Raw genomic sequence first — 144,179 nt, 5'->3', positions numbered from 1 at the left:
AGAATTCCTGGGACAGTGGAACTGGGCCAAGGACCAAAGCACACACTTCAGCCCTGAGGAACATAGCAAGAAATGCCACAAGAATAGAGTTCAAGATTGGAGCTCGGCCCCAAGACACAAAGAAGGAGCCCAGGTGTTGATGAGGGGTGCCTCACATGAGCTGGACCAGCAAAAGAAAACACTCAAAGAGGAGGAGCAGTGGTTTTAGGTATTAGGACAAATTTGAATCTGATGTCTGGACAGGGAACTGGTGAGATCATTGCATTTATCGTGATTACTTTGATTCCAATCCAGCCCTGACGCTTCGCAGCTGGGCAACCTTGAGCAAGTTGTTGGGAAACAGTTTTCCATAGGTCCCTCACTAGTGTGCATGTCTTACGAGAGAAGCAGTGACTACTCTTTGTTCTAGATTTATCTTTTCGAGGACATTTGTATAATGAACTGCCTGGGAAGACAGAGTCTCCCTTTGGAACAAAAATCTAAAAGCCTCTTCTGTAATGAAACCTACTTCATATGTAGTGTTATCTGGTTCACTTTGCATATTTACTGAACAATTTCTATTTTTTCCTTTCACCACCTGTCTCAGAGAGATGGCAGAGAGATCATAAAGAGTTTTCTGTTAATGTTAATATGCTCCATCATAAATAATTATTATTAATAGAAATACTACACCTTCTTCAAGACTCAGTTCATCTCTTAGTCTCCTTGGTGACCTTTTCAAATACTCCAGGACAGAGGTTAGTCATGTAATTCACAGACATTGTTGAAGACATTTGTATTTACTTCCTGAGTATAATTTTTACCTCCTTGACTTGGTTATTAGTGTTTAAAGGCAGAGATACCATCTCCCACCTCTTCTGGATCAGACATCTACACTTAGCTTTACGGCAAAGATGCCCAGTAAACTCTTGTAAATTGATTGAGTCTCATGTGTCACCATTCTACATACCTATTACCAGGAGAACTTCAGAAAAGTCAATAAGAAAGAATGTTAATTGTTGTAATCAGTTTTACTGTCTCTGTGATACAGGCTTTATAGCCTGGAGAGGACAGACTGGTAAAAGCGGTTTGTGGGATGCCAATCCCATTGCACTTATCTGCAAGGCTAATTTAGCAGTTAATATATTCATGGGGTATTTGCATCAAGGGCATTATTAAGCACAGACATAAGTATTTAGAAATGCAAAGGAAACTTTAATAATTCATGTAAGTTCTTTCCAGCAACTCATCATGTGGGACAGGCCATCTGCCCACCCACAGAAAAGTCAGGATCAGACCTCAGAAGCCACATCTTCACCCTGTTCCTGAGATCTCTGAGCCACAAAGCATGTCATCAATTCCAAAAAGATGTTAACGGAATTAAGTTCTGTGCTATTATGGTCAGCAAGCAATTACTCTTGTGACCAAAAGCAAAACTAAAGTAGTAACAACCAAAATGAAGTTACAAATAATACTCTAATAACACAAATAATGCTACGAATAGTTATTATGCTATTGCCATCATTATACATGGTTGGGGTATCCAGGCAGTTTATTTCCTCCAAGATACTGTCCTACAAAGTGAGTAGCAAGCAGTGCCTTGGTCACAGCCTCATAGTCTAACAGCTATGCATCTCAGACATGTGGGTAACTAAGAGCTGAGATGCTCTCTCAGTGAGTATGTTAAAGATACTAAATTGTTTCTACAGTCACCAGCACAAATCCAAAATGCTACTGTCATTGGGCATGATAGTCTCCAAAGTAATATAAATCTATCCTTTCAAAAACCTGCAAATGGGGATCTATACTCTCAAGAAGTCCCCAAATGTGGAACTATCAGTGTTAGAATCTGACAACATTTCAGCATCTTCACCTCCTGTGAGGAGGAAGAATGGAGAGGAAGTCCTGCAAAGAGAATCTTCCCATCCCCTTATCTCCTATATTTTGGTCTAAAGTACATATCACCCACTACATTTCTTAACCTGGATTTTCCAAAACTCAGGGTTTTGGGGTAATGTTACAACTCGTGAATTAATTGAAATCATGTACGTAATTTGTCTGATTGATTATAAGCATCTACTGAATGTTAATTCACTTCTTTCTTTCTTTCTAAAGAAATCAGAAATTAGGGATAAAAATGTGCCACCAAAACCAAAAGGGCAGTGACAGTGAGGGACTGTAATTCGCTTCATTAAATGCTACCTCCATCCCAGCCAACCACGTGTGGGGCAGAGGCCAGGAGGAAACCCAGGCATCTGCTGTCACCAAAGATGGGAGCACATCTTTAAAAGCCTGAGTTGTGAAGAGATCCGCCCAGATTAATAGATCCTGATCTTTCTTATAGGTTCAGGTTATGTCCAGGCAGATGACACACCCTACTGAGAGTGTTCACCTGGGCCATCAGAAAATGGGATCTTGCCATCTCTTTCTTTCACCAGAGTTTGAGGGATTTACAATATGAATGCTAGTGAGCTAGACTAAGAGCCAGCCTTCACCATTCACAACTGTGCACAAGACACTCTCCAAATCGCCCACCATGCGGTCACTCTGGCGCAGACAGCCAGGCCAACCATGCTGCCCAGAACCAGGACAAGAACAGCCCTCAGGCACATCCTTAATTGATGAACATTGCAGGAACAATGGGACTGATCTCCAAACCAATATATTATTGTTGGTGGTGTTTACACCTACGGTGAAATTCTAACCCTGGGCAAGTCAAAATACTCTCTCTATAAATTAAGTACAATTACGTCTGACAGCAGATATCAATATGTCAAGTACTGATCGCTTCGCGATCTTAAGATGAAAGGCCCAGTTCTCTCTGCTGTTTGTGACCGTCTTTCACAGGTATCTTCCTCTTGCCCTCTGTCTTCGTCTTTCCCCAGCTGAGACAGGGCTGGAAGGAGCACCATCATCTCGGGTTTGCCACAGGGGAAGGAAAGCAAGAACGGAAAGGAGACTCTGGGTTAAGCTCTGAATTCAAGTCACTGAAATTTAGAGATTACTTGGAGTAAGCTAAACTCTTAAAAGTAGCACTTTGGATAACCAGCAATTTTATGAGGCACTTTATCAGAACAACTTGTTGTACCAGCCATACAAATGTTAATATTTTAATGAATGTGTTTGTTTCTTTTATTCAAGGGCCTTGGAGGCCTTTAGGATGAAAGGCCCCAGGATCCTGAAAGGGATTAATGACAGGCCTTGGGTGTTATTATCCTCCCACAGAGACATCTGCAATGTAGAGGGCAGAAGGTGAATTTTCAGCCTGAAGCGCTCAGGTGACAAGCAGTTTTTGCTGGTTCAGAAACCTCCCCAGGAGTAACCAACAGCACCAAGAAAAAAAGAGGGCAGGGAGAGTAATAACACTCGCAACAATAATAGCATGGGTGAGACTTACTATGTAGCCAGACGCTGTTTTCAGCACCTTTAATTTAATCCTGACAACAGCATGATTTTACATTTTCCAGATGAGGAATCTAAGGTGTAGAGAGATTATTGTTCACATTTAAACATCTCATCAGTGGTACAAGACAAGATTTGAATCCAAGTAGTCTGATTCTGGAAACTAAATTCTTCACAGAAAGAGAGACAATGCTATTTAATCTTGTCTGTTTTATAAAAGACTCGACCAACTCAGATGAGAGTAGAGCTCCATATTCCTGACCTCATTCCTCCCTCTGTATCTCTAGTCTCATCACTGATGAAGACCAGTCCTATCCATTGTGCCCAAGAAATTATGTGGAAGGAGGCTCGAGAAAATAAGGCGGTATCTGCCGAGCATCTGCTCCTCTTAGTCTGTCTAAGAAGCTGTGTGTCAGGCCAGGTTGAGACATCTAATAACTAGAAGCTGAGGAAGGATGGCATTTAGCTCTGGACATGCTCTTTCATATTCAACGTGGAGCTTATTCAGGAAAGCAACCAGGATGGTAAATCCAGGGGATTATACGAAATAAGGAAATGCTGAAGAAACTAGAGATATTTAGACTGAAGAAGAAAGGACTCAGAAAACAGGAGAACTGTCCTCAAGTATCTGATCTGTTCTCATGGGAAGAAGGATGAGGCCCTGCCTGATGACCCAAGGGAGTCATCACCTTCTTCACATAAAGATAAAGAAGCTAATTTTGGTTAATGCTCAGAGCTGTGAATGGACTTCTTAATCTTAGTAAAGGCACTGAATGAAGTTCAAGCTCTAAGCCCACTGGCATTCCTGTTAGTGACACATCCTTTACTCTCAAGAGTCCTAGTTTCAGTCTAAATTACTGGTCACCAGAAAGAAGGAACACTGTCCCTGAACTCTGATAACTTGTGTAGGTTTCAAACTATTTCCGAGCATGTCATTTTTAAATTTACGTAGACAAGATATTTTTGAAATAATAGCCCTATTGATTAGTTTGTAACTACAAGAATTATACTTTTTATCTACTTTCCATCATTTCCATTGTGTTCATCGAGCCTGTTCCTTCCCAGGCTCGCTCCATTTTCCTCTATCTGTGAGCACCACACGGAGCAGAGGAAACGAGCCTAGGAACGTTGTACTGAATGGAAAAGGCAGGAAAAGACTGTTTGACTTGGAAATCCATGGTCTGTGGCAGGCGGGGTGGAGAAGTGACCGAGCTCTCCGAACGGGGTGTTCTGTGGAGCCTCGGGAACTTGGTGAAAGAATCTGAGTTCAAAACAAATAGGAGGGAAGGGCAGAAGGGACACGGGAGACCAGGCCGGGTGTCACTATGTGCCAGGGGAAAACAGCACTCAGGGATGCAGTTGTCTTTTCATATTGCAATACTGCTATGTTTTGCTTTTTTTTTTTTTTTTAAGAAAATACATCACACACCTAATTTTTAATTACAGTTTTTAGGGGGACTTATAAGAGACCTCAGGGGAAGAAAGTCAGGTAGGAAGATGAAATAAATAGATCCTCATCCAGCCTGGATGCCAGGTCGATGTTGCCTCAAGTCAGAGGGCTAGCGCAGAAGCTCTCAAATTTTCCGCCAGTTAGGATGCTTCAATTATTGCAGAGAGACATTTCTTCAGCCCTGTGCGCTGTGAGAGAACAGGGAGCACTCGGCTGGGAGTCACCTCATCTCCTTCTTGGCTCTGGGACTTGGACTAATGCTGTTTTAATCACCTCAGCTCTTTGAGCCTCAGGGTTCACATGTTGTTTACATGAAACTTTTAGAACAGATGTTTACAAGGCCCCTTCCAACTCTGAAGTTAGGTGATTTTGTGATTAAAGTCAAAAGGGGCTGTAATTGCCCTGGAAATGTCTTCTTCCGGGTCAGGTGATGAAGTAGAGAGAGCGGCAGGAAGGGAGTTTGCTTGTAAGCATCTTGAAGTGTTTGTAAAAAGGGACCCGGCCAATGACACATGGAAGCAGTAAAACCCTAGACTTTTCCAGGGCATCGATTATCTCTGTCCTACTCCATGTCTTACGAACACCAATGCAAGGGGCAAAAGCAACCTCAGACAGCCCCCTTTTTAGGAAATCTCCTCCAAAAATGAGAGTGATGGGTGGTAATGGTAAGAACTGATAGTGTCCTTTCTCCTGAGGGACCTGAGGAGGCACAGATAGGAAACCTATGTGATATCAGCAATTGATCTGTCATTAGCCAAGTCAGGCTTCAAGCTCCATGGACCATGTGTACCAATGGGTCACCCGGCACCATGAGTTAAAGCAAAGAATCTGGAAGTAGAAATCTGGCAAAATGTGGAATGGGGCGGTATCAGGGTAAAAAAAAAAAAACCCAAACCAAAAAACAAACAAACAAAAACAACCCTGAAAGCACCCAGAAGTCATACCAGTTGGCGACTGTTACTTTTCCACAGAGAAATTCTGTTCTGGGGTCCCCAACAGCACCCCAAACATAGCCAATTGCTGCCTAAATGCCTGCCAGTGGCCACAGGGGGCTCCGGACAAAGCAGTGCCCAGTCGGTGCAAACACGTGGGTGTTAGACTGCAGAGAAGGTATGAAGCACATCCCCCTTTTACTTCCCAGAGCCAGGTTTGATCTGCGCTATTTTACAGCAGTAGACAACATCCTCTAAAGTGCTCTGTACAGCGATGCCTCCTGGAAACTAATGAAGTGCATGATGTTTTGAATGTAGCTGATTGTCATCTCTGGGCAAGAAGCCACCAATAAAGACCCTTAGGTGAGTGACATCATAATAGTACATGTGTGGACTAATGCCTGTGTATCAGGCTTTATAGTGTACATGGCTTTTATGTACGCTATCTCATCAGATGCTTATGACAATCCCATGAAGTAAATAGAACTGATATTATCACCCCCATTTTAAAAATAAGAAAACTGAGGCTCAAAGCGACCTAATGATACAGCCAAGCCTCCACGGCTAGGGAGTATCAGACCATAGGCTTTGGTGTCTAAATTAATGCAAGGCGATACCTCAAAAAATAAAGAAAAGAGGCATAATGCATCGTGAATCATATTTGCTTTGCTTCAGAATCTACTTCCATTCGTGCCACTGCAGGTGTAAACTTCAGGGAGGGAAATTCCTTTCCTGTGTACAAGGCTCAAGTCCCTGGCAAATTATCAGCCTTTCCCCTGCTCACTCCCCACTCTACACAACTCCACGGAATCACACTAGGTGGAAAAGTTAGTGACAATTCCTGCTGCACTCTGGCGCCAATCAGTACTTAATGTATTAAACACCCACACAGTCCTCACCAAGCCCTGTAGAGATGTATGGCCACTGAGAAAATGCTGTCTTTATTCTCAAGGAATTTACAGTCTTATGAAGAAGAAAAGATGCATATCAACTTACACATAGGATAAAATGCTTCACAAAGTTCAAGGATGAATAGGAGTCCATGAAATCTAATTATAGGTAGACAATGTCTGCCAGGGAAAAATCATTAGGATTTGGTCATACTTCTGTTATCTAAAGCTAATTGCCTGAACAAGAATATTTGCCTTGCTCATGCTCATTAGTAAATAAAAATGTATTTGCATATTTTTAAACTCATGCTAGATTTTGCAAGCCTTGCATTTACTAAGACTATAAAAACTAATACAATGCACATTTCCCTTTAACCTCTTTAATTCCTTTTATGTCAATTATGACTATTATAGCTTCCATTAATGACCTGTTTACTCTGTGCCTGCACTCTTAAATGCTTTATATTTATCTCATTTAATTCCTCTAAGACTCCCATGAAGCAGATGTTATTATCTCCACTCCTCAGATATGGAAACTGAGGACTAGAGAGATTTTGAATAAATTTGTTCAAAGTCATATAGCTAGTAAGTGGAAAGAGTAATTTAAACCAAGATCTGCCTAAATCCAAAGCTCTTTAAGAAATTTATAGTTCTTCATTAGCTTTATGACATCCTTATTATAAAGTAGGAAATGTTTTATTAGTCCCATTTTAAAGATGAGGAAACAAATTTATCCAAAGTTTCAGTGACTTAACTAACAGTTTAAGCATGAACCCTGCACTCCATTCTACCTACAATCCATCCCACCATCTTTCTATGGTACCAGCAACTACTCACCTCGAAAGAGAAAGCCAGAATATTATAATTAGCCTTGAGACTGAAGTACAAGCAGGACTGCAATCCATACATTTTTAAATTGTTCTTTGCTACAATGGGAAGCATCGCATCCAAATATTAAAAATTCTACCTTTTACCCAATGGAGGATGCACATGGTTTGGAATCTTCAAAGCCAAGCTGGAAATGACTGACATTTTAGAAAATTCCTGTCCTAGACTCTGTCAAAGCCACATGATTCCAGAGGTGGTTGGAACCTTGAACAGACTCCTTGAGCACTTATCCACTTAAAACCAGCAGTTATGTTGGAATCGCTGATGACTCAGCAGACACCGAACTCCACTAGAATCCCTGTCCGCAAGCCCCGTCTGCTCTCAGGTTGCCTCCACGGAGAGTCACCTTCTTTGAACTTCTGCCTTATTCGTTAATCACCCTAGTTAACTTGGACAAAACATGGACTCCTGCTTGCACAGAGTCCTAAGAACTGTGGTCTCAATGTAACTTAACAGAAAGTCACATTTCAAAATCTGTATTGTCACATCCTCAGGTTCTTCATGGGTAAAATCTAAGCTTACTTTACTGTATTATAGGGATTAAATGAGACGATGAGCAAAATAGCCCATAGCATAATACATTGTAAGTAGTCAATAAATATCAGCTAGCCAATATTATATATTATATTATTACTAATAATATAATTACATTATATTATTATTACTACTACTGATGAGTTTAAGCATATTGAATTTAATTAAGGATATAACTATTCAGTACATGCAATTGGATTTCAAAAAAAAACCTCAGAATTGGATCTTTTCTCAGCCAAACAATGATTTAAAAAAGAAAAAGACAAGAGGTAGAATTATTCATATAGACAGTTGGGATTATATTGTGCCTGGGACATCTGAATGGATCATGGAAAGAAGGCACAGCTGGGAACCCCCTGCCTTTATGGATTAGAAGGGAGAAAGGCTTGCATGAAGAGGTTGTATTTTTTAGACCTTTGTTCCTTTACTCATAGAATCCCTACATATTTGATTTTTCTATTATAAATTAAAAGCAGTAAGGCTCAGAGAGGACACGTCTTTCAGTAGACAAAGCTAGAAAGAATATACATGTACTTACATATGTAAACAAATATAATACACACATATATATTACTTAAATATAGACACATACAAATATATATGCATGTATATATTTATGTGAACATATGTATGTATAGATATGTATACATATGTGTGTATATATATGTGAATATGTATATGAGTTTATGTATATATGAAGTCATGAGTTCACACTGATGCCTCTAATTCCGACTCACCCGTAGGGTTCCATCTTGCCCTTCCTCCTTCTGTATTTTGACATCCCTCTCCCATAAAGGCATTAATACATTTCCTCATTTGCCCAATGCCACAATACATCTAAAATAGTTTCAAAATTGCTGAACATATCCACCACAAGATAAATAAGGTATATATACTAAAAAGAGTTCACCCAAGACAGAAGATAAATGCTCAAACACTGTTCATATGTTACTTGGATTTGTTCTTTCTTTTGCTTTTTCCTCTTCGATGTAGTTGTAATATTTATTTGAAATACAATTGGGTTCTTTTTTTCTGTTTGTTTTCAGTTCTAGTTTTTTCTTTCCCTTAACATCTTGCTTTAATTTTATTTTTGAATACGTAGAACATTAACACGCTTCCAAAAGTCAAAACTATACATAAAAATTTCCTTCTCAGAGAAGTGTCACTCCCTCCTGAATCACTTCCGTCCCCTCCCTCCAGTAAGTAATCAACTCCATTGTTTCCTGGTTTATCTTTCCTGTGTTTCTTTTGGTAACAATAGGCAAAGGTATGTATGTTTTAGTTCCCTTTTTTCTTACACGAAAGATGACATACTATATATCCTCTTTTGCGCTTTCCATTTTTTTTTAGTTAATATTTCCTGGAAATCATATCATATCAGTTCAGAGAAATCTCCCTCGTTCTGTTTTTTCAGTTTGTTTTATAACCTGCACAGTACTCTATTGTGTGTACATATCATATTTTATTCAACCAATATCCTATGCTTGGTGATTTAGGTAGTTTCAATATTTTACAATGACAAATAATGCTAAAATGAATAACTCTGTGCACATATATTTTCATATTGTTGGAGGTGCAGCTTCAGGGTAGATTCCTAGAAGGAGGATTTCTGTGGTCAAGAGATAAGTGCACATATAGTTTTGTTAAGTATTGCCAAATTCTCCTTCATAGGAGTGGTACGATTCTGGATTCCCACTGACAGTGAATAAACATGCCTGTTTCCCCACAGCCTTAATAACATAGAACGTTGTTAAGCTTTTTAATTTTGCCAGTCTGACGGATTAAAAAATGGTCTCCTTGTAGTTTTAATCTGCATTATTCTTACTATAAATGAAGTTGAACATCTTTTCATAAATTTAGGGCCATTTACATGTTTCTTTTTTCATGAATTGCCTGTTCCTGAATTTTGCTTGATTTTCTATAGGAATTTTGGTCTTTTTCTACCTTTAATTTTTAAATGTTCTTTGTATATTAGAGATATTAGTCTTTTATCTGTCAGATGTATTACAAATACTTTCTCCCAGGTTAAGATTTGTTTTTTATTTTGTTTATGGTGATTTTTGCCATGAAGAAATTTTTTTTAATGTAGTCAATTTATCAATCTTTTCTTATCTAGCATCTGGATTTTTAGTCATAGCTCGAAAGCCTTTATTTACACCCAGTTTATAGAGGATATTACACATGCTTTCTTCTAGTACTTACATAATTTCATTTTTTTTTTTACAGTCAGTCTATAGTCCATTTGGAGTTTATTCTTGTATAGGGTATAAAAATGGTTACAATTTATATTTTTCTAAATGGTTATCCAGTTTGTTCTAATACCATTTGTTAGAAAAATCATCTTTGTCCTAGAGATTATAGATATCGCCTTTGTCATTTACTGGATGTATATATGTTTATCGCTGGACAAAGATGATTTTTCCATACAAACTTTAATATTCACTTGTTTTGCACTTTTAAAATGTACATTGGTATTTGTATTAAGGTTACATTAAATTTAGAAATTAACTTAGGGAGAACTGACATCTTGATCCAGTTGAGACATGCCAAGAACAGGACATGTTATTCCTTTTGTTCAAATTATTAATATTTTTACACTGATGTTTCCTCTTAGACACTTAGGTATCTTAGCTCATTAAATGAAATAATATTTATTGAGCAAATATTACACCCTCACAATATAGTAAGCACTATAAAGTAAAAAAGGAGGTTCTGTCCTCAAGTGACGTAGAATTTCATCAGAGAAACAGACTAACACACCTGAACCAATGAAAGCAGTCAAGACCCCATGTATAGAAGCTGCCCGTTGTACATATAGACCATATATATTATGCAAGCTTAGAAGAAAGAAGAGAAATGAGGGCTAGAATAACAAGGGAAGACTTTTGGCTGAATTGAGACTAGAATCATGTGCCCTGACCATTGTGTAGGACTTAGGTTGGGTGGCAACAAAGAGAAAGAAATCCTAGTGACAGACACCCAGGTAAAAGCTCAGAGGTAGACTGAGTGCAACACATCTCACAGGGCAAAAGGCCCCTAGTTAGACTCTAAACTGCAATAGTAGGGAAGCCACCACTGCATTCTTCAGGCCTTAGTTACGTCTCAGTGTTAATAGTTCCCAAATCCTCATTATGCACTTATTAAAAGTACGTTAGTGAACATCTACCGGGTTTCCAGATACTAGTCCTTCAGAATGGTAATTTCTGTACATCATCACCTTTTCAGGGAACAGTCTAGATCTGTGCTATCCAATACCGTAGGTATTAACTACATGTGGCTCTTGAGCCCTTATAATCTGGCTAAGGCTACTGAGGAACTGAATTTCTCATTTTGTTTCATTTCATTTAAATGTTTTAAATGGAAGCAGTGTAAAATATTTTTCCACTGAAACTAACTTTGTTTTGGGGAGCACTACATTTTATCTATGACATTGCATAAGATATCACTGTTATACGTGTGTGTGTGTGTCCATTTTACTTTTTTTAATGTGGCTTTACTTTTTTTAAATTACATATTGTATTGTAATGTGGCTCATATTGTATTTCTCTTTGACAGCACTGGTATAGAGGCTTACAACTCAGTGTGATCGGGTCAGCATCATATGGGAGCCGCCCCAGACCTATAGAATCTGCTAGTTTACAAAGATCCCCAGGTGATTCTTATACACAGTCACTGAGCTGGATGACACCCAGAAGACATCCAGACCTCTGTTAAGTCCCTAGAGTGGCTACCATCTTTCTGGGGTGGGGATGTAGGGGAAATAGCAGGAGATCCCTGACTGCCACTATGATGTCACAGAGGAAACCTTATATGTCAGCTAGCCCCACCCTGACTGGTATCTTAGCTGTGGGACATCCTCTCCATCCTCTCCAGCCCACCTCATACCACCTCACCCCTCTGCAGGCAAGAGGGGACCTGATTCATCTTCACACTAGATACTCATTCCACACAAGCAAATAAGGCAGAGCAGAAGAGAAACTGAAACATCCTTGCCTCAGAACTTCAAAAGTGAATGAGCAATCCTACTCGACTGACTCAAAATGTTTGTCTCACCCAGAAGGTAGGTACCTTGATTTTTGAAATCTCATGACTCTTTCATGTGTAGTACCCTTACTGTTGAATTTGTAATATAGGTTATACAAATTCATCAGTTTATTTCAGTTTATTTCACATGCACAAGGTAAGGAGCTGGTGAATACACTATAGAATTACACGAAATGGAATAAAAATGTATTACTGAAGGCCAGTTTTTATTGACAAACCTGGAAATGTCCATACCTTGGCCTCTTCCTTTTTCATCTTCTTAAAACTTCTGTTTCTTCTTCCTCTGCTTCTTCATTTAACTTTTCCTCTCTGCTCCCAGGGCTTCTTAGAGCCCTCTAGCTTTTCTTTTTTCCCCCTCCATCTGTATGATTCCTGCTGCCAAAATCTGGCCCTTGGTACAGGCCCAATGGTGAAGGAAATGAAAGATGTGTATCATTCTACTGAACTGAAAGAGTAAATATTAAGTTCTCTGGCAGAGAGTGGTGAGGCATCCCCACGGTCCTGCTGTAAGCCAGCTTTGGACTGAAATCTTCTGGAACTAAGGAGAGCATAACCTTAGGCTCTTTCTGGTCTCAGAGAATCAGAGAGAATCTGCAGAGTCCTTCCTGACCCAGGAAGACTCTCACAGCCAGCAAAGCTATCTTGGCTTGTTTAGGGTAGAACCCGCATCTGGAAGTGACTTGCCTCCCATTCAAAAAGATTGGGAACTGCCAACTTTCAACTCAAAGGGTTCCTAAAAAAACAAAAGTTGTTCATCATCATATATCTTGCCTTTCTCAAGAGAGATAAATGAAATGTAGTTAGCCGAAGAAATAAAACACACACGCACGCACACAGGACACTGTGGTGTGCCACTCATTGGCTGAAAATAAGGGATCTCAGAAGAAAAGATAAAACAGGACAGAGCAGACAGAGCTAGTGGTTCTCAAGAGCCATGAGAGTTTGAGCACAAGCTCTATAGCTCAGAAGCAGCCCAAAGTGAATAGATTATCAACAGAACAACCCTCAAAAATGGATAAGATGATAGAAAAAGCCAGCCAGAGTAAATTTCTTTTTTTATTGGTTTATGAGGAGATTCAGGGAGGGAATATGGGAGAGTGCGTTTGTCAGTCTTTATGTGAAGTATAAAGTACACTTATTTAATCCATTGCCCCATTATGTGTGTTTCCACAATCTGGCCTGCAAAGTGAACGGTTTGATAAGGTCGACTGTGCCTCCCCTTCACCAAGAGGGCCGCCTGGCGATGAGTCATGAAGTTTTAAATACTGACTCCACCATTTACTAGTGTTGTGGCCTTGAGCAAGTCAAATGCTAGGAATCCGATTCCTGGCGTCTAGAACGGGCGTGGCCGCCTCTCCTTACGGCTGGTTGTAAGGATTAAAGGAGATGTTTGTGAAGCTTCTAGCGCAGTGTCTAATGCCCAGTATGGTTGGTTCTCTTCCCCTTCCTTTCCGCTTTCACGAGACAGCTCGTTCTAATTTACCTCTGAGAAAAAAGCCGCTTAGACGGGTAAAGTAGTGATTAAACTAGGACCCGCTAAGGAGCTCGTGGTTCCAAAGTGTCACCTGTTAGACCCACGAAATGAGGGCGACACAGCCCTACTTTAGAGCAGGAGCCAGGGGCCTGTACCCTCAGGGGAAGGGCACGGGGAGGGAAGTGCCCGACTTTGGGTTCCACGGCACCCCGGCACCTCCTGACCCTCGGCCCACAGGCCCGGGTGTGAGGGATTTATCCGATGGCCCAGTCTCGCCAGGGCAGCAGAGCATCTGCGCGGCCCCGGCCCCGCTTGGCGCCTAGGTGGCGGCGCCCTCCGCCGCGCCCAGTCGCGTCCCCCAGCCCGCGGGTCGCCCTGCTTCCAGCCGGCTCTCGCAGGCTCTTTCTTTCTGGGAGGGGCCCCGGGACGCTGTTCTCAACAGACGCTGGAGGACCGAGAGGACGAAAGGGCTCCAGCTCCGCGCCCCACCCGCTGGGGAAGTCCAGGCCGCTCCGCCGCTAGGGCGGGGCCTCGCCAAACAATTCAAAACACGTTCACGGCGCGTCGCCGTGGCAACGCAGGACCGTTGCTAGGCGACCGGAGCGCCGTAGTAAACCGCGAGCGAGGTGTTACTCATCAAGGCGAGAGGGGGCGGGGGGACGAGAGGAGCCCGCGGGGACACGGCTGGGCTCGGGCACCGCCACTGCAGTGGGGAGGAGGGGCGAGCAAGAAGAGAAGGGACGGAGACGGCACACGCGGAATGGAAATAGTGCGGCCCAGCCTTACCAGCCGGCGGCCGCGCCTTGTGCCCCCTCGAGAGGCCACTCGCATTAGGACTGCGTCCTGACCCGCCCCGCGGTCCCCAAGTGCCCCGAGCCCCAGCAAGGTTCGGTCACCCGCGCGTGAGCGATTGCCCCACAGGATGTGCAGATGTGGCTGCCCCTCTGATTCACCCCAGCTGCTCGGAGCATGGAAGAAAATTGGCTTCCTCTCCTGGAAATGGCCGCTAAAGCAAAAGCCCTCAAACAATTATATTAAAAAGCGGAAAGGGAAAGGCGACAGAGAGGAGAGGCCCCGAAATGCTTTTCTTTGGTCCTTCCCACCGAACATGAGTAGATGTGTTCCCAGAACTCGGAACCCATATTAGGGAGACAGGAGTCGTTTTTATTGAGCATTTGAAGCCATGTGGACATTAAAACACAGCTGAGATTAACCTGAAGCTGGGAAATTAACCAGAGCTAAGTGTCCAGCAGTGATGTTAATATTTTGGACACTCAGCATGGGCATTTGGTGGCATTACTCTTCCCTTCCAGCTGGGAAGCCAAAGACAAAATGTCCCGTGTGAAGACCTTCTGTTATCTTCATCAATGACTGAGTCAAATATGAGGCACTGAAGCAAAAAACTAATTAGAGCTGCAAAATCTAGGATGGTTCAAGATACATCATCTATAAGAGGTCTTCTCCGTAGGGAATCACTGAGCTTGGGAAAGGACAAAACATTTCCAATCTGTCACTGGATTGTGAGCAATGTGTTTGTACCCTGGTCTCTGTGAACTAAAGATAATACTAGTTAATGAGATCATTGTTTTCTGGGCTTTGCTCATCAAAAAGCAGGAATGTTTCCACAGGTGGGAGGAAATGTATTGGCAGAGGATGTTTGATGACACTATGAGTGCATCTATGTAGAAAGGCAGAGGGTGTATCTGTAGACCTGTGGACCTATGGACACTTTTCAGCGTCTCGCTGCTTTTATGTATGTGAATTGGGAGGATTCATTTCTCCTTTAGAAATAAGAGGTTGTTTAGACACTTTTCTTTATTTACATCTTATCTTCACCCATAGGCTTCCTAACTGTATTCATGAGATTCGTTTCCATTACAAACTTCATTTGTTCATTCATGGATGTTAAATCAGGGTTAGGTTCTGAGGATCAACAATGAATAAAACATAGCTACTTCCATATCTGGCTACTTAAAGTCAAGTGAGCATAACAGACAAGTAAACCATGTGATGAGGGGCACACAGTAGAACATGCAGGAACAGAGAACAGGGGCATGCAGATCAGAGCCAGTGAGAGCCCAAACATTTACACTCCACTCCAACTTTTATCTACTGAGTAACAAGAAGTAGTTAGTTAATGGGGCATAGGTCCAAAATCTGACTCCTGGGAGAAGGACAGAGATACTACTGCCAGGTAGGGCAAATGAACCTTTCTAGGGAAAAGATGACAGTATGGATACGTGAAAAAAAAAAACCCACTGGATCCCTTGGCCCCAACCTTTGACACTAGAGAAGTGGTATGCTATATACTTCTCTGGCTCAGCATTCTTACCCACTGTTTTAATCACCTCTTATCTACAGTGTAGTCACAAAACAATAAATTGAATTCCTGTTTACAAAGTATGTGTGGGTGTCCCAAGACCATTATTTCTCTTTAAGAACACCTATAAAGTATGGTTTTGTACAGTGCAGGGAAGAGTGACTGAGAACCTTAGCAATATAGGTTGGTCCCAACCCTTGGCCTTGTGATGTCATAGATGTTGAGGTGCATATCTATCTCTGTGGAGGCCATCCTGAGATGGTAACAGTCCAACATACAGAAGTTGAATACTGTTTTGAGATGTGGAATCTTTATGTCTGTGCTAAGTCATAAGCTTCTCAGCCAAACCTAATTATATTTATGTTGCATTGACTAGCAATTACTACTTCTGTTCTAAGAGGGGAAAGAGAAGAAAAAAATATTTACATGCCTAAATTACAATGAAAGGAAGTTGAATGGGATGGCAGGCTCTGATTTTTGTGGCTAGGCAGAAAAACTCATGTTTTGTCAAAAAGAGGAAAGAATTAGATGTTGTGGCACAGGGTCCTTGGGGAGGGGAAGCTCTCAAAATTGGTCATAGTCAGTAGCCAGCCTGCCAGCTCAGCACGCACTTAAAACGCACACCCTCCTTAGGGGTGGATTCAGGCTTTGGGGAGGCCTAAAACAATATAATTTTGGAGGCCCTCTTTAAGAAAAATAATACAAAACGACAAGTACAAATTAGATAACAGTCTTGCAAGAGACCCGAGTAGGCGGAGGACCACAGAGCTGAAGTTTCATTAGTTTTACTCTAAATCCACCTCTAGGTCTCCTCACGTTACCACTTAGGACCTGGCCACTCCCATTGCCTTTTCCCTAGAGAAGGCAAATTTGGGGCTGTAAAGGCATAGGGGGTGCGGTTTATGAGCAAAGTTAATAAAAACCAAAGACATAAGACTATGCCAAATGGTGACTCAAGCGGGATATGAGAAGTGTCTGCAAGTATTTGAAGGGTGTCAGCATAGAGAAGGAAAAAGAATTGTTCACTGTTCTGAGGTGGACAGGGAAGGAGGATACGATTAAGTAAAGAAAAATGTGCACAGAATTCATCGGAAACATTGGCTAACTGTATTTTCTGATACTGTGGTGTTGCATTTCCCATGGGAAGTACTGAAGGGTCTATTGAGTCACTGAAAACTGTAACTGGCCACAAAAAAATGCGTTATAGAAAACAATTCTATGAGATGTCCTCCGGGGAGCAGCTGGCTGCCCCTTGAATTCATTCTGAGCCCTGAATTCCATAAGGCTGACACACATGTTCTATAGATTAGTGTGTGGGGCGGAGGTCAATCGAAGAAAAAGAAACAGTCCAGCAGGGAGGAGCCACCGCCTCCACCCACATTTGGGGACTGGTGGAGGAACATGTGACTGAAGAGAAAAAAATCTGAGGAGGTGGTGCCACCCAGCGTTGCAAGGAAAAACACAATAGCCAGAAAACCAGCCCCCAATTCCACCATGAAAAGTGATCACAAAACTCCTGCTTCTTTCTCCCAAAGATGCGGGAATCCTGCCTGGGCACAAGAACATGTGTGTCAAATACGCTGTTAGCAGTCTGAGAAGAGTAGAGAATATATTGGGTGACAGAAGCAAAATCCAGAGAGACATGTTTGGCTAAAATGTAGACTAATTCAAACGCTCTGAGGGGAGCCTGCCTTTGATTCCCTAAACGAAAGGCACAAACACAGAATGGGGAAAACCATGACTTGATTGCTGGCAAATCTAGAAGACGTAGGGGAAAGGCAAGGGAGGACGGTATAAAGGGTTTCATCAAATGTAAGCCTCCAATGAGTCAAACGAGTGTTATTTTATGGTCCATTAATTACCCAGCTAAGTATTTTTCAGTCCATTCAGCTTTTTCCTGCTTGTTAAGTCAGAGCTGTGACTTTTCAAGCTCCTTAGGTGCAGAAACAGAAACCAGAAAGTCTATCCCTGGGTATATACTAAGAGCTTCCTAAAATTATAGATTCCTGGGCCTCACCCCAAAACTAATATGGAATCTCATGATGGGGCCGAGAAATCTGCAACTTTTCCAACCTTTCAAAAATGGTTCTGATGCTTAGTCAGAATTGAGAACTACTGCTCTTGAATAAAGGAGAGGACTTTACAATCAAGACAAATAATTACAACGGAGTATACAAAGTGTTATAAAAGAAGTACAGTGTGACAAGGGCAGAGAGGAGGAAACTGTTCTTGGGGAGAAAAGAAACATTTTCGAAGAATGAGGGACTCTAACACTAATCTTGATGAGAGGCGGGTCGCCAGGTAAAAAGAGTCCGAAGACATTCCAGGTAGAAGAACATCTGCAAAGGCCTGGAAGATGAAAATCCATAGGGTGTCTAGGGTATCACAAGCAGTTACAGAATTGTCTCCCACCCTTGTCATCCCAATTAATTAGTACAATTTTTGAGGACAGAAAGAACAACTTGTACTTCTAGGTGATGGGTGGCAAGAAGATAGGCAATCAACCCCTCGTTAATTTGTCAGATTATTTTTTTTAAGTTTTAGGAACGCTTTTTTAAAAAGTAAAAATTGTCATTTGCCTGAAGATTGGGGGAGAAATGGTAGATAGCCATAGTATTGCTGACCCTGGAATTTATTCCTCTCCTATCCTAGCCTACTTTATCCGCATCCTCACCTCCATCCCCACCCAACACTGTCTCGGCATTCCAAATGGAGGGATGACATTAATAGTCTTTACAAATGATGCTAACTGGAGGGTGGAGACCATGTGACACAAGGAAACTATTTTGTATCCATGACTCTATGAGACCCTGACATTGCAGAGAATAGAGCTTATTAAATGGATGGAAAATCCTTAACAAGGGAATGGGAACTTCTGTATTAATGATGACCCTGTAATATTTTCTGTGTCTGCCATAAAATCAAGCCCAATCCATTCACGCCAGTTACCTAGGAAATGGCAGTTAGATGGAAACTAAATCATCATTTAATTTTTAAAGAAGCTTCACTTTGTGAATGCAGGTCCTTGCTTCTTTGTGATTAATTCCAGATCCCTATTGGCAAGCTCTCCTGTGTAATCTCCCAGAACAGCTGGGACATGATTGCATTGTCAATTATTAAATGCCCAAGTTCCCTGCAAGGCAGCATTTAATCATGAGGTACTCTAAAAAAAAAAAAAGAGAGAGAGATAGAAGAGGAGAGATGGGAGGGGGAGTTGGGTGGGTGCGGAGGCTAGTTTCCATTCTTTCAACATTAAACCAAAGAGATTTGAAGTGCAGACAGCATACTGCAGTCCTTCCAAACAAGCTGCAAGACTGACCATGGCCAAGGTAAACTAGCTTCTCTCTCTTGTTGCTCAGAACTTACATTACATAATTATTTTGTATCTGATTCTTTTAAGAGGTGTGCCTGTCTCATCAATTTGTTACCTATGTTAACCTTATGATAATTCTGAGTTTTTCCGTCAACCAATGTTGATGAAAGAGTGAGTGACACTTTGGCACTTATGTACTTCCTAATGATCTGAACCCGGGGAAGCCACTATTTGTCCCTTTCCTAGAGAGTAGAGTCACCTTGGCATGGGGTTTACCAGCATATGCAAAGATATAACTTTTCTGATAACTGCTGCTTCCTCTTGATAATCTTAAGAAAACCATTACAAAATTAGATTTGTTCTTCCAATTCAAGAGGTATGTGGATACTGGAGAGAAAAGGCATTTTGCGGGGAGAAAAAATATGTGATGGGGGCACTAAAGGTGTTGAAGATAATTCTTGAAAAGGCTCTTAAATGGATTCCCATTTGATTATCAAAATAATTCTTGAAGGAGTTTTTTTCTGTGTCTATCCTTGGTGAATACTCCTTCTGGGAGCGGCCTCTCTGAGCTTCATTCCAAGTTCTTTTTTATCCTTTGTTTCTCAAATCACTTATTTCTTAAATTAGTTGTCACCTTGGTGCTGTAAAGTGGTTGTACATAGTGTGGGGTGCATTATTCCTATTTCTGAATAACCTGCAGAACAATTTACAAATATGTGTAACTTGAAATGAAATGGATTGAGGATAGAGTTTAAAATCTGAAGTGATATGATAGTAAACAAATTTCCAAGTCATATAAGATTGAAAATAAAGTTGTTGAAAATGCAGAACTGCCTGTATCCTTAATTCAATCTTTATGTAAAGTAATGAAGATGGTTTACCTGGAAGTTTATTTCCTATTCGGGCAATGAATATAAAAATAATTAGAAAGGATAACTCCATGTTGAAAACATTCTTTTCTGGGGATGAGGGCAACATACGACTCCCATACCTATCAATACAAGATCTTTCTTCCTTCCAGATGCTGTAGGTTTTTGGTTGTTACCAAGGTCACCCAGAGTCTTGCACAGTCTGACAATTCTTAGTGGATTTAATTTGTTTTTTGCTATTTTTTTTTTAAATCATATTAGTAGATTGCTTTCTAGAAACTGTGTTATCATACATTTTGCCTATTGGTTTTCTTATACATATGAACCTTGTATATTTCTTATTGCCATAAAATAATCTGCACTTTGTCTGTAGTATGCACTGTTTTAGTCTCTGTAAATTCTGAAGAACAAACTGTTATATTTCTAAGATAAAGTTCTCTGTTGAATGTAGAAAAATGTTAAGCTGGAGATGATGAAAGAGGCAGATTTATGAGCCTATCCTATTTAGCTATGGTTTCATTTACATCTCTTAAGCTAAGCAGATTTGGGTCTGATTAATTCTGATATGAGAGATCCCCTGGAAAGCTCAAGATGGTTTAAGAAGCATCTGTCAGCAACTAAATGTGGGCTTCTTTTCCATTCAGTATGTATTAATGCAATAGCATAAACTACTCCATAACACAAAGTGCAAGACCTGTCATATTTCTTTATTTTTCTAAATCAAATTAAATCTGGCTCCAAGCCACCACTCCCCAAAGTCCAAATATCTACTATTGGTCATTTTTTTCAACTAGCCCTCCTCTTCTCTGAGACTAAAAACAAGGTCAGTGGCTCCAGGCAGAGCCACACGGGCCACAGATCTTTCTGCTGCCACACACTGTGTCCCCACTGTGAATCAGGCTCCACTACGGCATCGAGCTGCGATGATAACCCTCCAGGTTCCTTTCTACCCACCAAGGTCACCCTTTCTGTGGCTACCTGGCCACAACACTTGGTGTCTAGCCTTCGTGAGCACCACACAGCCACCTCCCATTTGAGATTTATCATCTCAGTGGCAGTGGATGGAAGCTGGACCCAGACAACCACCTCTCAGAACCCATAGCTTCCTCTCCTCCCCAGACATTTCAATAGCCTCACATCTCAGTTGGTCCCCTGCTCTCTTTTATCCTCAAGGCCCCAAAGCCTCCATCTGCATCCACTCCTTCTGCGGTAATCCAGTTTAACATTCATTGATACAACATGTCCACCTTTACTCCTCGCAGAGGACTCTATAATGCAGGGAAGAGGACACCAAAAACTCACATGGTTGCAATCACAAATACCTCAGCAAGTCAGTGCTACTACCTTTCAATGTAGGCAAACCAAAAATAATTACCAGCAAGAACATTTAGACGGCTCCCAATTCTTTCTCTCGACCTGATATATACTAGTCTCAGTTTAATCACTCTCCGATTGAGATTCTGATGCTTACTCAGATCATCTTCAATAAGCACTTTAGTATAAGAAGGTCCAGCTTAAATAAACACCATTGCTATGGTACCTACTCCAGGCCACTCCTGAAGCCGAGCTTCCACAGGGCTCCTTGGAGAAAACGCCCAGCAATTGGTTGTGCCCATCATGCTGGAGGAAACTGGCTTGAGCTTAGGGGACTGCAGGGAGGGATGTCCGGATCTCTAAGGAGGCTCTGAAATCAGTTCTCCACATGTTTGTCTGTTACAGATGGAGCTCCCGAAGGGCTTCTCTGGCCAACGGACATTCCTATCTGCCGTCCTCAACCTGCTATCACTCAGCCTCTCCACAGCATCCCTGCTCAGCAACTACTGGTTTGTGGGCACACAGAAGGTGCCCAAGCCCCTGTGCGGAAAAGGTCTGGCAACCAAGTGCTTTGACATGTCAATGCCCTTGGATGGGGGCAGCACCAACGCATCATCCCAGGAGGTGGTACAATACAGCTGGGAGACTGGGGATGACCGCTTCTCCTACCATACCTTCCGGAGTGGCATGTGGCTATCCTGTGAGGAAACTGTGGAAGAACCAGGTAGCCTCCTCCTGTCTGATTCCCACCCCCTCCCCCAAAGGGATCTTATGCAGGCAAAGAACCAGTGGGAAGTATACAGCACTCTCCCACACCACACTAGCCGCATCCTCAACCTCCGCATCTCCTACCTCTGTGTCGTGTCCCTTCTCCTTAGGACTCCCTTTCAATCAGGCCAAAAGCCCATCTGGCTTTTCACCTCCCGTCTGTCTAGTGGACTTGCTGGTTTAAAATATCATTGCCCTTAAAGGGTTTCGTTTAGACTTTCTTTCAACATTATGAGAATTTCCATCCTAGCAAACTAGAATTGCTGCTTAGAGACAAAACAAGGAGAGATGACTGTTACAGAAAAAGCCCTACTCTGCCCAGCTCTGACCTTATATGTATAACTTCATTTCTACAGGCCTTGATTTTCTCACTAATGAGATGGAAGAATCAGAGTAGGTCATCTTTAAAGTCTCTTCCTCCTCCTCCCCCTCAAAAAAGGTTTTCTCATTCAAAGTATTACTGTTATAATTTAAAAGGTAGGAGAACTGAAGCTCAGAAAGAGTAACTAGATCTTGTAAGGACACCTTCAGGGAGCTGAAAACAGACGCCCTCCCCTCCCCCCACTGCTCCCCACCCCCCAGGCTCCTGCCGCTTGGTGCACACTCGCAAACTGGGCATTGTGCCAGCATGCATCAGTTAGCATGTAGTTCAGGATAGGAGCAATTAGACTAAGGTCACCCCCACCCCTTCTCTGCTTGAAGCATTCAGAGGTCACCTGGTAGTGATGTTTTTCTAAAGCCCAGAATCTTGGACAATTTGCAATCTGCTACTTCTCCGGATTTGGGCTAAGGAAAAAGAGGAGACAGAAGAGGAATATAAACGTGTGTGAATTTACATTTATATTTGTTATTATTGTGCCACTCAATGCAGCTACAACCCCAGTCTCAGCAACAATTTAGAGCCATTCCTACCCGTGGAACAGCGGCAGCAAACAGTGTTGGTTAACACTAGGTCATTCATCAACTAACTCTTCCTGACACAGGAACAGAAACTGTCCCTGTGTAGGCGCTCTCAGGGAAACGTGGAATTCTTCACTGTCAGGAATTTAGGAGACAGAAATTAATCCTGGTGACTTGTCTCTGCCATTCATTCATCCATGCACTCCTAACTGCTTTCAAGAAGAGACATTTAGAGCCTGCCCTACTACATGCAGGGCAAGCACCATGTCGGAACAAACAGTGACGCCAGGTATGGGAAAGGGGGAAGCGTTCCTCCCAGCTGTCCACGGAAGCACCTCCATGAAACTGGACCTTGTCTGTTTCAGGGGAGAGGTGCCGAAGCTTCACTGAACTCACACCACCAACCGAGAGAGGTGAGAAAGGACTACTGGAATTTGCCACGTTGCAAGGCCCACGTCACCCCACTCTCCGATTTGGAGGGAAGCGGTTAATGGAGAAGGCTTTCCTCCCCCACCTTCCCTTGGGGCTTGTGGCAAGTATGTGGGTTTGATAACAAATTTAGTTGTCATTGAGTCTGGGGCTTCTCTGGATCTAAATTGTTCTGTGATCTCCTGCTTTCTCTTCTTCTGAGCCCCACAGAGTGACACAAACTCCCTCCAGAGCTGACTTTCATTCATATGCAGGAATGCAAAAAAGGAACAGCGGGGACAAAGTTCGTAAATAGAAAACCACCAACAGCTCTAACCTACTCTTGTTGCCAAGTAACCATGTGGAAAAGCTTAGATTTCTCCTTTTTTGCGCCAACAATTTTTTTTTTTTTTTTTTTTTTTGTAAAGTGAGAGAGAAGGAGGGAGGGAAGAAACAAAACTGATTGTCCAAAATGAAATAAGGAATAAGAGAAACAAAGATGATAAATAGCAATGTTATATCCTTGCAAGACTCTGTGAAAATTAGATTTCTTCTCAAATCGCCCTAACGGTATTTACAGTCAATCAAGTTTACTTGATTATGTATTGCGTACTGAGCAGAGTGAGAGCTGTGGGGTGATAGCAAAGAACCCTAAATTAAGGAATGCTCCCGCCTGGTTTCAGCTCTGTCTCATTCTCCCTTCTCTGATGCTGTGAGGCTTAGAGCTCTTCTAATAGGCATCATTTGTTCGCCATTTGTTCAGTTATTTAACTGGCAGAGTAAGAGTTCATCTTCCTCTGCTTTCCAACAGAGATCCTATGGTTATCATTGGGAGCCCAATTCGCCTACATTGGACTTGAACTCATTAGCTTCCTCCTGCTACTAATGGACTTGCTGTTGTTTACTGGGAACCCTGGCTGCGGGCTCAAGCTGAGTGCCTTCGCTGCTATCTCTTCCGTCCTGTCAGGTGAGCACCCCCAAAGCCGGACAGGGTGGGTGTCCTCTGCTGCCCCTGATGCACTAGCTGGCAGTCTCTGTTCAGAGGGGAGGAACGAGGAGCCCAAACACAACATAAAGAATGGAGGTATGAGATACGTTACAGGTGTTTTTCATTTTAAATTGAAATAACGTGAAGCTTTATACTAGATCATTATGTACTTTGAAAAATGATGCATCTCTAGAGTTTTTTTTATTTGCAAGTTTTCTCGATATGTTTGCTTTTCAGTTGTGACATACACATAGCTTCTTAAAACTGTTGGCTAAAGTAAGAGATGTATATATAAGATTAAGATTAAAGCTCACACTAGGGGTATGGGAGGAAAGAAAAGTGAGCAGCAGCCCTGGATGCAGAAACTTCCTCCAAAGCGCTAAACCTAAAGTCTGGGATAGCCTATTGCAAAGATAAGCATTCGAGAAGCCCCCATCACATATTAGTGTTCTGGAAATGTGGTGGCATATAGGTGGCGGAATGCCTCACTTGATGCAAAATGAGGAGGTTGCTCCAAGATCACGTTCCCTGTAGACGACAATGCTAGCCTTTCTCTAAGGGTGCCACCTTCCTGTTCCCTCTGTAGGCCTTCTGGGGATGGTGGCCCATATGATGTATTCACAAGTCTTCCAGGCGACTGCCAACTTGGGTCCAGAAGACTGGAGGCCACATGCTTGGAATTATGGCTGGGCATTCTAGTAAGTGCTTACCATCTCCTGAACTCTTTAGCCAGTCTTCATTAGATTTGCTCCCCTCAACTAGATGCTGGCTCCATGTCCTTCTGCCTTCCTTCATCCCTCATCCCAGTGGCCTGTCAGTCAAAGAGAGGCCTGGACCATCAGGCCACACCCTTTCTTCCCCCACCTTCTGAGCTGGTACAGAGAGAATTCCTCTAAGCTTGTTTTGTGAGGCTGTTGTCCAGTTTTTCTGCTAGTACAGATACAGCAATTACTTCTTCCCCTGATGAGTATGTTGCCTTTGGTAAATGAGACTGGTTTAGTATGGTTTATGGAAATGATGCTCTATATTTTATATATATGATTCGAAGCATTGGAGGACAGAGAAATAGAGAATTAGCCTTGAAATGTGGATTGAATTCCATTCCCTGTGAACTGCTTATTACTCTTCTCCTATAACGGAAAGTAACTTCTTCCTACCTCTATTCCACCCAACTGTGTTAGAAATAAAACTTCCCTTACCAGTCATTCCCTAACCCTTAAAAAACTAAGGGGTCAGTTATTTTAGATTTCTCTTTAAAAAAAAAAAAAGCAGCAACCATGGCAAAACTACAGGAAGGTAAACATCCTCTTTGTTTGAGAGCTCCTCACTTTCTCGCTTGAAGAACACTCTATTCTCCGACTTGGACTTATATAACTGTCTGGATAAGTACCAAGTACTTTAAAAGTGTGAAAAGACAGCACTGGGCTCAAGTTTCCACACTAAAAGAGGCTATATGGAAACCCATACGTGTCTATTATGAGATCCTATCCCTTTTCTAATGGTAGAATATGTGTTATTTGATTCAGGGGTCTTTGGTCTACTCTACCAGCTGCCACGTGAGTTGAGCTCATTTTCCAGACCCAAAATTTCTCACCTTTTGTCTGCCTTCAAGCCATCCTTGGCATTACCACGGCGAAGCTCAGACTATAAAAGTCCTTTAACCAGCTACCACCAGTACCACAGTACCCAGCCGGAGTCTACTTAGTCTGTCAGAGGCAGCAGACAGGAACATGCAGTCCCAGCATGTGGCCTAGCTTTCACCATCACTTGGCCTCATGAATTCCTTCACTAACCGCACACAACTTCCTGTTTCCTGGGCTTCCCAGAATCGTCGGGAAATTTAGGGGTTTGACTATCCAAGTTTTAGAACTGTGTTTGAGAAAGTCCTCTGGTATCCTTCCTTCTTTGTTGCGTCCATCCAGCTTCTCTTGCATCCACTATAAACTCCCTCAAGCTGAGAACATCGTTTTCATAATGGGCAGATTCCACTAGTGTAACTTACGATACCTCCAGATTTATAGTAAAAGTTTCTTGAACTGCTCTCACAGACTCAACTCTGTGGGCCCTTAAGACTGCTAAGCTCAAAACAAAGGAAGATGGAGGATGACTCCAGCGTCTGAGTGAAGGGATGGCTCTGCTGGGGTGGCAGGGGGCTCCCTTTGTATACATTGTGTCCATCGTATACACTGGAGCTGCAGGCCTAAGGAGATTATACAAGGGTAACTGCAGCTTGAAAAAGAGTAGTCAAAAAATTGCGTGCATGTGTTTATACATACATACATATATATAATGTATGCATATATAAAATAGGTACACCAAGTATTAAAAAGCACGGCACTAAAAATCGATTCAACTCCTAGTCTGACTTTAACACTACACAAGTCTCTCTTTTACCACAAAATGTCCAGAATGTGCCCTAAGCCAGACCAAATTCGGTTCTCTTGCCCACATACCTGCGATATGGTGGAAAGCCCCTAAATCCCTATGAGGCAGCAGTCTAGTTTATTAGTAGGAAGGAATCACAGCATTTTTCTTGCAAACCTGTGAGAAAGATTCTTACTATCCAATTTTTTGGTATGTTTGTTTGTCCTTAGCACAGCCTGGGTTTCCTTCACCTGCTGCATGGCATCGGCTGTCACCACCTTCAACACATATACCAGGCTGGTGCTGGAGTTCAAGTGCAAGCACAGTAAGAGCTTCAAAGGAAACCTGAGCTGCCTACCACATCACCACCAGTGTTTCCTCCAGCAGCTGTCATGTGCAGCCCACCCGGGGGTTCCTTTAACCAGCTACCACCAGTACCACAGTCAGCCCATCCGCTCTGTCTCCGAAGGTGTCGACTTCTACGCAGAGCTACACAACAAGGGATTCCAACAAGGCACCAGCCAGGGGCTAAAAGAAGAGCTGGCTGGCTCATCTGTAGAGGAAGAACAGTGTTAGGAGTACGTGGGTTTGGAGAGCAGTCTGAGCCCTACTTTACATGTTTGTTATCAACATGTGCTTAAGCCAATGTCTGTTTCTTGAGCAAGGTTTTTAGAGGTTAAGAATAAGGGTACATTAAAGAACAAGTCCGAAGGGGAGGTGCCAGGGTGCCACTGCTCCCTTTCCCTCCCCAGCTGTCTCCTTTCACCATCCCCCATGTCTCACGGGTTCAGAATGCCCTTCTCTTCTTGTTATGTGCCAAGTTCTGGGCTAAGCAATGGAGCTAAAAAGAGGAGTAACATGCAGTTCCTGCCCTTTAAGGGTTTATCAACCTGGTCATCTGTCTGGGATTTGGAGAAATAGAGAAGGGCAGCAAATCAACGGGAGGTGACTGTGGCTCAACTTCCCATGGAGCACTCGAATTTCCTGGAAGTCACAGAAGACGAAGGCACTGCCTATTACATGTCCTGCATCCACACAGAGGGTACCCAATGGAAATTTACTGGAAAATTATCTTAGAAGCCATTAGGAGACTAGTTTAGGTGAGAAGGCTCCTATCACATGCAGGGACAGGCCCACTCCCAGAAACGGCCCGCCAAGGCTGTTCAGATAGGACTATGGTTCCCCAGTAGAGAACCATAAGGGAGACTTCCCTAGTGAACAAAGCTGCGTATACACTTCTCTCTGGATCCCCACCTTCTTAACCATCCACTCGCCCTTTCTCTTTTCCACAAGGGAAAACAAACCATCCTGGATGGCTAAGAAGAATGAGAATGGCACACAAATGCGTTCCTATACATAGTATTTATTTGTTCTGTAACAATTCACATTTTAAATAGTACTTCCTGACAATATACCAGCTGGCTCTTCTTAAATATGGGCAATAAGGACAGCAATTCACATTGAAGGGCTTGGTATCACCATACCACACGAGAAGAGTGAATAGAAGCCATCTGGGGGACGGGGAGGATGTGGTCTAGGATGCGGGTGGGGGGCAATGATTTGTAAGGGAAGAAGAGAGAGACTGGGAAGAGGAAGACCTCTGCATTCGCTAGTCTGCTATCATTACTATTTCTAGGTAGTTGTCATATTGCCTTTGCTGGCAACCTCATGCCAAGAATGGGGAAAGAAAGCAGCATACTTCCTGTCTCAGCTATCTGCGTGGGTGGATGCCTGCAAGGAAAAGAAAGTACAGGGAAACACTGGACAAGAAACCAGCATCCACACTAGTCAGACGAAGCTTCCTCAGTCTTCAGCCACCTTTTACACCCTCTGCACTGGCTGCAAGAGGGAGAAGAAGCCTAACGCCTTTACTGTGATTAGCAAAGGGATTCAAACTTATCACAGTCAAAACAATCTATGTTAAGTTACTCTGCAAACACACCATGAAGAATTTAGGGACATTATGTTTTTCTAGCTTCCGCTTATGTATTTCTGGGACTCACCCAGCACAAACAGTCTTCTGTCCAAAACAATCCCTTCAAATCAGGTCCTCAGAAAACAAATTTGCACTTTATTCCTGCCTAATGTGGCTACCTTCCCAGAAAGCCCCAACACGGTCGAGAACCAGGTTTAGGTCTAGATGGCTCGGCGCAGGCTACAAGACCACGACCCCGGTTTTAGGTATTCAGTCAATTATAAATTAGTCCTCAGAACTCTCCACTAGTCCAAACTAGATTCTAGGCTCTTCAAACCCTAGAAGTGAATCTGGAATTATCCCCATGCTCTCAGATATCCTATAACTGTTTCCCCCAAGTTTACAATAAGCTTGGCCCACGCACGCCTTCCAAAGTGTTGGAACCAAATGTGCTCTGAGGGGCTTAAGGCAGGGGGTGCCCAGACAGCTGGGAAGGCCAGTCTGCAGGCCAGGCAGCGTGCCCGCGTGGAGCTGCCGCTACCACACTTCCATGAGGGCATAATCTTGCCGGTGAGGCAGTTCACACACATCCCTGTAATTTGGGATCTGTAATTTTCTGTAATCTCTAAATTTTCTGGAATCCCTTTATTAACACAAGCTAAAAAGATACAGGCTCAAGTAAAAAGAGAACCTGAGTTGCATTTGGGGATGAACTATCAGAATTATTCAAGAAGGAAAGCAGTTCTCTACCAGCTAACGAGGGATTTTCAGCTAAACGACCTAGAAGTTTAGTAGAAGAGAACACAATAGAAGTAATATATTTATATAGAAGGGAGAATCGTAGGAGAAAATTCTAAAGAACTTAACCAATTATAAAAGTTATAGTATTTACATGAGAATTTTTCTTCAATGCGATGCTTCAAAGGCTCTACGAGGAAGGAGACGTGCAGGGCAAAATGGTTGCACACTGGACCTGTGGAGCAGAAGTCCAGAAACAGCTTTGCTCTCGTCAAGCAAAGTAAAATATCCCTGAATAGAAGAGAGCAAAAGAGAACAATGGGAGGATGCCCAGTAGAAGATGCTAAGAGAGCAGAGCAGAGATGAAGCAGAGATAAGCATATCTGCCTCGGTCGTTCCTGACTTCTGGTTTTTCTCTAAGCTGAGGACAGTGTACACATAAGCACTTCTGGAGTTACTGCAGTAAAAAAGATGGCTGGCAGGACGACTGAAGACATATGTAACATATGGACCTCGTCAGAGGTAGGTCACTGAAGCTATATTTTTCTTGCTCCCCTTCTGAGAGGAATATCATTATTCTTATGGTCACTAAATATATAGAAATAGAAAGTGTGAGAGAACAGGATACATCAGGCAGGGAAGAGATGAAAATGCTTGGATGGCTGTCTCGGTCTCCCACCTCCGGTCTTTCTCACTGCTGCGAAGGTTGAGAAGAAGCTAAGGAACAGGTGGGGAGAGAATAAGTAGAAAAATGATGAGTGACCCTCAAAATTAGAGGCAGGCCATCCGGAAGCCTCGAGATGATCAAACGAACCAAATGTATTTCAGAAGAACAAGAAACTGGGTCCCTGGAGCTTAAGAAATATCTAGAAAATATTCCATCGCAATGCTAAAAAATATACACACGGCTTAACACAAAATTAAATGTTCCAGTAGAGAACTTCACTGAAATTTCCCAGCAAGAGTTTATAAATTAGACATACAAAAAATAAAACACAAGATTCACATTTCCAAATTATCCACACAGAGTGCCTAGAGGGGGTTAATGCAGGGATTGAAAAGGTAGGTAAAATACCCCAGCCACATGGTGCGTGCCGTGCTCAAAGAACTGCAGCACGCCTTCCACAGGGCTGTGCGACCACCACGCAGCGGTGGTGAGATGAGGATGACGACGTCTCCCTTCTCTCCGAAGAACTGAATTTACACTGACAGGAGAGACACGCAGCCATTCTGTTCACTTCTGAGACCAAAGATTCCATCAGACGACCTGGGGGGAAAAGGTGCAACTATCAGCGGCTTTCATTTTTTCATGGTAGAGAAATGGAAGAAACCTAAAGGTCAAGATAGTCCTCTATTTTCCTGTCCTTTTGTATAATCCCAATGGCTTATAAGTATCCCTCCAGAAAGGCTTAGACTTTTATCTTTTTCCATGTTAAGCTCTTAAATTTTGACCTAGACCACTGTATTGGGGAGGGGGCCGGAGCTTTAGCATTTTGAGCAAGATAATTCTTTGTTCTGTGTAACTGCCACAAGCCCTGCATGTTAGCATCACTAGCCCCTACTCAGAAAATACCATTAGTATCCATCCCTGACAGTCACTGGGACAATAAAAACCATGACCCCACATTTCCAAATGCCTGAAAACAACTGAGTAACATTTCTCAACAATCATGAAGCACCCTTAGAAAATAGCGCTCGTCCAAAACAACTGGTTCTTGGTACCCAGCTACTCGAGAAGACTCCCACTTTTCCTATTTTCTAAAGAGCAAAGCTGGGGTTGGTATTTGTCCTAAACCCTCAAAAGTAATCAAATACGTCTGTCAGAAGCTATTCACCTGCAAGGGAGAATCAACAAACTTTATCCTAGAGAGGAATCTTCGCAGTTCCCCCCGGCCGATTTTGGGGGTGGTCTCCTTTAGCTGGACCATTTGGCCCTCCATCAGTGCCCACCGCAGACTAAGCTTGCTGACCACCAGAGGTGCTGGATGGCCTTCGGAGCTTGGCTCCATTGTTCTGGTAACATAAAAGGCGTCTTTCCAGAGGTCGTTAATTCCAACTGAGGAAGGACAAAAACAAGAGCAGTTAACAAAGGCAGAAAAATTCCACCAACAGGAGAGTGATTTGATTCAGCAACTAGATTCATTCATTCATTTATTCCTTCATTAATTGATACAAAGAAGTTTACTGAGCACCTAATACATGCCAGACACTGAGCTAGACAGTGCATCCATAGTGGTGAAGGACTGGATGCCGGCAAAGCAGCACATTCTTTTCAGTCTTCGTACCTTTTTATCTCTGAAGCTGTTTCTAAGAAAGCCCCATATCGGGAAAGAAGAGGATATATCAACTATGGTGACCATTCAGTAGAAAAATGAGCACAACAAATGAAGTTCTAAGAATTCCTAGAGTGTCAGTGCATGGTCACGTAAGCTATTCATTACCTCTTAGTGTTTATTTTGCCTCATCTTTAAACCAGGTGTTGTAATAAAGATGGTCTTGATTCTTAATTACCATTATTTAATGTTCACTGAATGACAATATTTTATGCTAATAATGAAAAATAGCTCATTTAGATCCAACCAACAAGCTGACATCTCCCGTATCCTGGCCCCTCACCACACACAAAGCCAGTGGACAGGTGTGCTTACAAGTTCGAGATCAGCTATTCTTCCCAATGTATCCCAATGAATTGAGTCACAAGCATTAGCTTCAACTTCAAGGCAAGTAAGTTTGTAAGGTGAAAGCAACTCTTTGAATGACAAGAGAATATGGAAAGAAGTAAAGGAAATGCAGCGGTCTGTTCTTCCTGTCCCTGCCGGGGGAGGACCCCCATCCTCCCCCGGCAGGGCCAGGAGATTCCCTTAGACCAGCCCAAGGCAGCAGTGGCTAAGTTTCCAGGGCTTCAGTTTCCTGAATTACACGTCTCTAATCTAGGATCCCAATTTTCCTACATGATATGTATATGAAGTAGAAAAATACTTTTAAAATGTTAACAGTGGTGATAAATGGTAAGAGTACGGGCAATTTTTCTTTTTCCCTTTGATTTTTCTCCTGGCTGCCTTTTCTATGCAATAGGCATGTTTACTTTTACTCGTCAAAGGAAAATCTCTACTGATCAAAAACCGATGCCCTGAGAAAACATTCCACCTCCATCATCTCCGTCACTGTCAGTTCTAAGTCCTGAGCAACTAAAGAGTCAAGAAACTACTCTTATTTGCATTCCCGGCCCCTGGCGCAGTGCCTGACATACAGCTGACACTCAGTAAACGCCTGCTGAGTGAGTGGCTGCATGAATCACTACCAGTCCTTTGGGAACGAGACTGAGCTTTCCCCTCAGCCTGCAGCATAGTCAGAAGATATGGGTCCTCACCCTGTGAGCCTGGAGCCCCTCCCAGAGGGAATACTCCAGCAATGGTCTTGGGCACCAGGGACACCAGAGAAAATCTGAGTGGCTCAGTGCACACACCCTGCTGTCATCTGAAAGCACACGTCCTTCCCTTGGTAGGACAATGTATCCTCACACACAGCCAGCACATCTCCCGCCGCATGTGTATATACAGACCCCCACCGGCACTGGGACTGACCCTCTGAAGCCGTCACTGTGCCCGTGGCATTGGCCAGATCCAGAAGAATCGAAGGGAATGTTGGATGCAGGAGGTAAAGGTGGTGAAGGCTGAATGGCTCAGTTCCTAGGATGGCATCCTGACAATGAGAAGCAAAAGGAAGAGCAAAAGTAACTCTGTATTCCCACATGATGGTCTTCAGATGAAAAGAGCAGAGGACACAGTGACTGCTAATTCCTCTCCGATACTAAGACCTGATATCAACTACAAGGATGTGTTAGAGAGAAACTCCCTACGTAAGAGACATATTTCGAAAAGCTCAGAACTCTGACTAATCTTCAAACTCTAACTTCAAACCATTATAGCTAGAAAATGCTTTCTCTCTTATAAGGAAAAAAAGAAAGAAAGGAAAGTTATACGCCCCAGGAGAGAAATGTAATACAGAGACCTCACAGTCTCCTGCTCATGGAGCGTTGGAGTGCTGGTTCATCCCCTGTAGCAGGTGGGGATGAATGGAGACAAAGTCTACGTATGTGAACATAGCACACCAAACACATCTCCTCTCCTTGGATATTAAAGCCAGTTGTAAGTGTCAGGCTAAAAAAAATCACAAAAATCTTATCAGTTCTGGAAATAAACAGAACGTTGACCAGAAAGAAGCAAGTCTTTAACTATAAAACAAAAACTGCAAGTTCTGAGTGTCAGTCTCCAGACTCTCTACAGAAGAACCGCACACGGACCTTCCTTTAACTGTAACTTCCGTGCACGGTGACGTTCAGCAGCGCACACACATGCAGCCACAGAGTTGTTAACGCACAGAGATACCATGCATGGGTTAGTAAACAGCTGCTCTAGTGAGCTCCCTGAGAACCTCCCCTCCCCAAGACCATCCTGGGCCTCTCCTTGTGGAGGAAATGGAACCCTGAGGGACGAGCGGCATCCTGCTCCTATATTGTCAGCGTGGGAAGAAGTCCACTAAGTGAGGAGAAACGTGAGCAGGAAGCTTACAGCTGCCACACTCCGCCACACTCCCACAAAGCAGAGAGAGGGCTTTCTCTGCACCATTAGGAGCCCAAGCACAATGGGGCAGATCTCTGGCTTAGCTAACGTGACAAGAAAATAGTCAAACTCCTTGCTTACTGCCCACAGAATAGCCCAAATTCCTTAGCATGAAAAGCACTAGAGCAGCTGTTTACTAACCCATGCACGGTATCTCTGTGTGTTAACAACTCTGTAGCTTACACCACTTACCCCAAATCTGCCTTTTCCAGCCTTCTATTATTTACCTGCTCACCCCATGCTTCAAGAGTGTCTGATGATTATCTAAACACATACTTCACTTTGCTCTAACCTTTGCCAACCTCATTTCACCCTTAGACTCTCTAACCATCTTCTCTAGCCCATTTCCACACATTAAAATACTTCTTGTCCTTGAGTCCCCAATGAGAATGTCACCTCTTTCATGAAAAGCTCCCTAATCTCCCCAAAATGAATATCTCCCTCCTTTTGTGCTTCCATCTAAACCTCTTATCTGTACTTTGTTTTTTTTAGATGCTTACATTTGAGAGTCATCTGGTCCAATCTCTTTATTTTATTACATGAGGAAACCGGGAAGTTAAAATGTTAGACAAACTGCCCAAAGTCACATGTTAGGGCATGGCAAATTTAAGACTATATTCTAGATTTTAAGTAAATCCTCAAAATGAAGGACTATATTAGCATCTTCGTTCATGGATAAAGAGCACAAAGCTCAGAAAAGTTAAGTGACTTGTCTGAGAGCACACAGTTGATGAATTCAGGATTCTCCTCCTTCAGGCTCCCCCATCATAGGGGACTGACCACTTGCCTTCTCTAGAGGGCCAGCACTGTTTTCAGCTTATCCTTATGTCTCTACAGGTGCCTGGGACATAGTAAGTGCTGGTCAAAATGTGTTAAATGAAATCAGAGTGGATCTCTCTAAAAACTCCCAGGCACCCTGACTTGTCAACCCATCAAGATACTGCAGTAAAGCATTTAAGACTTTTTAAACTCTGCCTTCTACATATCAGACTTTCTCTCCCATAATCCCCCCAGGTGAACCCTCAACTTCAATCCAATCGATACCCCTCCTCACTGCTTTGCCAGCCCTGCCCAACCCCATTTCTGCTGTCTCAGTTTATTCACCTCCAAGCCCAGCTTCGCGCTCCATAAACTTCCCTCGCCCATTCCAAACTAGTCATAAAGCTCTCTCCAACAACTGCAGCACATATGGATCATCTACAAATTTGGATCTGGAGTCTTAAGAGGACTTTCTATCCTTTAGCCTCCCACGGTCCCAAGCCAGTAACCAGGGGCTGTTGTCAGTTTTCACGCAGCTTGACTAAAAGGCAAAAGCGGGAAGCACAGCTTAAGAGGAAGTAGGTTGCTGTTCTGCCCATTCAAATGCTGTTTTGTCCTACCCATAATCACTTGGAATTATAGCTAGTCTAATAACACCTCCAGACCCAGTCAACCCCACAGAGCAGTTGCCATCTGACAAAATGACAAAGGGATGGCAAAATGACAAAGGGATCCTCCAAAGGGATCCTCCAAAGCTCACTCACAGAATTGGGAGATGCAGCTGGCAGCTCTTCAGCCCAGAAGAGGAAGACAGACTTCTGGTCTGAAGTAACTGCTGAGGTGGTTGGTGTTTCTTTCATGTGACATGGAGCACTGTAACTCCAAATAACAGAGCCAGAGTCCCCATCCACCACCATGATCTGCAAAAGAGAAGATAATGAGTACGGCCTGTCCTCAGAAAGGCAGCACGCCAAGAAAACACACACACGCACGCGCATGCCAAACCACATAGATATTATATTAACAAGTTCAGCTTATTAGATGTGAATAAATTGGGTGTGCAGAGAGCACTAAACAGCAACTAGGGGCCAGGACCCAATTTTCTGCAGCCCTGTTCCCATTTCATAGAGTTTAAAGAACTGTAGAATTCTCAGGTGAGAAGGGGAAATTATAAATTATCTAATCCACCTCTTATTTTATAGAGGAGAAGATGGAGGGTCAGAGACAGGAAACGACTTAGGTTGTTCCAGGTTTCTGACAGCCCCTGGACAGAGCAGCCATTCTGCAGTGGTGGTGCTGAGACCGGATGCCAACAGCGGTGCCTCATTCCTGCTCCTTCCCCCTCCCTGACTGCAGCAACGCCTAGAGAACAGTGATCAAGGGAACACTGCGTCCTATGTGCTATGCTGAGAGCTTTCTTGTTTGACTCTATTGATGTCATAGCACATGCAGCTTAGCCCTCTGGTAGTCTCAAATTTAAAAAGGCACAGTCTAAACAGACAAGAAATAAGAGAAAATTTGCTCCTTAGTTGCATCTCTCAAAGGATTAGTAAAGGAATTGAATTCATGATGCTTGGCAGCATTTATACCTCCTTTCACCACAAACATTTCACACCTCACAGTTCTGGAGCCTGTCATTTGCCAAAATCCCCAAGAAATTCTCCCATCTACCTCCAGCCCCAGTGCCTCTGTCCTTCAGCAAATGCGACAATCTCTTCCCTGTTCTTCCAGTCCCTCGGGCCTTGTTTTTCTCTGCCCAGGCTCAGGCTCTGACTCACAAAAGGTCCCGGAATCGCCTGGAGAGAGAACCTCCTCTGAGGGAGCGGAGAGGAAACCAGGTGAGGAGTTTCAGATTCCCTTTGTTAGTCTTGGGCAGAAAAGAAGTCTAGAGACACTGCGCTAAACGATTTTATCCAGTTGCACATACTATTTCATTTAACTGTCACGATAATCCTATGAAGATACGCGGTGTTGTTACTCATTTTACAAACGTAGAAACCTCAGCTAGGCAAAACGGTGTAATGTGCCCAAGGTCACCAATAAGTAGTGGAGCCAGGATTAAAACCCAGGTTTAAACCCTGAGCATCTCAGTTCCTAACCAACCTATTATGTATACCCTTCTCCTTTAATTTTCCTTGGAATGTCAATGAAAATTCCAATCTCTATCTGAATGCCTTTGAAACACAATCAGACATTGCTTCTTTCCTATAAGTACTGCTGGAAGACTCTCCCTAAAGGGATGTTGCATCATCGGATCTGTCCTCTGCTCGTGAGCAAATAACCCTACTGCCTCCAACACCTCATCCAAATTTTGCATCTTTGCTTTCAGGGCCCTCCATCAGCTGAACTCATTCTGACCTCTCTGGTGGGACTGCCCCTCAGCCCATCCTCATCCTTCCAGCCCGCAAACCTCTTCTCTGCTCCCATGTTTCTGCACATCTAACCCCTGACCAACATGAAGCATCTTGACTCCCTTCATTCTGTCTGCTCCCCATAGCCCCTGGCACTGTGTGAAGCTTCATGGCAGCACTTAATCGATGTGGTAGAGCAGTGTGCGAACAGGCACTCCAACGACTACAAGCCACAGAGACAGGGGTCTTGTCTTCATCAGTGTTATGTCTCCACACACATCTCTGTGCATCCAGCACAGAACTTGGCATGATGAAGTGACAATTAGTGTTTGCTGAGTTCACTCTCAGGGAACAGTGTGCAATATATAGATATGTATTTTACAATGAAGATAAACCAAAGAGCTAGGTCAATTATTAAAAATATAAAAATTCTAACTCCAATTGTAATGTTAAAGAAATAAAAAAATGGTCTATCCAATCATTATATCCTCACAATACACAATACCATGTAAAATCAGAAAGATCTATTCAGTGTCCTTCGGACATGCCATACCATTCCGCCTCTGGGACTCTGGTCTTGTTGTCCCCAACCCGGCGTGCTTCCCCATCTACTCCCTTCTCACAGAAACACAGTTCAGCTTTCGAGGCCCTGCTCCTCTTCTCTCTTTTATAAAGTCCTCCATAACAACCCAGCCACCACAGATAGCTGACCTCCTCTGAAATCTTATGAGTATATGAATGTATTGAAGTATTAAATTTATTTATGCCTGCCTTTCTCCACCAAGAGACTTCAGAAGATTCCTATAGCCCAACTGTAACATAGGATCCAGATAAAGGTATCCTGTGCAGGAAGGACGTTAGCTAGAAAAGCTCCCAATGCTACAGATTTTAGTACTGAATTATGAGTTTTCGTTTTATCCATTCAGCTAGACTTTGAGTTCTCTGAAGGAAGGGACCATATTTTAGGTTCTTTTTATTTCTCACAGTGCCTAGCACAGGGCTGGACACAAGGTTTATATGTTTTGATTGATTTGCGTCCCCAGGTTTTACCTTTTTCATCCCAACTCCATCCTGTATCTGTAGAAGGAAGTCTAACGTCTGATCATCAGTGAAATACCCAGGAGTAGGCTGACTGCAAATGAGAACAAAGTAAGTAACTGATAGCAAGTGAAAACGGAAAACAAGGACCTCGCTCCCTCCCTTCTCTTGTATCAGACCTAAATATCAAGCAATTGTTCTGGGCAATATTTAAACATGAGAAAGTGGATCGAAACAGGAGACGTGAGGCGGAGCGCATGGCAAACCTGTGTAAGCCTTGAAGGCTCAGTGTCCAGCAAGGTGTGAGATTTTGCCCCCGAAGCAGGACTAGGCCTTGTCTAGTTGTAATCAGGAGGTTGCTGCAGTTGGAATCCGCTGCCTTCACCATCTGGAGTAGTTCAACACCATCACTGAATTAACGAGACCCCAACAGTTAGTCTCCCGCTTGGATGAGATTCCTGACCCACTTATTTTGGCTTTTTCTCTCGGTGCGCATGTTTGTATTTACTCTTGCATTCATCTCCCACCACTATCTTATCAAGTGGGGCACTCTGTTGTTCCACCTGAATTTCATTTTCTTGACCTTTTAGAAACCAAGGATCCTTAGAAAAAGCATTTAGGTTCAAAAGGAACTCATGGGAGAAGTGCCGCAGAGCCATACCTGTCATGTTGGATACTGTGGGAAAGAAAACAGAGCTAAGGAGAACGGCATGGAAGGCAGATGGAGATCTGGACGGGAGGCTTGAAACTGTCATTAAGCTTAGACAGCAACTCACGGTATCCACTTCATCAAGTTATTTCTTTCTCTGTACAACTGGGACCATTTTATTTAACATCTATCAAATTCACTGAAACAACATGATACTGCCTAAAAAATGCTAGAAAATCATTTGAAACTTCTGGTAGAAAAGAATAAAGACAATTATTACCCAGGCCTGGTGCTAAATGGGTAAAAATCCACTGCAGATGACAAACTTTGTTCTTTTAGTCAAGAAATAAACAAAAATAAAAAATAAGATTTCATGAATGTTATCTTTGCTTCTGACAAAATGATTCCTCCACTAAGAAAAATACAGAGAGAGTAGAGCAGATACTTCAGCACAGTTTTACAAAAGCTATGTTAAATAAAATCTATCTCCCTACCTGAAGGTTCCCCGGCCTCACTCTGCCCCACTCTGACTTAAACCCTAAACAAATATCCATCCTTACAACCTACGTGCAAAGGGATCACACACCCATCATGGTCACTAACAAATAGATATCAACACATTATGTTATCAGGGAAACCTCTCAATCACGTTAACCAGATCAGAAGATAGTATATTAAGGCTAGCACTGATTCCCCCACAAGCCTCTGCCCACATATTCAAGAGTCCAACCAAACTTAGAGACTCCATAGCACGTGAGAGCTCAGGAGGTCTCAAGGACAAGATCATATATCTATCCTACCTGTAAATGTCAATGAGTTCAGACAGGTTGATGGACCTTCGCTTTTCCCATTCTGGCTCTTCTATCTGCAGAGAAGGTGGTGAGCTGTCTCGATTTTGGGCCTGAACAAAAATGTCCCGCAGGGCGACAGCCTGGATATTTCCTAGCACCATAGGAAGAACCATCACTGAGAAGTTGAATTTAATAGAACTCTCCCAGGGTTAGGATCTGAGCAAGAGACTCAGAGCCTCATCAGATGAGTCTAATATAGCCCACCCAGACTGGTCCAACATGGGGTGAACTGGAAAGTGATTATGTGGCTGCTGGACAGAGTCTTCTCTTTGGAGAAGGCGGCAAGGGAAAGCAGAGTTAATAACCTGCAATAGGTGGCAGCAGTGAGCAGTCCGTGTAATAGGAGGTGATGAAAGGGCTGGTCAGCAACTCCTGAGCTTTCACCCTGTCTCACAAAAGAGGCCTGATCACACACACCAATGGGAAACAGTAGCACAAACTAGCCTTGCTTCTTACCAAAGCCAAACAGGATGTAGACAGCCCCACTTGCAGTGATGTAAACCTGAGGACCAATCAGATTCCCCACTCCCATGATGTTGTACTTCACAGGTCGGCCCACTGGATTCCCTGTCCGGCCAGACACCAGCAGGAAGCACAGATCTGGCTGAAGAAGAGAAAGAAGGGAGTTGAGTCACTAGAAGCCCTATCGTTTCCTAATCAAATAGTCTGTACACATAGTCATTGCTTCCTCATTAGTTAAGGGTTCAGAAACACTTCCCAAAGTTGGAAAGCACAAAGCCAAACCTGCTTCACTTTATTTCCCTGGAAGTAAGAAAGAGAGGCAAATGTCCCATTCCCTGTTATATACCTGCAATGAGCATCTTTATGGTAGCTCAGACAAGTTCTCTGAAGCACAGCTATTAGTGATGAACAGTCTCCTGAGACCAGAATTCTATCCCAGAGCTAAATATAGAACAGCTGACCACAGGATCTCTACTCTGATACCCAGAAATCCCAGTAATATTTAGTCGCAACAAGAATCAATGCAGGCAGTGATCTCCCATTGTGATATTAATGTTTGGCCTGGCCACTATCAACCTACTCTCAAGCAAAGATAGGCAAACTTTTTCTGTGAAAGGCCGCATGGTAAATACTTTAGGTTTTGAGAGCCAGATGGTTTCTATAGCAACTACTCTACCGCCATAGCGTGAAAGCAGCCATAGGTTATACATAAATAGGCATGACTGTGTTCCAATAAAACTTTACTTAAAAAAACCAGCAGTGAGCCAAATCTGACCTGTAGGCCATAGTTTGCTGACCCCTGCTGCAGAGGATTTTATTTGGGGAATAGAACTGTTGGTTAGGAAATATGAGGACTGTATCAATAATCTGACTTTAGTGAAGCTTTTGACAAAGTTGATCATCATTAATTCTTCAGCCAAGATAAAGAGAAATGGTTTTCAGTGTACCCAGAGAAAAAGTCAATGCCAATCCAGAGGGAGGTTTTAGTGAAATGTCACAGTACTGTGCCACTGTCCCATTCCTATTAATCATTCTCATCAAAGACCCAAATGAATAGAGTTCAAGCTTATCACAAAGCTGAGAGAGATAGCTAATTCACTGTATGAGGAACTCAAAATTCAAAAAAAGTCTTAGGCTGGAAGATGGGTCAAAGTCTGGAAAAAGAAAGTGGGCTATTAATTAATTGATTAATTAAAAGATGTGAGTGATTATAAACAAAAACTGAATCTTAGAAAGGCTATTACAATTTTGGCTAACAGAAATACAGAGTCTATATCAAAAGAAGTAACAATTTCCATGTGTTGCTATAACTGGTTACATTATAAATAGAAAACTGTTTTCAAATATAGGCACATTTTAAAAGAGATACAGACAAAATGGAGTGTAAAAGTAAAGAAATCAAAAAAGAGAGGGGTCTGGACTTCGCATGGCATGAGGAACAGTACGAGAAATTGGGGATATTTAACCTCGGGAGTAGCAAGCTTAGAGGAACGAGGTTAACAGCTAAAGGGCTTTCATGGAGAAAGAGGATTAGATTCATTCAGAGTAGCTCTGTGGGGCGGAAGCTGGACAATGAATGGAAGCTATGAGAGAGCAGATTTCTCATCAATATGACAGAATTTTCTAGACCTGACCAAAAGTGAAACAGACTGTCTCACAATTTAGTGATATGCCCATCGGCCTGAGTACTCAAGGAGAGTCTGGGGGCCAAAGAGTCCAGAATACTCCATCAGAGACTGCAGCATGGTGTAAGAGGGTTAACCACATGGCTTTTAAGGTCCCTTCCCACTGGTGTTGTAGGCCAGATCACTTCCTCTAACTTCAAAACTGGTCAGCTGTCCCAAGCCCACCTCACGCTAAGCCCAGATCTCAGAATGTAATTGCTCTAAGTCGCAGGCCTAACATGTTTCTTTCCTTGTGAAGAGAGAGCCTTCCATATCTGTAGCTTAGAGGAAACAGGTTCCTCAGAGTCTTTGTTGCTGATATAAAAGTCAGAAGAGGTCAGTATAAAGATAAAGCCACTGCTCTAAACCCACTGCTTCTCCAGCATTTTTCTAGTATAGTCTACCACATCTGTACACTACTGTGCAAGTAAGTAAATTCTATGAGGCAAGTTAGGCACTTTTTTTGTTTTCTGATAGAGACAAACAAAAGGCACAGATCAGCAAGAAGCCAACCCTTCTAGCAGAGGCTCCCTCACTATAGAAGGTCCGTGAAGGCCTAAACCATTATCCCATCAACCACTGCTGGCTAATAAGATGCCAGATGGGGTATTAAGGTCTAGATTATAAACTTGTTCAATGTCTTGCTATGCCTCTGCTAAACATAATTCTATTAAAAGAAACTCCCCATACTTTCCACTTTGAGACTTCAGAGAATCACTCCCTGATGAATATAATCATTGAAATTTTCCTCAGCCCCCAATCTCATTATTCACAGTAACTGCGATAAAAAGAAAGATTATGTAAATATTTCCTGAATTCTTGGTTCAGTCTACTTTGAGACCAATTGGCTAGTTGAAGAAAAATTAGCAGAAAGTACCCTTAAAACAGACTAGCCTTCAGAAATTTTCCTCATCTTCCTTCCTCTCATCTCACAAACATAAGGTATCCTAGTGAACTAGAACGATGCTCCTCAAAATGCATGATCGGTGGAGCACTTTGAGTTAGTTTATGGTACTCTTGGCAGAAAACCAAAAAACAGTGATAGGTTTAATTCTATTCTAAATATTACTTGCAGATTGTATAACTCATTTTATATACATTACGAAAATCGCAACAGCAAACACAGGGTCTATTAAAATTAAAAAAGCTATCCAAGGAGGCAAAATGATCTGTATCCACATTTTTCCACAACTATTCTTTGCCAATTGTTCAATTTTTTTGTCCACAAGCATCTCCTGGCAGGCTCACACTAGGATGTCTAAGAAAAACTCTTAGAGGAACTTTGACATAAGCTCAGAGAAAAGCTTTAGAAATAAAAAATTTTTAATTGAGATAATTCTGTTCATTAATGTATTCTTCCCTGTGATTTTGAGGAGAAAAAAAAAACTACTGCGATTTTCCCTGGGCAGAGAATAATCGGCTCCAGGGCCCTGGAGTTCCAGTGAAGCATAATTTAAGGACCACTGTACTGGAAACGAAGTCTGTATTGTCACAGCCTAAACTACAACTATCCTTCTTTGGTCACTGTTGTTATTTCTTGTGTGACTTAAAATTTTTTCTTTATTAGTTTGATGAACTTTCTGTCTGTCTTTTGGTTTTATAATCGAAATAAAAGTTAAATACATAAAATATAATAAAACTAATAATACATACACATGCAAAAAAAATACCAGGCACTACTCTAGGCACTTTAACATGTTAGCTCTAACTTTCATAACAATCCTGCCAAAAGAAATAACATTCCCATCTTACATACAAAGAAACCAGGGCTTGGACAGGTTCTGTGGCTTATCCAAGGCCACAAAGTTACAAAGTGGTAGGACAGGAATTCAAACACAGAACTATCTGGCTGCAAAGCTCCACCATGTTACAGTCAATGAAACCAAAATGAGACAGCTGGGAAAATGGTTTCATAATGGTAATATACTCATTTAATCTCACAAAGCAAATTTATTTAAACCTATGCCCTTGTAATAAGATTTCAAGTAGCATTTCCCATAACAATACTAGGAACTGACTAAAGTTGAAGCATTCCCTATAAGAAAAAAGACCATTTAACATAGAGCATACCTGCAATTCTCCAATGGCCAGAACCACAAGATCTCTAACGCCATCTTCATCTACGTCAGGCAGCACCACCGCTGGGGCAGCCAGGGTACCATTGGATAAGTAGTTTGGATTTAAAGTCCAAATGGCTTTCCCTAGAGAAGAACAAATAGGCTGATCACAATTAGGGCTTTCAGCCTCTGGAAAAAAGACAGACGCAATGCCCCCAGGCCAGAAAAGAGAAACTCAGAGGCTGAACAACAGACAGCAACTACCACGCACTATTTCCTTTGAGTTTTTATCTTATTGGGGAGGAAGGAAGCAGGGAGTGTAAGCTGAAATCCTCAAGTATCTGGCTCATAAACCCATGCAATAACTTCACACCTAGATTTTTTAGATAAAATGGAGATGCTAAAGTCTCTCCAGGAGAGAGGAGCCCACTTGTCTAGGACAGAGGAATTGATCTGCGAGAGATTATTACAACTATTAAGGAACCATCCAACTTCTGGTGGGTGGCCCACCAGAAGATCAATTCTCTCTCCTACCATATGTTCACATGAGTAGAGAAATTATAGGTTTTCATAGAGAAATTGTAGGTTTTCAAGATGACTTCAGCTCTAGAATTAACTCATGTTCAATTTTTTTTTTTTTAACTCAAAAGTATCCCATGACCAAACTCCAACCTCTGAAACTGGGAAGGATGTTATCTATTCAGCTTCACTAGAGTCCAAGGTGTTAACAAGCATATTGGCAGTATTCTTATGACAGCAAGGAGCCTTCATCTCTTTTTCATTTCTTTTGTCATAGATGTCTGATTGTAATAAGAAGATAAAAGGCCAAATCAACATGCCTCAGCAAACCTTATGTTCTTCACTGATATACTTTTTAGTAGTTAATGCCCAAGTTTACACATGGACCCCATATATAGCAAATATGAAGAGACAACGTTCAGCTGTATTGTACAAAGAACAGAGTAGGGAGACTATTTACAAACCAAAGGCGTCCAGGTAGTTCCTGTCTGGATAAGTCAGGTTAGCTCTATCCTATCATCAAACAGGTTAAATCGTAGGTCTAGTACTCAATCTACCCTTTCTGTTATCTCTCTTAATAACCACCTTCCAGAGAAGTAAATCAGATTTTCCACCATGTGAGAGTGGAAAAGTCCCTTCCCCACCAGATTGTTCTCATCTGAGATTATAGCTCACTGGAGCAGAGATCCTTTATGACAAATGATCGTTACCTGATGTCGCATTGAATGCACTGAGCATCTTGTGTGTCCCTGTCACAAGGCAGATGGTTTCAGCCACGCTTCCTGGCAGCAGATCCAAACATGTAATATCTCGAGCCTCCTCGGGAAGGGGACTAGACCAGAGTGTGCTGCCATTCATCCCGGAAAGGCACACGAGAATAGAAGCTGGCCTCGAGACACCTAAAAGCACACAAGAGAGACAAGAAAGGAAAAGAGGCAGAGAAGATAAGAAGTAGAGATAACCAGAGGACAAGAAATCAAAAGTAAATGGTGGAAAGGCAGCAACTCTCACCTGTGTCTTTAGCTCCCTTCCATATTCCTGGCAACAAGGTCTGAAAACAGAGTACCTTTCATATCTGCTCAATGCATCCCTCGTGCGAGACTAGAGCTGTGGACCTCCTCCAGGCTGCCTTTTGCAACTCCACTCTTGCACCTCCCCCAACACATCTGTTTACATGTCTGTCACCTCGGGCCCCACCAAATACTGATATCCTTAAGGATAAAGACTGCTGCGTTAATTTCTGTATCCTTAGTGCCTTACAAAACACCTCGCACATATAACAGCCAATTGTTTTCTGACAGGAACAAAGGAAAAAAAACATCAAGAATAAGGAAAAGTAGCTGTTGAGAACAACAACAACAAAAAGCCAGGAGAAAAACGTGGGACTAATATAGAATATGTGCAGAGCAGGAAGCAAAATACCTGAATTCTAAACATCCCTAGCAAATGCTCCCTGAGAGCAGAAAATGTATCGTTTCATAAATAAAAAATAAAAACCTAAAGATTACACTTGACAATAAATGTGTGACATAAGGGTTAAAGAAATGAAGTTAGCGATGATCAGTAGATCTTCCAGGTCTAGGATTCCATGGAATCAGCTGATTTGGCCCCAGTCAGGAAAGAATACTTGGGAAAAGTATCCTAGGTCCATAATCCTTTATGTCACTTAATTAACATCAGAATAATACTTCTCTTGTGCTGGCTGGAAAATTACTGCTTGGCTATCGCCCATGGGAACATAGGTCATCGCCCATGGGAACATAGGCTATCACCCATGGGAACATAACATTCTAACAATAAGCTTTCTGCTTCTGTACCCCGGCCTGCACACCCGACCTGTGGGTTGACAGGTAGTGAATAGGAGAAAAACAGACCTTTGTGTTTAACACAGAATGAGGAATGGGATTTAGGGCTTAAAAACCCTGTACCTCTACATTTCGGGGCTGCTTAATTTGGGGTCTGCGTACCCCTGGCAGACCCAGCTGGCTGAATAAAGAGTGTGTTTCCAATAACTCACTGGTTTCTGGTGGTCTATAGAGAAATTGTAGGTTTTCAATTTCTTTCGGGGGCTGGCGGCTACAACACTCTCTCTTTATATTCACTTTCAGTTTTATATTCACTTTCAGGATGGGATACTGAACCCATCTCACATACTTTCTACCTCTAGCAACAACTAATACAGATATGGAAATATAAGTCTTAGAGCTTTATTGTACATATTCCTCAGTGCGACTAATTAAATATACAACCTAAAAACAAGGGACAAATTGTGGCTGTTTCAGGCTTGGCTGCTAGAAGCAGTGATACACATGACAAAGTGTGGTAACGAATGTTAACATCCAGACATCCCAGGAATGCTATGATTAATACTGCACTGTCATTCCCCTTTAAGGCCCCCACTGACTCCACATCATTCTCTGACTCATTTTTGTCCAGGTGGTGATGGGTTATCTCTTCCCCACTAGTCTGTGACTCCTTGAGGCAAAAAGACTACACTCATCCTATTTAGCTCAATATGCGACAAGCACAGCTCCAAGTAAGGTGCACAGCAGGCATTCAATACGTAATTGTTGAGTGAATGAACAAGAGAACAAATAAAAACACAATCTTTCTTATGCTCAGTGGTGCAGACCTTCTAACTCAATGTCTGGGGTTATGAGCACAGCAGTGTGACATGATTGTTAAAGGCATGAACTCCAGAGCCAGGCTCCCAGAATTTGGATCCCAGCTGTATCGTTTCCCAGCTGGAGGACACTGGACAAGTTCCTTAACCTATGTCTCAGTTTCTTCACTTGCAAATGGGGGAAAATAATATTAGTCTACCTCACGGGATTGACTTGAGGGATAAATTCATCCACAGTATATGTTATGAACTTACGATGTTGCATAGCACATAGAAAGCACCATATGTTAGCTATATTATTATTTTTATAGTCTGTTACCAAATCAGGCTGGTTCGTATTGCGACCAAACGCATGACCTTGTCATTATGGATCCTGAAATGTAGCAAACCATGCAAAATACCAAATGACTAAAAAAAAAAAAAAAAAAAATCTCTAAATCTAAAAGTGAATGGGGGGAATTTTTATTTCAAAAGCTAATGAGTTACAGGCAGAAAAAAAAAAATGTAACTAAGGTTCAATCATAAAAGTCAGTTTCTTGCCTGGAGGTTCTCTCTGTAACAGATCTGTGTCTGTACTGCTTCTACCAGTGCACAAGCCCCAGAAAGCAAGCTCTAATGACATCAGAGAGGCATGCAGCCTAGAATTCTCTAAAATAGACCTAGATGTTATTCCAGGGCCTGAATGATTAAAAAGTGTTTTCTAGGGCATCCTCAGCCTCAAACTTGAGTTCTTGTATCACTTTACAGACTACAGTTTGAATTCACTTTAATGGGGGCTGTAAGACAAACCAAAAGCCCCTGTGTACTTATGCTGAAAATGCGAAACATTTTTTTGTTTGTTTGCAGTTAACATGTATGAAAGCCAGGGTCCCAGGAAACAGCACACTCAATTAGAGTAAGTTGTGAAAGGTTTAATAAAGAGACTATAAGATGTGGTCAGGGTACAGAGAAACCACAACGAACAGTACAGTCTCTCAGAACCATTACCACTCCCAGGCCCAGAGGGACAGGGGAGGAAGGGACTGCTGGAATCCAGAATAAGAAAGTCCTGTAAGAAGACCACTTAGTAGGAGCTGTAACCTGTGATCAAGTATGTAGCCAGACTGAGGTGACCCCAGAGAAGAGGGAGCCAGGGGAACACATCCCCCTTCCTCACTCTATTTATTCCTCTCCTCCAATTTCTTGTTTGTGCTCCCTACTGGCCAAACTCAAGTGGAAATCCGCAGGCAAGGGGGACCCTTGGTATAAGCCATAGAGGTCAACCTCCCAAAGCAGAGCAGACAGAGAGCAGAAACAGAGGAGTAAACAGGAAAATACCTAGCCAAGATATATGTGTGAAAGATAAGTTAGTACGTGAACAAAGCTTTCCACGGGGGATGGGAAGGTAGGATAATCAATGTTTATCTAAGAGGCTATGGAAAATTGGGAGAAAATGCAAGAAACCTACGTACTATGCTGTGCACTGCAGGTAGGTGGGCAGGTCACTTCCTCTCTGGATCTCAGCTTCTTCACTGACCACTAAAGTTACTTCCAGCTACAGCACTCTGATTTCTTGAAATGAGCTTTATTTACATACAGAAACTTTCTGATAAGGTTTATCATGTATGACAGATCCATGGTGACTTTCTATTCACTGCAGATCTTTTTTTACACTGCCCCCCCGCCGGCCCCCACCGGAGACAACCCTGATGCTTCCTCTTAGCTCACAGCCCCTTCAATCAATGAGCTTCTCCCACAGCGGCCTCTAAAAGACACAGCTCTTACCAATTGCACTCGCATTCCTTGACGTTACAAAAGAGAGAAGTACATCACGCAGGCCATCTTCATTCACATATCAGCTGTGTGGCTCCAATGGGGACAGGTCTCCATCTGATAAAATACACATAAAAAAAAAAATACTTAGCAAGTTACCACAAACCTGTTAAAAAAGAAATGAATACATAGCGCCTCCATAAAATCAGGCAGACTTTCAGTTCCCAGACAGGCACAATTCTGCATATTCCTCTTGTTAGGCACACCTAAAATCCCTGGACGTTATATATGACAAATGTAAAAGGACCCTGCAAGGTAGTGAGGAGGCAGACCTACTAGGGGCTGTGAGACCCAAGGAATGACAAAGTGATGACTCCCCTGGGTTTTCTTTTGGCTTCAATTGCCAGACAGGGTGCTGCGGAAGCCAGCAACCCAGAAATGCCAACAGGCACAGACAAAAAGGCCCAAGAAGAGCTGGCTCTCCTAACCTAGTAAGACAGAAAAGTTTTAGATAAAAACTGCTCTAGTCCAACCAAATAACACAGATAAGACTGTGGCCCCACCCTTGGAGCAAAGGCCAAGTGAGGAGTCTAGACTTCCACCCCTACCCCATGGTAACCCTCCACCAGGGGTATCTAAGAGAAGGCTGGGCGGGGAGCCAGGACTTTTAGCCCTAGCAGCACTAAGGCCCTCCAGACAACTGAAGACTATCGTTCCAGCACTCCCGCACTGAGGCAGACCACCTCTCATTCCCGCTAGAGTGGTGTCGACAGAGACCTAGTGGAAGCCTGGACTCCCATCTCCACCTGGCCGTGACAAAGTAGGCATGTCGTCACCACCACCACTACCACCACCTCCGCCTCAAGACACACACACACACAGTGTGAAGTCAGAGGATGCCTGTCAAATTTGAAGAGAACCCACACATGGCTAGTGGAAGTATAAACTCGTACGACCACTATGGAAAATAATTTAACTTGAACTATTAAGATTGAACCTGCATATACCACTTGACCCAGCAATTTCACTCCTAGGTTGATGCCCTAGAGAATTCTTATATATCAGGAATTCTTATGTACAAGAACCTTCTTAGCAGCATTATTTTTTTCAAAAATGGAAACCACCTAAATAAATGTTCACCAACAGTAAAATGGATCAATAAATCATGAGGTATTCATACCATGGAAAATTACACAGTGGTGAAATGAGTAAACTCCAACTACAGTACCTCAATATGGATGAACCTCAAAAATATTTTTAACAAAAAAGCCAGTCACAGAAGGCTATATGATTCCATTTAAATAAAATTAAAAAAAAAAACACACAAGCAATATTAGACACTATATAGTTTAGGGACACATATGTGGTAAAACTGTAAAGAGAAGTAAACAAATAATCAACTCAATAGTGAAACCCTTGGGTGGGAGAGGAACATGGTCAGGAGGGATACATGGGACATTTCAGAGGTCTTTATGATGTTTTATTTCTTAAACTGGGTGGTGGATACACTCAGTTTGTTACTAGTCTTTACACTGCATATAAATATTACGAGAGCTCACTAAGAAAAATCAAAAAAGCAAGGAAGAGAGGAAGAGATAGTCTATGTGGGAGAAACATAACTCAAGTCACTTCCGCTCGGTTTCACTTTAAAAGAGAAAGGTGAGAACACAGAACTCATCAGAAGCTACTCTAACTAGGATCAGAGAATTTCAGAAATAAAGTATTTCCAGAACGAGATGACAAAAGGGTATGGAACATTGCAGAGGAGAGAAAACTATTCCTCTACTCAGGGGTTTCTAGCTGGGACTGCCATAGAATAACGAGAGAAAAGCATCCAAATTTTATTTAATGAAACTGTGCATGTACTAGGAGTCCCCAGAGAAAAATGAAATGGCTAGGCCCTAGCTCTTATATCCTAGGTCGAACAAAGAGTGGCAACTGTGGAAAAGTAATTAAAACATATGAGGAGACTACAGGAAGATAAGAAGTATTTTAACAAGGTATGTTTGTACAGACTTCCCTCAGCCTCAACAGCCTGTCTCTGGTGATAAGAATGTTTCTTTCCTCTTGGTATAGAGAGAACACCTTTCATATGGGAGTTTCATCTCCTGATTTCAAGAACTGAAGGTCAGTGGCCTTCTTGCATTTGCTGCTGTCCAAGTACCTTTAATTAAAAAATAATCAATACGCCAAAATGACATATTTTGGGGTAGAGTTTTTTGAACCCCTTCAGCCTACTGCAGTTTATAAGAAACAGAACCACTCAAGCACTGATAGACAATTTAGATGTAATCCCCATTCTTGACCCAGAGCAAGCTATTTTAAGGAAGCCTGCTCCAAAATGAGACGAAATTGCTAGAATTACTCGGGCCGCACCGTCTTTACCATTTTCTCTTTTACTTGAAAAGAAATTCTTTTAAAATTCAAATTAGGTCAGGCTTCTATAATTAAGGGTCCTACGAGAGAGCTGGCCTCTGTCTGGCCAGGCCTTGAGCCTTACTTTTCTCTGTAAATAGCCCTTCCTACAGCTTTGCTCTCCCCTGATACAGTATCAGTTGCATAGCAAAAACCCAGAAAACCAGAGCTCTGTCCTATCTGTGTCTAATTAAGACCAATGCCAACAGAAACACAACAAAGCAGTGCTCTTCTCAAGTTTTTAGAGCTGTATCAATCCACCTTTTTGTTTCATTTAAAATCTTAACCTCTTAAAGGCACCTCCAGATGCAGGGGGTGAAATGCTATATGACAGACATTTATTTTTAAAGACTTGGAGGAATTTTCCATGTAATCATAAGTTTTACAGAATTAGGGCTGAAAATCCTACAACTCACCTCCTTGGGGGCCCAAGTGGCGGCTCCAAGTGCTGTGCAGATCTCTGGGGGGACAGGGGATCAGGAAAGCACATACAAGCACCAGGATCATTGAGATCAGCAAAGTTAGCAGAAAGACAGATGTGCGCACATACGACACAATGGAAGAGGTGGCCTTCTGCTCCAGGCCTCCGAGGGGTTCCGAGGGGTAACCCTCTGAGGTGACCTCTGAAAGATGTGGCTTTGCAGCCCCCGCAACCTCGGCATCTGAGTCAGGCTCTGGGGCTTCTCCCAGAGGACTCTTCCCATTTTTGACCCCTCCATTCTTCTGCTGCAAGTCAAGCACAAGATCATCTTCGCTCTCGTCACTGTCAGCCTGTGTGAGGGGGTCATACTCCCCTAGGTCTGGGCTCTTCTTCCCTGAAAAGACAGAAAGCCAGAGCGTCATGGAGAATGAGGAAAGAGAAACCCTCACCAAATACATGGCAACTATAAACACCTAGGAGAACAAAACAAATCTAGGTTTACAAGCTTGGACCTTGGTGGCTCTCTATAAAATATGCCAGCAAAGGGAGGAATGGGGGGCAGAGGAATCACAATGTTCTAGAATTATTGTTTTCATGAGTTTACAATATTGGAAAAGGAACAGATAAAGTAGTGAATTTCAAATACTTTCTTAGTTAAAAAAAAAAAAAACCCTCTTAATTTGTTTGAATCTCACTAATGAAAAAGACCATGGCTCTTATATCAAATTTGCATATGTCTAATATGCATATTTCCTTTGTTTTCTGAGATCTGTGATGTTCCATTCTTTCTTGGGATGTCCCTAAACCTTTAGAACAACTGTTCTCTGTACCCAGCTTCTCATAGTCTATTTGTGGCTTCCCAACTGTTTCTACAAAACAATTTAGAAAGTTGAATGCTAAATATCATCTGGAGATGTTTTACTGAAAATTCATTTCTGAGAACCTTCCTGGGATTCTGATGACCTGTCAGTACATGTTTCAGTAAACAGTGTTTAATCTCTAAAAATGCTATTCTGAGCACATATTCTGGGATGAGCTGGATCAAGCGGGAACACAGAAGTAAAAGACATGTCTTGAAGCTGGTTTACACAACAAGCACCTGTTTTTACTTAGACCCTATGTTTATTTGGGGTTGCAAAGAGGTGGTAACTACAGGAGGTCTTAAGCGCACTTCCTCCCAAGACACGTCTTGGCCTTCTCTGCCAATGACCTGAAGATTTTACGCCTTTATTTCATGCTATAATCAAGTAAAAACCAAGAAAATTTTTCTGTGTTTAGAAATTACCTGGTAAGCTGTAACTAATGTAAATGCTATGGTTAAATCTTTTGTTAAGAAGAAATACAAAAGTCTAATTTGAAGGAAAAAAATTCTTGATACTAATCTCTGCTTCTGATCACTGTGATCTTGGTAATGTCACTTCATATAATATGTCTCAGTTTGCTCCAGACATGAAATGAAGCAATAAAACACTACAAAGACCAATATGGGAAGTAAATGCTTTAATGTAAAGTTTAGTGTTTGGTATATAGAAAGTCACTAAATGTTTGACTAAAAAATGAACGTGCCACAGAATAATTTTGTAACATTAAGTATTTTGCAAAAAACACACAGAAGATACTGAGTAATCTGACATTCTACAAACTAGAAATTTATATGTATTTTCACTTTCAGAGCTATACATTTTTTCCAATAAATACTGTATTTTATTTTAAAAGGCATAAATTATAAGAAAATAAACAAATTATTAGGAATTTGATTCAAACTAGTACTTCCAGGATATGCCATAGTGTCACTATAGGTTCCAGTTAATCTCATAAAATTTATATATCTACTCTATGAACCAAATCATTTTATTAACTAGGGTATTTCATTCCCTAACTATCCCAGGTAACTTCAGTTATAATAATTTGCAAACAGAACCTAGGTTGTTGTAACATTAACTATAAAACTTTTTAAGTGATTTTTTTAACTAAAAGAGTATACCTGATGAGATTAAAAAAATGTGCTATACACAAAAATGGAATATTATTCAGTCTTAAAAAGTAAAGAAATTTTGACACATGCTATGACACAGATAAATCTTGAGCACATTATGCTAAGTGAAATGGGCCAGTCACAAAAATACAAATATTGTATGATTCCACTTATATCTCGTTAAATTCATAGGAACATAAAGTAGAATGGTGCTCTCCAAGGCCTCGGGGTAGGGGGAAATGGGGAGCTTATTGTTTAATGGGTATTGAGTTGCAAGATGAAAATGTTCTGGAAATTGGTTGCACGGCAATGTGAATATACTTAACAATACTGAACTATACACTTAAAAAAGGTTAAGATGTTAAACTTTGTTATGTGTACTTTACCACAATTTAAAAATTTTTAGATAACAAAAAAAAAAAAAAAAAAGAGGCAACTGACAAAGAGGAAAACATACACAGCAACCCCAAACCCCAGGCCTGGAAGAGATTCTAAGAATTACATAATCTATCTTTACCCCAATCCAAACATGCAACTCCTTACAAAATCCCACCGAACAGCCACTTAGCACACATCTCAACATAAGCAGTATTAGGGAATTTATTGCCCTCCAATCTGAATGCGGTTCCTTACACTGATTCAAGAATCTACTCTGGGCATTTACCAACTATCTGCTCTAGTTTTAATTTCTAGGACCCTCTTCCATGTGCAAGTCCTTCAAATACTTGAAGGTAATAATCCTAAGAAACATAAAACACTATGTAAGAGCTCAAGTCTTTATAATAAGACAAACATAAAGTCAAATCTTAGCTGTCACTTATTAACTGTGTGACCTCAATTAAATTTCTAAACTTTAGAAGCCTCAATTTCCCTATTTATGAAATGGGATAATTATTATTCCAATGTCATAGAATTTGTTATGAGTATTAAATAAGATATATGCATGGTTCTTAATGTCAGGTTAACAGTCACACTCAGTAAGTCCTAGTTTCTATAATTATTGTTGGCATTACATTTCTCACCTTCCCTCACCATCTTCTCATTCCCAGGTTACAGATCTCTACCTATTCCAAACCACTGCTGGAAGAAGCACTGTTTCACATGTTCTTGACATCCTCCTCTGGACACAGTGTAATAGGTCTATGCTTTTTAAAGTACATTCCCAGAACTGGATACAATTGCAAGGGTGCAGTCTGACCAAGGCAGGGAAGAACAGAAGCAAGTCCCTCCTAGTTCAGAGAGTACCCTATAATTCAGTTACTGAAACCTAAGATCTTGTCAGCTTTCTTGGCAGTCATATCATACAACTAACTTATTCAACTAAAACTCCCAAGCATTTTCTATACACACTCAAGCTATTCCATAATTATACAATGTTCAGCATCAAGTGAAAAATTTAGCATCGACACAACAAAATTCAGTTCTGCTAGTCAGCTGTCACCTTGCAGCAAACAGACCTTAAAACAGTATCTTTGTCAAAGTGAAATAATTACTAAAATATTGGTTAACAAAACAGTTTAAAGAAATGCATTTTTATGATAGCATATACTATCACAAGCAGGAAGAAAACCTGGTTGTGTATGCTACAAAAACCTGTAAAATTTTTCATTAGTTTATAAAAATGTACAAGCATCCTTTGAAAAACAAAGCTGTTTGGTCCCTTTAAAAAGATTATATGTTTCCAGTTAATGATGGCAAAGGAATTCCCATCAGTCTCTTCCCTAAAACCAGAGCTAGGGAGATTCAAAAAAATAATAATAGTAATAGGACAGCTACATTCTCAAACTACAATTTACAAACAACTGTTGCCAAATGCAGTGAACTTGGTATCCAATTGAGGAAGCACATTAAGAATAGGCACATATAGCTCAGGTCTCCAGCAACGAGCAGAGTTCACAGAATTATTAATGAGGACAACAATAATGATGATGATGACGACGATATGTACTGAGCGCCTACTATTCCAGGCACTGGTCCAAGCACTTATATATATTAACTCATTTAATCCTCACACCGATCCTGGGAGGTATTCTCATTATCCCCATTTTATCAAGAAGAAAACTAAAATACAAAGAGGAAAGTTGCCTAAGATCACAGAACTATCAAGAAGAGCCAGGATGCAAACTCAGGCAGTTTAATTAGAATCCACAGTCCTAACCAATAAATTAGACTACCTCCCCTATCCCACAGGTATACTGCCAGAACAGTCATCTCTTGCTTGGAAAGACAACGCCTGGGCTCCCAGAAGCACCAATGAGCCCCATTCACCACCACCAGGTCAAAAGCAACATAAGACAATGATGGAAAAAAAGCACAGCCTTCTGGAAATTTACAAGAAACAGGCTGTGAGCAGGTTAGAAAAGTAGCTGTGGCACAATTAGTTCAGGAGAGGTGGATTTTTTTTTTTTCTTTTGACTGTCTGGGTTGAATCGGGAGACGAAAACCAGATAGTAATTCAGAGGACAGGTTTAATATAGAAAATTATTAAACAATGAAGGGAGAATAAATACAGAGCTGGGTAAAGAACTCTAAAAGGCACTGAAGGATTGAGAGGTAAGGTCTAAGGAATAACAAACTTGGCATTTGAAGGGTCCGGGTCCACTTTCACAGATCAAGCAGCAAAGGTGAATTTGGAACTCAGGGGCAATAAACTGATAACTGACACAACAAAGAGAAGTAAATGCTAAGTCAGCATATGCTAAAGCCCTGTGACAAACCGGCAATCCATGCGAGTCAGGATAGCGACATCCACCAAGAAAGAGCAGTCGGGAAAAAGGCTGAGTTAACAAGCCTGGATTAAATTCTAGCTTCCAACTGCCCTAGCCCACTCCTCTGGCCCCAGCCTGTGCCCATATGTCAGCCAGAAATTAGTTATAAAACAACTACTCATTTAAATATGAATAACAATCAGAAAGGAGCCATCACTAGCAGTCATTCTGTAAGATACCACAAAGTTCTACAAATATTCAAGAAAGAAGTTACAACAAAACATAGCAAACCAAATCAGCTAAAGAACAAATGAATACTGGACAAACAATATCATGAAATATAAGAAATAACGAACAGATATTTCCCCATGGAATTCAAGACATTAAAGAAAATATATATATAATATTTCTAAGAAGGAATGGCAACTCAATAGAGATGACAAATAAGCAGGACTCAGGAAAACAATGGAAGAAAATAATAAAACAATTTTAGAAAAGATATCCTTATTGGGATCAGCAAAAAGAACAGACATGGCTGAAAACAAAGCCAGAGACATAAAGGATAGACTGGTGAAAATCAAGAAAAATAAAATGGGAATAACAATAGCTGGCAGTTTTGAACACTTACTATGCACTCTTCCAAGCCCTTTTACTGTCTTATCTCATAAATCTTCATAATAACTCTTTGAGACAGACGCATTACTATCTTCATTTTAAAGATAAAGACACTGAAGTTTGGAAATTTATGTAAAGGGCTCATATTTAAATAGCAAGTAAGTAAGTGATAGTGCAGGGATTCAAACTCAGGCGAGCTGGTTTTGAAGTCTGTACTAACTACCTATGTGCCTGCCATGGAAAAGAGCAAGGCTTTTAATAGGACTGGAAGAAAGGGATGGATATAGAAAACAAAGGTCATCCAATACATGCATAACTGAAGAAGAGAACAGACAAGAAAATGGAAACAAAAACAATATTTAAAAAATATACAAAAAAAGTTCCTGCAATAAAACAAGAACTAAAACTACAGAATAAAGGGTACACTGAGTCCCAAGAAAAACTGATGCAGAAAAATCAATATTGAAACGTATCCTAGTAAAGGCACTAAACTTCAAGGACAAAGAATCATATAAGCAGCCAGGTTAAGGGAAAAAGAATCAAGTCACTAATTATGGGAACAAATTTCAGGCTGATTTCTCACAATAATATACATTACTAAAAGATCATGCAGCAATATGTAAAAAAAAAAAATCCTCACAGAAAAAACATGGGGTGCAAAGTACAAGAACTCTGACCCAGACACATTTTTGAAGTATAAAGGCAAACATGCAAGAACTGAGAGGCTATCTCACTCCTGAGCCTTTCTTTAAAGATCATAGAAGATGAGGATTGATTCTTACCCAAATTCTTAAGATATTTACTTTTACACTATTAATAGTATATATTTTTCCAGACAGTACAAAGAGAAACCTCAGCTTAATTATTATAGACTTCAGTTTCGATTAGAGAACTCCTAAGTAAATATTTTTTCTCATTCTGTTTCACCAAAAGACAACAAGGATGTATAAAGTATGCCAACTCCTCTGGCTGAGGAGCTAAATATCAAAACCATGCTTCAAAGCTCAGGGCACTTCGGCACTCTCTGCTGATTTCAGCTACCACCCACATTTTCAATCACTGCAAAGTCTTCACACTGATTTCACAATACAGCAATATAAATGAGCTTTCTACAGCTATCATTTTTCCTCTTAGGAAGACTAAGGATGCTGGTTACACATCCTCTATACCAAAATGGTATAGAGGAAAACATAAATAGCAAAGAGATGCAACTGTACCGTGCTCAAAAGTGTTCAGGAAAATATACTATAATATATACTATTCTATGACATGTACTATACATGGACTGTACTATACAACTACAACTAAAGGTAAGTAATTCACATCATGGATTAGTTTATCCAGGGCACATAGTCATCCTAAATTACACACATTAAAACAAACCATTACAATAACATTATGCTCTGATGTTCCCTTCGGTGTTTGACCTTCAAACTTTAAATGGACTAAAAAAAATATACTTAAGAGATAAGCTGTCCCACAAACTGCTTTATGAATGTCACACTGTCCTTGTTATTAATTAACCTCATTCTATGCATGTGAGCCAAACATCTTTCCATCTTGAACTTAGTGGAAGGGCTTAAGACTGTGAAACACATTCCCAGCGACTGCTCTTTCTTCATGAGGTTGATGACTCTGTCACTAGCTCACTATTATATCAGGCCTTCCTTCAGGTTATCACATTCATAAATTATCATGGTGTTAATAATAACAGCTAACACCTATTGAATAACTATTATGTGTCGAAGGTTAATAAACCTCTAAAGTACATCCATCTCTTTTACTATGCCAAATTACTCTGTAAGGTCAATATGTAGTAGAGTGTGGCATGTAGTGAATATTCCATAATAATATTATTACACATGAAGAAACTAAAGCTTAAAGAGATTAAGTAACTAATCTGGTAAAGGCTGGATTTGAACCCGCCCGTTTCATGCTCTTAGTCACCATTCTATTCTGTTTCCTTAAACATAAAAATAGGAAGGATGTCATTGCGGTGATCATTTTGCAATAAAAACAAATATCAAATCACTACACTGTACATATAAAACTAATATATGTCACTTCTATCCCATTTTTTAAAAATAGGAAAATAACTAAGGTAACATGACATAGTAACCCAAACAGGACAGCAGCTCACAGTCCCAATTACAGTGTATCCAAAAGAGCTATAAGAAAGCAACTTCTAATATAAAAGCTTAGAGTTGTGTTTGGAGTGGAAGAGAAAAAAGGTAAGAGGGAGACAAGCTAAAGTACAAACACACTGCCCCCTCCCCCCAAAAAGAACCTCACATCACAAGAACATATGGCTACTGCATTTGGGCCTAAAAAAGTAGCAAACATACCTGACTGCTCAAGGCAAGCTGCTGTTTAAACATAGGCCCAAGGACCAGACTGTGTTTTCCTACCCTATCAACTGACCAAGTTACTACAACTGAATACTCCAGGGTGTAATAATGCCACAGCCTCAGGATGTGAGAATGAAGAAGAGCTCAAAAGTTTCAAAAGCAAGATTGTCTTGCATTCCCATCCTCAGAGAATAACAATTACTTATGCTGGGGGAGGGGGAAAGAACCTAAAAGAAAAAAAAAGAAAGCAAGCTAAATATGTCTAATATCTCATTACCCCCTTGGGAGGATATCATCCTGCACTAAAGCTACACAAGGCCACTCTCTTCAAAGTTAATTAATCCTGCAAGTAAAGGGACAGGTGTCCCATTTTATTCAAATGTTACACACACATTCTAAGATATTATCAACATTTCTTCCAATGTTCTAATGAGCCTATGTGAAAAGAAATGTCCTGGGTCATAAAGTCTGGGGACAGAGATGCATATTTATATCAAATCATATCTAACCCAGTTATCCATGGCTCAGTGTAGCATACTGGAAGCTCCTTAAGAACAAGCACCCTGCGATCCTCCCGCAGTCTTATGCTGGATATCCAGGAGACATCTAAACTAGCCCTTTTAAAGACGCCAGTGAGAGCAACTGCTTTTCTAACACCTTAAGTTATCAGCAAGCAAATGTTTATAGCTTAATGTTAAAATTTTAGGTAGAACCATAAATTTTTTAAAGCCTTAATGTTTAAAATTTATTTGGGCAGAATAAATATACTCTTACTAAAATAGCAGTTTTCTAGCAGCACAGTCCCATTCTGGAGGTTTAAGAGGGGGTGAAAAAAACTTGGAGCTGCTCCCTAAAGTATTGAATTAGCTCTGGAGGCTGTCATCACCACCAGCGCGTCTTTAAACAATATTCCATACATTACCTGCAATTTGCAGGTGCCAAATCATTTCCCTCATAAATATTTAGCTTCGACAACCAGAGGCTGACCAAGAGGAATCAAAAGCCCAGGATCTAGCGTTAAAAGACCCAGGCATTCAATTCCAGGTCTTTCAATACTGCTTGCGCGACCTTGGACAAGTCAATTAGCCAAATGCCTCTCGTTTTCCTCTTTCGTAAACTAGGACGAAAAATACCTGTGCCACCTACCTCACGGCTGCGTCAATGCTGTCATTAAATGAAGAGGCTACTCCAGAAGGTCACACGTCGTCCTGCTGCCCCCTCCCTCCGCCCAGGTCCAACCCAAGAGAGGAGCTGGAGACCCAGCGGTACATCAACCGCGGCGCCAGGGAAAGGATGCTCCCCTCACCAGCCCTGCCCTTGAGACGGCGGCGACACGAGCTCTGACATTCGCCGCCGCAGCGGCACCAGCCCGCTCCCCGCCACCTGCCCCGCAAGCTTCCGGTTATCCCTCCTTTGGAGTTTCCCAGGCTCGCCCCGCGCCGGCGACCCCCGACCCACCGGGCGCATCTCTCGCCCCCTGGTGGTGCACGGACCCCAGCCTGCAAAGACTGCACCCGCTCCCTCCGTGCGCCTGCAGCTCCACCCGGGTTAGGGCCAGGTCCCCACCGGCTTCGCCCCCAGAGCCTTGCCTCCCAGTCTCCTCAGGCCCTGCAGGGGCGGGGTGGTCGCGAGGCTGCGACGCCTTACCCGGGAGTTTGAGCGCCCTGGACAGCACGGTCGCCATGGCGGAGGCCCCGGTGCGCGTGCGCGCTCCCGCGTCCTGCCGGGAAGTGTAGTTTCGAGCGGGCGGTGCGCGGGGCTGGGACCTGCAAAGGTGGGAGCTCCGCGGGGAGGCAAGGCCGGGAGGAGCAGCTGGGCTGCGGCCTCCGCGCCCATGTGCAAGCGCCTGTAGGCACTTCTCCCGCCCAGTCGAAACCAGGCCCCTGATTTGGCAGGTGACTTAACCAGCCTGTCACTTTCCTCCACAGTAAAATGGGGAGATGGTAACTCCCACGTAGGCTTGCAGCGAGAATGGAATGACAAACTCATCCTAAAGGAGGCGCGGGTTGTGAAATGCGCCGTGAGCTGTGAAATGCACCATGGGTTTTGGAGTCAGACTCCTGCCAGCATCCCCTACTAGCCGGGCTGTCTTTGGGCAAGTCACTTGGTATGACTTAAGTTTCAACTTCATTTTTTTAAATAGAGACAATACTATCGACTTCACAAGCTTACCATGAGAATTAAATTATATTATCTGTTTAAAACATACCGTACACAGTAGGCACCTGTTTATGTTTCTTAGGTAAAGGTTGAGGTTTCCTGGAGCTCTAGCCCTCATCCCTTGTTACCACTTTATCTGCGTCACGCTCTACCGGACAACTTCTAGCTTGAAAGCTCTAGGAAGTAGGAACTGACCTGCTTCTTCCTCACATGCAGCAAGAGATCAGCATTTTAGGGTGTGAATGCTGAAGGTGTTATCTAGTATACCCTCCTTGTTTCATTGAAAAGAAAACTGAGCTCTAGAAAGGTGAGGTAACTTCTTAGTGTCAAACAAAAGCTCTAAGACACCTCTCACTTGGACACCTGATTCCCATGAGAAATTTTTAATAGGACTATCCTGTGGGTGTAATTTGAGAGACTTTAACAACCATCTCCATCACCCTTTTCACCACTAAAAAAAAAAAAAAAAATTGTCACAGACTCTGAAGCCAGGCCATGAGTTCAAATTCTGACTTTACTATTTCCTAGCCGCCAAATCCAGGGCTAGTTGCTCAAACTCTGTTTCAATTTCCTCATCTGCAAAATGGGAATGAAATAGTTTCTATTCCACAGAGTTGTCCTGAGAATTAAATGGATATATGCAGAGCACTTAGTAAAATGCCTGGCACCTAGAAAGTGTTTTTATAAGTGTTAGCGCTTCTTTTGTTAATAACATCAATTTTTTGACAATTTAATAACAATAATAAATTTAATAATAATTTAATAGGTTAGTAATTTATATATTTATTCTTTCAGCCTTCTACAATACCTGAAATTTCTACCATTTGCCACTTCTCTGGGAGTGAAATATGATTAAAAATCATATTTTACATCTATATAGGTCATCTAGGAGGAGCAGCATTACAAGTCACAATAAGTCAATAGTTGCTTTCCTGATATCAGATTGGAACACATTCTTAATATCTGAAAACTGAAAAAAAAAATAACATTTAAGATAAGATATAGAAAATGTCAGTTTTAGCTGCAGACGAACAGGGACTTGTATTTCTAGGAGAGGGTATGAGTGGACTGGAACAGCCAGGTTACATAAGAGATGAGGAAAGGAGGAAATCTGCCCACTTTTCTTAGTGAAAGGGTATATTCTAGGAGAGTCCCTTCTTATGTGATGCAAGTAAAATAAAGTTGTACAGTTTAAACTTTGATGAAAACTTTGCTTCAGTCGCTGTAGTCACCCAAAGCACCAGTGTGCATAAATACAATTCTGTGTGTGCACATGAAAGTGTGTGAATGTACATACATTCCATAGATGTGGCATCTCCAGCCCCTCAACTTCCCATGCCTTCCCATGGCATTTCCACTCCCTATAATCACCCCAGCTTTGCCCAAATGATGTTCAGGGGGAAGCAGAGGCTGAGGAATTGTCCCTCCCCACTCCCTGAGCTTTCCTCCTCTTTGCCTGACTTGCCCCCTGGAAAGCTCTCCTATTTGTTTTCCATTGTTTTCCATTTTAACACAGAACCACAGATAAGAACAGGCTTTCTCTAATTTAATGGACTTTTCTTCTAACTAAAGGAAAAAAATCAAACCAGCCATCAAATGAATCAGGATCTAGCTTTTACAAAGAGAAAACCTGAGTTCCTCTCTAGTTACCTGTCAGAATATGAGTGTCTTCACTGCCCAAACACCCACCGAAGTCGCTGTGGAAAATGCAACCGCCTGGGGCTTCTTGATTTCCCAACTTGGCTTACTTCCCAGAGAAGTGAAACAAGGGTGGTTGGGGAGGGATGTCTGTGGACAGCCTAACCTCCAGACTGCTGTGCCTGCTATGGAGAGAAGCAATTCTATTTCTGAGTCACAGCTAAAGCCAGAAGAGCCCCCTCTATTCATACATTGATCTGCAGTGGGAATATTCTTCCTCAAACCTTTTAAGCTTTCAATACCTTGTAGAGGAATTTCATATTTGCTGGTTCTTTTTACCTTTGTGATGTCCCAAGTGTTGCTCAAAATCTCTAAGAGCCCTACGTGGGCTCATGATCAGATCTGGTCATCTCATACTTACCATTCCCTGGACACTGGTCACTTCTGCTGGTCTTTATACTCCCAATAGCTTACAATGCTTCCTCCTGGAACCAGTACAACTGTGTCCACCAGCAGCTGCCACCCCCTCTAAGAACCACTGAGACTGCCAGGCCTTGTGGCCATTTCTACCTCCTTTCAAAAAGTGTTATTTCTTTTTGTATCTCCAACCAGTCAATGCCACTTCATATTTTAATGCTGTTAAAATGTCAAAGCTGTTTAGTGCAATGGCAACTAAAGAAGGCTGCCTCTCTCTTCATTTTACATAATTCCTCTTAGAAAAATACCAACACTATGCTTGCTGCCTGTTCTTCAAGGTCCGATGCAATATTTTCATTAAACAAAGCTTTCCATTTTTACAAACAATTTCAGTGGTTTTAGATAATAATAGTTCATGTCTACTCATGTCACAGTCAAAGTGAGGGCAAGCATAGGCAGCACGGGGGCTCTATTCCTCCCTGTCATTCAGGGACCCAGGCTTCTTCCTTCTCGTGTTTCTTCATCCTTAGAGCCTAGAATTCTCTACTAGATCATTTGCATTCCCGATCATGCAGGAAGTTTTATGGGCCAGGCCTAAGGTGGTATATGGGACCTCTGCCCACATTTATTTAGCCAGAACTCAGACACAAAAGATGTGTGTCGGGAAGGTATGAGCTCAGGAAGAAAAAGAGCATCTAACCAGTCTCTGCTACACTAGTCACTCCAAGTCTTTATAGAATACAAACCTGAGTTTTTGGTGGCGAGACGGGAGTTCAGGTACTTATCTACTTAGAATTGCCCTTCTCCTCTAAGGACTAAAGCTTTGTTCCTGAGCTGGGCTTGTCATCCTGAGTTACAGCCTTCCACTGTAAGGTAAAGCTCTCCCAGGAGGCTCCTCAGTCTCACCACAGCTAGATTTCTGGAAGCCATTCCTCCATCTGTCAGCAGGGCTTGGACCAGTCTGAACCCACTGGCAGACCTTTCTCAGGCTCAGAGTACTACCTTCTGCTACACTGATGTCAAAGAGAATCAGGAAGTAATAGTCAAAATGAGATCCAAAAAAGCTAAAAGAAAATACTGTAACAAATAGCAACCAGAGCAAGACTGAGAAAAGCAAAAGAGATGTTCGGCAAAGATTATTTTGGGATTAAATGCAAATGCCAAGGACCTCATGCAGTCAGCCTTGCATTTGGATCAGGAAATTCAAAAAGGGCATGTACTGTGGCATATTCACTTCTTATCACAGAGAACTTGACTCTATGATCAGGAGTTGCATGGCTTATCAGGAAGACAAACAAGTTTATGTTTCCAGAGCGTCCTTTAATAAAACCCAAGGGCTCATACAGCTTAGATTCATACAGACTTCTAGTCTATAAAACATTTCAGAGTCTACACTATAAAAGGCTGTCTGGACTTTGAGATTTTTTTTTTATGGTCACATTGGTTAACGAAATCCAGTAACTGTCGGGTGTACAATTCAACAATAAGGCATATATATTGCATTGTGCGTTCACCATCCATAGTTAGGCTTTTTTCTGTCACCACATATTTGACCCCTTTTACCCCATCTATCTCTCTCCACCCCCTCCACCCTCCTCTGGTAACCACTAGTTTATTGTCCATGTCCATGAGTCTGTTTGTGTGTCTTATTTGTTGCTTTTAGGTTTATATCTCACATATAGGTGATATCATATGCTTTTCAACTTTTTCTGTCTGGCTTATTTTGCTTACTGTGATTATCTCAAGGTCCATCCATATTGTCGCAAATGGCAGTACTTCACCTTTTTGTATGGCTGAATAATATTCCATTGTATATATGTACCACAGTTTCTTTATCCAATCATCTATTATAGGACACTACAGTTGCTTCCATGCCCTGGCCACCGTGAATAACGCTCTATGAACATCGGTGTGCAAATATCTTTTATGTTTTCAAGTCTTTGATGTAAATACCAGTAGAGGGATTGCTGGATCACATGGTACATCAATTCTTAGTTTAAGGAACTTCCATACTGTTTTCCATAGTGGCTGGACCAATTTGCAGTCCCACCAGCAGTGTATGAGGGTTCCTTTTTCTCCACATCTTCTCCAACACTTGTTATTATTTGTCCTGTTGATAACAGCTATTCTAACAGGTGTGAGATGGTATATCATTGTGGTTTTGATTGGCATTTCCCTAATAGCTAGTGACGTTGAGCATCTTTTCGTATGTTTGTTGGCCATTTGTATGTCTTCTTGGGAGAAGTGTCTGTCCAGTTCTTCTGCCCATTTTTTGATTGGAATGTTTGATTTTTTGTTGTTATTGAGTTGCATGAGTTCTTTGTATATTTTGGATATTAGGCCTTTATCAGAGGCATTACTTGCAAATATATTTTCCCATTCGGATGGTCGTCTCTTTATCTTGTTGATGGTTTCTTTTGCTGTGCGGAATTTTTTAGTTTGATATAGTCCCATTCATTTATTTTTGCTTTTACTTCTCTTGCCTTTGAGGTCAAATTCATAAAATCCTCTTTAAGTCCAGGATCCTTGAGTTTAGTTCCTATATTTTCTTCTATGCAATTTATCATTTCAGGCTTTATATTCAGGTCCTTAATCCATTTTGAGTTAATTTTGGTGTATGGTGATGGACAACAGTGTAGTTTCATACTTTTGCAAGTGGCTTTCCAGTTTTCCTAGCACCATTTATTGAAGAGGCTTTCCTTTCTCCACTGTATGTTTTTGGCTGTTTTGTCAAAATTATTTGCCCATATAAACATAGGTTTAGTTCTGGACTCTCATGGGCCCTGAGATTTAAACAAAGACTTCTTCTTAACAAGAATTCTTAACTTTTAAGAATGACAGTCTAATTAAGGACAGATCCACCCAGGCCAACTTAGCTCTCTTTCCTCTAGGCCATCGTCATATCTTATTCATATGTCTACCGAAACACTTGTGGTAGCAATGGGGATGGCAATAACTATCATTTACTGAGTATTCATCACCAAGAGGAGAAGACACTGTTTTGCACCCTTGCTAAACTTGATCCAAAGCTCTGCCCTTCCCCAGCTTCTCCCCGCAAAAAATCCAATGGACCAAGCATATTGTGACTTGTGTAGTTTTCCTAAAGATTCCAGGAAATCAGGGGAGGGGTCACAGGGCCACAGTATTTCACCAAAAAAAAATTTGTTAGACACATCCCTTCTCCCAGGTCTCTGCTCCTGGCTCCATCACTGCATCTTCCTCCACCAGGACTGGGTCTGTCCTGCCTTTAAGCTTTCTCCTCCTCCCTTTCCTGCCTCTTGCTGCCATTAGCCTGGACATGAAGCTGGAATCTCACCTCCATACTACAGAGAGCAGAATCTTAGCATGGGAGCTGTCACTTCAGACAATGGAATTCTTACACAACGTTCTCCATACTATCCCTCCAATATAGTCTTGTTTAACTCTCACAATAATCCTATGAGGTAGGTATTACTACCCAAGTCTTACAATGATGCTAGATAGATAAAGCTGCTTGCCCAAAGTTGCACAGGTCCTACATGCCTAAGGATTTGAATGCTGGCTTGTCTGTTTTTTAATCACAGCAAAGATGTCAAATACACGGCACATGTGCTACAATTTGTCCTTTCTCCATTCATTGCCCATATCAGTCACCACATTCTTTTACAGTGAGCTTACACTCAGCTTTAGAATCCTTAACTCAGCTATCCAGGGGGCCACTACATGTCAATTTGATTGGGCCTAAAAACTGAAAACTATTTGTAACCTCTGCCTCACTAAAAGCATAATAACCAGGCTAAAAACCCTGTTAAGACAGTACCTGATTCATGATAAGTGTTCAATGATTGCAGCTGATATTTGACTAATGTTTATTCTAATTGTTTGGGAGTCTTAGCTGATGAGTCAGACATGTTCTGATTGATTGGTCAGACATAACCTATGTCTGATTAATTGGTCATAACAAAGCTATGCAGTACTGGTTTGTTAATATTTACCTGCACCCCTAGTTGAATCTTTGGTTCTGTGCCTCTAGCTAACTGCTTAAGTTCTAAGTAATGCTCCAAAAGTCAGTAAATTAGGGCACCACTGGTTGTGTCACTGACATACTAGAACACTTCATTTTTCTGCCCTTCTTGGAGTATTTATCATAAACAGCTGTGTGCTGTAACAATTTGAATATATGTCTACCATATTAAAACTCCTATACTAAATGCTGAATTCTTAAAGAAGTAAGAACTTTGGATCTTTTTTAACCATAAATAATACGGAACACATTGCCCCAGATGTTTATTGGATAAATGTGAATTCATGAATGAATGATTAAATTATGAGAGAAGAATGAAATCAATTTACAAAAAAGTTCAAAAGAGGGGAGGGGAGGATATTTTTATAATTAACAAAGCTTTTTTCTCTCCTAAGTTCATGTTCCTTGATTCATGCCATTCAAATGTTCTCAAGTTCTGTCATTGCTCTTCGTACCAATGCCATGGTCCAAGCATCCAGCCTGCATGACTTCAGGAACCTCAGTCCCTATGCAGGTTTATCCCTTGGTAGTGCTTGCACACTCCAACCACGCTTCACAGCTGTCACTTCTCCCCTCTCCCTCTGTTAGATGAACTCGGCTCTTCTGATAATCATCTCTGCTCATCTCATCTCTGTGTCTCCATAAGGCATCATAACACAGAGTAGGGAACTCTGACATTTGGTATTAAGTGCCCTGCTCCTGGTGTCCACTAGCTATATCTTTCTCAAAGGGCCATTCCTGGCCAATTCTTTCTGCAGAGCTAGATGTAAAATTGTGAACAAAACCAGCATGATCCTCGCCTTTCAATCTTTTGGGGGAGATGGGCATTAAGCAAGTACTAAATAATGTATCACCACAAATCGTGATGAGCACTATGAAGGAAAAGAACCTTGTAACTTGAGAGGGAGAGTAACAGGGAAAATATAGATTAGTTTGGGGAAGGGACAAGGAAATGGCTTTTTGAGCAACTAAGACCTGAAAATTTGGTGGAAATTGGCGCCATAAAGACTGAAGAACAGCAAGTGTGAAGGCCCAAGTCAGAGAAGAGCCTGATTCAGTGCAGGAAACCAGTAGGCCTGGAGGAAGGTTCCAAAGAGCTCATGGTGAGAAACGAGAGACAGAAGCCAGATCACGTAGACACCTTAAGAGCCTTGACGTTGAAGGACTTTAATCAAAACAATGATATGATCCAATCGGCTGCTATGTGGAGAATAAGTCAAAGGAAAACAAGAATGGAGACAGACAGAGCAGTTACAGAAAAAAGGTCGTGGTGGGTTAAGTTACTTAGGCCTTGTCTCTCAGACAAAGGTTCTGACTTTTTGCCTGCTTTCCTGTTCTGGCAAGAAAGAAAATATGGATGCTGTTTATTTTCTTCTAACTATACAAACTATTAAGCTTTACAGAAGTCATATCTCTTCTCCTGTGAGCCTGACTGTAGATGGTACAGTTACCTATACCCAACCTGAATGGCATACCTGCTACTCCAGCAGCTAGTCTCCCTGAAGCTGAAGTCAGCTCTCATCCATCAAGGGACTGGATCAAATTGCACACAGACACTGAGGCTCCCTGGCTCTCTCCTGGCCTGAGTGATGCCACTGGGCTATGTGGAACTATCGTCTTAGATGACAGACCAATACACAATGTCTTTCCCTCTATATCGACCTGTCCTGAGGGAAAGATAAAAGGCCATCATGTGCGATATACTGTACAAAAGTAAGTTCTCTGTAACACACAATTAAATACTATCCATTATTCTCATTTCTACACAATGAACACTTTTGGTTTTCCTTATTTGAAGCATATTGTTATAATGTAATTTTATAAATTATATTAAACCTAAAATTTATTTCTCAAATATTCTTCATTATCTTATAATCTAAAAAGTATTTCTTAAATATTTTAAATTATAATCTTGCCTCCAAGATAACCTAATAAAATCTGATCATCATTTAATCTGACTGGCTTTCTGGGTTTCACAGCGAGTTTGGTTCATCAGCATGGGGTTTAATATGACACAGTACTTGACGTGATGCTTAATTTATCTCTAGAATGTTATTTGAGGGTTTGAGAGGAGTTATCACAATGACAGAAGTAAAAGGATATATGTAGCCACAAACCATGCAGAAGTTGTGAGACAAATAGCCAAATAAATCCACCTTTGCCTCCACAAATACTTTCATTCATTCTCTTCTATTTTATTTTCCTTCCACGAGCTTGTCCTTAAAACACTGAAGGCTCTGGGAAATTTTTATTTTTACTTATCCAGTTCTTAAAATCTCATTCATTTCTTTTTCTTCTTATCATAAATATTATCCTTTTATATCTTAGTCTTTGAGACCTGAATAATTACTTTTTATTCCCTTACCCCAGTCTTAAACACCAAAGGCGATTTGCTTAGAGATGAGATGTTGCATAAAGGTATTTCCTCCTTCCTAATACAAATTTTCTCATTTTATTTCTTTTTCTCCATTAATCTTAAAAATCTGAGTTTTGTTTTCTACTTGGAATATTTTGCATGAACCTAATCTTCCCTCTTCTTCCTCAGTCTTAAAAGCCACCTCGTCTGAGGTGGTCTTATTCAAGAAGATGTTTTCTAATAGGTTTTTATATTTTCCTCCATCACTTTTTGAGGGAACACTTATTCCCCAATCCTCAGATTTCCATATGGAGAGATTTCTGCTAGAGTGTCATGTAAGAAGTGAATTTTGTGATTGGTGAGTTCAAAAGAAGGAAGGGCATGTTTACCATAGCTGCTATCCCTTTGGGATTCATTCATTTATTCGGTTTTTTAAAATTATTCATTCGACAAATATTTGAGCGACTGCTATTTTCTAGACCATATTCTAGATGCTGGGGGTGTAGGATCAAATAAAATAGACAAAAATTCTTGCCCTCGTGGTGTATGTATTTGTGAGAGCAGTAGAAGAAGGCTGGGGAGAAGATAGATAAATAAATAAAATATATGTGTCATATCATTACAGACGTTATGGAGAAAAATAGAATAGGGAAGGAGAATGATGGAAATATAGAAGTTGCAGGTGGCAAGTGAAGGTTAGAGAAGGCCTCAGTAAGAGGGTGACATTGGAACAAAGAGTTATGAAGGCAGCATGAATAGGAAGTGAAAAGCCTCTGAGGCAAATGCATGCCTGGCCTGTTTGAGGACCAGTAAGAATGTGGCTAGAAAGGATGGTTCTAGAGAAAGAGTAAGAGATGAGGTCACATATGGCCAGGGCAGAAGCAGGTTATATAGACTTTGTAGGCATAAGTAAAGACTTTGGCTTTTAGTCTATGTTAAATAGGAAGCCTTTGAAAGTTTTTGGGCACAGAAGTGTTTGTTTGACTCAGATTTTTTTAAAGATCCCATTGGATCACTTTGCTGTTCTGAGAATAGACTGTGAGGATAGTTGGGGTGGTGAATAGCTTTTGGCTACTGTAATAATCCAGGCGAGAATTGATGTTGGCTTACACAAAGGTGGTGGCAATAGAGATGGACAAGTGATAGGACCCTTAATTTATTTTGAAGGTAGAGTCCACAGGATTTGCTGATAATTGAATGTGAGGTGTGAGAGAGAGAGGAATCAAGGAGACTTTGAAGCTTTTGGCCTGAGCAACTGGAAAACTAGAGAAAGGGGGACAGGAAGGACCAGGCTGGAAAAGGGAGATCAGGGTTTCATTTGGCACATGCTAAAGTGGACATGAATTGGCCATGCAAGTGGAAATGGCGATTAGACAGTTGGATATAAGAATCTGGAGTTCAGGAAGATATCCCAAGTGGAGATATAAACTTGGGAGTCATTAGCATATAGCCCATATTTGAACAAGATCACTAAAAGAGTGGGAGTGACAGAAGAGAGAAAGGAAGGAAAGAAGAGGAGACAGTGAGCACTGCAGCATTTTCACACTCAAATTTCAGCACTCACAGTTCACAGAGAAGGGGAAGAACCGGCAGAGGAAACCAGCAGGAGCAGCCAGTGAGACTGAAGGATAACCAGAGAAACCTGATGCGCTGGAAGCCAATAAAAAAAAAAATGTGTTTGGGGAGGGTGTGATCAATTGTTTTAAATGCTGCAGAGAAATCAAGGAAGAAAAGACTAGGAGTGACCTGCCTACCTTCAGAGCATGCATTTGGGTCTACTCTGTGCTGTGGCTTAAGGAGCCTGCAGTTGTTCCGCTGTGCCATTCTGGGTAAGTCTCTAATTCAAAGAAAGAATTAGCAATCACTTTTGGCCACAGATCTAAGCCATGTCACTCAGTCTAGCTTTCTTTCAATAGTGAAGCTGATATTTTTATCTCCATCTGCCCATCTCTTCAATCTATTCTCGGTTCAGTCCAAGCTCTGCAGGGAAGATAGCTATTAACTTACTGGCCCCTAAACCTCCAACAACCATACATATTATTTTGGTGTACCTCTGCTTGATAGGGGTAAAGTTTTGTTCCCTTGTATAGAATGTTTTCTCAATAATATTATTTTCCCTTCTTCTTGCCATATCTTAGAGAAATTCTCCCCCAGTCTACTTTTTTCTTCTCTGGTCCAGCTTTCTAACACCTCAAAGAAGACCCTGTTCTTCTTCTCATTAGCAGTAGATGGGATTAACAGACCATTCTTAATTATTTTTCTTAAACAAGGTACTGCAAGATTCATAAACCTCTTCCCAGAAGCCATACTGTACCTCTGACACAAGGGAGAATAAGGTAGATTTTTTTACAACTTTACTAATTTAAAAAAAATAAAAATAAAAATAAACCCTCTTTATGGAAAAACCATGCTTGTATGTTTTCATGTTTCTAAGAGGACTTGCCCCTTGGTGACTCAAATGACGTAAATATGATGAGATATCTCCATGGGCTCATAGTATCTGCTTTGAGCAAAATAATAGGTGAAGTGAAAAACAATCTTACTCCTTGGAAAATTCACGAAGTCATTCCTACAGACACTCAATTGCCCACTCTCATTTATGTCCTGACAGAGGTGGAGACCACCAGGAGCTTAAAGGAAGCACCCTCAGGCGGAGAATGGGCGTCAGCAAAGCCCTAAAGGTGATAAGAAATCCTCTGATGGCCTCTGGCCCTGGGTGTCTGAAATTTCTATTTCAAGATCAAAAACACCAAGGTACAATCTAGCTGAGAAAGGACACTTGCCATAATTTCAGAAGATCCTAAAAACAAAACCAAACAGGATTTCTTAAAGAGATGATATTGCATGTGAAATTATACATATTAATTCTTCATTTTCTCTTTTAGGTTGGACTTAAAGACCTAGAGTATTTTGTTGTCATTTGCCTTGTCAATAGCTTTAAGGAATATTAAGTAGGATTCTTAGAGAGATTGACAAAATAAAGCTATTTTTCTTATTACCATCACAAATAATTTATTTTTATTCTACTGCCCCCTTTCTCTCTAGGAGTAAAATTTTATTCTTTTATTCAAGAGATTGTACATCAAGCCACTTTCTCATTCTTGTGAAAACATTTATTTTTATGTTTCTTTTTATAACTTGGCATTAAAGTCATGAAACTCTGTTGTCTTATTCTGGAGATTTTCATTTACATAAAACTACTTTTTCAAAACTTCATTATGAGTCTTTAAGACAAGAGGATTTTTGACAGAGGACATTTCACATAACGTTAAATTGTTCTTTAAGACTACAAATTTCTTTTTTCTCTCGGCCTTAAATACTTACGATTGTGTTCTTTTATTGAGAAAAACCTGTATGCATCTTTTCTCTCACCTTGAAACTAGGACTAGAAATATTAGACATTGAAGAATTTCATTACCCTTAGACTTTATGTTATGTAATTTTTTCTAAGTAGAATAACAATTTAATTTTCAACCTATTTTGCATTACATCATTATTCAGGCTTTAAAATATTAATCCCACTGATGATATATCATCTTTTTCAGTTCCTGGTACATGGTAAAGTTCATGTTCTTACATTTTAATTTAAATGAAGGAGAAAATTACGCAAAAATTTAGTTTAAAATGGAATAATAAATTTAAAAACTTCTTTAATCATAATCGCATTCGATGTATTTCCTCAGATATTGTTTGTTCACCTATCAACTTTATTTTTATGCCTTCTAAGTAAATCCAGATTGATAATTTCCAATTAAAGGGCAGTACAACCTTCATACTGCAACAAAAGGGACTACTGCTCTGGCTACACCAGGCTTTGAATTGTCTTCCTTGAAATGGTCAAAGTTCCCTCCAGCGCCTAAGTGGGGGTTCAGTGCCATTCAAATGGAGCATGCCCCTGCCAGCTTCTGCTTCTCTCCTTAGGGGAGCTCTCAGACCCTGCCCCCACCCAGAAGCCCATGAACTTTGCAATACATTTTAAATCAAACTGTTTATATTAATGAAGTCTGCTAGAAATACTTCCCCAGCTCTTCCTCCACCAGCCAACAGCCTCCCCACCGCGCAGAGCCACCCCACCTCACTCCCGCACCCATAACTAGTGTCAGCCCTGCTGAAGGGGATTTGAGTATGTGTGATTCTTTCTTTTAATAACATTGGATCTCAGTATTAGATGGGATCTCAGAAGTCTACAAATCTAATCCCCACTGAGTAGGAATTGCTGCTGTAATCCTCAGTCATTTCATCATTGCTCAGACATTATCAGCTCCTGAGAGCTCCTGGCATGCAGCAGATAACCGCTGTTGGATAACTTTGTGACTATTACCCGTGACCACACCCTGCAATACTAACCTCCCTTCTGAGCCTTAGAGAACAAAGCCTAATCCCCGTTCCATATGGCAGTCCTTCAAATGCCTGAAATACTGAGGCAGGGATCTTAAGAAATTTTGCTTGAAGTTATTTCCTCTTTCCTATCCAAAAAAAAAAAAAAATGTTCCCCACTTCCTTTTGCCATAAGTACATGAAGTTTTGTCTCTCGGTGCAAGAGCTTTCCTTTGACATTAATTTCTCCTTCAGCCATCAAGCCTCACATTCTCTAGAGAGGTTTTATAAGAACTCTCTCCTTGTTTCTCTTTCTATGTTAACCTTAATGACCTGAGGTTTTGTTCTCATTTATGAGAATGAAGTTCCTTTCTTCTTTACTAGGCCTTATTTACCTTAAATAAGAGAAAGTACCTTTGAGAAAAGATTTTTACATGAAGCTTTTCTGCCTATCTCATATAATACCTTAAAAATTCTTTCTTTAATGTTAATTTTTATCTTCCACCTTTGTTCCCTTATCTGAAAAACTACTGAATACATTTTCCTCTACTCCCCAGTCTTAAAGATCAAATATGCAAGAGTCTCTTTGCTTCTGGTACAAATGTATTGCTTTTTACACCTTAGCCTTATAGATCTGTGAATTTATTCTTTAGTGAACAGGCAAAAAATACAAACTGGCAACGTAGAGAAGATGTATAACTAGGACCAATGAGCAGGCATTACTTATTATTTTTATATCATTTTAATTTTAAAAGAATAAAAGAAGCTATGATTCATTTCTTTATCTTTTTGTGTGTCATTTCAATAAAAAATGTCATATATTAATATATGTACAAAATGAATTTCAGCTACTTAAAATAATGACATAGATCTAAATGTACTAATATGGGAATACGCCCATAGTAAATTTCAGAAATATATATGTATAAAGTGATCCCGTGTGTGTTTGTTTACATGTAAATATGTTTAATTTATATAAAAGGGTACGATGGACTGAATGTTTGTGTCTCCCCAAAATTCATACGTTGAAACCTAATATTCAGTGTGATGGTATTTGGAAGAAAGGCCTTTGGGAGGTGATTAGGTCATGAAGGCAGAGCCCCCATGAATGAGATTAGTGCCCTAATAAAAGAGACCCCAGAGAGTTCACTCACCCCTTTTCCAGGTGAGGACAGAAGAAGTCGATGGCCATCTATGAACCAGGAAGCAGTTTCTTACCAGACACCAAATCTGCTGGCGCCTTGATCTTGGCCTTCTCAGCATCCAGAACTGTGAGAAATAAATTTCTGTTTTTTATAAGTCACCCAGTCTATGGTATTTTGTTATAGCATCCTGAATGGACTAAGACAGGCAAGATAAATACAAAACTGTCAAGGGTGGTTATCTCTGGGAGGTATGTTCTGTTGCATCTAGAAGGGAAAGTACTGTTATAGGAAAACCTTCACTTTTGACTCTGTATTCACTTGTATTAGGGGATAACGAGCATATATTTCTTGTAAAATTTTTGAAGTTGCCACCAGAACAGAAATAGAAAAGGGTAAATATATTAAGGACATAGAGTCAATCAAGAGGAATTATATAAAATGTAGATATTAATTTCCATAAATACTTTCCTAATATCTACTTAAATTTTATTTACTTCAAATTATGTCACCTAGTTTAATTTTATAATCTACCCTCCTGGTTACTTTAGTAGTTATTATACTTAACGTTGATTATAACTTCCCAATGAAATAATCTGTGATGAACTTTGCTATCTTTCCCCTCGCATTCTGTAGACTAGGAAAATATCTCTTAAGGAGACATTACACATGTTTACCCATGGTAAAATTTTTGAGTTTTCATATTATAACCTTTCTTCACAAAGAATTCTTTTTTCTAGCAATTAGCAATTTTTAATTTTTTCACCCAGTATGCAGGTCCCAGCTTTGTCAAATCCGTTTTCCTCAACTTGACTCTAATTGGGTTCAATTTCTTGGAGATATTTTCATAGGATATTTGAAAAAGATGATAAACCAGAGTCTCCCCTATCTTCTTTTGCTTAATAAATATTCCTTTCCCTTGTTTAATTTTTAAAAACAAATAGAATTTCTGGTTCCTACAAAGACAGAAAATTGGCATAAATTGCTGGTTCCCTTCCCCAGAATCAGACAAGGAAAAGCTTAAAGGGAACATGAATTCCAGGAACTAATGACATGGGCTGTAAGAGACCTCTGGGGAGATGGAAGTAGTGCACCTGAAGTGGGCAGGGGCAGATGGGTTGGCTATGGCCTGGGGCAGAACACTCGTAGAAAGAAATAGGTTAATGAAAACAAGTTACATTTCCTCTTGCTTTCTCCCTGCTCCACTTTGAGGCAATGATTGCCTTTGCGTTCACAAGGGAAATCAGTGAAAGAGGGGTTCAGGGAATAAAATCAAGCAACCAAAATCTCAGCTAGAGTTAGGAGTTAACAAAAACAAGGGAGAATTAACCAGCTTGGGGCATTTACCCCTCCATACTATTTCACCATACTCCCTGGCTATTAACTTTCAAATTATATGTCTAGTTCAGACCTTGCTCTTGAACTCTAGACTCATATAGACAAAACTGTCTACTCATAACTCTCCTTGCGTGTCTAATAGGCATCTCAAACAAAATGTGACCTCAACCAAATTCCTGATATTACCCTCAAAACCTGTTCCTTTTGTAGCCTTCCCCATTACAATAATTGACTATTTTAGCCTTCTAGTTACTTATTCCAAATCTAATGTTACTATCTTCGATTTATAAATTTGCACAACGGAGAACTATGCAGCTGTAGAGAGGAATAAGATTTCTATGTGCCACTACAGAATGAATTCCATGATATATAGTTAGGTGGAAAAAGCAAAGTGCAGGGTGAAGTGTATAGTATTCTATCTTTTACATAAAAAAGGATAAAATATGAAAAAATCCATATATTTTCAAAAATTGAAGAATATATTAAAATGTAATAGAAAATGGTTACTTTTAGGAGGAAGAAGTGGATTAGAGAAAATAGATTTAGAAACTAAACTTCTCTGAATATACTTTGTTTTATAACTTTTAACTTAGAAACCATGTAAATAGTCTCAATAATTATAAAACAAAATTAAATCAAGATAGGAAAATATCAGTCCTTGAAAACTGAAAACAAAATATCAAGTATATCAAGTTGATGGCTTAACTATATAAAGGAGAATTAATTCAATAACTTGAAAATACAGAAATTTGACAATACCCTCCTAGTGAAATATAATCTAAAGGAAAAAACATTTGCAAAAATCTGCAAAAAAAATTGCAAAATAATCTTAAGTTGTATTCAGGGATCACATTGCTGATAACAATAGTTTGAAGCTATTAAACACATGTATATAATAGGCTAAAGGAAATAAGTAATTTGTTAATGATGTTTGAAAGTATCATATATACACATAGAATAAGCTAAAGCAAATTAAGTATGTTAATAAATAAGAGTAAAAAGATACAAATATAAAGTCAATAAAATTAATATTTTATTTAAATTGGAAATATGAGTATTTACCCATGAGATAGCTTTCTTTTTCATACAATACATATTTCTAGCTCTGTCCAGGGAAAAGGCCTATGACCAACCCAATGAGGACCCCTAGTGCCCAGACTGTAATCTATAAATACCATTTCTCCTGAAAAGGAACCCCAGGCTCCTTGGGCAAATGAATGAGCTCCTGTGTGGAGCAGGAATGAGCCTGGAATATCTAGTCATACTAGAAAACAAGGAAGCTATTGAAGTCCACTGGGGTCATGTCGAAAGGTCACAAGAACCAATGCGAAGGAGTTCCCAATGGTCAAAAATGGAAGCAATTTGAAGGGTCTCCCAATAGCCAAAGACAGGATATTATCCATAAGAATCATGATTGTAATAAAATGAAACATATAAAATATAGTAAAATCTATAAGTTTATAATAATACTTTAAAATAAAACCTCAGTGATCACCTTTAGAGAATACAAAAGAACCAAATAATTTTTCTAAAAACTGAAAATTTGAGAAAGTTAATACCTCATGGGGCAATCCTTGCACAAGAAATGAATGATGAATATTCCCTCCTTCCCTTTCAAGAAGACAAGTTTTATGCACGCTCTATATGACCTCCAAGAGCATTCTGGGAAGGATTAACCTCTGTTCCCCACAGTGGGATCAACTCAATGATGTGCTCTTAGGTTATCTTCCAATTTCCTGCTTCATTCTTCCTTCTTCTGTTCCTTCATAGATCATTTTCCAAAATAACCAACAACCATCATGCAAGTCCTTGTCTCAGACTCTGCATTTTTGAAGAACCTAGGCTAAAACAGTTGGTAGTAGAAGTAGCTCTTGAAAGTAGACCCTCAGAAAGAAATTTGGAACTGGGTTACTTACAGGTCAGACATTGATTGGTACGGATACTATTATTGGTGATAAGTAAGAAAGAGATAATTATAAAGATAATAGAGTTGGTTGGCTTTTGTTCATAGCTTTCAAAGCTTTGAAGAAAAAAATATATGTGCTCAGATTAACAACTCGAAACATCCTGTGAAAGTGTCAGACATCTCAAGACATCCTGTGAGAGTAAGAGAAAGCCCCCATGGCAGTGTTTAAAGAGGTTCTTACCCTTTGTAGCCACAGGGGGCAGACTCTGCTGAAAATCAAGTCCAGGATTTCATTGCTAGGCTAGCAGAGCTCAAATAATAATGAACAAAAGCCTGAACAGGTCTCAAGTCAAGGTCTAAGACCTGATGTGAGGATAGTTAAAACCAGAGACTAAGATGGGGATATCTGGATGTAAGAGTCTAATAACCTTGAGCTCTGATACCTCTTAATCCTCCAAGTTGGCAAAAGCAGCTCCATCCCCAACTCACTGAAAGAGAACAGCCTCCATTCTATTGGAGACATCCAAACGATCTCACCTGAGGTAGATTCTTCACAAAACGGTGCTTGTCCTCCTCAAGATCTGGCTCCATTTCCCTAACTGCCTTCAAACTGAAGACTAGGAACAAGTCATGGCACAACTCAAGTGGGAAATTCTTCCTCTAGAAACATACTGTATACACACCCAGTGAATTTGAATACCTGGCCAACATGTATCGGCAGGAACTGGGGAATGTGTGGGAGTGGAGCTTGAGGATGTTAGACAGGGAGGGAAGGATATAAGGCAGGACAAGGGAGCGATTATTGACATGGGAGCACTCTTTCAGGATATGAGGCTTATTGTCCTGATAAAGACACACAAAGTCAGTCCTCAAACACTGTTGGGATGACTCCTTGAAGCTTGGACATAATGCCGGTCTGCCATGAGATAAAAATGCCGGTAATGCCTTTGACAGAGTGTTGAAGATGTTAGTAGGTTCAGGAAAGTACAAATGTTAGAATGAGTGTTATATGAACCAGAGAAACTGCTGCCTAAGTAGGTTCCCTAGGAAGGCCCAGGGGGCACTCCCATCACAAGAGCAATGAGAGGTAACACTGGTGATGGGGCACCAACATCTTTGAGTTCAAAGGTAAGTGTCCTCTACACATCATAGTTGATTGCAGGAGATGCTGCCATGGAATTGGGCTCTCTATCATTAACCAGGGTGATAGGATTCCAGAATAACAGAAGCAAGATGGTAGCACCTAATCTTAAAAGTTGAGGTAAAAATTATTGTAGTACAGACAAAGGCTGAGTAATAATCAAGGTCCCTTGGCCTATCAAGATCTGTGGCAGTGGCTAATAGACCATGGTGTTACTAGGAGAAATATAGATGGGCAACAGATTAGAAAATTACTTGGTTTATATAACCACACAAAAATTATATAACCACACAAAAAATTGGTGAGCAAAAGGCAGATATCAGTCACAATGGGTACTTGCAGTCTCATTTTCTAGATCTAGGGCAGTTCTGAGACTCAGAGCCTACTGATTGAAGAGGAAGCCTAATCCCTTCAATAAATGACTCTGCAATGCCACTGCAAAAACATACAACAAGCAATTCGCCATTCCTCCTCCAAAGGGATCTGCAGCCATTTTCCAGACATAATGGGGAAAGGGGAATACCCAGACCTTTTAAGAGCTATTGGATACACAGTTTGGGCTGATACTGATGCCAGGGGACCTGAAATGCCATCATAGTCCCAGGTTAGAGTGGAGGTTTATGAAAGACAGGAGATTAAGTGGAGTCCTAGCCCCATTCTATCTCACGGTGGGTATAGAGAGCACATGAACCTACCAGTAGTTGTCAAGTCTCTGAGTGCATCCTTGGGATGATTATATTTAAAAATGGGGAAAACCCTCAGATTTGTTTCTTGACCTGTTGCATAAGCATCATTGTGGTAGAAATGGTCACGTGAAAGCCTCTGGAATCACCTGCCTCCTCTTCCAGTCATGATACTATGTCAAAAGGGATACCACATACTGGGAAGAATTACAGAAGTTAGAAGAATTAAAGGAAACAGAGAAAAGGAAAATTGATCAACTGACAGTTGCTGATTTATTACTATAAACTTATATAAACTTAACCAAGTGGTAGTCTCAATCACAGTTTCTATACTAGATGTAATACCTTTTCTGAAACATTGGTATACATTATTAATCTGGCAAGTGTGTTCTTTTCAATCTCTAGCAGTATAGAGGAGAAGAAGATTTTTTGTTCATTTGTTTGTTTTTAATGTGGATGGACAGCAGTACTCATTCACTGTTTTTCTCCAGGGGTGTGCTAACTCTCCCAGTCTCTGGTATCTTTCATCATGGAGCTGCACTTTCACCTGGCCCAAGGCTCAAAAAAAAACCATCCAAACAAACAAAATACAAAAAAAAAAAAACTCCATCAGAAGCTGAAAGAGGTACAGGCTTCTGTTCCATGACAACATAAACCAGCAGATCAGTGATAACATATTTGAGTTGCAATAAGAAATGATGCCCTATACTGACCTTCAGAGCATTAAAAATGGCTGCTTTTTCTCTTCCACCTTTTAAATCTTGCACAAATTTCTTTTGTCACCAACCTCAACCTGGAACATCAAAGGGAGGGAAATTCTGAGAAATGTAGTTCCAGCTTAGCTACGTTCAAACAGCACAAAGCCACCCCATCGATTATCTTGAGTGCAGTGGAAATTATCGCCGAAGTAGTTCTCAAATTTTATTGTGCAAAAGTATCATCGGGCATTCTATCCACTGCTACTTAATAAACCTTCCCATATTAAAGGCATGAAACTACAACTGTTTTACTATACTTAGGGCTTCTATAGGTCAAATATTCCGACAGAGCACACTGAGGATAGTGTCTGCTTCACAACATCTGCTTCAAAATATCTGCTTTACAATTTCTGTTCAAAAGACTTAAACAGGGTTGTACCAGATGGCTGGAGGCTGGAATAAGCTAGAGTCTTCTTCACCATGTCTGGTGCCTGGGCTGGGATAACTCCAAGGCTAAACTCAACTGGGATTATCAACCCAGTTTTTTTAATATGGCATCTCCATGTGGCTTGGACCTTCTCACAGCATGGTAGCCTCAAGTAGCCAGGCTTCTTACATGGTAGCTCAAGGCTTCAAGGGCAAGCAAATAAGAGAGAAGCTTCATGGTCTCTCTAACTTAACTCAGAAGTCATGTAGTGTCATTTCTGTCACATTCTGTTATAAATGAGTTACTATAAGTGAGTGACTAAAGCCAATCCAAATTCAAAGGAAAGGGAAATTAGATTCCACCTCTCAGTAGAAAGAATGTCAAAGAATTTGTGATTATCTTTAAAATGTAATGCTGGAGTACCTTTCAAAATGCAGATTCCATCTATGGCCATGCCACCCTGAACACGCCCGATCTCATCTGATCTCGGAAGCTAAGCAGAGTCGGCCCAGGTAGTACTTGCTTGGATGGGAGACCACCTAGGAAGATGGGGTGCTGTAGGCATAAAATTAATTAATTAATTAGTTAGTTAGTTAGTTAAATACAAAATGCAGATTCCAACTTTTGAATTAAATACAGTGGTGTAAAAGCAGAATGCCTTTTAGAAATACCCCAAAACATCAAGAGGAAGAAGAAACACAAACATGATATTCAGCAAAATTAAAAAGTAGTTGAAGCCCTGAATCTCAAAGGAGACAAAAGAATGATAAAAGCAGAGAGGATTAAGCAGAGATTCAAGAAAATTCAGTGAAGGGTGATCACCCAGGGCTATAGATCTCAGAAAGAGTTGGCAAAGGCATTTCACCAAGGTTAAGGGTATACGCTGGAGTGGAAAATTGTAATAATTTGTTTGCAACAGTGGGGAATAGGATGCACAGGTTGATTCCAAAAGATACAGGAGATGGTCTTAAAGAAGAACCCCCTAGACTAGGCATATTCACTCCTTCCCCCATCTTTTTTCTCCCCTTCATCATCATCATCATCATCATCATCATCATCATCATCACCAGCAGCAGCAACAGCATTGTGATCATCTGCTCATAAGGAGGTAGGGAAAGAGACAATTTACACTATGAACTAATTTTATCTGGTTGGAGAAGAGAGAAAAAAGACCAATGAATTCCCACGTATATCACAGAATTGTTCTTTTAATGTCCCTAACTTGAAACACATTCTTGCCCTTTTCCCACATTGATCTTCTATGACAGCTGACTCAGTAAAAACTCAAGTCATTCAAAATTGAGTAATCAAAATGGAACCAGCATAGGAGCCATACAGAGATACTATATATGTGTGTATATATATATACATACATATATATATATGTATGTATATATACATATGTATATATATATGTATATATGTGTGTGTGTATATATACATATATATATAGAGAGAGAGAGAGAGAGAGAGGAAAGGAACAGAAAGGGGGAATTAAAAAACACTCAACAGAAAAATATCTATATACAGATCAGATGAAAATTTAGACCTAACATTTTGTCATGAATTACAAAAATCTAATGATGTAGTTATTATTATAGAACAAAAGTAAAAGGCAGAGATACAAAAGCTCAATAAACTAAAATAACAATACATGCTTCTGAGAAAGGAAAGCAGGTGGGTGGGAAACTGGGTTAGAAGGAAACTGTTTACTACACATCCCAGGACATTTTGAATTTCTGAAATATATTTTTTACTCTAAAAAATATACAACATTTTTAAAAAGTGACTAGTTTCTCTATTTCCCCTCCCAGAGATTTTGATTTAGGCCAAGGATTCTGCGTTATTAACAGGCTGTGCAAGTGATTCAGATGCAAGGAGCACACTTGGAGCAACATGGATCCACATCACAGGTCCACATAGCAAAGATTATAAGAAAAGTATCACAGAGAAGTGAGGATGAAGACATCCAGGTACTGATCTCAGTAGAATGGGAAAATTATAACGTTGTTCTAAATAGGATAGAAGGGGAACGTCCCAAAATTCAGGAAAATCCATCCGTGTAGATGTAACTGGAAACTAGATCCTTCTACCATTCTAACTGCTGTTTTAATATAGATAGACTATGTCATCAAAAAAAAAAAATAGCTGATGTTACAATTGAGTTATGGACCTAATAAAGTTCCTCTCTTTTGATTCCTCTTTTTCTCCAAAATTGCTGATTCTGATCAGCCTCTAAGTTTCAAATAAGCATATTTTACACAGCATTTTCCTTCTCCATTCTAAAAAATGTACTTGGTGTAGAATGGAACACTAGACACTAATACACACACACACACACACACACACACACATACACACACACACACACACACAACCTGTCCGTTGCCAACTTTCCTAGCGTCCTGTCCCTCCCACACCATCCCCCGATCCCACCTTCTTCCATTCAACAAATATTTATTGAGAGCTTATGTTTCTAGCACTATTCTAGGTACTGGGGACAGATTCCTGATCAAGGTCCCTCCTTATGATGTGTGATTCCAGTGGAAAGAGGCTGACAAAAGAAAAAAAAGCATAAAAATAAATTAAATATCTTCAGATAATGATAAGTGCTCTGGGGGAAAGGAAACACATTATGTTGAGTAGTCAAGGGAAGTCTCTCTGAAGAGTGATCTGAAACCTGAATGACAAGGAGACGCCCGGCAAGTGGATTTCTAGGGGAAGAACATTCCAAACAGTGGAATAGTGAGAGCACAGGCCCTGATCTAGAACATGCTTGCATTTCTAAGAAATGCAAAGAAAACCAGTATGGCTGCAGTATAGGAAAGTAGAAGGAAGACACTAAGATATTAGATGAAATAAGGTGTGTGTGTGTGTGTGTGTGTGTGTGTGTGTGCATGTATTTCTACCATTTATCTCTACAACGTTTGGTAGTAGGTTGCATATATAATGCCCCCGCACCCACTTAATACTTCAGTGTGTATTTACTATGAACAAGGATATTCTCTTACACAACCACAATACAGTTCTCAATTTTGGGAACTTCAACATTGATATATTTATCTAATCTCTAGTCCATACTCCAATTTAAACAATTATTCCACTAATGTTCTTATAGCATTTATTTCCTAGTACAGGATCCAGGCCATAATCACAGACAGCATTTAGTTGGCATGTCTCTATTCTCCATTAAGCTGAATCAGTTCCTTATTCTTTTTAAGATTTTGGCATTTTAAAAGAATACAGGCCAGTAATTTTATAGTATTTTCTTCTATTTTGATTTTTCTGATGTCTTCGTGATTAGATTCAGGTTACAGGTGTTTGGTTGGAATGCCACATAGGTGATTTTCTGTTCTCAGAGTATCAGTCCTCAGTCCAGACGCACATCATCCCTTGTTGGTGACATTAATTTTGATTATTTTGATTCTTTGGGGAAGGTATTGTCCAGTTTCTCCACTGTGCCATTATTCTTTTGGAGAGATATTTTGAGAGCATATAAAAATCTTACTCCTCATCAAAGGAACTCTTTAAACATAAACATATTAATTTCTATCCAAGAAAATTGACTATAATTCCTAGGTTCAATTTTCTAGATTACTTAGACAAATTTCTTAACCTTTTGTTTAAACCAAGATCCAAAGAAGGCCTCTACAATGCATTTGGTTGGTATGTCTCTTAAGTGTCTTTCGGTCTCTGGCAGAGATCATAAATTCTTAACAGTTCTTACAAGAATGAAGTTCTATGATTGAGGAGAAGGAAAGTCATTATTCTATTTCCAGTACCTGGCACATAGAGCTCATAAATTTTTGTTGAACTGTGGGCTCCCCACTTTTCTCACATGTACACACACCGTCTCATTCTGCTGAGGGTATTTGCTGTGCTGTGGCCTCTCCCGGCTCTAAAATCTTGCTGCTGAATGAGAAGAGCTTGGGTGGGATTCCAAAACATTAGCATAGCTGAAGTCCCAGCCAGATCTGGGCCGAGGCTGCTCAAGGCATGGGAATATCTGAGCTGCCAAATCAAGAGGCGAGGTGTAAAATGGAGGAAATAGGACTTCTTTGTCACTACCTCAGGGCTTAGCTATGTAAGACTAAGTGCTCCTTGCAATGACTGCTGGTATGGAGAGGAGCTTCAATCCTGGATGACATTGACTGTAAAATATTTCAATACCATTACTAGGAATGGTAGAAGCTGAAAAAACTCACCTCAAATACTGCAAACTTGAGTGTGAGTGAGTGTGTATGTGTGTGTGTGTGTGTGTGTGTGTGTATGTGTGTGTGTGTTGCAATGAGGCTCAATTCCCCTTTGGTGCAGGCTCTTATGTTTGGGAAAACTGCTCAAATGGGCCACTTAGTTTAATGAACTGAAGCAGAAACTGTGATAGGAAATGGCAATGTTTGGGAAGCTGTGACTCCCTGGAACCAAAGGACTCTGAGCATTGGCAAAACAAGTCAACCACATGCCAGCTGAGGTTGTCTCTGCAGGTCACTTCCTCTGGAAAAAAAATGTTTGGGTTAAGTATGAATTTAGACTGTGCTGTAGCTAAAACATAAATGATTATTTGAGGGAGATATATTTATCCTTATTTGAGCAAACTGCAATCAAGAGATGAGTACCTGAGGCAAAGAAGAGTGCGAGAGAGACTAACAGACATTATCTGTACCTCACTCCTGAAGAAGAGCCACAAAGATAACCAACTGCTGCTGTTCTACATATTGTGTATTTAATTAAGGTTTTCCATTCTTTCAGTTGTTCAGACCAAACATCTCTGGATCATCCTCAACACCTCACACTCCATTTCACCAGCAAAATCTCATTAGTTGTACCTTCAAGTTCATCCAGAACTCAACCATTTCTTACCATCTCTACAGCCCCCACCCTTGTCTGAGCCATCAACAACTCTTATCTGCATCACCTCAAGGGCCTGCTGACCAGTCTCCCGGCTTCTGCCCCTGCTGCTACCGCCTGTGATCAACACAGCAGCAAGAGAAGTGCTTTTAAACCTTCCAATGGCTTCCCATCTTGCTCAGAATAAATCCGAAGTCCTGATAATGAATAACCTACAAGGTCTTACATGATCTGCCTTATATTCTATCTGTATTAGTCAGGGTTATCCCAAAAAACAGACAGGGAACAAAAAATACACACACACACACACACACACACACATACATATATATGTATATTATATGTATATATATACACACATACACATACACACACATATATATAAATCTATTTTATTTCATCTAAGTATATTTAATTGTATACATATACATGTTTATTATAAGAAATTGGTTTGTGTGATTATTATAAGGAATTAGTTCATGTTTCACAATCTGCCATCTGCAAGTTAGAGACCTAGGAGAGCCAGTGTTGTAAGTTCTAGTCTGAGTGAAGACTAATGTTCCAGCTCAAATCCAGGCAGAGATGTCAAATTCTCCCCTACCCTGCCTTTTGTTCTATTCAGGCCTCCATCAGACTGGGCCCACCAACACTGGGGGAGGACAATCTGGTTTACTGGTCTACTGATTCACATACCCAGCTTGTAAGCAGTGGAACTGGGACTTGAACCCAGGCAGCTTGCCTCTCGAGCCCATGCATGCACCCACTCTTGCTACTACCTTCTTTTCTCAGTCACCTCCAGCCACACTGGCCTCCTCAATTGCCTCAGCATACCAGGTACTCTCCCATCTCAGGTCCCTTGCATGTGCTCTTTCTCACTGACTTGAAAATTTCTCCCCTAGCTCTCTCCTTGATTATGCCCTCATTTCTCCAGGTCTCTGTTCAAATGTCACAACCCTCTCTAAAGTGGCACACACTGACACACCTCTGCCTCAACACATACCACCTACCCTGTTAGTTGATCCTTGAACAATGCAGAGGTTAGGGGTACAAAGCCCTCACGCAGTCGAAAATCTCAGTATAACTTAAAACAGCCTTTCACATATGTGGATCCCCACCCACAGATTAAAAACACACTTGACCTTTGATGCTTACTGGCTCATATCCAGCCCTCAAATTCCACTTCATCATAACATTTTACTCATAAAACCACTGTATAAACAATACATACGATATCTTTTGTCCACAGTACACACACATTCAACATTATTCAATCACAATACCTAATAAATTACAAAGGCAAGTATTTCACAATATCTCAAAGTCTTTAAAACACCTAATAGCTGTGCCTTAAAATGATGCATCCATGTAATGCTCTTGAAACAGCTGGGTTCAGTTCTTGGTAGCAGAACCAATTTGACCATGGGGGTGGAGAGTACCTGAGTTCCTTTAATCCTCCAAACAGTACTGCAAGGTGACATTATTACCCCAACATTACAGATGTAGAAACTGAGGCCTGCAAAGGTTAGGAAATTTGCAGAAGAGACACTAGTCGCACTAACAGGACAGAGTCAGATTGGAATCCAGATCTGACCCAGTGTCTTCTGATTCCCAAATGCTTTTGCTCCTTGATTGTGTTGAGTAATAACCCATTTCACTGTACCTAGTTTAGCAACTAAAATAGGTGATTAGATCTAATATTAAGAACAGTTCTGTTAATCATTCAGTAGTTATTAAGCAACCCCCAGGTATGGCGAGTGAGAAAAAAAAAGCTAAAGAAAAATAGATCTTTGCCCTTTAAGACATTAATTTGTAAAAAAGAAGACGTAGCTGTAAGAAAAATATTCACGGACTCTTACAAAGCAACATACAATCTCTTATGAATTATGAGCTGCATGCTATTTAAAATTTTAACGTCTCTAGATGTTTCCAAATCAATTGAATGTCATAGTTTACTTGTTTACTTTCTTGGTGGCACATAAAATAACAGTGCCTTATAACCAATGGCATCTTAGAATCAAGAAAATATAAACTAAATGGCCATTTATTTTATAGCAATCATAAATATTTACATCAAAAAGTTGACCTTTTTTATATATAGTTAATAAAGTTAATATCTGTTACCACAAAAATAGAGGTCATCAGTACCACCATGACCTCTGCCTGGCTCAGAGTCAAATCCCCTTTCTCAGGATGCAGGCACAGCAGGAGGTCACTCCAGGTGGTTCAGAGCAGCCTACACAAAGAATAAATAAAATGGTACATGAGTTCAGACAGAAGGAGCACACAGTGTTCCTGGAGACACATTGAACGTTTTACTTTTAGAGAAGTCAGATTTCAAGGGATGAGTTAGAAAGAGAAGATGGTGAGATCGGTGTGGCACAGGGATGGGGACATGCAGAGGGTAGAGGTTAACTGGTGATAGATCGGGGTGACAGGCCGCAATAACAGTGTTATGAACATTGACGCCACAGTCACGGATTCAAATCCTGGTCAAGTCTCACACTGATTTTTGACTTTGGAAAAGTCAATTATTTTGAACCTCGAGTTTCTCCATAATAAAATGGCTATAAAATATTTATGCTTAGTGATGTGAGGAGTAGAGATAATACTTGCAAAACACTCAGCAAGGGGAGCAGGCAGTCAATAAATGCTAATAAAATTGTCTAGGTTTTGAATAGGAGTGAACGAGCAAAGCTGTGCTTTGGAAAATTGATGTGGAATCTGTGATTAAAACAGATTGGATGAAAGAAAGTGTTAAGGAGAAAGTTAATTGAGATGCTTTTTCAATTGCCCAGACAAGAGGTAGGGGACGGGGATGGCAATCTAGGGGTATCTGTAGGTGGAGATGCAGCTGTCAGATGTCTCTAGGGGCGGGAGCCAAGGGGAGGGGAGGGTACCAAGACTGAACCTAGACTGTGCAGCACTTGCCGGGAACAGAGCCTTAGGGTGGAGGCCCGGGACAGCACTCGAGGAAAAGAGAGATCCTGAGTATGGCGCCGAGGTACCAGAGAGAGGCCGCGGCCGTGGACAGAAATACGGGTGGGTGGGGTAGGGTAAGAAGTTCTCCACCGCCGCTGCCCAAATCCTGTACGAGGGACAATCTGTTTGCAGGCCCTCCGCGAACAAGCCAGATTCAGGACAGAGGCAGGGACCGGCGGAGGATGATCCGCAGCCTGGGGCCTGGGGTCCACAGACCAGCACCGCACCCAGGACCTCAGCGCGTAGCAGGGAAGAGGAGGAGCGCGGCTCTTCCCGCCTCTTCCCGGGCGGGCCTGCCCCAATCGGCGCAGTTCTGCGGGGCGGAGCCGGAGGCGCCCAACCCTGCCGCCCCCTTTCGCGCTGCCAGCGCAAGTTCGCCCGGGTCGCCCCCGGTTGCCCCAGCTGTGCCTGCCACCAAGCGTCCGCTAGTGTGTCCGGAGCACTGCAGTGACATCATGTTGGGCATGATCAAGAACTCGCTGTTCGGAAGTGTAGAGACGTGGCCTTGGCAGGTCCTGAGCACAGGGGGCAAGGTAGGCCCGCAGGGCTGCCGAGAAGCGGGGGCCCCCACCGCCCTCTGATCCGAGCGGGTTCTGAGGGGCAGGTGGGACAGGAATGTGCCCCGACTTGTGCGTTATGGCTTCTGCCATGGGCATGGCCCTCCAATGCCCAGCGCTTGGACTGGGAAGGAAGAAGGAGAGGTCCAGTGCAGCGAGGCCAAGGGATCTGCTGGGAGGAGGGGACACAAAGAGACGAGGTTGATTGGCTGGGAGAATCCCAGCTTGGCGAGATCAACAACTCCTGTTGAACGCATTCGTTCATTTAAACATTCCAACATTCTGAACATTTGTTTGCCGAGAGACTCTGATTGCAGGAAGGACTGAAAAAGTGCTGTCCTTAAGAAACTCTCAACTGCTAGTGAACTGAGTCTGAAAGAACAAGGTTCGTGCTGCTCAGAGGTAAATGCGCAAGGCGGGGAGCACAGGTGAAGGAGCAGTCCATTCTGCCAGGGGGTGAGGATGGGCCTTCCCCGAGGCAGTGTCTTCAGCTGGGCCTCAGAGATGTGGCGTGCACAGACAAAAACAGCATGTGCAAAGGCCCAGAGCTGTAAAATGGCTGTTGGCCAATAGAACTCCCAGAGTTGAGTGCCTAGAATACAGGATAAGTGAGGAGGGCAGACTTGCTATATCCCCTCCCCACCCAATTGACGTCAGCGCTAACCCAGGCAAATCCAGCTGCGCGCTGAAAACAAGGAATCTGCCACTAGATTATAATCTTGCCGACAGGTACTTTGTGCACGTCGTGGCTGTTTACTCAGCTTCCAACTCAGTGCTTCATTTGTTAAACGACCGCCTTGTCTGGGAGCCAAGTTCTGGTACCTAGTACAATGGTCGTCACAAAAGCCCTCAACTGGATTCGGGACTCTTCAAGCAACTAGAGCCAGAGCCCTGTCACTATATCTGTTGTATCTGTTTCCTCAGGTATAGAATGAACCGTTTAGCCTTGATCAAGAGTGGCATATTAAAATGCCTACAAGCAGCCAGGCAGGTAATGGAAATGAGTGAAGCTAGCTGTTTTAGACTGTAAAGCAAGATGGGAACTGAGGCAAATCAGGGAGAGAACTCAGGCCCCCATCTATAAAGGGCAGCTTCAGGCAGCTGTCGCCATGCAGTGATGTGAACCAGGGTTGCCAGATTTTTAAGAAAAAAAAATTCAGATTCTTTGTGTGAAATCTCTCAATTTAAAATTCATTCAGTAAGTAACTAGTTGTTGAGTGCCAACTGTGTGCCAGGCACTCATATAGGCAGCTGGGATAAAGCAGTGAACAAAACCAACAAAATTCCGGTCCTTGTGGAGCTTACGCTTTAGTGATTAATGAACAAATCAATTAGTCAAATATATCAGATGATGATTAGTGCTGCGAAGGAAAACAAGCAGAGAAGAGAAGAAAGGAATAGGCAATGTTAAGACTGAGGCTGTGATTTTGAGTAGGACAACTATGTCAGTTTTAACTGTTGGCAACTGACTACCGATGTTTGTAAACGTTGCAGGCCAAAGGATCTGTCTGTGGCCAGATCTAGCCTGTGCACCTGTCAGTCTGTGGACTCAGACTAACGATCTCTAGGGTCCCTGTTGTCCCTAACACTTGAAGAATTTATGTGTTACCAACAGCTCCCAGAGAGCTTTCCTTTCTGTAGTGGAATCCAGCTCACTTGGTCTTTTCGGGCTAACGACCATTGTGAACGCAAATGGAGGGTCTGGACTGGTTCGCTGCCCTTCCTTACCCATATCCTGTTCTGCTCTGTGTCTCATTGTGGAGATCCCTGTCATCTATTTCTCAAGCTCCAGTTTCAGCTGGCTCCCAGCAAGATTCATCCAGTGGGAGGCGCTAGTGGGAGATAAGAGAGCGAGAGGAAGGGAGAAGCCAGGATACTTAATATTTTATGCTTCAGTTTCATCTGAAAATGGAAATAAAAACACTAACTTCTTCACAGGGTTGTTGGAGAGATTGAATGAATGAATCCATGTAAAATGTTTAAAATAAGACCCCATGCATAGAAAGTACTCAGATTATTATAAGTATTATTACTATTTTCTTTTGATGAGAAAACTGGCTTCCACAGTCAACATATATACCCACCTAAGTGGCAAGGAAAAAACTGACCTTGCAGAGGACCTTGCAAATCTCATAGCAAGAAACATTCTTGCAATATCTCTGTCTGGGACTTGAACTTGACCAGGGTTCCCAATGAATATTGAAAATTAGCGTTTGTGGTCACAGGCCAAAATTCTCATCTCATAACTGATTATGAGCATAAGCAAGCTGGATATGGGGCAGAGGAGGGCGATTATTATGTTCCATGAGACAAGGAAACATACTTAAAGACATTACATTTGAAAAATCAAATGTCTCAACAGCATTAACTTAGATGTTTTATTTTCTTCAGAAACAGAGAGAACTCTATTTCAATTCGGCTCCCTAGAGAACTAGAATAATTTTATAACATCCATCTCTCAAACCTAAATTTTCACCATGATCCAGTGGTTCAAATGACGGTATGGATACAGATGCTGTGAAAACAGGTGGTACCTGCTGTAGAACCAGCTGAAGACATTATGACCAGCTTTTTTCCAGGATAAATATAAATAGACTAGGTTCTCATCTCTCCACCCAGCTATGGTTATTCTATTCCTTCTCATTAGAGTAAAACCAGGTTTTATTTTGTGGCCTCTTTTCCCTCAAATACATATAGAGTGTCTTCTATATGGAAGACATGTTACTACTAGATGCTAAGAGATACAATGGTAAACAATACAGACAATCCCTGACCCCACGGCAATCATGGTTGCAGAGGTTAAAAACATTATCATTCAGTTATAATTACAATAAGTATTACGATGTGAAAGTTCAAAGGCCTATAAAAAATATCATTGGGAACCTGTTTTAAATTGGGATCCTCTCTTAGGAAGTAACTTTTAGGTTGGAATGTGTTAGATAAGTAGCAGGTCATCAGGCAAAGATAGGAAAAGAATACTCCAGGCAGAGGAAGTGGCAGGTACAGAGGCCCTGAGGTGAGAATGACTGTGGCATTAAAGAAAATAGCAGAAGGCCAGTGAGGAGGTGCTTTGGGTGTGGCTGGCAAATAGGTAGAAGATAAGTGGTCCTTGGACCACCGAATATAGGTTAAGAACTTGGTGAATGAAGAGTTTTAGGCAGGGGATTAATTGACGGGATTAGATTTATATAGAGTGTTCTGTATACATTATCTGGTCAATCTTAACCACATTCGTAGCTTTAGTTACCCAAATGTATCCCCTATGCTGATGACTCCCAAATGTATCCCCTATGCCAGTCTTTTGCTGAACTCCAGTCCCATGTGTCCAGCTGCACAATGGACAGTTTGCTCATCTGTAATAGGAGACAGGTGAACTGACAGATATGTAAGGGCCCTTCTAGTTCTAGAGTTTTCTGCCTTCAGAGTTCACAGAAAGGAAGGATGAGGAGATGGAGTTAAGCCTTAAAGGATAATAGACTTATCATGGGGGCCTTTGCTCTCTGAACCATACTGATTCCTTTCTTGGCAGCCTTTCTCTTCTTGCGGTGGACTGCGAGCCTGAGGAACAGGCTGAGAGCACAGATAACCTTACCACTTCCCAGAACTCTTTTCTGGGGATCCCTCCCACTTAAGACTCAGACACACTTGCAAAAGCCTACATTTAGATCACAAAAAATCAGTTGAACTGGAAGATTTCCTTTTATTTGACTTCTACTGAATTTTTTGTATTCTGTTATAGTTTTAATTTCCAAGAGCTCTTGGATCTCTGAACATTCTCTTTTTATAGCATTCTGGGGCTGATTTTGGTCATTTGAGAGGCAATATCTTCTCTCCTCTCTCTGAGAATATTGGATATATGAAGTTTTTTCTGCTGTCTACATTTGTAAGACATCCCAGATTCTATTTCTCATGGCCCTTCATATTCAGGCCTGTCTCTTCTACCCTGTCACCATACCCAAGCTCATTACAGAAAATTTCTTATTAGTTTGTGCCTCTTGTAGCTGGACTATTCCTGCTTCTAGAACATACGCATTGCTACTTTATATCTCTTAAGCATTATGTATTCTCTCTCTAGGAAGAAGTATCATATGAGGAAAGGGCCTGTGAAGGCGGGAGGTTTGCCACAGTGGAGGTGACAGATAAGCCTGTGGATGAGGCTCTACGAGAAGCAATGCCCAAAGTCATGAAGTACGTGGGAGGCACCAATGACAAGGGTGAGTATCCCTGAAGGATGTGGTTCTGGGCTCAGAGGTGAGCCTTGCATGGTCCCACTTCATCGTGGAAAACACAAGGAAGGGACCCAAGTCACTTGTCACTACCTATTATAGTGATCTGTGAACTTGCTGTGCTGCATGAACAAGGAAGCTTGGGGAGACCACACTGATTTCAGCCCAGCCTACCCTTCACTATGTACTATCTCTGCTCAATATCAGTGAGTTCATGTGTTTCTCCCAGATCTGGAGCTGTATGCTGAGCTGGGTGGGTTTTTGGGGGTTGTTTTTTTGTTTGTTTGTTGGGGGGTTTTTTGGTTTTTTTTTTACCCTACAGTGCTTATTTTGTCTTCGGATGGGTGGACTGGGTGAATTGTGCCCACAGTAAGCCAAGGCACAGAGGGAAGGCCAGCCTCTGACCTGAGACCTCCACCCTTAGGCTGACAATTTCCAGAGTCCGTCCCCTGGTAGCTCAGATTCTGTGGGGTACTGAGGTTCAGTGAGTGATGAGTGTGGCAGGTCCCTGGCTCTGTTCTGGCAAATTAAGCGTCTGAGAATTCTCAAGCTGTCACACTCCTAAAAAACTTGGCAGTCCGTGCTGGCTGCTTCCTTATTTTTAAAATGATAGGCCTGAAGTTTCACTATACCTGTTAGCATGTAAACCATATTTAAATATGACTTTAACTGTTAAGCTCCCTAATTTAGACTGTACTTTGGAATTACTGCAAACCCAAAATGGATCAGAAAGCAAGGTGAAAAAAGAGATATTGTGTTTAATTTTTAGGATGGTTCTCAAGCTGATAATCAAGAAAGTTAAAAACTGGTATTAATCTTTGTAACATTTACTAGGACCAAAGTGATCAGGCCTTAGATAATAAGTTGACCAGTAGGAAGTCAAGAAGAAATCTTCTCCTTCTTAACACTGTCATAAGATTTTTTTAGAAGAAAATAGGTGTAAAAACTATAAAACTCATTAAAGAAAATTTTGAAAATAACATAACAGCACCCCTCATACATCTTTTCTAGTATAATTATTGTTGTCTTTTGAATATATTTCTTTAGGGCTTTTTAATAGGCTTTTAAAACATAATCATAGTGTTTGTGCAATTGTATATCCTGCTTCTGTTACTTATTTCATAACTATTCCCTACTGTTGCTAAATAGTCTTCTTCAGTATAATTATTACTAGCTACATTGTATTGCATCATGTGCCTGTAATTTTCTTAGAATTATTTCTATTTTGAGCCTATTTATATGGCTCCCAGTTTCTCACAATTATAAATTCTGCTGCAATGAATACCCAATTACCTATATAGCCTTTTCCATATTTTAGATATTTCCTTAAAATGGATATTTAGATAGGAGGTTAATTAGATACTGATATATTTATGGTCTTGATGTATATAGTTGAATCACTACACTCTTACCTCTATCCAGTATATACAAATTGGAGGTGTTTTGTGTGTCTGACTATATTTTTAATGATTCCAATATTTATAATTAATTTCATGAACAAAAAATATTGTCTTGGAAGAAGAATGAGACTAACAGATCTTCCACAGGCCTGAGCAAGTTCTGTCTCTCATAACCACCTCACTCTCTGGGCTTTTCTGTTTTCAGGAATTGGGATGGGAATGACAGTTCCTATCTCCTTTGCCGTGTTCCCCAGTGAAGATGGCTCCCTACAGAAGAAACTGAAAGTCTGGTTCCGGATTCCAAACCAGTTTCAGAGCAACCCACCAGTTCCCAGTGATGACAGCGTTAAGATCGAGGAGAGGGAAAGCATCACTGTCTATTCCACGTAAGGAGACAATTCTTTAGGTATCCAAGGGTAGCTCTTGATTTCTGTAACCACTCATTGAATCATCTGTAGTGATCATTTGCGTTAAATTTTTTTTTTTCAGTTCTCTTGAGATATAATTGATATATAACATTGTATTAGTTTAGGGCATACAATATAATGCTTTGATATATATGTATATATTATGAAATGATCACCACAATAAGTTTAGTTAACATCCATCACCTGGCATAGTTACGAATTTTTTTCTTAAGATGAGAACTTCTAAGGTCTACTCCCTTAGTTATTTTCAAATATACAATGTAGTACTGTTAACTGTGGTCACTTTGCTGTACATTACATCCCCAGAACTAATTTATGTTATAGCTGGAAGTTTGTTCCTTTTGACCACCTTCACCCATTTCTCTCACCCACCACCTCTGGCAACTATCAATCTGTTCTCTGTATCTATGACTTCATTTTTTTTTTTAATGCCACATATAGGTGAGACCATACAGTATTTGCCTTTCTCCATCTGACTTATTTTACTTAGCATAATGTCATCAAATGGCAAGATTTCCTTTTTTTAATGGCTTGACAATATTCCATTATATATAAATATAATATTCATATATATATGAATATATAATATTCATATACACACACACACACACACACACACACACAAATATATATCACATCTTCTTATCAGTTCATCTGTAGATAGACCCTTAGGTTGTTTCATGTCTCAGCTATTATAAATAAAGCTGTAGTGAACATGGGGATGCAGATATCATTTCCAGATAGTATTTTATTTCCTTCAGATACATACTCAGAAGTGGAATTGCTGGATCATATGGTAGGAACCGCCATACTGTTTTCCATAGCAGTTGTACCAATTTATATTCCCATCAACAGTGTACAAGGTTTTCCTTTTCTCCACATCTTCACCAACACTTGTTATTTCTTGTCTTGTTGATAGTAGTCATTCTAATAGGTATGAGGTGATAGCTCATTGTGGCTTTCATTTGCATTTCTCTGATGATTAGTGATGTTGAACACCTTTTCATGTACCTGTTGGTCATTTATACGTCTTTTTGGAAAAATGTCTATTCAGATCCTCTGCCCATTTTTTAATCGGTTCAAATGTTTTGCTATTGAGTTGTATGAGTTCTTCATATATTTGGATATTAACCCCTTACCAGATTTGCCCCTTACCAATTTAACCCCTTATCAGATTTACAAATATTTCCTCTCATTTGGTAGGTTGACTTTTCATTTTGTTGTTGGTTTCCTTGGCTGTGCAGAAGCTTTTTAGTTTAATGTAGTCTCACTTGTTTATTTTGGCTTTCGTTTCCTTTGGTTTTGGTGTCAAATACAAAAAATCATTGCTAAAACTGATGTCATGGAGCTTACTGCCTATGTTTTCTCCTAGGAATTTTATGGTTTCAGATCTAATGTACTAGCCTTTAATCCATTTTTAGCTGATTTTTGTGAATGGTGTAAGATAGGGGTCCGGTTTCAATCTTTTGCATGTAGCTGTCCAGTTTACCCAGCACCATTTATTGAAGAGACTATCCTATCCTCATTGTATATTCTTGACTCCTTTGTTGTAAATTAGTTGACCAGATATGCATGGGTTTATTTTTGGGCTCTCTATTTTGTTTCATTGATCTATTATACATTTTTATGCTGATACTATACTGTTTTGATTACAATAGGTTTATAATATCATTTGAAATTAGGAAATGTGATGCCTCCAGCTTTGTTCTTTCTCAAGATTTCTTTGGTTATTTATAATATCATTTGAAATTAGGAAATGTGATGCCTCCAGCTTTGTTCTTTCTCAAGATTTCTTTGGTCTTTTCTGGTTCCATACAAATTTTAAGACCGTTTTTCTATTTCTGTGAAAAATTAAATTGGAATTTCGATAGAGATTGCATTAATCTGTAGGTTTCTTTAGGTGATATGGACATTTTAACAATATTAATAATTACATAGATTATCTTTCTATTTATTTGTATCTATTTCAATTTTTTTCATTAATGTCTTATAGTTTTGAATGTACATATCTTTCACCTTGGTTAAATTTATTCCTACATATTTTTTAATGCAATCGTAAGTGCATTAATTTTAGTTTTGCTTTCTAAATTTATATTGTTGATTAATTAAGAAATACCGAGTCCTGACAGTTTCTCACTTCAATTTCTTCAGCCTACAGCACACAAACATTTGTGTTGTATCTTAGTAAATGCCTTTGTCAGTTGACAAATTGATATGGGTATAGACAATATCTCTTTGGCTTTAGCTGAACACTTACATTAGCCACAGCAGATTTCTGGAAGACTCAGAGGAAAGCTTAGCTAAGCTGTAGTTTGAGGTCATAAATACATAGGAAGCATAAAGGTCAGGGAACCTCGCATTCCCCTTGAATGCCAGAAGGACCTTAGTCGCTCATGGTCTGTGGTCCTTTGAGCAGAGCGTACATGCTTCCTATTATCATTCTAGTACTGTTGCCAGGGCCTCCTTTGTGGTCATGTTCCTTTGACTGTAGAGAATAACAGGTACAAGCGGTTACATGTGTTTAGTCTTTAGGCCCCAACCTCCTCTAAGAAACCGAGTCTCTTCTAAATAATCAGTGACTCCCCGTGTGATGGGCACCAAACCATATATAGGCAGACCCCAGGGGCTACTACCAGGAGCTTCGCCAGAGTAACCATAGGTGGGGGGGTTTGGTTCTGTTCTAGAATAACCTCATGAAAAATAAATATACAAATAATCTTGCACCAGAGTTTTCGTCTACTCTCAGGGCCTTCAAAATTAGTTATTTGCTTGCCTTGCTCCAACTCTACACCTGAGGGCGCAGCTTCCTCTGGAGCTAACGCATGCTGATGATGTAAGCTTGGCTGCTGTGGGCCGTCCTAGGCCAGGTGACCCAGCGCCCTCCAGGGGACAGTGACTGCACTGCAAATGGGCAGCGAGCGCTGGAGACTCCGCAACTCTACTCCAGCCGTCATTCATACTTTCCGGAGGCTGCAGAGAAAGCAAACTCTAATTAATGAGTATATTTTCCCAGGGAAAGGACTAGGGGCAGAGAAGTGAGAAGCCTGTGGTGCACAATTTAAGGAGATGCTCACACAGTTTTCCAAGTATAGGATTGGCACTGCGAGTGAGCGCCTCCTTAAATCTTGCATCCTAGGTATCTCAGTTGTCTCACTCTAGTTCCTGCTCCATCTTTTCCATTCTCTTTCCTGTGTCTTGGGAGACAGCCTGGTGTAATGTAATTTTTAGTTTGAATCAAGTATATTTTAGTTTGAATCCCAGGATGATGCTTGGGAAGTTACTCAGCCTCTTTAAGACTTAGTTTCTCCATCTATTAAATGCTGATGATATCCCACCTCATAGGATTATTGTTAGAGTATCTTTCAGTATTTGCTAAGACATTATTTATAAATTACTTAATGTTTATGACCTGTCATAGGTTTAAGTAATTATTCTTTCCTTTTGCCCCTTCTTATCTCATGAGGAATGAGGTTGACATTAAATTAGTTCATACGACTTCAAGCAGATGGAGCTAGTTTTTAATCATTTGTATTACCAGACTCAGGATAATGAATTGGTACAATGTTTTTTCTTTTTTCTTTAACTTTTTAGTATGGAAATTTTTCAGCTGGTAACAAAATAGTGAGAGTAAGATAATTAAATTGTACGTACCCATCATTCACCCTTGATGATAATTAACTCAAGGCCAATTTTGTGTCATGTATACCTTCACAAATTCTATTTAGTTTCTATCCTAGATTAGTTTTAGGTGAATTCCAGATATTATATTATTTCATTTATAAATTTTTCAGTGTGACCGCTAAAGACTTTTTAAAGATATGATCATAATAGTTTATTACTCAAAGTTTTAACAGTAATCATTAATGTTATAATATAAAACATCCAATGTTCAGATTTTTTTCCTGTCATCTCATAATTTATTTTTACAGTTTGTTTGAATTTGGATCCAAACAAGATCCATCCATTGCAATTGGTTGGTATATACTTTAAGCTTTTATTAATCTGTAGCTTTCCTCACCACCACACCTTTTCATTTTTTCTTGCTATTTATGGATCATTTGTCCTATTGTTTCCCATAGTTTGGTTTTTGCTGATTGCCTTTCTGTGGCTTTTTAATGTGTTCCTCTGCCCCCTGTATTGCCTGTATATTAGCAGTTGGAACTAGAAGCACATGATCAGATTCAGGTTTGAGTTTTTTTGCAACGATATTTCATAGGTGGTGTTGTGTTCCTCCATCAGGAACTCATAACGTCTTTTTGCCTGGTTTTATGATGTTTGTGGCCATAGATATAACCCTCAGCTAGGTGCCTTGTTTCATTAGAGGTTGTAAAATAATAATGTTCTCTATTTTTCCTTCTTCATTAATTAGCTGGGATACTTTGATAAGGAAAAACTTCTCATTTACTATTTGGTTCCCCTGAGATAGAGTCATAGAGAAAAAGTAAAATAGCTTTTCTTTAGCTTGATACCTCCCGTTTATTAATCAGTTTTCAGAATAATGATTCCATTTTTTAACATTCTCCAAAGGTGAGATAGTGCTGATCTGTTTTTTGAGTATCAATATAAACATCTGAATTTAAAGATAATTGGTATATTCTGATTCTTTGAGGTTATTATTCTTATTGATGCTCAAATTGTCCCATCTTTGGCCAGTAGGAGCCTTTTTAAGTTGGTTTCTTAGTCCTTTTGACATGACTCTAGTCTTCTGTGGTGGCTTTCTTGCTTTATGGTATGTTTCAGGCACATCTTGACATTTGTCCGATTGTCGTCTACCGCTGGAATTAGCCATTTCTCTAAGGAACCCTGGTTGCTTATGGTGGGAAAGGGTTTCTAGTAAAAGGTACTGTCAAAACCAGGTCTGTAGAATTTTTCTTTTAATTTTCTGAAATCTAAACCGATGAAAATGACAAATATAGTGTCCAGCTTGTCTCTGAATTTTTTTAACCTAAGGTATGGTCCTAAGTTAGCCTACGATCATTCCTCCACTAGCCACTTGGTGTCACTGCAGTCAAGTGTGCACTTAAAAGTACCTGACTGTGGAAGGTGGAGTGAATGAGGTAGAAGGCAAAAGCACTGTTTCCAATACACCATGAGCCCATTAGATGACAAAATTAATTCTAAAAGGAAAGCCTTGCTTTCTTAATCCACTCTTTCTTTTCTATGACCTTGTGAAGGATGTTCACAAAGGGAGTATACATTTAGCCACAGATACATTTATTCAGAGTATTAATTACAAGTGCTCTTTAAATGAATAGAAGGCTCTGAAAAAAGAACACTATCAGAATATTTTTATTTTCACAAGAGGCAGTAGAATTTTCCTCACATTTAGATGAGCGGCCACATTCCAGTACACTGTCCCCACACTGTGGTCTCTAACGACCACGTAGGTTAGAGCTCAGTCTCTTCTGCCTATTTCAACACTGGGTTCTCAACAGGTACCAGCTGCAGAAGAGGTTTGTTGGCTTTAAAGAAACTTAGAGTTTTATTGACATGTCTGACCATAAAGGAAGGAGTTGGAAACACTCAGTTCATTGTCAGGGCGACCTATGCTCCAGTCCCAGGTCTGCTGCTTAGTGGCTGGGACCTGTGGCTTGTTACTGAGCCTCTCTGTGCCTCGGTCTCCTCACGTTTACAGTGGGGGAAAGAGGACTGAGCCCATGGGGTCATTGTGAGGATGAAACGGTAGCTGTAAACGCCTCAATGCTAAATGTGAGGTAGACGTCTACTCAGGAAATGCTCTCTATGTCTTGACTTCACCATCCTCTGAGAATTAGATAACGTGTTCTCAGAATTAACAAAAAGGTCAAGTTACTATGGATACACTTGAGTTTAAACCTCAGCTCTAGTAATTATGAGTTTTATAATTGTGAGCTTTCTGAGCTTTAGTTTTTCCATCTATAAAATAGGAATTACGATGTTGTGAGGATCTGGCGTCTTGGTCCTTGCCTCCCCTGTGCTTCTCTTTTTTTGCCCTCTTCCCTGGAGATCTCAGTCCCCTCCTGTCGCTTCAACTTGTCACCCTTCCGTCAGTAACTCTACAACCTGATCTCTGCCCAGCTTCCTTGAATGCCTTATCACTCATCAGACTCTTCGTGAAGACTAAGGCAAGGGCATTTACACAGTTATTCATTCATTCATTCATTCAAAAAATCATATATTCATTTTTCATTTACTCTGTACCAGGAATTGTCTTAGGTGCTGAAATATAGCAGGGACCAAGTAAAGTGCCTGCTCCTTAAAGTGGGAAAACCATTTGAGTGGAAAAAAACACACAAAAAACAAATGTCTCAAGATAGTTCAGGACTATTGATCCAGAGATAAGAACTGGTATTTGTGGATTGAAATGATAAGGAAGCATATTTCTACTCAAAAATAAAAATATTCTGGCATAAGGTGTCTAATAGCAAAATTGACAGATGATGAGATAATGAACTTGCCCTGGAGTAATTCAAGTACCATGTGGACAGATGTACAACAATTGTGCTATGTAATGTTTGTACTATGTGGGAAGTTTGATTCAATTTGACAGATGTTTATCGAGTATCTCTGATATGTAAGCCACCTCACCTCTAAGAGCCCTGCCAATGATAAGATTCTCTCTCCAAAGCACGATTAACCACCATTCATTTCCCCCAGAGCTGTCAGTTGTCCCACCAGTCTTTTACGGACTGGTGACTGGAAAGGGCATCAGTCACCATTTCTGGGCAAATGAGCCCTTCAGCAGGGCTAGTGCTGCCTTCTCTCCCAAGCACCAGCCTTACATTTCCAGCTCACTGGAAGGCATCGCTGTATAAACCTCCTCGGCTCTATCCCAAATCAGCATGTCCAAAATGGGACTCAGATTTCTTCCCCCAATCTGACCTCCTGTGTTCTTCATCTTACTGAAGGTCCCCTCCATCCTCCTATGCACCCTGTTCAGATGTCATCCCGACTCCTTCACACCCCACACTGAATTATTGGTCGAGTCCTGGTCACTTCCTAGTGGCCCCTTCCCTTCCATCTACACGGCCACGGGTCTTTATCACCTCTTGCCTGAACTTTTGCCATAGCCTCCTGATTGTTTCTAGTTCTCCCACCTCTGCCACTTCTAAATTGTCCTTTTGTCATAGCCAGCCCGAAAGCACAGGACCAATCATACCACATCCCCCTGCTGTTTGTTCAGCTCTGGTTGTGGATCTCAGCCTGCCTCTGACCGAGGTACGCATTAAGGCTGGGACCAAAGCCCAAGCTAGTAATAAAATGCTCCTTCCCTATGAGTAGGGGGATGGGTAGATTTTGGGTTGGGTCCCCAAATGCTTAACTATGCAGTGAAGCCTAGTAAAAATGCCTCGCTGTGGCATTTACTGCATAGCCCCAGTCCACTGTCATCTTGATCTCAAAGCATCCCACCCCCACCTCCCAACCCCAGCCCCAACACACATATAACATCCACTTCCACACCTCCACTCACACCCACCCAGCTCCTCTCAAACATCCTCCCGAGTCTCTGCTTATTGGAAACTCTGGGAAAACAGGAATTTTTGTCATATCGTTCATTGCCAGCATCAAGGAGAGATGCTCAGCAAATAATTAATTGCTCAATGTCATGTCCTCCCTAATCCCTTCCCTTTGCATTCTAAGTCAGAATTAGTCATTCCCTACTGCGCACCCCCAGAGCATTCTGTTTGTGCCTTTTACGCCATTCTAGCACCTTCTGCCCATATCATTTTATGTCTTTCTGTCCCAACCACTACAGTTAGACCTCGCAAGGGTAGAAAGATGTCTTTATCACCTTTACAGCTCTGTGGCATCTAACTTGCGTTTTGTGCTCAGCGATGCTCAACTCAATTGGCTTGGTTCAACTTGATGGAAGGAAGTACCTTATGGTGTTAAGCCTCTTCCCTGTAGACATGAGATTGTCAGCTCCTAGTCTTATACTTCTTGAGCCCCGCACAGAGCACAGTGATAGCAGAATCCACAAATCTGTTGACTTGTTGATTGTTAAATTTTAGACCAAGTTGGATTGTCAGGCTCTGAGTCATTGCATTTCTTTTTCCCTCACTGCCTGCCTGCACCAGACAGTCCCTGAAAGATAACACATTAGGATTTTTTGCCCCCTTGGACCAAAGCCTCTGTTAACCTGCCTCATTGATGCCTGTGTCACCCCTCTTTTCCAACTTTTCCAGCCCTTCTTAGTCAGTCCTTTGTGTGTTTCTGGAATCTAAGGCATGTGTGTCCTTCCTTGGTTCCCATGGTTACCAAAAATCTTTGTTAGGAATGCTGAGCTCTGACGTTGGGCGAGATAAAATACAGTGCCCCAGAGGAGAGTTTCTTTGAAGATGGAGACTTAGAGACTTGTTAACAGGCATACAAAAATAATGTATAGACTTCATGTTTATTTCCTTCGAGGAGCTCAAGGCGCTTTACGAGCATTCCTTAACTCACATTCACACGTGCTGTGGGCCCTGTGTTGTTACCCTCCGTGCACAGCTTGGGAGCTGAGGTGGGGAAGAATGAGGCAGCTTGTCCCGGAACTTAAGCCAGAACTGGGCTTTCTTTACATATTGGGGTTCTGTGCCTGGTAAGGTTTGGTTTCTGGCTTGTTCGTGCAGTTCTGAGAATGGATTAGCGTAAGTCGGTTAGATTGGCAGAAAGGAGAAAGTGTATCTACTCCCTAGCCCACCCGCTTTGCTTTTTTTCTAATAGAAGACATCCCTAATGAAGCAATAGGGGAATTTTTATTCTCATTACCAGCATCTCAGTCAGCCTAGGAATAAATATAAATAGTTGGAGTTTTTTTCTAATAATGAATTTCGGGATCCCTGAATGATGGCATTCTCCGTATCTCTCTCTGCTGGTCTCTTTGTACCTCTCAGACAACTCCTTCTAAGGGTCCTTTGCCAAGTCCTCTTCCTTCATCACCACTTGGGAACTAGGATTCCCAAAAGTAATCTGATCCTCTGTTTGCTCACCATCTATGCCTGGTCTCCCTCTTTACCACGATTATAGCCAGCACCTACACACTGGTGACTCCCAAATTTCTGTCTTTCGACTCATCTCTTTCCCAAATCGATATCTCTGCCTCCAGTTCTTTCCCATGTCTAAGAGTGCTGACACACTCTTAGGTACACAATAATTGTTGCATGAACGTATTTCACAGAGACAACTTCATATCAGCATGCCCCAAACCAAATCATTAACCCTCCCCACCCCTCCTGACTCTTCAGCCTGGAACCCCTAATCTGGCTAGTGGCATCAGTCTATCCAGAGGCTTAACTAGAAGCCCTGGAGAATGCCCAACTCCGCACCTACCCCCCCAACCTTTCCTTCACAGCCAGCCACCTCTCAAATTTGCCTTTGTCCAGGCCTTTGTCATCTCTCACTTGGCTGGTCCTGGGCCTCCAATGACTCCATTTTCCCACCTGTCCACTGCCACCAGAGGTCTCTCTACAAATTACAATCTGATCATGTTGGTCCCTTACTTTAAAACCCCTTCATAAGTCCACCTTTGCATCTAGGATCAGGTTCAAAGTCCTTAGCATGGCATTCAAGGCCCTTTGCACTTTGACTCCAGTCAATCACTTTTCCTGTCTGCATTCTCGCCACTGTCTTAGTATGTGCTTCAGGTGTTTATTATATGAGTGCATGAACATGAGGACAAACAGACTCAAGTGCTATCATCTTCAGGGCTATCAGCCTGAAGACAGTAACTTTTCCTGTTTATCTCAGAATTGTTCATTTAGCCAAGGGATCTAGTACGTGTCAGGCACTGTGTTATGTGCTCAGAATACACTGCTGAGCAAAAAGTGACAAAGATCCCTGCCCTTATAGAGCCTGTATTCTACCAAGGAACTCAGACCATAAGCAATGAACACAATAAGAAAAAGTAGGTCAAAGGAAAAAGGCAGGGGAAGGGTAGAGGGTTTGTAAGATTGAACAGGGTTTTGAGAGTAGGCCTCATTGAGAAGATGAGATTTCTAATTGAGCCAGTTCTTTACTATTAGGCTCTCTCGTCTGTGTTCCTGATGCTACTTTAGACTACTATCATGTTCCTCACCTCGGGATCAGGGAATTGAATGGCCGTTCCGAGGGAATTGTGGAATAACCATAATAGCTTCTGTTTCATGTGAGTTTACTATGTGACAGGCACTGCTTGAGCAGTTTGCACTGTCTTTTCTCCTTTAATCTTTACAACAGCCTTCTGAGATTGATGCTATCATCGCTGTTTCACAGACAGAGGACCTGAAGATTAGAGAAAGTAAAGTATTTGGCCAAGCACGGGAGCTAGAAAGTGGCAGACGTAGGATTTGAATGAACAGCTAGCCATTTTGCCTCCAACTGATGAATGAAGATATTGGAGAACCACTCCTTTGGGTGTTTCCAAAAACCAGCAGCTTAAAGAGCCAACATCATCCATTTTTACAAGACAGCAATTTAGTACCATAGCATGAGAGGGCACTCAACACCTGCTCCCACATCCAGCATCTGATTCTTTTCAGACAGTGGTTCTCAATCTGTAGACATTCTTTGAAAATAATTCTAGTGTCTGGCAGGTTATTAATGCCAGAAAAATACTTCCTTACTGTTCATTCTCTATTTACTAACCCAGTTTCCTTTCATTTGAGCCTCAATGAAATTAGAGCTCAGCTTTCTTCATCTGCCTTATAAATTTTCTTCAATAGATTTGAAGAGCCAAGCCTCCTCTATTCCAAATTGGTCTCAGCTCTGTTCCATGTTCTGTAGCTGTTGTCTAGATATCATAATAATCAATCTCTTAAAGGTGAAATCCTGGGTGTTTTCACGTCAATAACTCTGTAATCAACATGCTGAATGCTTGCCGGGCATGACTAACCACTTATAAAAGGGCAAAGCATGAGTCAGAGAACCCCACCAAAAATAATGCATTTGGCCTAATCTTGGCCTGATGCAGATTCAGACTTTTGAGTCATACAGCTCATTAGAAATGGGAATGTATTTAACTCTAATAAAGATTTTAGTGTAACTCAGATTTAGAGTGGTATATTTAGGATAGGCCACAGGACGAATTTTGGAGTGTAGGCAGATGACGTGAGGAGAGAATAATCCTCTTGAAAAGAGAGGCTTTACTGCTTCCTTATGCCCACCTTTTGCCACCAGGAGAAAAGCCTGATTTAGCAAAAGTCTCTTTACTTACTAGAAAAAGAAGGCTTTCATGATTTGAACAGTAGAAGGGATTTATTAGAAGTGATTTCTTTATTTGGGACATGCTTAAAGCTTGCATAAGGGCCCTCCCAAGACTTTCTCAGGTCCCTGCCTTTGGTGGCTCTGTTTTTGAACAGAGCTGCCATTTGTCACTGCCGTGATGTGCTCACTCATTAGAACTGCTCTACTGAAGGAGAGACATTAGCTGCAATTCTACCCCGACTCCCCTTTATCCTTCTTCCTTCCCTAGCTGGGGAGATTAAGGCAGAGAGGAGCAGCGGTGGGGGCAGTAGAGGAAACTAGAGAATGGGGAGAAGGCATGGCCTTGGGAAAGCTCCACCTGCCATCTCCAGGAAATTTTAGAGAGGAACGGGAAGCTCACATTTAGTGCAAGAAACTAATATGGTTCAGGCTCTGCCTTAGAGTTTTTCACATCCATTATTGCATTTAATGCCCATAACAGCCTTGGAAGAGAAAGAAAACGTATCTCAGTTTTACAAATGAGTTATCTGAGGCTCAGAGAGGTCAAACCTAGCCATCTAGGAAGTACCACTCCACAATCTTACTGCCATAGTATACTTGTCATAAGCATGGTGAGTGACTTCTTTTTTGAAAGATCTCCCCCTTTCTGAGAGACTGTGTCCTTAACTAGCCCTTTGCTCTTGTACCCTCAGGCAGTTTGGGGGTTATGCCAAGGCAGCCGACTATGTAGCTCAAGCTGCCCAGCTGCGCACCGCCCTAGAGGGCACGGCCACCTACCGGAGTGACACCTACTTCTGCACTGGGTATGACCCTCCCATGAAGCCCTATGGACGTCGCAATGAGGTCTGGCTCGTGAAGACATGAGTCACTCACAGAGCCAGCACTTCCTGGATGTATGCTTCAGTGTCCACTGAGGCAGGCAGGAGGGAGCCGTGCTTTCAACTGCAACTCCAGTTTAACCAACTTTCCTTCAAAGCCAGTTACTGCCAATTTTCTGAAATAAGCAAGTTTCATAAAACAGGGCTCCTTTTTCTCACAGTGAGAAATAACACAGCTGAGATAGATCGCATCCCTCTAATTGATTTAGAACATTCTGTGATAGACCGTAAAAACCCCAGCAGCATTTTCCCAGCTATCTGGGTCTTGAAAAACTGATTTTTTAAAATTATTGAATCTACAATTTTGTTATTGAGAGGAAAATGTGGCTCGTGTGTGTGATCTTCCATCTGTGATTCTTATAAGAGCTTTGTCTAAAAAGAAACCGAAAATAAAGATCTTTGATTTAAACAGCTGAGACAAATCCTAGGTATAATTTTTTCAAAATTCTATAGTCTTCTAGATAATGTAGTCGTGAGTACTACTGGTGGGGTTTACTGTGACAAGAAGCCTGTATTTAGAGTTCCAGAGTGCTTCAGAATATAAACCCAATGTTCCCAGGGCAGACGGATGTGCACGACCTGCTTGGACATCTCTAAATCCTAGACATTTCCCGTGACTGTGTTGTAGTGAGTCCGCAGTCATCAGTGGCAGATCGTATCTGCAGCTGTCATCCACAAAGGGTCCCAGGGGCCACAAAGTAGGCAGAGGAGAAAAAAATCACCTCACTCTGCTACACAACCCTAGAGGCAGGAAATTTGCCCGGAGGATTTATTCAGGATAATGAGATGAGATTAGAAAAAGCCAGGGTTCAGTTTCATTAACTGAAGAGGATAGAAATGAAAGAAACAATGTACAGTTGGGTCTGCAGAGAAGAAAAGGGGACCCGAGGTGGTGACGCGGAGGTTGGGAAAGTAGCCAAGCTGGAACAGAGTGTGTGAGTGAGCAAGTGAGGACTGAAGAGGTGTCACAGGGTGGGTCACAGGGCAGTGGAGGGCACACCAAACCTCTCAGGATGCACCAGGGCCTGGCCCTGTCAACGGCCCTCCCTGGGACAATGGAGAGGTTTTCCAGAGAACCCCAGCTCAACACCCCTCTACAGATTACTGCAAGAGTAGTGAGGGCTCCATGGGGTGCTCATGAGGGAAGAAGCACAAAAATGAGCTTAAATCCTCACCACATAGAGTTGTCATTGGACATAAAGTGGAGTTCGTTAAAGAGAGGAATGGGAGCTATGTCATCACCTTTCCTGGCACCAAGAGGCTGTGCCTGTTTCTGATGATAAGTGGGAAAGTACACACGCTACCAAGCCTTGACCACCCGTGAGACACTATACTAGGCGCCTTACGGGCACCCTATGTGTTCCACATACAGTACCCTGTGAGGGAGGTACTGTCATGATCCTTGCATGCAGATGAGGGGACTGAGGGTCCCAGAGGCTCACACACCGGATTCAAGGCCAAGACGAAACTGCAATCACGGATCATGTCAAGGAGTTTGAATTTCATCCTAAGGAAAATGACAAGTAAGTCAACGGCTTATAGCAGGAACATGATATCATCATGTTTGAAGGAAAATTCTGTTCCCAGCATGGAAAATGGTTTGGAAAGGAATGTGACTGGAGGCAGGGAGACCAATCACAAGACTCGAGGTAAGAGATGTTGGAGGCATACATTAGTGTCATGGTGTGGGGAGGAGGAGAAGTGGACAGTCTGAAGGAAGAAAAAGGATCAACAGGACTTGGTGAGCAACAGGTGAGTGAGGTAAGGGGAAAGAGGTCAAGTACAATGCCCAGGATTTGGGCTTGGGCAGGGTGGATGGGCAGCGCAGGTAAGGAACAGGTTGACGGGAGCAGTATCCACAAAAGAATATTTAGGCTTGTGGAGCATCCACGTGAGGCTATCTCATGGGCAGTTAGAAGTATAAATCTGATGCTAAAAAGAGAAACCTAACCTGTAGATAATACGAATGGATGGCATCAATATTTTCCTCGTGTCTACAAAATGGCTGATGCAACTCCTGCCATCTCATCCATGTTCAAGGCAGGAAAAGAGAGAGAGAAGCAAAGGCTGTATCAGTTGCACCTTTTCCATTTTATGAGGAAACAGAAGCTTTCCTAGAAGTTCCCTCCCACCCACCCCCCACTCCAGCATATTTCCTACATCTAATAGGCCAGAACTGACACTCAGAGCCACCCATACCTGGAACAAAGATGGGGCAAGTGTTTGGCTTTCCAGCCTCTACAGTAGAGAGCAGCAAAGGTGAATAATATTCAGAATGGCTTCGGGGCAGTTTTATCTACAGTGGTTTCTGCAAGGGGACAATGACTAGATTTGTATACCTAGAGTCAAGAGTTTGAGAAAGTAAGGAGTGAGAGATAGTTGGAGAGATGGATTGAGGCAAGATTGCAGAGGCTATTAAAGGTTTAAATTCTACATTCTCACTTCTGAGTCAATGCAGATATCTCAGGAGCACATAGCTGCCTTTCTTGCCAGTGTCTCCTGCTTCCCCCACCTCCCCTCTCTCCCTCTCTGAATCCAAAACGGTAGAGTATCCCCAAGGTGAAGAAGGGAGGAGTCGTTGTCAGTCCCCTATCCCACAATGAGGATATAGGGGCGATGGATGGTGTTGACACAGTGATTAAAAAAAAAGAGAGAGAGAGAGAGAGCTAGGATAATAAATTGTCTATTCTCATTCTGGATTAAATTAAATAATGAAAAGCAGAATGACAGAGACCAGGGTTGCTAACTGCCAATGTATGGACTAGTAAAGCCATTTCTTTGCCTAGCTCCAATCCATTCTTTTGTCAGTATCTTTCCCAAAATAGAGGTTGATGAAAAGACCCTCTGGCTCCATCTCACTCCTTTTCTCCCTAGGATCTAGAACAGAGCATATGGCTAATATTTTAGCTTGTTGTATGATTAAGCTGGAAAACAGTCAACAGTAGAGTATGGACATTAACAAATACCGTGCTCTAGGTTTAATGCTTGGGATGACAGGCTTAAGGCTGCAGTCTCTGTAGAACTGCTTATATAAGGACACCCTGCCTCCTGCCAGAAGATGTCTTCCTGGGGCCTTAATAGCCTTGTACATACAATAGCAACACCCAGTAAACTTTGTCCTGCGTGTATCACAATACCACACTCTTCTGCTCATGTGCATGTTTAAGGGCCATCAGGTGACTGTGTGTATGAATACAGTGGAATGCTCAATGAGCCGATGAGCCAAGGGAGTACCAACTCTTGTTTAAGGAAGACCTCCTTCATTTACATTTGGCTTCTCCACTCTTGAGTAATGTCACTTTGATCTTGAGCACCGTAATTAAAGCTTCATAGCATGCCACACTGATGGGTATTTGTTTAGTTGAATGCCATGGATTTTGCTTTTGAATCTATATGCTTGACTAGCTCTAGTTTTTTTTCTTTAGATATATTTTGTTTCTATAGCAGCCATCATTTAAGGAATTTAGGGACAGAACCAAGCAATATCCACAAATGCAAAATCAAGAATCAGTTCGTGCCAGGTGGAAATGATAGAATAGACTAAAAAAACAGCAGGAATTTGTGCGGTCTGTGTAAAGCTATCTCAAATCAAACTTCAGGTAGAACTTGAATTAAGTTTTACTTGGAAGTGAATTAATTAGACCCTCATCAAAAAGTCATTTTATGAGAAGGCTCAAACCCCAGCTTCTTCTCATATCATGCCTCATCCTCTCTCCTGGGTTCATATCCTCCAGTAGCATGGCGATAAATTCTGGTTCCCCTTAGGTGCTCCCCACCTCCCTGCTCTAAGCCTTTGCTCTCACTGCTCTCACACCTAGAACCCCCCCATGCCTGCCTATCCATCCTCTACTCATCTTTGAGTCTCAGCCCAAGAATCTTCGAATTTTTCCCTGATCCCTCCTGTTACACCCCTCTTCTTCTGTGATTTATCGTCTCCACATCACCCCATAGCACAAGGATATGAGCACAGTAGATGCTTAGTCATACTAATGTAGATTAGTTAAGAGCTATTGATAGCTCACATTTATTGAACATTCACCATGTTCCAGGCACTATGAAAATTCTTTCCATTTTATTCGACACAATACCCCTATGAGATAGGCACAGGCACTGTCCTCGCTACCCCATTTACAGATGAACTGGGAAAGCTCAAGCAGGTTCATAACATGCTCCAGGTTACATAGAGGGTACATGACAGATCCAGAATTTGAACTCAGGCAGTTTAATTCCAGGACAAAATACTACTAAACACACAGTTCAATTTCTAGTTTCTTTGACTGGCAAGAAAGGAAATGAGACAGAATGTGACTCTACAAATGAGTACACTGGGTGGATGCTCCCTCCTCCCTGTATAATTTATTTTGAGGCTCAGCCAAAGTGGCAGTGATATAATCCCTATGTCCCTAGGGTATATGCTGTTGCCTGGATTTAGATGAACAAACTCCGTGAACTTAAGACTCCAGAAATAGCACAAGTAGCCGTCAGCCACCTATATGCCACCTGTCAGATCAGCAGCCGTCTGTCTTCTCTCCCTCTCCCTCTATAGATTAAAATTCAACTAAAAGAAGGTCTTATGCCACCAATACTAACACAGGACTATTGCCCCTCCTTAAATAATGTTTATGAAAAACTTGTGAATATGTAATGTATGTTTGTGATCATGTTGTCCCACTCTCGTTTTAGAGTTCTTTCTTAGGGGCTACCAGATTGTGGTCTTTGCTATGTGAGCAGAGTGTGTTTTGGGAGCGGGGGGCGGGGAGAGGGGACTAAACTATAAAGCAGAGTCCAGCAAAGGCTCAACCATTCTAAGAATCAAGAGGCAACTTCAGCACTTGAATGTCTCTTCAAGGGCTTCATGGAGGAAGTAGAGTTAAATAAGTAGATTTCAATCCTAAAAGAGAGACTTGGTAGCCATTGGAGAATACCATCATTGGCTTTTTTCCCATCTAAGAAGATGAGATGTCCCACCTTCCATCTTGGCACCTGTGCTGGGGGCCAGGTCTCTCGCTTTCTTAGGAATTCCATTCTATTTCGCTCTGTTCTTGTGATTTCAGTCTCTCCCTCTTCCCTGGCAGTTTCCTCTCAACATATAATCATACTTAATGCTCTCCAATCAAAACCAAAAAAAATCTCCCAATTCTACCTTGTCTTCCAGGTACCACCTCAGTTCTCTCATTTCCTTCACCGATTGCCTTACAAATTTTACACACAAAGTGTTTGTTTCCTTTCCTCTCATTCACTCCAATTATCAACATTTACTTCCTCTGAAATGGATCTTCATTCACAAAGTCCAGCAGATGCATTTTGGTCTTTATCAAGTTAGATGGCTCCTCTATACTGTTTGACACTGAGACTTCCTTACATTCTTCCTTTGGCACTTGTGACCTGTCATTCTCCAGGTGCACCTACCTCAGACTACTTCCCTACTTCCTTCATAGGCTTCCCTCTCCTTGCCCAGCCCTTAAATATTGGTTTTCCCTGGAGAATATACTCTATCTTCTATTACCACATCACATCACTGCATACACTTCTGAAATGAGCCCATCGATGATGATGCAGATCATGCACACGAATTCTGTGAGCACCCATGTCCTGGTGACTCCCAAGTATTCATTTCTAGCCCATCTCTCTTCCTGACTTAATTATTTTTCTGCATCCCATCTCCTTTCAAAATGTTACCCTCATGAGAAACTAGGAAATGAGTCGGTCCATCGCTGAGACATACACTGAACAGTCCCTCTCTTAGTAACACAAAGATGTAACAAAAGCTTTGAAATAATTGCTCATAAGGAATTGATAAGATCCACTCTCTTCTGGAGAGAGTCTCTTTCTGGTAGGAAGGGAGGTGAAAGTGTTAATTTATTCTTCAAGTTACACATACCTCGGAGTGTATAAATCTCAACTATTGGTCAGCATATCTGCCCAATTAGATGTGATTTTCTTAAATGCTGATATTTAGTATCATTCATTTTTCTATTCTCAGTTCCCAGCAGAATATCAGTACACAGCAAAAGATCAGTATATGATTATGGAAGGAATAAATGAATTAATGTGTTTAATTCATGCAACTGCTAAAGAACACTGAGAAATGAGGATGGAGAGGAGTAGCCTGTAGAGGAGTAGCTTGGCTGCCTCTATGTCACCCAGCTTGGTACATGTCTAGGATGCCAACAGAAACTTGGCAGACAAAGAAACGTACAAAAAGGCAGAAATAAAATCTCCAGATGCATGTATCTTCTGACCTACTGGACATATTTACACAAGTAATTCACAGATATCCCAGACTTGACATGTCCAACACTGAACTCTTAGTTCAGACTCTTCCATCTCCAAAACCTTTTCCTCCCTCAATCATCCTCGTCTTTCTAAATAGCACCACCATTCACCTACGTGCTCAAGTCGAAACAACGGGAAATCATCCTAAAGAGAGACAAATTTTCCTTAGATTCTGGACGCCCCCCTCTGTGCAGCTATTATCTTTTCTTACCAGCAAAGGATTCCCAGCCCCCATTTTCACTTGATCAGTTGGCCAGTTGTTTCCTGTCTCCTCCCAACTTCTCTTACTTAAAATGGAGGGGTGGGGGGGACAGAGTGGGACCCGCTCCTGGAGCACAAACCCACAGTGCCTGCAATCATGCCTGGCCAAGAATGAGAGTTTGGAAGACCAAATGCATCGTGCTGACCCTCTGCCTCTACGTCTTCCCCAGTAACCATGCTTCAGCCCATGGTCGTTTGTGGTGTTGGGCTCCACTCTCTGGCTTAACACATTCTTGACTCCTTCTCATCATTCACCTCATAAATATATATCAAGCCCCTATTATAGGCCAAACATTGTTGTGGGCAATTATATGTAAAAGTAAACGAAACAAAGGCCCTTGCCCTTGTGCAGTAGGTGATATAGGTCGTAAACAATAGACATAAAAAAATTGTGTATTGCATTCTATTTTAGAAAGTAATAAATGCTGTGGCAGAATTAAAAAGTAAAGCAGGATAAGAAAATGGAAAGTGTTAGAGAATATAGGATAAGAGAGGGTGCTGTGGAATTTTTACTAGTACGGTCAAGGAAAACCTCAGCGAGAACAAAGATTTGAAGGCAGTACGCGAGTTAGCCATGTGGATACCTGGGGGGAGTACATTCTAGGCAGAGAAAATAGCCAGTGCAAAGGCCCCAAGACAAGGTGAGCCTTGCGACTGAGGAACTGGTCAGAGTCTGAAACAAGGCGAGCTAAGGACGAGGTCAGAGAGGTAATGAGAAGGGCCAGGTCATTTAAGTCCTTCGAGCCTCCTTTAAAGACTTTGCCTTCTCCTCTGTGGAAAATGGAGAGGCTCATTGCAGGATATTAAGCAGAAGAATGACATGATCAACTGGACTTTTCAAAGGATCCCTCTGGCTGCAGTATTGATGGCATACTAGCAGTCCCCAACCTTTTTGGCACCAGAGACCGGTGCTTCTATAAGGATCTAATGCTGATGAACTGAGGTGGAGCTGAGGTGGTGATGTTAGCACTAAGAGGAGGCTGCAAATGCAGATGAAGCTTCACTAGCACCAGCCACTCACCTCCTGCTGTGCAGCCTGGTTCCTAACAGGCCATGGACTGGAACTGGTCCAGGCCTGGGGCTTAGGGACCCCTGCTGTAATTGAGATTGTGGTTAGAGGACAAGAGTGGAAGCAGCCAGCCAGTCAGGAGTCTACTACAGCACTGCAGACAAGAAATGATAGCAACATAAACCCGGATAGTGACATTGAAGTAGTGAGAAGTGATCAGAATCTATATATATTTTCACAGTAGAACCAACAGGATTTCCTGTTAGACTATCTAAACTCAAGATGACGCCACGATTTTTGATTTGAGCAACTAGAAGGATGGATTTACTGTAAACTGAGTTGTGAAGGCTGCTGGTAGAGCAGGTTTGGGGCTATCAGGAGCCCAGTTTTCCTTCATTCTCTGTCTCCCAACCACCAGCAAGACAGAGATCCCACTTCCAAAGTGTCTTGAACCTTACTGGCTCTTTCCATCACTCCCACCCAACCCTAGGAAGCTCATACCACCATCATATCATCTCACCTGGACTCTTGAGATAGCTTTCTGCTTCCTACCCTGATCCTCTCTAACCCATTCTCCAATGCCTCATGGCCCTTAGCAGTTTAGACAGTCTGCAGCCAGATTGATCTTTTGACAATACAATTGATTTTCCCGCTTAATGTCTTTCAATGGTTTCCTGCTGCATCAAACTCCACTGGTCTCAAGTACCTGTACCATCTGATCCCCACTTACTACTCCACTTTCATCCTTTGCTACTCCCCTCCTTGCTGCAGATACAATGCCTTCTTTCACTTTCTCAAGCACATCATGCTCCTTGGCATCTTCGAGCTCCTGCTCATTTTGACCTTTCTGCCTGTAATGCCCTTACTCCCACTCCGCATGGGTATGGCTGGCTCTCTCCCATTCCCTGGGTCTCTGCTTAAACATTGCCTTCTCAGAGAGGCAGAGAGGTTCTCCTAACTCATCCTAAAAGATGAACCCCCACTACCTTATTCTCTATTGCAGAATCTTTTATAGTACTTTCCACAATCGGTAAAATATATATATATATATACACACATATATAGTGAGAAGTGATCAGAATCTATATATATTTTCACATATATATATATGTATATATATATATATATATATACACACACACACACACACACACACACACATACACACACATAATTTTATTTGCTGTTATACTGACTGCTCTACCACCAAACTGTAAGCTCACTGAGGGCAAGAAACAAGTCTCTTTTGTTCACCACTATATCCATCACATTTGGCACAAGAAATAATTACAGATGTTCTGTAACGATGTATTAGATAACTGAAAAATGAATTATATTAAATAATTCATAAAGCTTAAAAATAATAAAATTACTCTCAGAATAACATCCATTCTCCTTAAAATACAAAGCTCTAGGACCCTCCTCCTCTCTCACCCATTTCATGCCCTCACCACACTCACCTACTTTTCATTTTTCACCTTGGCTGTTTCCTCTGTCCAGAGCACTGTTACCCTCATTACACAAAGCTTACCTCAGCTTAGACATCTCTACCTCTGAAAAGCCTTCTCTGCCTGCCTCTCTGGTGCACTTTCTGATGTTTTTATTATCTGCTTAACCTCCACCCACCCTAGTCTATAAGCAACTCTAATACTACAGGTAACGGGACCTAAGTCTCATTAGAAATGCTATCTCAAGCACAAGCACAGAAGCTGGCACAAAATAGATGTTCAAAAAAAGTCATTAGAAGAACAAACAAAATAATGAATGAATTGATGCTAATAATATATTTCTAGAGAGAGGCTCTAAAAGTAAATATATGGGCTACTTTACTGTGTAGACTTATCATTTGAATTTAACACAATAGTTCCTATGTCACTATTTAAGGTATAAAAATCCTTTAAAATTAGTAGTATTCCTAGGTTAAAGTCTTATTTAACCTTTGGTATGATTATACCATCACTTTGACGTCAAAACTCTTTAACTCGGCCCAGACCCAACTGTCACGAAAATCACAAAGTTTTTCCTTTATGTAAGCGTACCCGCAAGGAAGCAGAAACATTTATTCAAGTTTAGAGAGATCAAGAAACTTGTCCAAGATCAGAGATCAAATTCACAGCTGATACTTAAACCCAAGTCAGAGCCCAGCCCAGACCTCACTTGATGAGACTAGCATTTTTCAAACCTTTTATTTTTGTCCCAACCTACAATCAGAAACACCAGTACAAGCATACACCACACACACACACACATATTGGATATTTGGAATAAATATCCAAAGTCAGTGGAATGCTGGTGCCTCTGGGATTATCTGATGCTGTATAGATGTGTGCCTTTGGCTTTGACTAGGCTTTTTAGAACTGAGTAGAAATAAATGTTAACTCATATAAAACTTAGAACAATGAAAATAATTCTCGCATATAGACATGTACATAAATTCTGTTCAGTGAAGTTTCAATTGAACAGCTAGAACAAGAGGATTCATTTCACAGATGACTTTTTCACTGCCATATCTGGTGCTTTTGCGAGGATAGCTGGAAGGCTGGGCTCAGCTGGTGCTGTTGACCAGAGAACCTACATGTGGTGTGTGGCTTGGGGTTCTCAGAGCATGGCAGCTGTGTCTCAGGAGAAAGCATCTGGAGACCAAGTATTCCAAGAGACCAAAAACAGAAGCTATAAGGCGTGTTTTGATCTAGTCTTGGAATCTATGTATCATCACTTCCACCACATTTTATGGGCTACAAGAGTGAAGTCACTAAGGCCAGCCCAGATTCAAGTGGAGAGGAATTCAACCCCATCTTTTAATGGGAAGAATGTCAGATAATTACAGCCATTTTTTTAAAACTGTCATGTCTTTTGGAACCCTTTACTGTGCTTGACATATAAAGTATATCACAGTTTTCTCCCTAAATGCCTAAAAATCATCTAAATATGCACTTTAGTATCCAAATACTATGTCCAAAAATATTTGCCAAATTAGATAGTTTTGAATTCAAAAAATCCAAATCTTATTTCTGAGTTTTTGTACCATGCTTAGCTTAGTATTTTACCTTATGGCAACCAGGAATTTCACCAGGTATAGTAAGCGGATATGGTCAGCTCCAACATCTGAACAAAATATTTCAAAAAGTTTTGCTCATTCACAGCTTATTTGATTTCAATAAATCCATGAGTTTCAAGTAAAATTTCTTTAAGTGTCAAAGTTTCATGATGAATAAACCATTGTCATTAACCATTTGGAACAATTTTTAATAACTGCCATATTTTCTGGTTGTATTTGTTGTCCAAGCTTATAATCCCTTTATGATTTTTCCAGTTCAAATAATATTGAATCAAAAATACACTTTTCTAACTCTGAGATTATATCTAATCTAGTTGTGAGTAAAGTTAAACAACAAAAATATGTTCTATAAAATTTTATCACCCATATCTGATCTAACTATAGATATTGACAACTTACAACATCAATGCTTCTATCAAGTTGAATCACAAAATCTATATCAAACTATAATCGTGTTAAAAATTGCTTCTCAAATAAGTCATGGGGATGTAAAATACAGCATAGGGGATAGTCAACATTATCATAATAACTTTTATGTTGCAGATGGTTACTAGGCTTATTGTGGTGATCACATAAGAAATATAAATGTCAAATCACTATGCCGTACATCAGAAACTAATATAATATTGTACATCAATCATACTTGAATTTTAAAAGTTGCTTTTCTATGTTCTGCAATAGTACAGATTTGATATTATGGTATACTAAGAGGTATAATTTTAAATTTATCAACTGATTCATCATTTTATCATCAAAATTGTATATGCCATTTCGTTCAACCTAAAAGATTACTTAGCAGCTGTGTGACCCATTTCATCTTTTGTACCTAATATACTGGGAAATAGAATGTTATAAAGTTTTTTTTATTAATAGTAGATGACAACTTAGAAATTATTGATACATTTATGTATTCTTTTTTGGAAACATATGAGGGACTTACTGACATCATGTTGTTTCCCCAGGTTTGTTTTTAATTTTGAAGATTTTGTTTTCATTTGTAAAAGTTTCATTATAAATCATATGTCATCTATCATTTTTTAAAGCTTTGCATATTTTAGTAAATCACATTTATAGAATATTTATTATAAGGTCCTACATCTATTTTTCCTTTTCATAATGCAGGTCAAATAAAATAAAAAATTTTATTAGTCAACATTTTTCTCAATATTGTCATATCTACACTTCCAGATCCAGCAGTTGAATTTGAACATACCTGTATATTTTCCACATTATTTGCTTTCTTCTAATAATGATAAAACAGCCCAATATAAAGAGCAATGTATACTAATTCAATTAAAATGTTACAATAGTCACAAACTGGAAAAAATATCAGATAACTTCCCTTCCAAAAAATACCCCGAACATTCATAAATGACTTCCAGTTGAGAGTCCTGACAATTTGCTGATCCAGATAAAACACAGAGGTTTTTTCCAACCAATTGTACATTATGTTAATATACGATTCAACTGTATAATGTTAATATCCTGATATAATACTGATCGAATTACCCATCATATACCAAAAAATTGAATGAAGTGCCCAGGGCCAGCTACATAATTTACAGGCCCAGTGCAAATGAAAATGTGGCACCCTGCCTAGAAGTGGTAGTCAATCCCATCTTTCCAAAGGGCCACCACCCAACCCATGGTAGACAGATGACGCCAGGTGGAGTGTGGCAGCCGTCATGGGACAGGGGCCAAAATGGGGAGGCTGGGTAACCCAGAGCACTATGTGGTGGCATGGAGTAAGTGGCTGAGAGCTTGTCCCAGGGAGGCAGGGAGGCAATGGGAGGCACCATCACATGTGAGCCAAAGCTCTAAGCTTCCAACACATGCTTCATTGTCCCACATGACCTCACTTACAAAACACAAATTCAAAGATAAAATCATTAAGAATTTCAAGACGGTGACCACAGAGAATTAAACTCCAATCACAAAACTCTTCCAAGTGGAGAGCTCTGAACAACTGCACTGATTGCACCCCCACGAAGGCAGCCTCAGAAATGCCAGTGAGCAAGAGAACAAATGATCTATTCCTGCCAACACAACCCTCTCACACGGCCAGTCATGGCAGCTGCAGGATTTGCTGCAGAATGAAGAATATCTGATGTGCTCTCATACTTTTTCTGATCACGACCCACATGTCATCTCTAAGGGCTTCTCTCTTTTGGGGCCTGTCCTCCTGAGATGGGACGTATCACGAAAGGTCGCCTGGTATGGCAGCAACGATGTGGCCAGGAGTGAGACAACCCTGGCTGTCTCCTCTACCACTCCATACCTTAGGTATAGTCATTCCTCCATCTCTCTGGGCCTCTGCTTCCTTACTACTTAATTCCTCATGTTACAGTGTTAGCTTCCTTATTATTAATCATTAATGGAAGGGTTAGACTAGGTGACCTCTCACATTTCCTCCAGCTCTGTTTCTGAAAGAAAGAAATAACACAAATGGGTGTTTCAAAAAAGGGCATTTGACCTGTTGACTGTTTTATCTCCATTTTTAATGGACTCGGTAATCAATATACTTTGATTCATCAAAGTCATATCTGAACTGTTTGGTGTGATGTCCTTGCCACATAAAAGCCAAAGGAATGAGGTGTGAGTGAGGCAGATGAGCATAGGCCTGGCAGCAGATGGGTTAATTCCATAACCCCAGATTTTTAAATAACAATAATTAGTACCTGAGACAAGTTCTTTTATCTAAGTTGCTCAAAGGGCTTTGTAGTCATTAACCCATTAATTCACCTGCCTCAGAGCCATCTGGGGTCAAGAGGACTCTCCTAAAAAGACAAGGTCAGCGGAATGTCAACAGGGAGGAATGACCATGACTAACAAGCTAGAAGGCGGGGGAGGGGCAGGAGGGAAGGGGTCACCAAAATAATTCCCTTGGAAGAATTAAATGGGAAATCCTCTGTCGTTCTACTGACAGCAATTTAACCACTCACTGCGCTTTTTGAGTGAATTCTCATGAATGTCACATTTCATCATCTAGAAAATCCCTTTATCTTTCAATGTAAACTTTAGATTTGCTTTAGCAGCTTCAGTGTGACCCCAATTACCTTAAAGTAAGCAAAGAGAGGACTCTTCTCCCTAGAATATTCTTTTCTCAAAGGAAAAGGAATGGCTTTTTAAAGTCAGGGCATCCTAAAGATAGAACCCCATGACAGAATGACTTTGTCTGGGGTTTGTTAAGGTCCTGACTTACTTGCAGATGGTTTACTTGCATCTGTTGGTAAACCACACTGCTGCAAAGAACCTTCACAAGGCCCAGAATTCAATCATCAGAATCCTTCAATTAAACATTCCGTCCACCACTTAGGAGGTGCTTCACTCGGGGCCCCATGCTATGAGGGTGGCATAAAATGTGGAACCTGACCCCCAAGCAGCTGTAAATCTAATTGAGGGGATGAGACTAATACAGATAAAATAAATTAATACATTTACTTATTATTTTAAAAATTACTTATTATTTTACTTATTAATAAATTAATGCAAATAATATAGGCAGAAAATATGGTTTCCGTAATTTTGAACAGCATGGACCCTACGTGTTGTTGAGTTCATTGTGAGAGTTGATGAACAAGGGCTCAAGTGATCAGAGAAGGCGGGAAAGCTTATAGAGGAGATGAGATGAGCTGGATCTCAGAGGCAAGGAAAGCACTTGGGTAGGAAACAGAATCAATGAGAATAAAGTGCAAAGGATAAATAGGAATAAAGCAAATGCAGTTCAGGTCAGGAACAACACCTAAGAGAAGGCAAGCAGACAGGAGCTTGTTTCTTTGTGAGGCAGTGGGAAAACCAACCCAGATAAACCTCAGGGCCAGGAGAGAAATACGGATGGATAAGAAAAATAGAATCAGATCGCAAAGTGACTTGAAACCAGACTAACAGGTACCGATTTGGAGTCTTCAGATGTCCTCTGTTAAAATGCAATATCCACGAAAAGAATCAAAGAGTAATTTGGGGGGCGGAGGGGAAGGCATGTAAGGGTGGGGCGAGACCCACAGTCAGTATAGGGAGGACACGGAATTGTGTGCTCTATTATATCTCACAGGAGACAAGGAATATGCTATACCACTGTCAGCTAGTAACTTTCAATTCTGAGTTCTATCTTAGGCCCAAAGAATGACCCAATGGAATGAGACCCAGACAAGTTCATTCCGATGGGGATGAGGAGAAGAAGGACAGAGGATAATGACACCAAAGCCCATACTTGATGGACATCCAAGGCCTGAAGAAAGGCTTCCAAAAGAGAGGAAAAGAGAGTCGTAGAGTACGGAAGACAAATTTCTTCTAATTCACAATTTTGCCAACCACTGGCTCTTTTAATGTACATACCCTTCTTTATGGCCCAGTAAAAGTCTTACTCCTTTGTTGAATGGGTACTCCTTTGTTGAATGGGTGCTCCTTTGGATCTTATGATTAAAATCAAAATGTTGGAAAAACTTTGGACATGGCTTTTTAGGAGGGTGAGGCAAAAGCAGAATGAAACGTCCTTACGTAAAGCCAACTGAGGACCTCTCACAGCTTCCAGAACATGTTGGAGTATAAAGGGACGAAACAGTCTCTCCTAAATGCACACCCCCTTCGGACCTCCCTAAGGCCAAGGTGCCTCTAGGTAGCAGTAGAATGGAAAATAATTGTCCTCACCAAAGAAATCTCTGTAGAAAAGTTGCTGTGAAACTGGAATAGGTGTGTCTTTCTGACCTTCCGGTTCTTTTTATAGGCACTGCGGGAATCTGAGTGAGGGCCTCCAGTCCTTCCGCCCATTCGAGGAGAGAATAAAGAAGCTGAGATTGTCTCCTTCTTACTCATTGGCAGTTACAACCTCACAGCCACCACAGCCTCAGCTTCCAGAGTGGACACAGGGAAGGTAAGTTAAGATGAAGGGGCCATGCCCTCAGGTATAAACCTGGGTCACTCCATCCATCTGGCTTGGAAATAACTGAAGAGGAATAGAGCTAGGAGTATGCCATTGCAAGGTACTTTTTTCCAAATGAATATGTGGAATTTTTTCCTAGGCAACCCCTAGACATAGATTTTGGTGTGAAACTGTCCAAAAAGTTGTTTAAAAGGCAAGGACTATTTTGTATAACTCTTTGATGAACAATTAGTAGGTATTTTACAGTAACATGTTGCACTGAATTGACTTGAATTAAAAGAAGGAACAGTCATTAGAATTACTGGGGAAAATCGCCTGCCTGTCTACTTGAAGCAGTGCATCAGTGTCTTAAATGATTTAACGATCCATTAATGTTGACAGCTCTTGTTCTGGAGCCTGATATAACTGGAATCTCATCAATCTCGCAAACCTTGTTTCACACCTCCATTTTATGAAAAAAGATTCTGCATGAGGCTTCAAAAAGCCTTCGCGGAAATTGTGACATGGAAATGGATGAATTATTTGGAGCCCCCAAACAAAGACTATTCTGCTTTTTCCAACAGGAAGGAGCTAGGATAGTTTTGAGGGTTTGATAGCTTTGAGCTATTTTGTTCAGTTTGTCCAGGTGTCTCCATTTAGAACTGAGAGGTATTATAGTGCCCTGCAAATACCCTGACGGGCATTCTTGAGAATAGATGTAAAGTCATACGTTTGTCACATCTTTTTCCTGCAGGGGAACAGACGTCCATTCTCGTGAGGTCCACCTACAGTCATCATGTATGAGGACTGTGTCGAGTCCACTGGGGACTATTATTTCCTCTGTGACACAGAGGGGCCATGGGGCATTGTCCTGGAGTGCCTGGCAATAATTGGCATAGTGGTTACAATTATTCTGCTCTTGGTATTTCTCTTCCTCATGCGAAAGGTTCGAGACTGTGGCGTGTGGAATGTCCTCCCCACCCAGTTCCTCTTCCTCCTGAGTGTGCTGGGGCTCTTTGGCCTTGCTTTTGCCTTCATTATCCAGCTCAATCAGCAAACTGCCCCTGTACGTTACTTTCTCTTTGGGGTTCTCTTTGCTCTCTGTTTCTCATGCCTCTTGGCTCATGCCTGCAACCTGGTGAAGCTCATCCGAGATAGAGTCTCCTTCTCTTGGAAAAAAGTTCTGTGCATTGCTATTGGTTTCAGCCTGTTGCAGACGATCATTGCCATTGAGTATGTGACTCTCATGATGACCAGAGGTATGATGTTTGTACACATGACACCCTGTCAGCTCAATGTGGACTTTGTTGTACTCCTGGTCTACGTTTTTTTCCTGATGGCCCTAACATTCTTCGTCTCCAAAACTACCTTATGTGGCCCGTGTGAGAACTGGAAACAGCATGGAAGGCTCATCTTTGTCACCATGCTCATCTCCATCATTATCTGGGTGGCATGGATCTCTATGCTCTTGAAAGGCAACCCACAGCTCCAGCATCAGCCGCAGTGGGATGACCCTGTCATCTGCATTGCCCTGGTCACCAATGCATGGGTTTTCCTGCTGCTGTACATCATACCTGAGCTCTGCATTCTCTACAAATCGTGTAAACAGGAGTGCCCTTCACAAGACAACACCGGCTCGGTGCCAGGCTACCAATGCAGCTTCAGAGTGGAGAACCAGGAATGCTCAAGAGGTACTTTCCCAGGGGATTCAGGGAGCAGGGAGGCTCTTCTGTGGGAGAAACAGGAGAGAAATCGGGCAACAGGATGAACCAAAAGGGAACAAAAAGAAATGGTCAGAATTCAGTGTATGACTAAATAGTTCATGCGTGGAGATGAAGACACCCAGAATCAAGGTTAAACTTTTATGAAAAATCGGTTCTTCCAAAATACAAATATTGATGGAACAAGACCAAGACAGAAAGAAATCAAAGACCTTAAGTAAGGTGGGTGAGGCTCTGGATGCTCACGCTGGGTAAAGAAAGGCTCCCACTATAAAATGAGTTAACCAGTCTCAAATTAGGCTTGGGCCATGCAATTGCATGACATATAATGCTAAGTCCAGATATTTGGGCTGTCAAGTACACAAGTCAATCCTGGCAGCAGTGATTGACATTTTAAAATTTAAGTCTCAAAGCTAATTTGCTCAAACATCATAATAAACTGATTTGTAGGACTCATCACCTCGTTAAAGTCCCAAAGCCCAATAACTTCTGAATTTCTACTTTTCAAACTATTCACAGCTTGAAACTCTTCAAGGTTTACAAAAAGGGCCATGAAGTGTCATTAAAGCAGAATCCTGAGTGAAGGCACAGATGTACAACTCGCTTATGTGACATTTTCATAATTTCTAGGTCATATTTTTATCTTTATATAAAGTAATACCAAGCCACCCGACTATACTTTGTTAAAGAAAAAAATATATATCATCTATAACACTAACGAAGCTTGGACACTAACAACCTGAGGAAAATAGTGGCTAATTTCAGTCATCTGGAAATATGTCAAAACTCATTAGTTCCATTCTGAAACATTTGACCTATTATTTATAACCAAATATAGTTTTACTTCAATTCTTGTGTCTTAATAGGCATCTGATTACTCACAATTTATTTCTAATATGCAAAAATGATGTTATTTTATATATTGTATAGTACACACAATCTTCCCAAGGCTCAAAAAATTCACAGAAGCTTTCCTTTTAAGTGCATACAATTTTTTTGAGCTATAATCTATGACTAATGACACATTCAAATTAAATCCTGTTCAGATAGATGCATCCATTAATTCTTTTCAGTTCAGTTGACAGAGAATCAGAAATCAACACTATATATCCTTCTTATAACAGTTGCTTGTTGATGATGTATATAATCAGATCACGGAAGTTTGTAGCAGATTTGTAGAGTCAATCCTTCCTGAAACTATTTCTCAGATAGGATAAAACTTTCCATGTTTGTTTTATTGTTATTTTATGTTTCCAGGAAACAAAAATCAGAAAGAAAGAAGACAGAAAAAGTTATTAGTTTCTTAATAATACAAAACACACTGAGATTTGTAATGATCAATATTCAAAGCCAAAAAAAATATTAGGCAGGTATTTTAAGTGTTCTAAGTTGTGTCTTAATAGAAGAGCAAGTGTTCACAAAAGCAGTGTTTCCTGGTACTATTCCTATTACTTAAGCATGATTAGAAAATCCATTTCTGAGCAGGAAATAGCCTGCCCAGTAATAGTCATTGTCAATGTAGTTTGATATAGGGGGTGGGGGGAGAGGCAGAGGACAGGAATCAATAGTGTAGTAAAGAATACATAGATCGTGCTCCAAAACTGGGCCTAATAACCAGAAACTTAAGCTTAGAGAATGGAATCTGAATTAAGGTCACCTGAAAAAAGTACAAATCTCAAATATTAGATGAATGATTAAAATAGTAAAAAGTACAGGACTATATCTAGCTAGGAAAAACATACAGACACAAAATAGATAAGAGCCAGGCCAGTACAGTATAATAACGATTACTTGAAAAATCCTAAGTGTGTTGTAGGTCGTGAGCTGACAGTGAGAAAGCAGCTTACCACTGTCTTTGTTTTTATTTGCTCAAGAAACAATCACCATACTGTATAAACAGACATGTGGTCGGCAAGAACAAGCAGGCCATTATCATTCTCTAACAAGAATATCCCTCACAGTTCTGGAATCCACTGATGTGTGGGGAACTTGGAGAGGTTTCAGTGGGAAACCACAAAGATGATTAAAGGGTTATAGCATCAGACCAATGTGGAAAAGTTAAGGCAATGAAGCTGAGATAGTAGTTCTTTTAATGCCTATAGCACCTGATATTCCTAGGTGGTCTCCCATCCAAGTACTAACCAGGCCCGACCATGTTTAGCTTCAGAGATCAGATGAGATCAGGCACGTTCAGATGAGATCTGAACATGCTGTAGACTGAGATGGTAGTTCTTAATGTGCCTTTCTCATAGACTATTGAAGTTCTTGCTCTCTGAATTCTGTACTAAAAAATGATATTTTCTTTGAGTTCCTGAGACATGCATTTGTCATGTGACTCTTATGATTAATACTGTTTGTAGCTGTGTCTCCAGTCACATAATTATTTGACTTACTGCTGGGGCAACAGAATTATTTAACTGAAAGAGAAGTAAAACCAGAAGATTAGCAAGGAATTTCACTAATATATAAAGACCTCTCTCCAAGAGGTTGTTGTCCTGTTAGTTTCTGTTCTCCAACTGAAGACAATTCTCAGAAATGGGCTCAAATTAAAGCATGAGGGATTTAGATTAAATATGAAAATAAGAGTTGGTAAACACTAAAACAAATCAGCAAAGGAGATTAAGGACTCCATTTCCCTAAGAGTCTTTCAAAAGAGGATTAGGCTTTATCTCTCTGAAGTGACTTAAGGACTTAACTCCAAGATATACAAACATCTGGATGGAGAATGAAAATTCAATCAGGCATGTTACTACAGGACATCTAATGATTGGGTATAAATATTCTGTGCCCTATGATATAAAGGTGTTTCTAAAAAGCTGTATATTGATTGTCCTTTTAAAATTAGTTGCTCTTTTAACTGAGAACTTTAAATATGATGTAATTTGCAGAGATCTTAAATATAATAGACTATCAGCCATAAATCTTTTTTTTTTTATAACTGGAAAGCTGTTCTAATTATTGTCTGCTTTATCTGTTTTAGACTAATTCAAATATTGCTATATAAAGTTTGCTAGAAGAAAGATGTGGGGGGGCATTTTTCTGTCTAGTGTTTGAATGTGTACAGACACACCTGGTATGATTCTATTTGAAGATATTAAGACAAAAATAATGAGTCTATGTAATACAAAAATAGGTCAATGACTGTAAAATGCTTTGAACCAAGAGAAAAATGTTTCTGCAAATGTAAGACCTTCAGGTAGTTTTCATTATAGCAAATATCAACTTTTGCTGGACATAGCCCTTTTTAACAATTCTCAACATTTTTTTCTTCAAGGTACCCACCTTACTACAAGAAACTCAAATCGAATGGTGTCAGGGGTTGTGAGTTTTGCTCTTTCATGGGAATGAATTGCAAAACCACTCTGTTGTCACCCTCAAGAGCTACATGTCACAGAGAACTGATATAATGCAGGAGAGAAGACAGTGAATCTGGGCAGGACTTGTTTGGTCTGAGGACAGATAAGGCAAGGATAATGACATTCACAAAGATTCAGGGAACAGGAGATAACTGGAAGGCATAGGGCCTTAGAAAGAGTGCAGGATCTGGCCCCACACACCCTGGCTTTGGGGCTCAGTTTCTTAGCAACTTGGAGACCAAAGCAAGCTCCACCGCCTCTAGCAGCTCAGGCTCCTGGTTTTTAAATGATGGTTATCATGTCCCTGCCTCCTCCACATATAACTGTAAGTTCTTACTCAACTCAGATTGCATACCATAAGGGAGAGGAACACTCAGCCTTTTGGTAAATTCATGAATAATAACTAAAGCTGGAGAATAAGGCTTCTCTAATTTATGATCTGATCTCCTGAGAATGTTGGATGAATGTTGAAAAGAAGAGCACTTTATATTTCACAGGCTCCAACCCCTCTAAAAAATACCAGTAGGAGGAAGATATCAGCGCATCAATTATAACTATACCACCAGCACCTCCACAGATAATAATATACAAAGGATAGCAGCATGGCGTTTTCTATATATCATGCCCTGCCTATTTCAAGGAACTTATATATATTAATTAATTTAATCTTCAAAACAACCTTATGAAATAGATTTATCATTATGATTATCATGATCCCTTTTATTTGCATCAGGAAACAAAAGCAACAAAAGCTTTAAGGAACTGGTAACACAGCCCTAGAAACACAGCCAACCAGTGTGAGAGCAGAGCTGTCCTGCTCCAATGCTAGAGCCACAAAATGTGAACACTAGTGTCACATCTATATCTGTGGCCACCAAACAACATGTATGTATTGAGCAAGGACTTGGCCTTAGAAACAAATACAGCTCCCATCTTCATAGAGCTTAGTCTTGTTGCAGAGACAGGCATTAAACAAAGAACCACATGTGTGATATTCCATGAAAGCTTAAAATTGTCTTTAAGGATTTTTTCATATTATGCCCAGCGTTTTATATCAAATCAAAATTTGTGGACTATCAAGCTTAAAGGAACCTTAGAGATGATCTAGTTAAGGCCTTTTATTTTGCTGTTGAAGACAGTGAGATGCCCATAGTCAAGCGGTAATTCTGAGAAAGCAAAGGCTCTGTCTGACCCAGTGCCAGTGCTCTTTCTCTAGAGAGTGATGTGATGAATCTTCAGCCTCTTCAATTACTAAACACAGATGAGCTTCTGAACATGCAATGCTATCCATATACAACCTTCCTCATAAGCTTTAAAAACACTCTTTTTTAAACCATAGATTTTTTTTTTTTTTTAGAACAGCCTCAACAGAGAATGCCTTTTTAAAGGGTCAAGAGCCTCTTTGCAAGCCATGGAGTCTTTTTATAGTCCTCATGTGCTGCTCCCAGGTGGATCTCTGACACTAACCCAGCCCTTCCCTCCTTTGGCTTTCAGCCCGAGACAGAGATGGAGCTGAGGAAGATATAGCATTAACTCCATATTCAGCTGCAGGTAAATGTGCTCATCTATGTTTACTAAGGAGGGCCAAAGCAAGCACTCCTTCCTCAGGAGAGCAGTCAGGCTTCATCTCCAATGGCTTTTAATGACCTGAGAGGAGAGGCAGGGCAGAGTCATCCCTACAGGCAGCTGGAGCTTGAGCCATTAAGCTCCAGATTAAACCACACCAGGGCAGTGCAGTAAAGGCAAGTCATGCCTTTTGCCTCCACCCGAGCCCCTCCCAACTCCAGTGCCACTGCCATCAACAATATATTCTGATGCAGGGGAGTGGAAAGAGAAGGCATCTTCAAGGGTTTGTTTAAGGATGAAGAGGAACAAGCTCACCACGTTTTGCCTTGGGCACAATGGGGGATTGTAAATATGTATGAGTGTTGGAACTGTTTTTCGTATTGGTTGTTTAAATGTATACCCTGAGCTACATTGGCTGCCTCTGAGTCACTGTCTAGCTCCAGCTGCCCAGGCTGCCCCAAGTGCTGGGCTAGGTCTGTTACATTATCTGGATGCCCAGATGGGTGTGCCAATTTTAATCCTTCCATGCAAAAACAGGAGCACTTCTGAGTAGAACTGAAGGTAATGTGCCTTTGTGCCACAGTGGCTTAAAGACACACAAATCCAGACAGCCAAAAATACCACGTTGGGACACAATTCTTGTATTATGAGGATCAGAAGTAACTAAAATCCAAGAGTGAAAGTCATGCTCAGACTGTTCTTGAACTGTAATAGGCAACTCTAACTAGGCTAATCCCTCTGGACTATTATCTGAGAATTTCCCTTTTCCTGGAACGACACACAGACCAGGACATAGCTGTGTCATTTGCTGTAATTAACTCTCTGGAGGATATTTACACAATGGGAAAATCTTTATTATCCCTTCCAAGAATTTCTTGGATTACTTTCAATTTCCAATGATCTGGCAAAAAAATTCTTATTAATGGCTAAGAGGAAAGATGGTAAAGAAGTTCTGATATGTATAGGCTCAATTTTTTTCTTTTCCTTTTTTAATTAACAAAGGGTTAAATGATGGTGAAATAGTAATATTTCAAACACAGTTCTGGGGGATAATATCTCCTGTGTTGGCTTGGAAAGTTCATGATGGCATTTCTCCCTTTTCAGATTGTTGATCCCACACGAGAGTATTTCATCCCATGGGGTATGCTAGGCCCCCAGCAAGATGCAGAATCAGAAAGTCCACAGGAAACACAAGTAGTGAAAACCCAGAAGATCATCCTAATGTAGCCCCGATGGGCCACTGGGGAGCTCACAGAGTCACGCTGCCAGCAAAATATTGGCTCATTCTTCCTTTTCTTCCTCCTGGTACTTTCCATTCATCTGGATCCTTCATTAGAAGACTGCCTTTTCAAGTGTAATTACAATCTTGCTGGCTACCCTACCTTGACTACGTGTCTATTTCTTCATATAACTGAAATATTCCCTCCCTTAGCAATGCTAGAACAAATTGCAGCCTCTTACTAATGGAGCCAAAAGACCTTGGTCTGAAGAAATTAGGGTCATGCTAATATGACAAAGTCTAGAGGTCGGTAGCAACTCTATTGGATTACTCTTCCAGTCATTTTTCATAAATGGTTTCCAAATATGAGCGACCCAGCATTTGCAAAAAAAGTTAAAGTAGAATTCTCAAGATCTTCACAATTGGGCATTTAAAATAAACATTTCATGGACTTGTAAGCTGGCAGGATTTCTCTCATGATGTTTGCATCCCATGATGTTTGCACCCTATGATGGCGAGTATGACAGCAGATGTGGCTGAGGTTGGTGACCTGCTTTGAGGAACCAATAACAGCAAAGGAAGAGCCACCTCAGTTGATGCTCATAAAGGATTTTAGGTGGTGCACATAAAGAGTAGAGTCTGACTGTCTCGACGTTTCTAATGAACCAATGCCTCTACGGTAATTACTTTGCCTTCATTCCTCATGCTGCTCCACATCCCTCCCCATTAATTTATCTGTCCTTAATACCTATTTGTTACATGTAACAGGTATAACAGGACCAGAGTCAGAGGTGTGCTTCCAGAAGGGCTCCCAGGGTCCCTTCTGAAAACAGAACCTTGGAGAAATGGAATGACTTGCCAAAGTCACACAGCAGTTTGTGGTGGGCCAGGGCTTCCAACTCGAAGATGGCTCCTCTTCTCATGCTTGTATTTCTGTATTAACAAGTTAGGCATGCACCCCTGCTAAGAATGAAATGTGATATTCCCAACCAGTGGTTGTTGAGCACCTGCTATTTGAAAGCACTTTGAAAAACAGCTAAGACTCCATACATGAAAACAAGCCTTTTTAATGACCAATATACAGCATGTATTGTTCAATATAGAGTATCTCTTGAGCCTCTGCCAGGTACCAGGAGCTGTTCTCAGACTCAGCCCCAGGCAGACAAGGCAGACAACGCTGCTTGGGTAGAACTTAAATTCTTTGTGGGGGAGATAACACAATGCGGAGAATTTCAGCAACACAGCTCCCTACTTTTACAGAAGAGGAAAGGGACTTGCCCAGGATAACACGGCTTATTAGTGACAGAACAAACTAGAATCCAGGTCTCCAGCTGCTATTCAAGTGCTCACCTTCTATATAATGTTTTGTTTTCACATATTTTTCTGCTACACTCAAATTAACTGCTCCTTTTTGAAATCTGTGCCCTGAGCAATGTTCTCATTAAACCAGTTCTTCTCTTAAACCAGTGTCTAAGTAAATGACCAAAGAGTTTGACCTTCTGCCCTTATTGGTAATAAAAAATTGAGATGTTTAAACATTAAGACTGACCTATCGATTAGGTGGTATACTACTTAACAAACCTAATTTGAGAGGACAGCAAGCCATGTAACCTCACATCTGCTCTGAAAGAAAACTATCATCACTGATCCTCCTAGTTTTTAATCCCCAAAATGATGACAATGACATCTTCAACATAATTTTGTTTTGTTTTGTTTTGCAGGCAGAAGAGATTTCTGTTGAGTTGGCTGACAAATTTTAATAAGCCCACTGAAGCCATATATGATGGCTAATATTGTTTCCCAAAATGTTTTTCCTAAAACTGGTAAAGGTAAAATCAAAACTTTTTGTACCAAAGTGCCTCTGAAGTGTATAGCACAATTTTACCAAATTTTGGACTATGTATTAGTTTGATTTGGGGGATTGTAAGGGTGCAAGTGTTTCATTCAGGCTGTTTCAGGAATGAAGTTGTATTGCAAGGTTATGCATGGCAGCAGAGAGATAAAACGCTCTCTGGGAACCCAGTATAGCCACTCATCCAGCTTCACGGAGATAGAAGACTGTCAGGCATTGGGAATAGCTTATGATCCCCTTCTCTGGCCCCACAATCTCCCTTAGCCACTTTGACACTTTCCTCACTGTCTCAATTTTCTTTTACGTCATTTTCTCGTATCCACCCACCACCAGCTGACTGATTCTCTATCTGTATGTCATAATTCCTGAGAAGGGGTCTGATTGGTCCAGCTATTCATCACTGTCTCTGATTGGGAGCAATTTTGCATCGGTCCTCCTCTTAATTTACAATTAGCCTGTGGATTGTTTACCCTAAGGTCCCGTACCCATCAGTGGTCCATTCAGCTGTGCCTAGATTAGTCTTGTGGTTCAGACTTGGTCACATATGTCTGCTTTCTCAGAGAGAAGCTGTGGGCAGGGGATTATCCTCTGGGCAGCAGGGGAAGGCATAGCATGCACCAGGAGAAATTAATCAGGAAAAATTAATCTAGGAATTTGTAATTTTATAAAATTATGGAATATTTTAGTGAAAATACAGTTTCATTCCTTTTGAGTTTATGGAGCAATTCATAAACCTAAAAACTCTTAATAATCTTCTAAGTTGAGATTCATGAGGAACCACTTTAACCCATTGCCTGTTTGCCCCAAGAATACTCGCTTGAGGCACTTGCGGCTGCAGCATTTACCCTAAGATAACTTGCAGATTACAGTCCTAACCTTATCCTCAAATTTGCTACGAAATATCTCACTTTAATTATTATTTTTGCATTGCTCTAGTATATCAATAGTCTTTGGAAACAAATATATCATTCTATTTATAGCATTCTGGTTTTAGTAAGTATTGCCATTTACGAAATATAGTAATTCTTGATTGCTGAAAATTTTCAGTCCTAGAAAACATAGCATTCCTATGCATGATGTTAAATTAATGCTCGCATCAAGCTGCGTTTTTTTCTAAATAGGAAAAGGGTTAAAGAATAGATAAAACTGACCTTCCAGTCAAGATGGTGTAGTAGGCAGACATTGTGCTTGGCTCCTCTCAAAACCACATCAAAATTACAACTAAACTACAGAACAACCATCGCTGGGACTTGCCTGAGGTCTGGCTGAACAGAAGTCCTACAACTAGGGACATGTATGAGAGGCCACCTCAAGATTGATAGGAGGGGCATAGACACAAAACGGGCTGGTCCTGCAACTGTGTGTGGTGGTTGAGAATCAGGAGGGCTATCTCTGCTGCAGAGGCCCCCCCGCCCCCGTCCAGGGAGCAAGAGGTCCCAACCCCAGACCAAGCTCTCCAGTCCACAGTTCCAGTACCAGAAAGAGAAGTCCCCACAACATCTGGCTATGAAAACCAGAGGAGATTGTGGATGAGTGAGACAGAGGGCTGTGGGAGTCATGGACATTTCTCTTAAAGGGCCCGCATGCAAACTTACCTCTGATAGACTTACTCTCTCTGAGCTCCAGCTCTGGGGCAGCTATTTGAAAAGTGCCAGAGACATATGGAGAGGAACTGAATTGTCTGGCTTCAGTGTGAGGGCTGAAGGGGCAGCTTTCTCCCAGACAGAAGTGCTGACAGAATCCATTGTTTCTTTGTTGAACCCTCCCCCTTCCCAACATAGAGACTGAGCCAGTCGCCATATCTGAGTCTCCACCAACCCAGCTAACACAGGTTGCCCTGCCCAGGTGATTCCCTGAGACTCCGCCCTTTCCAACTTGCAGGCCCACCCAAGCTTCTTCAGGTGTGCAACATAGTGATTAGACATTATTACTTATGAAGGGATCGCCCCAATAAATCTAGTACCCATCTGACACCATACATATTTATCCAAAAGAAACAGTATTGATGAAAAGCATTATAAAATACTTCCTGGTGTAAATGGTTGATAAGCTCAGTTAAAGAATGGTTTTAATAAAATACTTAACCAGGTAGAGTTACTATATCCTTCATCTTGATGATTTATTTCCTGATTCAAAAAATATCAAAAATTTTGCTTCCCTACACATTGCATTTCATGATCTCCCCATAAGCTTAAAGTGTCTTCTACTTATGCCTATTTCAATTTATAGTCTGGCCAGGCTAAACTGTTCTCATTCTCTCTACCCATTATTACTTCTTTCTTCTTTTAAACAAATGGTCCCTTTTCTTAGGATTATATCTACTTCATATTGGCCAGATTTATGCCTTCTTGTCTTTCTTTACCTTTTCCACTATCAGTTCCAAATCTGCCTTTTCCCAGAAACTTTCTCTGACATATACACAAGTTGTCACACACCAAGACCAACTTAACTCATGGCAGAATGAGATTCTCTTTTTTTCTTCAAACCCATGGTAAACAAGATGCTTCTATAGCAACTTTCTTGGAAAAAATCTAATCATCTATTTTAAAAGCACACAATTAAGGAGAAATAAACTAGAAAATCTATTTTGTTTCCTTGATACAAAAGCCTCTGTATTTTGCACTTGAGTGTGGTGCTTCTCAATTAACATTAAATGAGAGTGATCATGAAGACCTTGACTTTTGAACAGTAATGCTTGACATCTGAATAAAGAAAGACTTTTCTTGGAATTATTTAAAATGTCTTAATGGCTCAAGCCAGTTTTAAGCCACTGGTCTCCTATGACAGATCATGTTTGCTGCTCTTCCAAGACACATTGGTTAGAACTAAGTTGGCATTTTAACATATAGCAGAACTTATTTACTCAAAGGACTTTGAAGTGGTTACCTCAGGAGGCACAAAGGTATACCATTGCTTAAAACATTCTTAGAATGCCTTTCCTGGATTGCCTTCGATAACGTCTTCAGAAAAATCAGTGGGATTGGATTACTATGGTGATCAAACTGTCAGATCAGAGGAGTTCAGCAATGAATTTCTTATCTTGATCTTATCCATCACTGAAAGAACTACCAAGTACACTCTGCAAATGTCATTGGATATATTTCTGGATTTTTCTAAAGATAGTGGAACTATTCAAACTGGAACCATATATAGAATGTGATTAAATTGAGTCTGGGTTAGGAAATGTTGTGCCGGACTGCAGGTGGGTTGAATCCTCCAGGCAGACTTCTTTTTTTAACATGAAAATTGAGGATTTTATTGACTTTTCTAGGTTCTTGAAGAAAACCATTCACATGTAAAAAGTTTGACATTTGATATGAGATTTATTCACACTTTTTTCACTCGTAAATTCTTTAATTTGGAAGTCAAACATATTTTTCATTTCAATAGAACTTTCACATAATTACAGTCACAAGTTCTTGAGAAAAATGTGTTATCATAGGACTCAAGATAAATTAAACTGGTAGGAATTTCAGTTGCATCTATTATTGTCCATTAACTGTAGGATAACAGAGTACTATATGCTGTAAAACAAACACAGAAGAAGCTATCCATTTTTAAAAAAAAACTGTAAAACTAAGAAAAAGTAAATAGATGAATTATAGTGTTGCATATAAGTTTCAATTTATGGAACTGACTTTTTTTAACTCATTAACATATTTTTTATATGATACAAATGCACTAAGGGAGCACACTATGCTTTTAAAATTTCTTTTTAATGAGAAATTCACCTAAATTATTCTGTTCATAAGAGTTTAAGGATTTGCATATCTTTCTAAAACAGGACACACCTGCATATATGGAGGTGGCCTTTTTAAAATACATGCTACAAAGGGCATGTTTTGTTATAATTCCCACCTGGACTTTATTTGCACGTAAAAGAAACTTGTATAGACTTCATCTGCAACTCAGCGGCATTATTCTCAGGGCAATTTATTTCTGGAAAAACTGAGTTCTTCGATTTTTGTTTTGATTATATTGCTGCTTCAGATTAAAAGAATGTGTTCTGTATCTCTTTTAGTATTAGGGATTTGTTTTAAAAGCAAATGAAAATCTACAGAAAAGAAATGGGAAAATACCTAAAGCTAGGTAAGATCTTAGAACCCACAGATCTTTGAGATGCCCGGTCCTTCAGGCTAATAATTTGTTTTTAAGTAGCACTTCACATTTTAACACTTTACAATTTACACATGGTTTTCACTTCCACTATCTCATTTGATCTATTGGGTGGATTAGGCAATTTATCTTACTAAGATACTAACGCTCTCATCTAGAACTGAACTTGGGCCACTATCACTGTTCTGTTTTATACAATATAATCTGAACTACATCTGTAAAGTAAAATAGACACATACCCCGTGAGAATCTTTATTTATGGGTAGAGATGTCACTGAAAGACTTCCAAAACAGACTGTGCTTTTGGATTTTAGCTATAGTTGTCATTGCCACATCCTGCTGTTAATAACTCATTTTTCTAAACATCGAAACAACTGGTTGAAGTGGTTACTTGAGAAATAAAGATAATCAATCAATTTTATGGAGAGTATCAAAGAACTCTGATAGTCATAAGTGCTGTTTGCTAAATGTTTCCAAACTCTCCTGCTTTCCAAGCACGTGGTAGGACTGCACTTTTCGTCCCTTTTGAGGTTGGGTGGGATCGTGACACTAACTCTGGCTGCTAAATTGGAGCAGAAATCCGAGGTCAATTCCAGGCAGAAGCAATTCATTGTTAGTGCAATACCCTCAGGAGTTTTCTTTTTTCTCTCTACTATGGCAACAAGAAGTGTTGCAAATAATGGCTGTTCCATCTATCGCGGTTCCATGATGAACATACAGGGTGAAAGATAAATAAAACTTGGCTGTTTTAAGTCACCGAGGTTCGGGTTATATGTTACCTCAGCGGGCTCAGCCCAGCCGGACATAGCCGCTGAACCAGTTGTTTGGTATCCTGAAATGAACAAGGAGTTACTACTTGTCATTCTGGTATTCTTCAAAGGCATTCTTAGATTAAAGAAATACCACTTTGTTTTTCACTGATAGACACATGCCAGACTGATCTGCCAGCCATGTGGCTCCACGGTTTTTCACATAATTACAATTCACTGAGATAGCTGCCATCATAAAAGCATGCAGAGAGTGAGGTGGCGACTTAGAACACAGAGTCTCTCTTTCTGGAGGACCAAGGGCAAGACAGACTTCACAGTGGAAGTCAAAAACTTGAGTCCCGTCTTATAAGGTAGGTAGGAATTCATAGGGCAGAGGATGCAAGGAACGATACTCAGGGCAGCCATTAACAGGGAGTCTGTGCAAGTTAGAAAAATGTACCCTCTCTGGACTAATGAATTAGAAAAATGTGCCCGCACTACCCTGCCCCAAGGATGCAGCCTCATGCCCGGAACACAGGGCTTAGTAAGTAGAGTGAGGCTGAATTCCATCCCCACTCACCATCTTGGCCAAGTGACTGTGCAGTGCAAAAATTAACAACGGGGAAAAAATAAAACTATACAACTGACTGCAATGACCCAGATTTTCCGGGCAGAAGAAATGCCTATGTAAAGGTGTAGCTGAAAGGAAAATTAAGGCCAGTGCGAGGTCTGCCAGGCATTTATGATCTCTAGAGTGTTAATGCCCAAAGCGGGAAGCAACAGGAAGGAGGCTGGAAAGCTGGGCTAGGACTTGCATCTCCAAAGAAGGAATCTAATCCTGGGTGTGAAGGGCATGGCAAGGAGTGGCCCAGGCTTCAGTCCTGTGCCAAGCCGAGCTGGAACCTGAGGCAAAAGGCAAAATGTGCGTTCCTATGTGCACCCATCAAAATATCCTCCCATGCTTTGAACCCAAGAGAAAGAGTTAATGTAAACTCTCCAGCTGAAAAATCCCAAGCTCTTCACTGCCCTGTCTGTTCACAGGCCTTTGTCAACCCTCATAAACCCCCTGGGAGGAACATGACAGCCATACTAGCCTGGGAACTACAGCCCGATTGGAAACAATTGTTCCATGAAATAACTAATGCAAGAGTGTAAAACCAACAAAAATAGCTTGTTTTTATAAAATTGTGATATGTTAGCATGGACTTTTTTGCATTAATTTTTGATTTTTTTTTCAATTTTGTATCAAATTTTATTGATCTTGATGAATGAGGGTTTGGGTACTCCCTTGAATTTTGTGTCCAAAGTAAGTGCCTCCCTCTCCTCACCCCAGCCTGACCCTGTGGATCAGATTTGCCTCCCGTGGGAGAGTGTAACTGGGGATGGAGAGGGAACCTTGGCTGCACAGCAGAATCACCTAGGAAGTTTTAAAAGCTCTCTCCATGGCCTGACCTTACCACAGACCAATTAAATCAGGATTTCTGGGAGTGGAGCCCAGACCTGGGTATGTTTTAAAAATCTTTCCAGATGATTCTGTTTTGTAGCCAGGGTTGCAAACCACTGCCATAAACAAATATTTAGGATTAGATGTAAGGAATGAGGAAAAGGGAGACATCAGGATCCTGGCCTGGGTAACTAGGGGATGATGATTCCACTGGTAGAAGAGGTAACCCAGGAGGGGGGTTCAGGAGGAGAAACAGATGTAGGGATGGAGAGGACAGCAAACGAGTACTGTGTTGAACTAGTTGAGTTTGAAGTAAAAATGCAGATGAATAGAAGGCTGTGAAGTTCCAGTAGAGACAGAGAATGATTCAGGAATGAGCTTCGAGGTGGAGGTGGGAGTTGCAGGGGGAGATGTGATTGTATGGGGCGCACGAGGAGAGTTCTCAAGGATGCCTGGTGGTAGAGAAGTCTGCTCCATCTCTGAAAGGATTCTTTCCTGATGACTTTGCTTCTGTATCCAGTTTCACCTTGGGCACTGAGGTGTCTCCACCAAGATCCCTCCAGAGAGGGAACCAGAGTACTGTCTGCAGAATTGCACTCCAGCTCAGAACGAATAAACCATGAGAACATACTGAAATTCTTCCTATGGATTTGAGTTCAAAGGTTGGGAAGGCAGCTGCTGGGACTTATCTGGAAGATTGATGGATCAGCAAAAGAAGGACAAATGGAACCAACTATCCAATACCTTTCCCCAAACCTGCCTAATCAGCAAAATCAGCTGAGATGCTTGTTAGACACATAAATTTTCATACCTGGACCCAGACCTACTAAATCAGAACCTCCAGGAGGGGCCCTGGGACTCTGCATCTTTAAGTTCCTATGTGACTCTTAAGATAGTGTGAGTTTGGAAGCACAGCTCTGTTAACAAGAAAAGGCTTCCTCTTTGCTCTGGTTTGTAGCAAAGGCTGTCCAGCCTTTTCTAATTTGGCCCAGGAAGGAAGTGATTCTATTGATGGCATAATCAATGGAAAGATTTTTCTAAGTCAGTCCTGTCCCTGGGGACATTGAGCTTCCAATTTGCATCTTCTTCTCTCCCCTCGTCCCATGTGATGCTCGGCCCACCCCTACCCGATATCTAGTGCATCCACACTGACACTTGAAGGATCCTACTCTGTCACCATTCAGGACACACTCGCTCAGTTTTCCTAAAAGGAAAGATTGCCAGAAGCAGCTTCAAGTTTAGGAAGATAAATCCTTCCTGAGCCTCTTTGCTGGCACTCTTATCTATTTCCAGTTTGGTTTATACATCTGAAAGATCCTTGTTCATCCATTTGGTGCAAGTCAGTTTAGAAAAGTAATGTACCTGAAAAAAATTGCAATTGATCTTTGGAGGTGGGGATCAATCTAAAAGGCTTCTCTGTTTTTTTGGTTTTTGTTGGGTTTTTTTTTTTTGCTTTGGGGCATGTTTTAGTCTTTTTTCACATTTGAAGTTTGTTCTTTTGTAGTTCTCCTAGGAAACAGCACTTTCCTGAGCTTGGCGAAGAAAAGCCTCAGGGAAATAAAACTTGGATTTGATGAAATACACTCAGCCCAAAAAGTAAAAAGTTTCCTTTCTTCCCTCCAAGCCCCAGGCTTGTGAGTAGATTTTATCACATTGGATTTAAGTGTTCTTGTATGAAAACAAGAAAACTGATGATCGGCTAAAATTTATCAAAATTATTTAAGGATAAATTGGCAGCAAAAATACCAGAACAGACAAGAGAGAATCTGACAGTCATATTCTGTGAGTGAGATGCCAAAACCCTATTTATCCTGTGGCAAACAAAACAACTTTCCCCCCAAAATTTATTTGTTCATTTAACAAATGTTCCTATGTGTGCAGGTGTGCCAGGCCCTGAGAATACAGGAGGAAATAAAACAATTTCTTGTCTTCCCAAAACATACAGAATAGGGGGAGAAACAAGGTAAACAACAAATAAACATAATTTCAAACTATAAGTACTCTGAAGAAAACAGACTGAAGACCATCTACTATGGGAGACTAGCATTGAATTGACTAGCTATGAGAGGCCTCACTGAAGAAGTTACACTTGAGCTGAGACACATTTGCTGTGAAGAGAAGAGTTTGGGGAGAGTTTAGAAGAGTTGGAAGGAGACTCCAGCCAGAGGCATGTCTGAGCTGGGGCCCCTCGAGGGAGTGGCTTATGGAAAAACTTGTCTATGAAGTGAGTGACCGAAACCATTAAGAACTCTTAACTTGAAAGATCAGAACCAAGAAGGGCTGCAGACCCAATCAGGGAGAGGTGACCAGTGCCTGGAATGGGTTAAAAGATGGCAAAATGTTGACTTTCTAAGCACTGAGGTAGCCAGGTAGGGTCTGAGGTGACCAGAGCCCCAGACTGTATATATAATAGTCTCAAATTTCCTCACTATATATAGGAAGCTTTTTCAGATTGGAATGTATTTCTGGCTGAAGGAATGCTTTGAGAAAAGCAGGGAATCTCAGAAGCTGTAGAAAGTAAGATAATGCCATTTTATTTATTTATTTTTAATTTTTTTACAGCAGAAAAGAAAAGCTTTATTAGAAGGGAAAGTACGCTTGCAGACGTGGAAGCAGGCCTGAGCAAGAGAAGCATGGCTTAAAAGGCTGATAACACCATTTTATTGTGACACAACCTAAGGGTACATGAGAAAGGGCATGGAACCATGTTTATCCTGAGGCAGGGGCACTTGGTGGCACACATCTCTTTTCAACTACACAACCTTCTGTTTTGTTACTGATTTGGAGCTGTTTTTAATTTGGCATGATAATAGGTTTGCATACATACACAGAATAGGATTGAGGATAATGGTTTCATCTCACTTGCAGAAGTGACTCTGTACCTTGTAATGGCATCTGATCTGTATATACATGGATAGATGTATAAGTGTGTGTATGTGAGTGTGTCTGTCATACACCAGGGAATACCCCACATACATACTAGGGATTTCAGAGGCTCTCACAGGCCCCTGGAAAAGATTTGAAGAGCATGAAAACCTCTGTATTTATCCTTTATGCAGAATTGATAAAGAACTATTTTTCTTCCTATACTATTGTTTTCTCTTAAAATGAAATGCAACACACACACACAGAGTAATCCCAGTGACCTGGTGAAATGTAAAATGACACCAGGTATGTCAAGAAAAGGAAGGAACAGAAGACCCAGCCAGTTCCTTTGAAGGGGTTTGGGGGTGGAGTATGCAGTTAAAAGAACCACGTTCTGTGCACTCCAGGGTCTGTGCCTTTTGGAGGCTGCTTCTCTTCACATTGTCCTCCTCTTTCATGCTGTGGGGACCTCCTGGGAACTTAGAGGGGAAAATAGCCACTCTTACTAGGAGGTTCTGTGATGAGGTCAAACCCATCTGCCTGACTTCTCAGTTCATGACACTCTGGGAATTATAACTTGATGTTTTCCTGAATTTCTAATTCTTAAACTTTTACCTTAACATATTTTCTCTCTTTTTTTTGCCAAGTCTCTGTCTGATTTTACAACCCTTTTACCTACATACAGCCCTATCTTTCCATCCCCTCAGCCCACTCCCACACCTTTTCCCAGCTCAGCTTTGGTCCTCCTCAGTCTCTCTCAATCTCTCACTCTCTCTCCCCACCCCACCCCCATTTAGGTCCAGTCAGATGCTCCCTCTGATCCTCATCGTTGTTTCCCAGTGTTCATAGAATTAATGGGCTTGTGATTCAGATGACTAAACTTGTGCCATGCAAGTGCATCCCACGAACCTTTTTGATTTTGCTGAGCAATATAAATAATTAGGGTTCTTTCTTATGCAATTAATTACCCTCAAACAACAACATGGACTAGTAATTTTTGTTGTATTTTTTTTAAAAAAAAATGGTAGCTCTTATGTAAAGAACTAAATGGTGCAATATTTCAGGCACTGACTGCATGTATCTGAGGTGGGGAGGTGGGCACACTGGTTTTTATGAAGTTCAAGTATCTTTGCAAAGGATTCAACGTTATCACCATGTCCACAATAAAGTGATATTAAATATAGCATACACAATCAGCCCTTCATATCTACGAGTTCTACATCCATGGATTCAACCAACCTTGGATGGAAAACATTTGGGGAAAAAAACATTAAGTGTGGCTGACATGTACCATGTAGTTAGGCCTATGATGGTTGCTTCTGTACTGAACATGTACAGACTTATTTTTCTTGTCATTATTGCCTGAACAATACAGTATAACAACTATTAGCATAGCATTTACATTGTATTAGATATTATATGTAATCTAGAGATGGTTTAAAGTATACAGGAAGATGTACATAGTTTATATGCAAATACTGTACCATTTTATGTAAGGGACTGGAGCATCTACGGGGGATCCTTGAACCAGTTCCCTGTGAATACTGAAGAATGACTGTGCTCTATTCACCTGTGATGAATTGATCTCTAAAATTCAGCCAGGGAATGGATTATGATATGCAACAATAACACTTTCTAAAATGTGAGGGCATATCCAAAAAACAAAGAGCATTTTCATTTTCACCTGAGAGCTAAGGAATATTTGGGTTGCAGAGGTAGGGAAAGAATAAAACTGATAACCTCTCCATGGTTCTTAAGATTTAAATACCAGGAATGACAATTTGGCAAGTGAAAAATCCCGGACCCTGGGAGTTCCAAGGTCCTGG

General features: G+C 41.0%; 4 protein-coding genes, 1 long non-coding RNA gene and 1 pseudogene across 8 annotated transcripts; 4 read left to right on the top strand and 2 right to left on the bottom strand.

Moving 5' to 3' along the window:
* The first annotated feature begins 11,929 nt into the window (after positions 1-11,929).
* On the top strand, positions 11,930-31,134 carry GSG1 (germ cell associated 1). Of its 4 annotated transcripts, none has more exons than XM_039876406.1 (6): positions 11,930-12,135; positions 21,815-22,133; positions 23,443-23,490; positions 24,297-24,452; positions 25,060-25,171; positions 27,068-31,134. In XM_039876406.1, exons 1-6 carry the CDS (start codon positions 12,088-12,090, stop codon positions 27,411-27,413), a joined length of 1,029 nt encoding a protein of 342 aa, XP_039732340.1. In that variant the 5' UTR covers positions 11,930-12,087; the 3' UTR covers positions 27,414-31,134. The 4 variants fall into 4 exon arrangements, with proteins under 4 accessions (XP_039732340.1, XP_039732338.1, XP_039732339.1 ...); XM_039876404.1 differs by having other exon boundaries at positions 11,931-12,135; positions 23,443-23,613; XM_039876405.1 differs by lacking the exon at positions 11,930-12,135 and adding an exon at positions 19,162-19,242 and having other exon boundaries at positions 23,443-23,613.
* On the bottom strand, positions 28,185-61,284 carry FAM234B (family with sequence similarity 234 member B). The gene is given in 13 exon segments (XM_039876403.1): positions 28,185-30,757; positions 31,326-31,546; positions 33,075-33,192; positions 35,636-35,791; positions 38,273-38,354; positions 38,527-38,670; positions 39,710-39,851; positions 40,217-40,364; positions 43,957-44,087; positions 45,173-45,361; positions 48,850-48,954; positions 51,669-52,067; positions 60,967-61,284. Coding segments are annotated over 13 exon segments (1,881 nt in total). The 5' UTR covers positions 61,004-61,284; the 3' UTR covers positions 28,185-30,748.
* A 4,913-nt stretch (positions 61,285-66,197) lies between these two features.
* On the bottom strand, positions 66,198-82,009 carry LOC120613737 (uncharacterized). Its single transcript, XR_005655762.1, has 4 exons — positions 81,969-82,009; positions 81,134-81,213; positions 75,365-75,479; positions 66,198-66,317 (listed from the first exon to the last, which is right to left on the bottom strand). It is a non-coding gene; the product is annotated as an uncharacterized LOC120613737 (long non-coding RNA).
* Positions 81,988-82,109, top strand: LOC120613785 (uncharacterized; annotated as a pseudogene).
* Positions 82,110-89,368: 7,259 nt separating this feature from the next.
* On the top strand, positions 89,369-108,421 carry HEBP1 (heme binding protein 1). The gene is made up of 4 exons (XM_039876402.1): positions 89,369-89,905; positions 94,005-94,143; positions 95,761-95,941; positions 107,818-108,421. The coding sequence occupies exons 1-4, from the start codon at positions 89,384-89,386 to the stop codon at positions 107,987-107,989; spliced, it is 1,014 nt and encodes a 337-aa protein (XP_039732336.1). The 5' UTR covers positions 89,369-89,383; the 3' UTR covers positions 107,990-108,421.
* A 14,957-nt stretch (positions 108,422-123,378) lies between these two features.
* Positions 123,379-131,489, top strand: GPRC5D (G protein-coupled receptor class C group 5 member D). Its single transcript, XM_039876448.1, has 5 exons — positions 123,379-123,477; positions 124,220-125,156; positions 130,037-130,093; positions 130,270-130,391; positions 131,213-131,489. Exons 2-5 carry the CDS (start codon positions 124,262-124,264, stop codon positions 131,333-131,335), a joined length of 1,197 nt encoding a protein of 398 aa, XP_039732382.1. The 5' UTR covers positions 123,379-123,477; positions 124,220-124,261; the 3' UTR covers positions 131,336-131,489.
* The last annotated feature ends 12,690 nt before the right edge of the window (positions 131,490-144,179 follow it).

This window comes from Pteropus medius, unplaced genomic scaffold (genome assembly GCF_902729225.1).
Source record: "Pteropus medius unplaced genomic scaffold, Ma_sr-lr_union100, whole genome shotgun sequence".
Lineage (NCBI taxonomy): Eukaryota > Metazoa > Chordata > Mammalia > Chiroptera > Pteropodidae > Pteropus > Pteropus medius.
The sequence above is the reverse complement of the archived record's forward strand: the minus strand, read 5'-3'. Positions and strand labels throughout refer to the sequence as shown.

Excerpts from the sequence above, each read along its gene's own strand:
- GPRC5D (XM_039876448.1), top strand. The coding sequence starts at position 124,262 with ATGTATGAGGACTGTGTCGAGTCCACTGGGGACTATTATTTCCTCTGT. Across the intron at positions 125,157-130,036 it reads GAACCAGGAATGCTCAAGAG|CCCGAGACAGAGATGGAGCT; the intron begins GTACTTTCCCAG and ends TTTGGCTTTCAG. Across the intron at positions 130,094-130,269 it reads AACTCCATATTCAGCTGCAG|GGCAGTGCAGTAAAGGCAAG; the intron begins GTAAATGTGCTC and ends AAACCACACCAG.
- HEBP1 (XM_039876402.1), top strand. The coding sequence starts at position 89,384 with ATGGCGCCGAGGTACCAGAGAGAGGCCGCGGCCGTGGACAGAAATACG. Across the intron at positions 89,906-94,004 it reads TCCTGAGCACAGGGGGCAAG|GAAGAAGTATCATATGAGGA; the intron begins GTAGGCCCGCAG and ends TTCTCTCTCTAG. Across the intron at positions 94,144-95,760 it reads GGGAGGCACCAATGACAAGG|GAATTGGGATGGGAATGACA; the intron begins GTGAGTATCCCT and ends TTCTGTTTTCAG.
- GSG1 (XM_039876404.1), top strand. The coding sequence starts at position 12,088 with ATGAGCAATCCTACTCGACTGACTCAAAATGTTTGTCTCACCCAGAAG. Across the intron at positions 12,136-21,814 it reads ATGTTTGTCTCACCCAGAAG|ATGGAGCTCCCGAAGGGCTT; the intron begins GTAGGTACCTTG and ends TGTCTGTTACAG. Across the intron at positions 24,453-25,059 it reads TATCTCTTCCGTCCTGTCAG|GCCTTCTGGGGATGGTGGCC; the intron begins GTGAGCACCCCC and ends TTCCCTCTGTAG.